Raw genomic sequence first — 144,179 nt, 5'->3', positions numbered from 1 at the left:
CACCATCTGCTCCAAATCCAATAAGATTCTGCTTCCAACTTTCATCAACTTTGTCACATATAGCTTTTGTCACACTAATACTAATTCTGAACATATTGACTTATTCACATTCATCCAACATACACTGCATCAAGTAGCGGCAAAAACTTTGGAAAATTATCCAAAATAGACAAAAATGTAAAACAATAAAGAAGAAATCGACCCAAAACAAATTCTTACAGATTTTGAATCAGTTATCTACAATCGATGACTCGTATCAATGACTATTTTCTTTCTTGTAATTTTCAAATTGATAAAAACAAACGATATGCGAAACTTATGGATATGAAAATATTAAATCCAATCGTATGATTTTCTGAAACTCTACAACGCAATCAATTCTTGTTTATTTTATAATCAATATATATATTGACAAAAGTATCGACTGTGCATTTTGGAAGACAATGCTTAATGACAGACAAACTGTGACTGGAAAATTGAATTTCCGATAAAAAAAAAATTAAAATTCTTACAGATCTTAAATCAAAGTTAAAATTTCACTTTTAAATTGAATGTGATCGGAACCACATAATTTTCTTTTGTACGCCTAAACTAATTATTCCAGTGTTCTTCTTGAAGATACATATAAAGATATGGGACGATAGTCACGAGTCTGGCAGCGAGGCTAGTCCATGCGTTAATAACACTTTTCTTTTCTGAGGTGAAAGCACATTGTACACGGTTACTGCACTCTCCATTTCTTTATCTGTTTTCATAATTTAATATTTGTTTACAGATCTCTATAATGACTGGATACTAGTATTCATATGACAGGTATTTTTGATCTTGACACAGCTTGGACTGCTTGACTATCCCGTAAATACATTATAGGATCCAGGGATAGTACTATCATATATAATTGTTGACTACACAGTGTAAATATGTAATATGTCAAAAAGAAGTTCAATAGCTCGCAATTAACTTAACTGACAGTAAAAGGTAACATGAAAAGCTTGATATGGGGTTTATACACCTCATGGAGGGGCAGGGGCGGGGGCGGGGTCCTAGCTCTGAAGGTATTTTGACACTTCTAGCCAATGGTTAGACTATTCAGACCACTTTCGCAGTACTTTCAAAACTTTACCAGACAGTACGAACAGGTAATTAGCAACTACATAGGTTTGAAATTCTATTTTTAAAAAGTTTAATAGCATCTTGACAGTAAAAAGATAGGAGGAAGAGCTTGAGATGGGGATATGTTCACTTCTCCCGAGGGGGTCCAAGACAGCACCATCAAGTATCAGAAGCTATTCTTCATGCCACAGACAAGTAACACACAGATTAGAAACAGGTATTATTCCAAGGTGTTAATTGGGGGATTATCAGGTCATTCCTTGCCACGGGTACGCTACAAGTAGTCTATTAGTCTATCAGCTAGTCCTCGGATGTTCTTCCGATAAAATACGACACACAGCCGAACAACGCTAACGAGGATGGAACATCCGAGGTCTAGCGAATGTCATCAGGATATAAATAACTGCCAATCAGCAGAGAACCGTATTAGCGACAAGCACAAACAGAGGACAATAGCTATTTTTTCATGCATATTCATCTTAAGGAGGGGCTTGTAAAAATAACCACCAATGACAACGTCTACACACTCATCAACACAATTACCATAAACTGATAAGACATAGTAATGACATAAATGTGTTTGTCAACACCTGCATGCAGAGATTGAATATATTAAAGTATATATATGCATACATGGCCCAACCCACTAATCTCAATGGAATGTCCGGTCTGAAAATGACATTAGCTAGACTGTTCGGGCAAGCCCTCACTGCGAACTTCGTTCGCTTATAGTATCGAAAGAAAGCCTGAACGTCTAGCAGCAAGTCTACGCTATAAGGGTCTCTTGCTCTTTCAACATTACCCCGAAGAGGGACTTTAGTAGCTTTAAACAACACAGCGTCATTGATAAGGGTCAAAGGTTTCCAATCTGTGTGTTACTTGTCTGTGTTTATACTAGACTCTCTAACAGCCCGCGGACCTTCGCATTACTAAAATTAAAGCTAAAGGAATTACACCCAAAGACTTCGCGAAAACACGGAGCGTTGCAGTCGAGGCACACGTCAACGAATGGTTATCTCTATGTAGTCGATGAGGGCGCACAGTATAAGGATGTTCGAGTACGGTTATATGTAGATAGGTACATACAAAATAATTCGTTTAGCATTAATTTTAGTAGTGCGAAGCTCCGAGGGCTGCGAGAGTTTATATTCATACATAGGGTTGAAATATGTGCTGAAAAATTTAAATGACATTATTATAGTACAGGTGAGCACATCTAATGGTAGTATCATTCAAAAATTTCACATCTTCAAAAGACATTATCATCTAAAATGAGAATAGGGTGACAATGTTTAAGACAAGTTTAATACCATTATGACAGTAAAAGGGTTGGTGAATCTGTTTGTTAATTGAATGCATGGGTGACCTCTGGCGATGAGGGAGTCCTAAGGGTGCTCCCCTAGCAGATTTGGTTATTATTTGCCCAATTGACACATTAGTCATCGAGTGTAAACATCTACCACTATACGAAAAGGCATGTTTAACCTCCTTTATTAGGGGTGGGTAAAGGTGGGTTAAATTTCAGGGGGTATATTTGTCCACATGAAATAGTTACTACTGTCTCCTGTCTTTATCAGGGGTAGAATATGAGTGTCAAAGTACCACATTTAACTTTGTTTGCTCACATACACCAGGTGGTAAACTTGCCACTTTTTACACTGTTTAACACGGCTGGTAAACATGAGACAGTGCCACCTTTACCATGCCTTTATATCTACGGATAGATAATGGTAAACTGTGATGTTTGTATGGAGTACGTTAGTCAATCCTTTCACGACCTCTTTCAATGGGGTAGAGTATGGTTTATATGCATCTATTACAGCCAGTCACAGTCTTTACTTTTATCTCGTGTCATATTAAGTGGTCATAATTCACAAGTAATATTTCCACCTTTACCCAGAGAGAATACATTATTTTATTATCACAGATTTACACACTGGTCAAACTATTGTCGTAAACGCTAATGTATGTGCATGATAAACGTCCATGTTTACTATACTAGCTCACCATGGACAAAGGAGGTAAAAAATCTGTTGGTGTTTCCATGCAAAAATATTAGTAAGTTTGACCTCATGTTTACACTCCCCGTAAAAGTTGTCTGTATACGCTAATACATTTGTGTGACAAAATTCCGTGTTTTAATCACTATCTACCATTGGTAAAGAAGATGCAAATCTTATACTATTTCCTATCTGATGTAGTTGCAAATTTGACCCCATGTTTACACTCCCTCGTAAAAGGTGTCTGTATACGCTAATACATTCGTGTGACAAACTTCCGTGTTTTACTCACTATCTACATACTACGGGTAAAGTAGATGCAAATCTTATACTGTGTCCTCTCTGATGTAGTTGCAAATTTGACCCCATGTTTACACTCCCCGTAAAAGGTGTCTGCAATACGCTAATACATTCGTGTGACAAACTTCCGTGTTTTACTCACTATCTACTACGGGTAGAGTAGCTAGATGCAAATCTTATACTATTTCCTATCTGATGTAGTTGCAATTTGACCCCGTTAAAGGTGTCTGTATACGCTAATGTATTTGTATATGTTTTCTTACATCCAAAGAAGGCATGAAATTCGTTCCACAATCTGTCGACAGTTCGGTGATGTTGCACGACACAAACCAATACACTTTGCATTCACGCATCTATCTTTGACGTATTCATATCACAAAATATACGGAACACATATGTATGCAGTCATTTATGCTTCAAGTGTCAGCTACTTTAACCATACACAGTGGAGGGTAGAAGTCCTTCTCCCCTCCACTGTTTAACGTTGTCTACGAAACATATTCCATTCACAAATACCAGCTGTTTGGCTTATTCACACCTTAGTGTCGACAGACAGTTTTATCTGTTGACAAAAGATTTAAAGAAGTGAGACATGTTTCCGTGGGAAATGTAAACTCATGTATAGTTGTATGACGAAGGCCTCCACAAAATCTTTACTTTGAAATAGATTTCAAATTTTACACAGTAACATAACGTACAAGACATTTCTCATATTTTTGCCCATTGTTTCAAATAAACAACACCCTCATGGGAGGGAGGAGAGACAATCTCCAGTACTCATACACAGTGTTACACGTTAACTGCCGTTGCTCATCAGCCGACAACAGTATACGCCTATCCCAAAAGACGCAAGTAAAAGACAACTAATGGTGAATTAAAGGCAAATAAAAGACAAGCAGCCTATCTGCACATCGCCTGGATATTCATCAGATTGAGTGCGGGATTGTGTCTTTTCTTAATGTGTGTGTCAAAATAGACATTCCCAAGTAGCAGATGAGTATCACCTATGTCTTTGTTGACTAACATATGATGACATAAGGAGGAAATATATTCCAGATTAGTTTTCAACCCATCTGTTTTCTCTAAGTTTTATATTATTAATAACAAAAGAAAGGTATGTAAGTGTCAAAATCGAGGAAGTGAGCGTGAAACTAGGTGTCGCTCACTGCCAAAACTTAAAAAGTTAGCGTTTGACGTCCTAATGTACAGTCAAAGACAGTGGAGGGGGAGGGAGGGGGAGACTCCCCCTCTACTGTCTATGTCTCCCCCTCCACTGTCTATGGTACAGTGAACGTGAAACTGAGCGTCGCAAAGTTAGCATGAAATTGATCTGAGCTTCGCCTATCACTTTACAAAGCAGGACAAATGTGTCACTTGTACATGACAACCAAGCTTGTATCTGTCATGTTATCCAGGCCAAACATGTACTGTAATTGTTTTCAGACTTCAGTGATCAGATGTAGACATTGGCCGAAAGCCGGTTAAAACAACAGTCGCTGAGCGACAACTATTCGGATATATTTATTGAAATTGGTCATCAAAATGACGAAATCTTTTTTTTTTAATTTGTTGTTTCTGTCGAGTGGTATTTATTCGCACGTTTCCGTAATTTACTAGTACATACTCATTGATTTAACGGCTTCACCATGACAGTGAACAAGTTGACGGCGGCTTTCACATGTTTCAACTATCAAGTGAACATACGTATAAATCTGTTTGGAATTACTAAACTATGCTGAATGATTATTTCAGGCGATCGAACTTTTGATTTTCACGTCAATAGAAGTCGATCGATCAACTTATTAGGGGTACCGAAATAAACATTCGCATTAAACCACGACTTTAGTATTTTAACACTTTGCAAAAGCTTTAAGTCCGAAAGTCGTGGAAGAAAATGACACAGACGTCTAAATGATACCTGTACAAACATCGTAAAATGAAAAGAAAAGAGGTTTTGGGTGAATTATATAGCAAACCAAATTGGCACATCACAGAACACTGGAATATCGGATGTTTTGAATAAGTTTTGTTGCACAATTTGAGGAGTTGAACCAAGTTGAACGCATCACAGTGTCTACATTTGATCACAGACTATCTGTGATTTGATTTTAGGAGTTAATAGTCAAATCGTACACGATATTGGCGATATGCTACATATGAATTTCTATTTTGTCGTATATATGGAGGGTGGATGTGGAATGTGTAAGTGTCCTGTGTTTGGGATTCATTTTAAAATGGACATCGTTTCGTTGCCATGTTACGTTTCGATGAAAAGGGGAGACGGGCAATCTTAATGTTCAACGGTATACATTCTACATATCATGTCTATTTCCACATAGAATCGTCTGCATACGGATCAGGAATTTTTAATTAGATTGGCTTTGGGGTTCATTTTTGTCCGTGGCAAAACAACGGTGTGATGGAAAGCGAGCCATACATAGTTCACTCCACCCCACCCCCCCCCCCCCCCACACACACACTTCCAGCCTTTTTTCTTATAATTCTCTGCGAAAGAGTCGTATTCGACATTTTACATACGAAGTTCTATTTTTTGTCTTATATGGAGGGAGGCGTATGGACGGAAAATGATTACTTGTCTTGTCTTTGAGATTCATTTTAAGACGACGCTTAACGTCGTTTCCATGGCCACATTACGTTTCGATGAAAATGGGAGAAAGACGCTTTGGATGTTCACTGGTACATTCTACATATCTATTTTTTTTTTCAACATAGAATCGTCTGCATTCGGATTGCATATGGATCAGGGAATTTTTAATTAGCTTGGCTTTGAGATTAATTTTATGGAATTAGGTCACATCTTGACAGTGGTAACATCACGGTTCCACTGGGGAAAATTACACACAGTATGTCGTCACGTGTGTGTGTGTGTATGTGTGTGTGTGTATGTCGTGTTGCTCTTGTCGCTACAGCCCCAGTACAGAATGTTCGCATCATGCATGATGAAGATGATGATTTAACGGTCGAGAGTTGATTGCCTGAAGCATGATGTCTTTTCCCTTTTCGTTGTAAATTTTGCTATGATAGCTAGATTGAAACATATATACTCACTCCTTTATAATGAACGTTCGTTAATGAACAAGCGGCGTTACCCCCTCCTCGCCCAATACTAATGGCGGTGATGTCAAAGTTGAACAGAAAAGTTCTATGAGCATTGCTTTAATACCCTCTAGTATATTTGACATGAATTTTTGACATGTTAAAACACGATATCAACATATACTTTGTGATAATAGATTGTTGCGGTGCCGAAGTTAGTCGAAGCACAGGGGATTAAGGGGGCAAGTATTTTTGCGACTTTCTTGCCAATGCGCGCAATATTTAGAGGTATGAATGCAATTTCATTTATTTTTATGGCAAAATAAACATAATTACGAAAAAAAGTATGTACCTTTGCATGTACACTTTAACGTTTTTGTTTTTGAAAATTTTCCTCTTTTCCGGGACTTTGCTTATTATAAATAAAAAAAGAGAAAGGGCTTTCCCATTCTAGCAAAGACAACTCCAGGTACGGTGCTTACAGTTCTTGTACCATACAAAATCGTCTGCATACGGATTGCATAAGGATCAGGACTTTTTAATTAGCTTGGCTTTGTAGCGAATGGGAGGTGAAACTTTCGGCGTAATGCCGACAACTCAAGAGCGAACACGTCCCTTTGTCAATGCGAAACATTTGGCAAATTTCACCCCCACCCCTACCCTTAAATTTTTGAAAATTTTCCTCTTTTCGCGTGACTTTCCTTATAAGCGAAAAAAAATCGATGGGTTTGAAATAGGGTGGTCGTGTTCCCGAAAAAACCGCACATTTTTGTTTCTTGGCCCAGGATAGCTTTTCTCTCATATTCCTTATACGCTTGTATGAAATCGGGCAACGTACATGGATGAATCATGATGGATGGATTAGCAGTTTACCCGCCTTGACACACTGCCACTATTTCAAGATAATCATCTATTGGATACCATACGCTGCACCTAATGTCGACCCTTGACCCATTTTACCACTTAGCTGAGAGTCACCCTCGTGTTTGGGGATTTTGTAAACAATTGCAGGAGAACTAAATATAAGGAAAAAATAGAGTTCCCGTGTCTATAGCTACAATTTCATACAAATATACATCTTGATCTGTAGTTACATGTACCTTAGTCTATCTGCTAGACCTCGGATGTTCTTCCGATAGAATACGACACACGCCCGAACATCGCTATCGAGGATGGAACATCAAGCCCTCACTGCGTCTAGCAGCAAGACTACGTGTACCTCTGCTAATAGACTGCACTAAGCATGTTTTTTTATGAGTATACCACTGAACTAAGGAAAAAATTCAGATTGTTTCCTATCCCCTCTTGCACCGATCTGAGCGGGCCATGTCAAGCATGTTTTTTAGCTTACGTGTTAACAAAATTTAATTTTTAGCTCCGCTGTCAGCGAAAGCTGAAAGCGTAGCTTTAGGTATAGGTGGGTATTGAGGTATAGAGAGTAGAGTGAATCATAGGTGTCCGTCAAACGTTTATATTTTTACTATCTATTCCGAAAGTGACAGTCGGAATTCTTCGATATTTGGTGTGCATGTTCCCTGGGGGGAGGCTATTCAGATTTGTTCATGCCAAGTTGATCTGTGCCATTTTCAAATTTTTATGATTTTTTTTCATAAAATGTCATTTTCATCAACTCCTTGAAAACCTCTCATTAGATTGCTTTGATATCTGGCGTGTTGATGCGCAGGGGGTAGCTTACTCAGATTTGTTAATTTCAAGTCAGCACATCCTCATTTTTATTTTTTATGATTTTTTTTTTGTAATTTGAAAAAAAAATGAATATGTTAATGAGCATAATGACCGACGCCATATTGGAAATCAGTCGACGAGACTTTAAGTAAACTGCCACTTTTCAAAAGACACTATTGACGTCAAACAAGCAATGTAATATGTGCTATAGTTATAATTCTACGCATTGGGCGCCCAAATGACAAGCGTTTGTTCGAAACAGGGTTGTAAACTTCAAATCCAATTCTGCACCCTTCTACATAATCAGCCAGTCCGCAACATCCTCATTTGCATACTCTATCCCGATTCGACCAGAAGCTGAAGGTGACCTCATTCGACCGAGCGATTTTCCACAGCAAGTATCTTGAGTATCAACACAGGACGTTCTTGGTACTCACTAAAATCACACTTCAGACCCACTATAAAAGTGTGATGTTTTCAGATAACATGTAACTTGTGGTTAATTCTATATTGTCGTGCAATTTGGAATGACAGTGAACCAGAATTCCTCCGTATGCAAGCAGGACTACGCGCGGGGCTGCTTTGAGTACGAGCGAAGTGAGGCATGTTGAGGTATTTTGTTGAGAATTATAAATATTGCGAAATGTCAAGTACAAGGTTTAAATACAATGGAATGATGAAAAAAATGGCAGAGTCTGCTGACAGGCGCCGGTCACAAGAAACACTGTGAATTAAAATATCAGACGATGTACATGTATGTATTAATCGCCGACAATCCACCCCCGTATGCACGAGGGACTAACCCGGAAGCAAGTCGTTGTCAGCCATACGTTACAGTGGTAACATCGTCCGAGAAATCGCTGCGTTCAGAGTGTCATTATTCACAGAATTGTTGTTTTCGAGTGAAAACCCGTCTTGATGAATTGTATAACTCTAACAAATGAAGACATGTCAAGTTATATTTTGAAAGTTGTATCGCTAGTTTGAGACGATTTTCTCACGTACTATAGTACTATCGAGGCTTACTTGGAAGGTAGTAGGACCTTCCAGTTCATCGGGAAGTTTAGCCAGTCCGATAATTCTTTCTGGTTTAGTTTACAACACTTTTGATCACGCAGATTTTGTTGTTGTGATGAAAAGAAATAAAAAAAAGATCATTTCAACCATTTCGTTGTGTTTTCTTTGTGAAAGGTAACCGAACATGATCGAGTGTTACCACTGTAACGTGTGGCTGAGAATGACTCTCTTCCGGGTACTTGAGATTGTCGCCGTACGGAAACTAAGATGGCGATTAATACATTTCTTCCCTATATATATCTACCACAACTAGTACAAGTTGAATGTTGTTGACTTTGTAAATTTGTTAGAAAATTCAAATTCAAATTGCCTCAAAATTATTTTAGATCCCTAGTTTATTTCGTTCGTCATTAAAATTTTCCAGGGTTACAGCTGTAAGACACTGGAATTATTTATAGCCAACCTCAAAATCCTCTTTTTTTCTTTTTCTTGTGTGCATTTCCCAGTCATTTTTTTCTGAGATTTTGTGCAATTTTTCATAACAGTAGATTTTTGTTATAAAATGGTGACTATGGTATAAAAGTACAATACATTACCAACTTCTGTGTAAAATGTGTTTTATAGTGAGACATCATATGAAACCACTAACCACTTTATTGCATCGCTAAAACAAAACTGCATAGTGAAGAGCTGAAGACCTGAACTATACTTCTACATGTCACCAAAATAAAAAAATAAATTAAAAAAAAAAACAGCGGAGCTATTCTGACCGATAGGTCGCTTGTTATTTGTTCAGATGCGGTGCAGTTACATGATGCAACTCATGAAGCAATTCGTCGCATGCGATGAGGCTAGCAACTGTGATGAAGCGCGCACACGAAGCAACAAGTTGCATGGTGAGTCGCAAGAGATAACTGTTGCACATGCGTAGATATATAGAAGTTACATGTCATAGAGGTCAAGTCGTCTAGCGGCAGGAACTTGGCAGAAATGCTATAAAATTGCTTATATTTACGAATACAATGACTGAAAATTTGTTGAGGTATCGATAGTAAAACTATATTCAATTCGATGTTCGTCTAGGGCGATGTTGATCTTTCCGACATCGCTACTTGCATTCGTTAGAAATAAAATTATATCTGCGGGAATTAAGCATTCATTGTACACTATTGATAAGTGAGAATCATGGTGATAAATCGAAATTTTATCAAAAATACTTGCCGAAATAGAATATTTATACTAAAAACATGGCGGTCATAACATTGGACGCCATTTGACACGTTGGTATATGTCAAATGTTATCACTTGCGACGCGACGATGTGGTTACACGGTGCAACTCATGAAGTAACTCAAGAAGCAACTTGCGACTCGTCGCAGAAAAACCGACATGTCGGTTTCCTTGCGACGCACCTAGCGACGTCACAAGAGGGCGAGTACACGATGCAATTCGTCGCATGGTTAATGGTGCCATGATGGTGCGTTTGCTCGTCGAGTTTCATTGTGTAATATGCGTGCAATGTGATACAACGTGTGGTGGTCGATAGTAAAAACTAATGCACGATCAACCTTAGACCTTGCACATTCTAAATCAATAATAAGGCTCAACAAAAGTGAGAAAGTAATTTTTTTAACATTAGGGCAAGTTGAAAATGCTGGTGTTGGTGTGTTTAAACATAGACCCTACACCAACAGGATACGCAACTGCGGCAAACATCATAGGATGTTTGAATGTTTATAGTACAATGTGTGTTTGCATAAATTAAGATAAACTAACATCTGTCCGCTATCAGAGTTGTTTACACTCACTGTGACTCACTGACTGTTGCTCGCTATTTGCGTAGTTTTCACTAAATGTTCCGACCATTTCGAAGTTTTCAACTGGTTGAAGACCCAACAAGATATATAGTATTTTAGGTAAGTGCATACATCGTCTTTGTCGTGTATATTTTGTTGTTGTATGACATGAAAAGAAGAATTGATTGCGTCAGCTGACTATTGTTTGCTATCGTTGCCGTACGCTTTACGTAGAGTTTTTATTCGTCATGATTGTTACCCGATTTCTCTCAGTCAAAAATGATTCCTGAAATATTGAGTGTATTTATTGATGCTTTGTATCACGTTTTAGTGATCTAGGCTGTTTTTCAATGATTAGCATGTGGCATGCTTTCGTAACTACGTCGAAAATAAACGTAAACATCATAATGACGTTATTATAGGGATTGGCGATATTCTTATAAAATCGGTAGCGATGTCATTTCCACAGTCACACGTGTTGTGTGTGTGACTGTGGAAATGACATTGCTACCGATTTTATAAGAATATCGCCAATCCCTATAATAACGTCATTGTTCTGTATTAGGACCGTCATAGACAAGAATAAAACCATTTAGGAAAGGAATAACAGTTTACAAGCGACTGTGTTGCTAGTCGATTGTCTATGTGGAATTGAAACTTTACACCATTCTCAGTTGAACCATGACCGAACCAACGGAGAAAATGAGAAATACTCCAAATTTGACTCGAGAGATTGCAATGCCCATATTACTTTTTCTGACTGTGCTCTTTTAGTTTATTTATAACCCATTTTTTCTTCTTTGAGTTGAGCAGTACGTCTATTTTGTGTTCTTGGGCGTAGTACGTCTGCTGATGTGGTGCGTAGGGCTATTAGAATTGCCTAAAAATGCACCGCATTTTAGTAATGTACGAAATTCATAGACATATAATTTTGATTCACTAAGTGCTTCACAAAAATTGTACTTGAATCTGTAAATTCAAGAGACCAGTGATATAAAAAATGTCTCATTCAACAGTCGCGCGATAAACAGCTGTAGTTTGTAGTTTGGTACCAAACTTCCGGTCTTTATCGCGATTGTCGCATGTAGTCGGCCACCATCTGTCTGCTTGTCTGGATCTGAAAATTACACATTTTTCACCATAATTGCATGGTAACATTTACAATATTTTGTATGGCTTCATGATATAGCGCATCTACGACCGAACGATGCAATATTTGGCATGGAAACGGTATAGTGGGAAGGAAGGTACGCGTATTTGGTGTTTCGTTTCAATATGGCGTATGACATTGTGAATGCAGTCAGTCCACTCACTGGGAAGGTCGATACCCCCCCCCCCCATCCTGTTCAACTATGGAGGTTTCTTCATCCCTGTAATGAAATAATATTTCAAAAATTGAAAGCTTTTAATAACATTTCAATTTCAAAGACAGCAATGATTATATTGTAGATGTTGTTGAGCAAAAGTTATGTATAAGTCAGTTCATTGACAACCTGATGCATGATATTAGTATTCATTAATGACATTATTCTTTATATTCAATGTTGTCGTTTGTTTTTGTTCTTTTCTGTATGAACATTTCTTTTGGCTCTGTAACCCCATTATTTAAACTTAATTAAAGTTGTTTTTTTTATAATACTTGTATGCATCCATCCATGACTTATGGATCAAAGATTAAAAAAAATGCTTAGCAATTCATGGTACAATTCTTATTGTTTCAAGTTTATATTAAATACTGTTATTGAAATAACTTTGTTCAGCTATCAATACCTCCTGTGTATACTTTTTGTCATATCACTGTCTTTCCCATTTTTTGAATACATTCAGAGTAGTTGGTTTTTACCATATGAGTACTGGGTGATCTTTCCACAATTTAATACCAGTAGATAGTTGTGATTTATTGAATACATTTATTCTGAGCTATAATGATAAATTCTATATTCTTAATTTTGTATGCAGATTCCACTCTTTGTAGACATCCACAATGCCTTACAAACTTGGTATGGGATATCGTAGAAAAAATGTAGTGAGAAAAAAAGCAGCTGCAGCTAAACAGCAAAGGGAATCAAAACAGCAAGTATGCCATTCTAAGTCTCCTCCATCACAGAACAAGACCAGCACTAAAGAGGGACAATTTGACATCTATGTTGAAGAACAGAATTCATCAAGTCCAGCCCTAGTCAGTGAACCATCATCTCATCAAGTGACCACAGAACATGTTGTACCTTCTGTGTTGCCCTTTTCTCTACCAAGTATACATGCAATCTGCAACCAACCTCCTCTTCCACTTCCAGATACAGCATCAAACCTCCCACAACACACCACACAATCAGTAGAAAAAAACACTGCATTAATACATAACCCTGTGGGTGTATTACCCCAACCACCACTGCTGCACCCCTATCCCAATCCAGGAACAAATATTCCCTACCAACTACCATATCAAGTCATCAGGGATGGTGTAAGGAGATGTATCCTTCCTCCAGGTTGGGTTATACAATCAGATGACGTCTGCACTAAGATATTATACACAGTCACAGATTCCAAATGTAGCACTATAGTTGCAAAACAAGTAGTAAATTCGTCATCTTTGCAATGGAATGTCAACATATATGGTAATGACTGTAGTAACAGCAAGGCACTGGCTGACTTTCCATATATAATCACAGGTGTGTCTATAGTACTTAAACTTATTGACACTATTCACAACTGCACACTTTGTATTGGAAATCCTGAAGAAAAATTCAATGAAGTCGCAAATATCAGAAATGGTGTCTTTTTGAGTATAGGCAGAATGGGTGATGTCATTGGTTACCGACATGATGTTGATTTAGTGACCAGAAGAATTGAACATTTCCAGTCAACATTGAGATCAAGGCAGTGCCTATTTATACTTGATGGAGACAAAGAAAGATGCAATGCGTGCTGGGTGTTCCGAAACTCTGTTCAGTCTGCTAAGTCGTGATTCAAAGAGAAAAGCTGTTCCAGAGAACATATAAAAAACAGAACACAGCAGCAGAGCACCCTTGTGTTACCTAACAAATCAAGAACTGTATCAGCGAACACAAAACATTATCAAAGCGAAACGCAGAATTGATATTAGTAAATCAAGACTTTGCCAGAAACTAGTTAATAGTATTAAAGAGGATGGTGTTATGCTGGATGATGAAAGTGCATGCAGTTTGAAGAGTCTAGCAGCAGAGCGTGAGGGCACTGTGATGACAGAATGTGAAAAAGGGAGTTTCCAAAGATTATTTTGGCAGCAACAAATGAAAGCCATCAACTGTTCTGACAAACATGGGATGAGATGGCACTCAATGTTCATCAAGTGGTGTTTGAACATTAAGCTACGGTCATCTGCAGCATATCGGGCAATGAAAGATTCCGGTGTAGTACAACTGCCAAATGAACGGACACTGTTAGACTACACTCACTGGAAAAAAACTGGAGCAGGTTTCAGTGGTGATGTAATTGAACAGCTGTACAGGGAGGTAAATTACGATGACCTTGAAGAGCATCAGAAATATGTTGTTTTACTTCACGATGAAGTAAAGATAAAGGCTGACTTAGTGTACGATAAGAGTTCTGGAGAACTGGTAGGGTTTATAAACATTGGCAAATTTAACCACCACTTGTCTGATTTTGAAAGACAAATGAAAGGAAAGGGAATTGAGCCACAGATTGCAAAGTATATGCTTGTCTTCATGGTAAGGGGTATTACAATCCGCTTAAGTTACCCCCTTGCTCATTTCCCAACCAATTCCATAAATTCTGATTTCCTGTTTAAACTGGTATGGGAGGCTGTTGAAGTGTTAGAACTAGCTGGTTTTAAAGTACTCGCCTCGACATCGGATGGAGCTTCACCAAATTTGTCAGATTGTCGCGAAGAAAACAGTCGGGAGGTGAAATTAACTCATGTAATGGAAGTTAAAAATCTTCATAACTATCCTAGTTGTCGCTCGATTTTCAAATGTTTGGTATGGGCATAGACCCTCCACCAACAGGATACGCATGCCATAGAACAACAAAATACACGACACGACTATGTATGCATTTACCTAAAATACTATATATCTTGTTGGGGTCTTCAACCAGTTGTAAACTTCGAAATGGTCGGAAAATTTAGTCAAAAACATGTCGGATAGCTAGCAACATTCACTGACTGTAAACAACTCGGAAACAGACATTGCGAGATAAATTCTGTCTCTGGTCAGAAAGGAGGAGTCGCCATACTATTTAATAATTCCTTTGAATACAACATTCACAGAACCTCCAGGGATTCTGATGGTAGAGTAATTGTAGTCGATATGTCTATTGGTGAAAATAAGTGTACTTTAGCTAATATTTATGCCCCAAATGTGGACAATCCCGATTTTGTAAATCATTTGCGTAATTTTATTGATGATATGGGTAATGAATCCGTCCTGTGTGGCGGTGACTGGAACGTTGTACGTGATTATCAGTTGGACACAATGGGGTACATGAATGCAAACAATCCAAATGCAAAACGGTCAATTGACGGGTTAACTAATGAATATTATTTAGTGCACATCTGGCGCTCGCTGAACCCTGAGAAGCGTTGTTACACCTGGCGTCAGAAACGTCCCCTAAAACAGGGACGTCTTGACTATTTTCTCATCACTCCCGATCTAGAAGCTAGGACTACCAATTGTGGTATCAAATCTGGTTACCGCACAGACCACTCCTTGGTTATTCTCAACCTTAATCTTTTTAAAACAGATAGAGGCAAAGGGTTCTGGAAATGGAATACCAGTCTTATTACAGATAAAGATTATGTTGTTATGGTAAAGACTATTATTCATGAAACTTTAAATGAGTATTCTATCAATGGTAATGTCGACAGTGCAGAGGTCGATTTTACTGAGTTTTCTATCAGCGACCAGTTGTTATGGGAAACAATGAAATTGAAAATCCGCGGTGCCACTATTCAGTATACTGCTAGACAAAAAAGGAAACGCAATAAAAGAACAGCTGAGTTAGAAAAAGAAATTGATATCCTCGAGGTACAATGCCAGCAAAATCAGGAAAACATTGGTGAACTTGAAACGAAAAAACTAGAATTAGAATCTTTACGTGAACATCATATGAAGGGAGTACTCCTTCGTTCTAAAGCCCGATGGGTTCAACATGGTGAAAAACCAACGAAATACTTTTGCAATTTAGAAAAACGTCGATATGTTAACAAAACGATGGAAAAGTTGACTGATAATAATGGTTTAGTTTTAACAGAGCAAGAAAATATTCTTGCAGAAGCTACAAATTTCTATAAGAATCTCTATACCAGTCGTGGCACTACGGAATCAGTTTCATCGTTTATGAGGGATTTTAATAGTAATGATATCAATAAGCTGTCGGATGACCAGAGTTCAATTTTAGACGGTGTAATCTCTTATGACGAATGCAGTAATGCACTAAAAAACATGGAAAACGGTAAAACCCCTGGTTGTGATGGGTTTCCCCCTGAATTCTATAAACTATTCTGGAGTAATATTGGTCGTTTAATTGTTAGATGTATAAACGAGTCTTTTCGAAATGGAAATTTTTCTATTTCTCAACGTAGAGGGGTAATTACCTGTATTCCAAAGCCAGGAAAAAACAGGCTTAATATCAAGAATTGGAGACCAATCACTTTATTAAATACAGATTATAAGCTCGCTGCTTCATCAATTGCCGCACGTATCAAAAGTGTGCTGGATGATATTATAAGTTCGGACCAAAAAGGTTTTATCAAAGGCGCGCTTTATCGGAGAAAACACTCGTCTTGTTTATGATGTGTTAAACCAAACTAAAGTTCAGAATATTCACGGTATGCTTGTACTGATAGATTTCGAAAAGGCTTTTGATTCGATTGAATGGGCAACTATTGATAATGCTCTGAAGTTCTTTAATTTTGGGGAAGGGATAAGGAAGTGGGTTGCTACTTTTTATAGTGAATCCAGTAGTTGTATCTTAAACAATGGCTACTTCTCTCAATTTAAGCAGAGGAGTAAGACAAGGGGATCCCCTGTCACCCTATTTATTCATTATTATTGCAGAGTTGTTGGCCATTGCCTTTAAAAACGACCCTGATGTCCGCGGTATCAATTTATATAATATTGATGTTCTCCTTGGTCAGTATGCAGACGACGCTTTCCTTTTTCTTGATGGGACAGAGAAAAGCCTTGCCAGGGTGCTAGATATTCTTGACAGGTTCACCAATGTCTCTGGCCTGAGGGTTAACAGCGAGAAGACAAAAATAATTTGGATAGGGGCTTCTAGTCATAGTAAGAAGGTTATGCTGCCAGATAAAAAATTACAATGGATTGATCACCCTTTCGAGGTGCTTGGCTGTACTTTTGATGTGGATTTAAATGATATATCCAAGTTGAACTACAATCCTAAAATTTCAGAAATTGAGAGACTATTAATAACCTGGTCCAAGCGTCCTTTGACCCTATTTGGGAAAATTACCGTCATTAAAACAATGGCATTGCCAAAACTTACTCACTGCCTATATGTGTTGCCAAATCTAACAAGTGTACAAATCTCTACATTAAACTCGTTGTTTTACAAATTTATCTGGAACGGTGGCAGTGATAAAATCAATAGAAATAGACTTTGTCTGAAGGTAATAGATGGTGGCTTAAACGTGGTGCACCTGTTAACATATCAGAAGGCCTTAAAGCATTCCTGGCTTCAAAAAGTTTTTAATCCTAAGAATAAGAGTTCATGGAAATGTCTTTTCACTTCCATGTTAGGCTTGGATACTAGTTATTTGAGATTTTATAATAGTCACCAGATTAAAATTGTAACCGCTCGCAAATTTAAGGACAATGTCTTTTGGCGAGAGGTTCTAGAAAACTGGTCTGAGGTCTCTTATTTTCCAAAAAATACCGCCGATTACTTGAATCAAGTCTTATGGCTAAACCCTTATATTAAAATTAATGGTAATGTTGTATACTATAGATCATGGGCAAACAAAGGAGTTAATCAAATTAGTGACCTGTTAGATGAAGAAGGCAAGTTTTTATCTTTCACTAATTTCTGTACAAAATATGGATTACCTGTTGATTTTTTGACATTCCATGGCATTATTGATACAATTCCAATAGCATGGAAAAGGTAAATTACACTATCCTCTGAATCTCAAAACACTTTTCAACATAATACTTTTACTACAGACAAGATTTGTAAAACTATATACACAACTTTTTTAGATAATAATGTAAAAAATAAGACAAAGCCCCAGAAAGGTATGGAGAAGTGGTGTGAGATATTTGATATATCTAATGATGAATTTTGGGATTACTTTGCATTGATTAAAAAAATTACAGATGATGTATCGCTTCAATCTTTTCAATACAAAATGCTCAATCGCATAATTTGTACAAATAGATTTCTTTTCCTTCGAAAACTCCTTGATCATGAGAGATGTACCTTCTGTAACTTAGAAACTGAAACTTTGAGACATTTATTTTATGATTGCCAAATTGTTAAACGGGTCTGGAACTTTGTATTTAATCTTTGCAATACGACTTTTTCAGAAAAAGAAATATTGTTAGGTATTATTAGCACAAACCCAAATGTCTACAGTTGGAATATTATCTGTGTATTGACTAAGAGATATATTTTTAGTTGCAAAGTGAACAAAGTTGAACCAATGATCACTGTCCTTGCTGAAAAATTCAAGAACTATAAGAAGCTGCTAGAGTGTTATGCCTACGAACCAAAGACAAAAAAGATAATTGATAGCCTTGAGGAATATTTGTAATATATCTTCTTGTCAACTTTATTTTATCTGTTCATCTACCTTGATTGCATCTAAATGTAATGTATATTGCAATACTGGGCTAGGTTCTTCTCGTTTCTTTTGTTGCAGTTTTTTGGCTTTTTCCTTCTTTGTCTTTCCTTTGTCTTGTGTTTTTTTGTATCCTTTCAGTAATAAAAATTTAAATTAAAAAAAAAAAAAAAAAAAAAAAAAAAAAAAAAAAAAACTCGGAAACAGACAGGAAATGTTTATTTAGCTTAATGTATGCAAACACACATCGTACAATAAAGATCCACTGATGTTTACCGCAGTTGCGTATCATGTTGGTGGAGGGTCTATGATATGGGCAAGCTCGTAGTGACGCTATCTAACTGCTGAAACACTCTGCACAGTCGCATTGACCCCCCCCCCACCCATTGTCACGTTTTCAGGACTGTATGTCTATTTACTCATTATCTTACATATCAAATCAACAGTGTAATGTCCAAGTTCAGACATCTTTTGACAATTTTGTGAAAAAAGCAAGTACAGCAAATAAGATTCAACGATTCTTAGAATTTTGAGTATGCAGTTTCATTGTATATCTCGTCCTCTGCTCCTGGAACTGATGCTTGTCACTGATCTTGATATCAATCATGTGTACATGCAATTTGTTTATCAATGTGTTTATCTGGCATGACAAGGCTAGTGTAATAGGGAGATGCTGAGGGATTTGTTGACAGGTTCATTATACAGTACTATGTCTTTGTGGACATGGTGTAGATGTGGTAATTATGACCATTTTCTAAATTATTATTCAGCACAAAGGGTCAATTCAATACTAATAATGAAAAGGGGAATAGTTAATGTCTTGCCACTTTCTTTGTCAGATTCACATTGGGCAACATGGCCTATTAGTATTAAAAATGATGTGAATGATTTCAAAAAGCTTCAACATTTGCAGCCGTAATGTTTGAAAAACAACAGTCCCCTGCCATCTCATGCATAAAACTTAGATTATGACGATATTAAAATGTATTGAAAGCCTGTTTACCTGTATCTTCCACTGACACAATATTCCTCCTTTCAATAGCTATGGAAATGAGATGAATGAGCTACTTAACAAGGAAATTGTGAAATCTGTAAACAACCAACACCCAGATGAGGAAGATGAAGCAATAGTGTGTAAGTATATCAGTCTCAATACCATTAGATTATTTCTATAAAAAAAATCCTTTAATGGAAATACTTTGCTAGTCATCACGCAATCATGAACAAAGGCACCATTTTGGCAACTGATGTTGAAGGTTTGATGAGAATAATACAGGTTTCACATACATTTCTTCCCATGTTGGCATGAGTGTGCTTACACATAGTATTCACCAAAGTGTCCATCAGTTAATCAAATAGTGATGCATACATGTTTTTGTTTTTTCTTAACAGTTGCTACCAGAACATATTTTTTTTCAAAGAGAAAAGAAAGGAAGAGAGAAGAGGCAGGAAAAGTTGAAACACATCGAAAAAAACAAGCAAGAAGACAACGAAATCAACAGGTAACTTTTTTTAAACAATCTTCAAATTTGTCTTTCATGTACCCATTGAATACAAATTTGCTTTCAATATAGGTTGTGTTGACCCTTTGGTCATCCAGCATATTTTGTCCTGTCTGATTGTTAGTTAGTTAGATAGTGCGTCTTCTTTTGAGATATAACTAACTTTCAGGGGCATTTGCAATAGCTTCTATTCCTCAAATAGATTTGTGTATCCTTTCTGGTTTTGTCTTAGTAAGGTAGCAAATTTTTCATCTTAGCAAACATCAGAGATGTTGTATACGGAAAGTTGGCATATCATTATCAGATTAAATACAAACTGTATGACTTTTTCTTCTCCTCTTTGCAGAAATTGACCAGGAGAAGAACTGGCATGAAAAACAGCACCAGCATTACTTCAGCAGAGAAAGAATTGTTTACTCCAGCTTTAGCTACGAGTTATATTTCCATCGAGGAAACTGATTCTGCCTCAGCCTCATCATCTGATTCGGGATCTGAAGATGACATAAATCCACAGAGAATAGCAAAGAAACTAAGAATTAGACCATTGCCGTGGCGCGCAGACAGAGTTGTAACAATGTTCAGCATGTTGGACAAGAGACACGAAAAGAAACTGAAAAAAATGGGAGGGAGATTGGTGCACAAACGCAGTGAAGGGGCACCCTCCCTTAGGGGTGTCCCTGAAGGCGCACCATCCTGGGCTGTGAAGCCAGAATTGATGAATTGATGAATTTTCCATGTTCAAAGCCATAACTCAGACATGCTTGAACAGATCTCATTCAAAGTTGGTATTACTATTAGGACAGTGTTCTATGACATACATGTGCATATCTATTTTTGTCGTGATACTATCCAATATGGCTGCCTGGCAGCCATTTTGTTTCAATGTCCAAAGCCATAACTCAGACATGCTTAAATAGATCTCTTTCAAAGTTGGTATTGCTATTAGGACAGTGTTCTATGACATACATGTGCATATCCATTTTTGTCGTGATACGATCCAATATGGCTGCCTGGCAGCCATTTTGTTTCTATGTCCAAAGCCATAACTCAGACATGCTTGAACAGATCTCATTCAAAGTTGGTATTAGGACAGTGTGGTATGACATACATGTGCATATTCATTGTTGTAATACGATCCAATATGGTTGCCTGGCCGTCATTTTGTTTGCGATTTTTCTGTGTCCAAAGCCATTACTCAGACATGCTTGAACAGATCACATTCAAAGTTGGTATTAGGACAGTGTTCTATGACATACATGTGCATATCCATTTTCATCGTGATGTGATCTCCCATACCATAATCCTTTATTGTTGTAGGCATGTTCCATGTCCAACAAGCAGACACAACATATCTAAGTCTGTTTGATTTAGGTTCACAAGTGTTGTTGCTTGATCAGAGTAGTGATAATTCCTTAAAACCCAATCATAGCGGGGACTATGTCATTCTCAATGACTTGTTGTGCTGAAATTTGTATTTTGTGCTGAAATTTGTATTTTGTGTATTATGCCATTCTTTTATTTATGCAATAAAATCAATAATTAGCTGTCGGTTTGTTTATTGACATTTTTCTCATTTATACCATAGGAAGTATATAGCTGTATGCCAATGTTTGGCCAGCTTTTACCACCCCAGGTAAATAAAGATAAACTTGGCCATATATACACCCTGTAATATTATCAAATTTCACAGCATTTATACCATTGGAAGTATATAGCTGTATGCCAATGCTTGGCCTGCTTTTACCACCCCAGGTAAATAAAGATAAACTTGGCCATATATACACCCTGTAATAATATCAAATTTCACAGCATTTATACCATAGGAAGTATATAGCGGTATGCCAATGTTTGGCCAACTTTTACCACCCCAGGTAAATGATGATAAACTTGGCCATATATACACCCTGTAATATCAAATTTCACAGCATTTATACCATAGGAAGTATATAGCTGTATGTTAATGTTTGGCCTGCTTTTACCACCCCAGGTAAATAAAGATAAACTTGGCCATATATACACCCTGTAATATCAAATTTCACAGCATTTATACCATAGGAAGTATATAGCTGTATGCCAATGTTTGGCCAGCTTTTACCACCCCAGGTAAATGATGATAAACTTGGCCCTATATACAGCCTGTGAAATTACCACATTTAACAATGTTTATTATATATGATGTATATGGTTTGTATATGATGTATTTTACCCCCTGAAAAAGGAAGGGAAATAATCACATTGTTCTATCTTTAACATGCGGGTCAAATATATTGTCAAAAGTGGTACTGTCCCAAGTTTACCACCCCTGTCAAAGGCGATGTTAATGTGGTAATGTGAACGTGGACATATGAGGATAAATATGAACACACATGGTACTTTGCCCATGTTATTTAGGTACTTTACCCCCCCCCCCCCCTGTTAAAGTGGACTTTTTGTACAGTGTACTGATTCAAATAATGGAAGCACACGATGTGTTTATTGGCCAATTAGCCCTTGAGTTTATTCTAGGATTAGCAATCTACTACATGAGAGTGTATTTTAATCAACTTATCAGCATCTCAGTAGTAAATACAGAACCTGGTATAATTGAAGGCGTGAACGCTTTCAAAATGTGGATAGAAGTGCGGAAATGAAGTTCAGCAATCGCATTGACGCCAGTCTCGCTCCCCGCCTAAACGAACGAAGCGTGAAATTTGCCCTTGCCCACCCTCCTGAAGGAGTGATTCAAGTAGTCTTGCTGGTAGACGTTCGGACTTTCTTTCGATACTATAAGCGAACGAAGTTCGCAGTGAGAGCTTGCCCGAACAGTCTAGCAAATGTCATTTTCAGACCGGACATTCCATTGAGATTACATTGAGTGGTGGGTTGTGCCATGTATGCATATATATACTTTAATATATTCAATCTCTACATGCAGGTGTTGACAGACACATTTATGTTATTACTATGTCTTATCAGTTTATGGTAATTGTGTTTGATGAGTGTGTAGACTTTGTCATTCACACATTTTAGTTTTAGTTTTACAAGCCCCTCCTTAAGATGAATATGCATGACATTACAAAATGGCAATATATACAAACTGTTACATATAGTCGAGTATCCTCTAACAACATTCAGAAAAATCATTACAAAAAATGAGTTGCAATGGAAACCAGACTAAAATGTTTACAACATAAAATAAATGGGAAAATCACGAACAGTTGTTTTATTTCACAAGCAGTTGTTATTTGTACAAAAAATCACGAGGTATGACCTACTCAAATGTTGCTAAGTTACCGTGGTAGCCAGTATAGTGTAGTAATACACTGCTAAAACCACTTTGGTTTGTTTGACACAAAATTAACATTTATTCAAAGGTATTATATAGTGCTCATTCAAAGTACATCATCAGGAACAATTATGAACAATGTAATGGAGAAAAATATAAAAAAATGACATATTTCCCTTATTAACATAAAGTGTTACTGTTCCCCAATCAAACTATTAAAGTGTAACTGTTCCCCAATCAAACTATTAAAGTGTAACTGTTTCCCAAGCAAAGTACAGTGTAACTGTTCCCCAATCAAAGTAACGTGTAACTGTTACCGAATCAAAGTAAAGCATAACTGTTCCCAAATCAAACTAAAGTGTAACTGTTCCCCAATCAAAGTAAAGAACTGTTCCCCAATCAAAATGAAGGATAACTGTTCCCCAATCAAAGTAAAGTGCAACTGTTCCCCAATCAAAGTAAAGTGTAACTGTTCCCCAATCAAAGTAAAGTGAAACTGTTCCCAAATCAAAGTAAAGTGTAACTGTTCCCCAATCAATGTAAAGTGCAACTGTTCCCCAATCAAACTAAAGTGTAACTGTTCCCCAATCAAACTAAAGTGTTACTGTTCCCCAATCAAACTAAAGTGTAACTGTCACCCAATCAAAATGAAGGATAACTGTTCCCCTATCAAACTAAAGTGTAACTGTTACCCAATCAAAGTAAAGTGTAACTGTTTCCCTATCAAAGTAAAGTGAAACTGTTCCCCAATCAAACTAAAGTGAAAGTGTTCCCAAATCAAAGTAAAGTGTAACTGTTCCCCAATCAAAGCCAAGTATGACTGTTCACCAATCAAAGTAAAGTGCAACTCTTCCCCAATCAAAGTAAGGTGGAACTGTTCCCCAATCAAACTAAAGTGTAACTGTTCCTCAATCAAAGTAAAGTGTAACTGTTCCCAATGAAAGTAGTATAACTGTTCCCCAATCAAAAGTAAAGTGTAACTGTTCCCCAATCAAACTAAAGTGTAACTGTTACCCAATCAAAGTAAAGTGTAACTGTTCCCCAATCAAAAGTAAAGTGTAACTGTTCTCCAATCAAAGTAAAGTGTAACTGTTCGCCAAACAAAGTAAAGTGTAACTGTTCCCCAATCAAACTAAAGTGTAACTGTTACCCAATAAAAATGAAGGATATCTGTTCCCCAATCAAACTAAAGTGTAACTGTTCCCCAATCAAACTAAAGTGTAACTGTTCCCCAATCAAAGCCAAGTATGACTGTTCCCCAATCAAAGTAAAGTGTAACTCTTCCCCAATCAAAGTAAGGTGCAACTGTTCCCCAATCAAACTAAAGTGTAACTGTTCCTCACAAGACTAAACATCAGTCAAAGTAACAGTTCCTAAGCCAAAGTGAATTGTAGCTGTTCTCCAGTCAAAATAAAGTGCAACTGTTTCCCACTCAAAGTAAATGTTCCCCAACGAAAAGTGTAACTGTTCCCCAATCAAAGTAAAGTGAAAGTGTTCCCAAATCAAAGTAAAGTGTAACTGTTCCCCAATCAGTGTAAACTGTAACTGTTCCCCAATCAAACTAAAGTGTAACTGTTCCCCAATCAAACTAAAGTGTAACTGTTCCCCAATCAAACTAAAGTGTAACTGTTACCCAATCAAAATGAAGGATAACTGTTCCCCAATCAAAGTAAAGTGTAACTGTTCCCCAATCAAACTAAAGTGTAACTGTTACCCAATCAAAGTAAAGTGTAACTGTTCCCCAATCAAAAGTAAAGTGTAACTGTTCCCCAATCAAAAGTAAAGTGTAACTGTTCCCCAATCAAACTAAAGTGTAACTGTTACCCAATCAAAGTAAAGTGTAACTGTTCCCCAATCAAAAGTAAAGTGTAACTGTTCTCCAATCAAAGTAAAGTGTAACTGTTCGCCAAACAAAGTAAAGTGTAACTGTTCCCCAATCAAACTAAAGTGTAACTGTTACCCAATAAAAATGAAGGATATCTGTTCCCCAATCAAAGTAAAGTGTAACTGTTCCCCAATCAAACTAAAGTGTAACTGTTCCCCAATCAAAGCCAAGTATGACTGTTCCCCAATCAAAGTAAAGTGTAACTCTTCCCCAATCAAAGTAAGGTGCAACTGTTCCCCAATCAAACTAAAGTGTAACTGTTCCTCAATCAAAGTAAAGTGTAACTGTTCCCAATGAAAGTAGTATAACTGTTCCCCACAAGACTAAACATCAGTCAAAGTAACAGTTCCTAAGACAAAGTGAATTGTAGCTGTTCTCCAGTCAAAATCAAGTGCAACTGTTTCCCACTCAAAGTAAATGTTCCCCAAAGAAAAGTGTAACTGTTCCCCAATCAATGTATAGTGCAACTTTTCCGAAATCAAAGCAATGTGTAACAGATCTCCAAAGAAAGTAAAGTGTAACTGTTCACCACAAGACTAAACCATCACTCAAAGCAACTGTTCCTAAAATAAAGTAAAGTTTAAAAGTGTAACTGTTCCCAAAACAAAGTAAAATGTACCTGTTCCCCTATGAAAATAAAGTTCAACCCCCCCCCGCCCCCATCAAAGTGTAACTGTTCCCCAATCAATGTAAAGAGTAACTGTTCCCAAAACAAAGTAAAGTTTAAAAGTGTAACTGTTCGCTAATCAAAGTGAAATGTATCTGTTCCCAGTGAAAGTAGTGTAACTGTTCCCTATAAGACTAAAGTATCACTAAGTATAGCTGTTCCACCTGTAAAAATAAAGTATAACTACACCTGCCATAACAGTTGTTCTCTATAAAAGAAAGTGACGTTGTCCCCCTCATAAACTTAAGTATAACTGCCCCCATAACAGTAGTAAATCTATTCCCTTATAGAATTAAAGTATAGCTGTTCTCCCAATAAAATTAAAGCATAGCTGTTTCCCCAATAGCAATATCTGTTCCAATCAAAGTAAAGTATAACTGACCCCCCTGTAAATATAGTATAGCCGTTCAATCATAATAGTAAACTATTGCTATTCCCTTATTACAGTAAAGTACAGCTGTTTCCCCATAAAGTAGTGATAACCGTCTAAAAGTAAAGTAATCCCCCAAAGTAAAGTATAACTGATCCTCATAAAATTAGTATAGTTGTTCCTCAATGAAAGTAAAGTGTAGTTGTCTCCACATAAAAGTATATTTCTGAATGTAGTACAGGCGTTTCCTCAGAAAAGTCAAGTATAGCTGTCCCCCCCCCCCCCCCCGAGACCTAATAAAAAAGTTGTTTGGTTCCGGTTACCCGACCCCACCTAGTTTTTCATGCCGACCCTAAAACATTTTTTTCGGTATTCGAGAAAATAAAATCACGAAATCTCGCAACAAATAGTGGATGAGGAAACTGACATCAACTTAAAAAGACAGTATAAAACTGTTCTTCCAATCTGTAATGGCTGTACATCTGATGAGAAGTAATCAACAACAGAGACCATATGGAAAACAATGGAAAACATAACTACCTGAACTAGACCAACTCACATATGGAAAAAAATACTTTAAAAAAACTAAAAATCTACCTACCCAACTATTCTAAAATTTAATGTAATCAGAATCATACAATTATTTTTTACGCTTATTCATTGTATAGCTACCCCAAATAAAATAGGTATAGCTACCCCCCCCCCCCCCCCCAATAAAGGTGGTATAATTATTCTGGTACCCATAGGGATTCTAATCTATATCAAATCTTGGAGTACAATTAAAATAACACGATGATACAAAATGTATATCAACAATAATTAATCCCAAAAATCATCATTATATTTAATATGGTAGACCAAGTTGCTTATTTTTCTTTGCGTAAGCTTAACAATCACCCAAAGATGGTTTTTGTTAGTCTTTACAGATATGGTTAGGGTTATAGTTAAATTTATTAGTTTGGTTAATGGTTAATAGTTAGTATAGGGTGAGGTGCCTAGACTAGAGGTGACTGAAGCATACACAAAGGGACTGGGCAACAGAGTCTACCAAATAAATGCAATGAAAATTTGTATGGGTTAGCTATTCTTCAATTGTAATGAAATGATAATAATATTCAAATTCTCAATTATGACTAGCCATTCACATTTTATATGCAAATGCTCAGCAGATATTCTCCATAATTAAATGAGTGAGAAGGCATATGTTTTTAAAAGTAGTTTTAGACTATAACACGATGGCACTAATTAAGTAACAGTGAAATTATAAAATTTCTCAGAATTTACAATCGATGATTCCTTAACACCTACTGTGCCATATACCAGATAACCCACAAAATCTCCAAGCCAGTATGGCTTTTAAAAAGAAATTTCAAATATTGAAACCTCAGTGGCTGTAATTATTTTCACTCTTTTTTGTTTGTTTGTCAAATACATGTTATTTGAGAGGGGACGGGGCAGCTATACTTGAGGGAACTTACTGGAAACAGTTTATATAATAATCCTTTCAATGACTGACTTTAGTAATTGTTGATGATCCTGTATTTGATTTTTAATAAACAATCCTGAAGTGAGTATGGATATGTAGACAAATTATCAATACATGCTTCACATGAAATATGAACAATAATTATGAAATATAAGTTGTTCATTTTACAGCTGTTGGTTCTTACAAAGACTACCCCTATGTCACTCACTTAATACATGTCATTGTTGGTGCAAAGGCTACATAGTCTTCCAAATGACTTGGAGACATTTAAAACTTAATTATTACCAAGCCAAGCTGACCAACCCTGAAAGTAACTGGTAGACTTCTTCCTCTTCCTGTACAACATTAACACTGTGGCGGATTGCGAAGAGTGTTCTTGGTGATGTTACTGGTAGTCTTGATTTCTTCCTCTTCCTGCACAATATTTACATCTTGTGGTGGATTGCGACAAGAACTCTTGGTGATATAATGGTACATTGTAGGTTTGACTTTTTCCCTGCGACTTGTTCTTGGTGATGAACCCAAGTCTATGATTGTATTTCTGCAGCAACTGTAGCTAATATTGGGCATACATGTAGTTCATACTTGAGGTGCTCTGGTCAGATGGATGTTGATGCCTATGATTCAAAAATAATAACCACCTATATATCAATGAATGCAAAAATTAAGACATGCATGTAACAAGCCATGTGCATTATTCTAAATTAATGTGTTGATAACTTGAGTATGGATATGTTCGGAGAAGGGCAGTGGACACCAATTTTGGCAGCTGTGTGCCATGATTGAGGATGCATGACAAAAAAGTAATGGCGACCTTGTGTTTCGATTGCATTTTTAATTTTAGGACTGGTTGGTTATTTGACAGCTCATTTTAATTGTTTTTTAATCTGTAAACAATACTATCTCAAAATCAAATCAAAACCAACTGTGATAGATTGCATAACAGGTGTTTCTAATAGAAACAATGTGTGTCAATCACATAAAACTAGACAAAGACTAGCACAGGTTTTGAAAGTAAGAAAGAGATCTATCAGAAAATAAGTAAAACAACAATCAGCTCTAAATACCTTTTCATATAGTTTGTAACATATTTGAATCCTCACAGGCATCTATTGTACATTTTGATTTTGTTGTGTTGTCTGAGTAGAAAGAGAGAGAAATATAGGTAAAATACATAATGTACATGCAAAAACAATAAATTGATTCTAATCAATACACTGATTATCTGCAGATTATCATTCTGCATTAATTTATAACTGATGAACATAATAAATCTTGTGTATAATCACCGATTGATCATCCAATATCTTCCAAATATCATGCTGCCCAGCAGGCAATTGACACAAAATGAACACTTCGCAAAGCTGGACAAAGAGTGAAAGCTACTCACCTTGCAGACAGCATTTTGCAAATTGTGAACAAAAAACGTCACAGTGGTTTGTGAATAAAAAACAAGTCTGCAGAGCAGTACGCATGTTATGATCAATACTTTGAGATTGATCATTAACTGTGGCTGGACAACAGGAAGCAGTTAATGAAATACTCCTTTCAGTTCACATGGGGCAACACATGGAAGGCTGCATTGCTAAATGAACAAAGAAATGGCTACAAATGTTGCTGATATATCCATACTCCATCCTTTGCATTGTGACCAGTACTTTTCACCTTTCGATGTAAAATCTAATTGCATTGACAAACAATAAACATGAAATTGACAAAAAAAGATAGTGAAATAAATATGAATTTCACCGATCATGGAGCATGTTATCTTGGGAGTGTCAGATGAAAGTTCATGCCATGAACATTGAGACAGATGTATATAGGAAATATGACAATATTGTTTCAATACATTGACAGTTGGCATTGATGACATCAGAATGAGATGGCAATGTGACAAACTCTTTCACACTGAATCAGGCACATCAATTCATTAACACTTCTATAACTTCACCAGTATGGTTACCCCCTCAATTTGTATGGCCTGGCCTGCCTGACAATATATCTGGATATTTAAAGGCATCAGATTTTGATGGGTTTGAATAAATATTTTTTTCATTGAAGTTGGTAGAAATGAACAGAAGAATCACACATCACAGAGGCCAAAAAGGAAAATGTAACTGTACATTCTGTGTTATCAATGATTTTTGACTAATCCATGGTGTACATAGTCACAGCACCCTCTAATCCAATTCAGTGCATCAGTGCAATATTTGTGACCCGCAAAACCAGCCTACAAATAATTAAACTTGACAAGCAAACCAACCAACAAATAATGAACTTGAAAAACTAACCAACACATTCAAAGGATCAACCAACTTCCCAAACAACTATAACTTAAACCAACAGACAAACCAACTAATGCAGACAACTAACTAACCAACCAACTAACCAACCAACCGACCGACCGACCGACCGACCGACCGACCAACCAACCAACCACCAACCAACCAAATGACAAATCTGACTAACAAAGTAACCAACTCATCACCAACCAACAGTACAAACCAGAGGGTGATGTGTTTATATATAACCTGTGGGTTTGTCAGAACTTATTGATAAAACAGAATGCATTACATTTTCTTACTGGACTTTGTGATGTTTGGTTCTTCTGTACACTTACATCAAAAAATGTTTACCCAATGTGATCAATATCTGATGCATTAAATAATATATGTTGTCATTCAGGTTGTGCCATAAAAACTGAGGGTTTGACCATGCGGGTGAAGTTGTGGGAGGTTTTTTGAAGTGATGTGCATGATTCAATGTGAAAGAGTTGGTCATATATGTCTTCTTATTCTGATGTCTTCAAAGGCAACTTTCAAAGTATTGCCCTAATAATGCCCTACATCCAATGTATATCTGTCTCTATGTTCATGCCATTCACTTTCATCTGACAAACTCAAAATAATATGCTACATGACTGGTGAAATTTGCATTTTTTACTGTCTTTCTGGCCAATTGCATGCTCATTTGTTCTTAATGGAATTCGATTTTGCAGGGCGAGGTAAAAGGTATCGGTCAAAATGCAATAGACAGAGGATAGGTAAATCTGCCCATTTGTTGAAATTTCTTTCATTCTTTATTGCATGCACCCATCCAGGTGCAACACAATGCAAACTGACCTGAATAATAATCCCATATGCATATCAACAATTTCCAAATATGAAATTTAAACATTGTGTATTGTCTTTTTTGGTTTTTATAGATTTGGCAGGCTGGTAATATTTGCTTGTGTTTCATTAGCATTGCGTGTGCTTTTTAGCAAATTAATGTAAGAGAATTCTAAAAACACTTTACTATGTAAGAGCTGTCAACTGCCATATTTAAAGCTAAAAGTTACTAGTATCTGACCTGAACAGAAGGTCATGGTCAAGACATAACTCCAGTTGATAAACATTACATGTACATATCAATCAGATAATTCTAACATCTAGTGAGCTTAAATATATTTTGTGTATGTGTAATCTGACTAGAGCAAAGCTTTAATGTTTGAAAATTCTAAATGTAACAATTAGCAGAACTTATCTTGGTTGTCTTAAATCTTCATTTGCTTTCAGGTTGCTGTTAATGTTGTGAAAGATGTTTGAAATTTCTTGATTGATTTTCGTTCATTCATTCGTATCCTTTTACCTGAAAGGACAAAAAAATGAAACATTAACATTAAAAATGGAACATTAAGTAATCAATGATAACTTCTTATATATAAAAATTATTTTAATAGGTAAAGTTGGGATAATAAAGAATTTGGGGCAAGCGAATAAGAAAAAATGATATTGAAAGCTACAACAGGTGACCGCGTATTAAATTTATTCAGCGCTGTGCTAATTTATTCAAAGAATGTTTTGCCCTGAACAAAGCAAACCTTCTGAATTTGCAGTCAAAATTACTTGAATTTTGCTGCAACTGCAGAAAATATCAATAAATAAAATTTCAACAGGGTGCATTGGGCGAGTTGGAGTAGGTAGCAAAGATCGACAACTTCTGTACTAAACCTGTGAAGTGGTTTTTTGTGCAGTCCACACGGGCGGGAAATTTAAAAGATGGGTGAACGCACCTGCAATGACCTGCTCAGTGAAGTCTGTGTAAATTTTTTTCTTCAAAACCTACTAGTTTGGACGGGGAGTTTTGGTTCGAAACAAGCGGGGAGTTGATTAGAAATTCTTTGGGCCAACACTAATTGTAATTTGCACGAAATTCCGGTAGAATTCGGTCGTCTAGCAAGCACGCTACCAAAATCAAAATTACAGAATTTTTCAGTGGAATACTTCACACCCAGTGCAGTGGGAGTGTTACACTTATTTACTTTATTCAGCGTTGTGCTAATTTATTCAAAGAATGTTTTGCCCTGAACAAAGCAAACCTTCTGAATTTGCAGTCAAAATTACTTGAATTTTGCTGCAACTGCAGAAAATATCAATACATAAAGTTTCAACAGAGTGCATTGGGCGAGTTGGAGTAGGTAGCAAAGATCGACTACTTCTGTACTCAACCTGTGAAGTGGCCTTTTGTGCACGCCACACGGGCGGGAAATTTACAGATGGGCGAAGGCACCTGCAATGACCTGCTCAGTGAAGTCCGTGTAATATGTTTTCTTCAAAACCTACTAGTTTGGACGGGGACTTTTGGATCGAAACAAGCAGGGAGTTAATTAGAAATTCTTTGGGCCAACACTAACTGTAATATGCACGAAATTCCGGTAGAATTCGGTCGTCTAGCAACCACGCTACCAAAATCAAAATTACAGAATTTTTCAGTGGAATATTTCACAACCAGTGCAGTGGGTGTGTTACACTTAACCACAAATCCAAACAGTGCACGTAAAACTAAACACAACTACCTATAGCTAACCCATCTTCGACGGACGCAAAAACTTTGTCTAGGATAAAAAAAACTCACAAGTTAAATGAATTTTCGCCCGTCACAGTCTCGATTACGAGAGTAGTCCGAGTGTCCAAATGACAACGTGGAAAAAAATCGCTTGCACTTGCAGCGCCAGTTTTGTGTTTTTCCATAATAACGAAAGTAGTCTTACCCAGGTAATTGCTGTTAACATGTTTATGTACAATCCAGATAATATATTCGTCCAGATGTAGATAAACGGCTATGAGTCTCAACTTTCACACCAGATTACTCGAAAGTGGTCGTAGTCAGGACCAGGAGAGGCTCAGTAAATATACAAGACGTGCTGTAGTTATAGTGTTCTGATCGGACCTTATCCTGTGGTTTTGGCTGTTGCGGGCGGGCTTCTCCCGACGGACGAGACTGCCACATTTTAGAGGAAGGGGTTGCACCATGCACCAGGAGGGAACACAGTGCACAGGCTGTTAATTCTGTTTACGAAAACAAACAAAAACACATGAATGAATAAATAAATAGATAAATACTGACAAACATCAACAATACAGTAATCGCAAATCAGTATCAACAATAATGAATGTTTCACAGTATCAAGAATTAGTATATGTTTTCCTCTAGTATATGCAAAGTAGGGAAAACATACACTCACTTGATACTGTTTGGTGAATACTCTATTGTTGATGTTCGTCAGTATTTATTTTTTCATTCTTTCTTTCTTTCTTTTATTTATTTATTTATTTATTTATTTATTTATTTATTTATTTGTTTTCTTCGTTTGTTTGTTTGTTTGTTTTCGTAAACAAAACTAAGTCTGTGTCCCTGTGGTTACACTTTACATTCTTATATATCACCATGGCAACGTTTTTATTGGAAAGAACAGTCATCTGCTGTATTCGAGGTGAAACTGCAAGACAAAATGTCACTTAATTTGTTTACTCAGTTTGAAAATAACATTGCTAATGACACCATTGATGGTGCTGTTACTTTGTTAAATGGTGTCATTAGACGAGCTGCACAGAGTATGCAATAACATTGCTAATGACAACATTGATGGTGCTGTTACTTTGTTAAATGATGTCATTGGACGAGCGAGATTAACCCTGTAAACCCCGTGCTTCTATGATGATGCCATCTATCGCCCACAGAACATAAGTAGAAACCTATGACATAGGCACAAGAGGGGTGACAAGAGGTTCACATCTCTCTACTAGACTGTTGTACCATGTGTATACAGTCCGAGTCCCAAAGTGTTCACAGTGCACACCAGGTGTACAATGCCACTAATATTCATAACACCAGTGATCGTTCATAAATTAAGTACAACACCAGGTGGTTTGAACCATGACAGTTGAACATGATGCTCAAACTGCTGCAGGTTCATGTTTCTCAATGAGGAGTGCAACTCTGCTGGGTCGTGAGGTAATGAAGAGTGATTCCGACTCGGATTTTTTCAGTGCCTCCTTTTCCTTGATTTCTTTCGCTACTGTTTTACTGTACCGGAACAGGTAGAATGGCAAGCCATGGTTGAGGAAAGAAGGTGCCAATAAACCAACATTGATCTCCATTAGAAAAGAAGAAATCAAGTTGATTAGATTTTGTGAACTGCATACATTCTGTTATGTAATATTCAAATGTTACTCTTCCTGCGCTTCTTTGCCTTCTTCAACTTCGTCTTTAGGTTTTTTCTGACCTGTCTTCCAATCCATGATGACACCAATCAGAGGACAAGTAACCAAACATAACCTTTGCAAGATTCCAAAGATGGACGCATACAAATCAACTGTAAGAAAATGTCAAATTTTGTAGAATTATTTTGTGAAATTTTTGTTAATTACTATCAAACAGCAGATTTTTTGTTAGAATCATAATCTTTACTAGAACTCCACAAGCTCAGACAAGGAGCATTACACACATTTATTTTTTTCATTTCCATGAGTCTTTTTGGCTCTTTGAAATCCTTATATCCCATAGACAAAATGTGGGCTATCACATTACAGAAGCAAATCACTGGCTATTGAATAGGCAGATGTAGACCAATAATTGATCATTTAGTTAGCTTATTTTTTGTTATATTTGTAATTTTTGGCATTTATTGTACATTTTTAATAATCCCTTGGATTGTAAACAAATAAATAAATAAATAAATAAATAAGATGATGATGATGATGATGATGATGATGATGATGATGATGATGATGATGATGATGATAGAGATGTATTTGGTACTGCAAATATTATCCTACACAAGTACTATGTTCAATGCGTATTTGGTACTGGATATACTAAACTACTTACCAGCTTCAGAATCACCATCGCTAACACCTGTTAACATCTGACTGAGAGAGCCAATGAAGAAGAGAAGACGAAGTTGAGTTATACACAACACGACCAAACTCCACAAGAAGATTGGACTGAAAATTGACTGAAGGAAAGTGGGTCCACGGTTAGCATTCAATTGTAACTGTAGATCCATCCTGCGAAAAAAAATGAAATAAAGAAATTTCATCAGAAAACATAGGTGCGAAAGAAAAACAAATTAACATAATTTTCAGGCATCATACAATTATGCTTTAGACAAATGAAAGGAAAAGCAAATAGGTGTATGAAATTTCGATGATGTAGCAATTCATTAGTTTGAAGGGAATCAGATATTAGGTATACATACTTTGAACTGTACATATCTCACAGATGACGCATAGGCGCCGATACAAAGACCTATGATGGTAGATCTCTTGTTTCCAAATAAATTAGATATCTGTTGAAAGACAAAATACAAATTTAGTATCAAATGATTCAATATGATTCAATTCAGGATAATATTATAAAATTATGAAACGTTTCCAGAAATTGGTGATATGGAAAAACTGTGAAAATTATGAATGAGAGATGATTCTGTCATTTCACTGTGCCACGAAAGTTATCAATATCCATTTATTTTTCACTTGACCTCTGACCCTTGTATGGAGAAAGATACCTCAGTCAGCATTCAAATCTCTTTTTCAACCACATTGAGGGCACACTTTTTAACTAGAAAACTAAATTACGGCCTTCGTAATATCTAGACATAAAATATCTAATCTGTAGGTGCATACATTTTGTTCTTATAGGACACATTTTCTCACAAGATAATGTTATCTGTGTTTGAGTTTATCATTTGTGGGTGTAAATTCCCAGAAAGGTTAGTTATCGTGTCAAAAATGTAAACATAAAATTTCTAACTGTAGGGGCCAATTTATTGAAAGGACAATCTTTACCACTGAAATATCTACTCATTAAAATGTTAACTTTGTAGGTTACGCATAAATTCTGTTGTATTCACATGCTGATTTTACATATTCATTTTTTTGACAACATGATGCAATCTTTTATTTTAGTATTCAAGGCAGACCTGAATCATCCGTGTTCCTAGGCAACCAAGGCAATAGATTAAATCTCTTGAGACAGATGACTGTCTTAAAGTAATTTAACGACGACATTAAGATGACTAAGATTTTGTCTAACCAGACTTTTGTAGTTTAAATAATCTGTAATGTTGGTGAATTGCATGAATATAAATGTCACCCTGCCAGCTGTAAAGTAGGTTGGTCATAGCATGGAATGTAGGAAAATTCCACTTAAGTGATTTCCATCATTGTACATCTAGAGGATAAATTTGACTTTAAACGACAGACACAAATTTGCCATCACTGCAAATATCTACGGTGCAATAATACTTTACAATTTATTATAAAATTTAACTAGTGTTAATTTCATTGTTTAACTTATTTTTAAAAATTGCCTCTGCCAACACCTATTGCTTAAATATTGATATCATATTTCTGTGATATTTTATGGTTGTGAATATGAAGTGCTTAATAAATCTAGAGTGACAGATTCAACACTGAAAAGGAGATCTTAGTAACAGATGTTTTGTCACTCATAACTGACATGTTTTACAGTGACAAAGTACTTATTGACCAATGCTGTCAAATACATGTGATATACAGTTGTTGCATACATATTAATATCACTTTATGTCAGACTGTGACAGACTACATGCTGATGCTCACGTTAGCTTTCTGTAATACCAAATAAGGTATCTATATGTCAAGCCTTCCATGAAGTAGTCATAAGAATTGAACAAACAAACAAACAAACAAACAAAACATTGGCTAACCAATCACAACCCATACACAATGATACAACAAGCTATTGTTGTATGCAAATATATAACATTGTCTTTGTAGTAGGTACAGTATATTGTAACCTTTGAACAATATAAGGGGTGTGTTATATTCTTTAAACAAAATGTGAATAAATGGTATTTATATAACTATAAATATATTTTGTTCACAACATATATATACTAGCTGACGTAACACTATTTCATTTAGTTATTTAACCAGTTGATGTACACAGTTGATGAATGGTCATTTTGAATTATACATTATACTGTGGTTTATCCGGACAAACATTCAAATATCAGTATACAGACAAGAGTCACTAATGACAGATATTTACAAATATAGACATTGAACAAGGGGTACTCATAAAGTGTAGAGTTTACAAGGTATGTCAGATCTATATATCAGAAATACTCCTATTTCTTTGAATGTGAAGTACTTCTAATAAAACAACACAATTAAGGTACGTGTTATATTTCACATAGTCTAGTGACTAGCCATTGGGTTTGAATCTGAAGATATCTTCACGCCGTCTAGCGAAATGCCGAATCATGAACCAACAGTTGTTGGCACACAAATGAGTAATCCCCCACCTGTTAGAATGACGTAAAAAGCACCGAAATGTACCATATTGGATTCAAACCCAACGACTAGTATCCAGACTGTATTTTTACAGTACTTTTGATAGACTCAAAGATTCATTATTGTGTAAACGCCATTACATAATTTGCATATAATATGAATATTTGAGTCCATTCGTGTTAGTACATACACTACTAGTAGTGATATCATCAACTGTGAATGCAGACATAGTCACTTGAGTTTGTACTACTGCAATTTGAATATTTGACAGTTTGATACCAGATTTAAACTGAATGCCTTCCGTAAGGGCAAAGTTTTGATATTCTTACAGAGATTTGATGGAATACAACAGAACATGTGCAATTAGATATTTTTCCTCACTGATTGTTAGTTACCCATTGCTATAAAGATCATGATGTAAATATTGTTGTGTGTTGTCATTATTTCATTTGTTTTAGCTTTGTGGTTCTTTGTGCTATAATGTTTTTCTTTGTTTAGAATTGTTTATTTGTAATATGTGTTAGACAAACGTAAATAAGTATGTGTATTTATTATTTATTTATCATTTATATGTGCCATTTGTATTTAGTTACTTCACATATTTGTCAGGACCATGGTGTAGATTGGTTCAAAGTGAAGTATTTCTTTGGTTGTCACACCATGTAGAAGAACATTTTCTTATCAGTGATACTTACTTTTTGCATTGTTTTTAATTTCTTGTTTTGGTGGAAATAAATCAAATTAAAGTAAATCAAAAAGGTGTGTTGTTTAGTATTGAATTTGAAGTGTGCATCCTTAAAATATAGCTATTGAAATGTATTTTGAGAGTCACATATTCTCACTCAGCTTATTAAATTTTTGATCAACCCAGCTTGGAAAATAATGAACTTTGATTTTATATGACATTTATACTGCAACCGTATGGCAACGCTTCCTATTGTAATAAATTAAAAGTAGTCTATTGCAAATATATTTTAATTTGAGAGATCAAAGTGGCATGCCTCAAATGGCAAGGTATATATATTTGAAGTTCTCTCCGGCCCCAGTGAGTGCCGAAAATGGCCAGTTATTTTTAGCGTTCTAATGTAATAGTCTCCATGTAACATTTTAGTTGAAATAAAAGTCATCATCAAAACATGTTAACATGCAAAGCTGTACCATTACTTACCCAATGCTTTGAATATCACTGACAAGGTTGGCACGAATGATATGCGATGTGCTGATAACCTCGACACTTGCACGACTAACCAGCTAATGACCACTGAGGGTAGCCTTTAATTTCTTCGGCACACGTGTGCGACATGTGTGATGGGTGACGTACATTACCGAAAATTATGCAAATTGCTCATTAATATTCATGGGATGTTTACCAAAGCGTAATCAGTTCTTGCCCATTACATTACTGAACACGTCCACCAAATTTCGTTCGAAGTAATCCTGCCGTTTTTTAGAAAATGTAAAAATCAGTAAAAATAGTCATCACTTTTATTTAACTTTTAATATGTTTTTTATGTGTGTGTGAATTACATATAGGTTTCCAAATATTTTCTTGTACGTGATGCAATGTTCGGTAATGAATATAAACTAGCTAGTCGTCCTATTCAGAAAGGCCTGTAAGATTGTGAAAAAGTCGAATTTCATGTAATATAATGTGTTCAGCGAAAATTATTGGCTACCTTCGATGTTGATGCCATATAACTGGGGCGTTTTTTATTACTTACAATAAATTAACATAGTGCCCAAGGTTTGAAGTATATTTTATGTGTATGTTACATTTTGGAGAAATTTTAAAACTTTTTATTTAAATAAAAATAATCCTTTATATATTCTGGATATTTCTAGTAAATCATTTAACATGCATTAGTTTTTATAATGTACTGATAAATCTATGGAAGCAAATACAATTCATAGTAGATATCCTGATTTAGCATATTTCAATTACAATTTGATATTTTAGATTACAAGATATTAGTTTATGATTGGAAATTTGATTTTTGAAGGAGCTTTTATCTCTATTGTTAATGTAGCTTTTAATATTGTTTCATTAAATTAATATTGCCAATAGGTTTCATTTTTTTGGCTATACATGATGCAACGTACATGATTGACTATTCAAAACAGAATGTCCAGAAGTATCAGTGAAAAATCAACTTTTCAGAATGTGCATAGCAAACATTATTTGCTGCTGTCGATTTTTACGTCATATCCAGATCAATCTTATGACTTACCAGTCCACACTTTTACATGTGGTGGTTGAATGTTGAAGAGAATAACTTATGTTCCTATTCGTCTTCTTCTTGAACTACATCAACTTATTTTCATAACGGACAAATGTTATATATATATATATATATATATATATATATATATATATATATATATATATATATATATATATATATATATATATATATATATATATATATATATATATATATATATATATATATCCTTTTCGTGCCCATATTTTCATATGCTACTATCCTATTTCTGATGTACATGAGAGTATCATTTGCATGCATATTACTATTCAAGTGATTGAATGCGATTGCTAAACTTAATTTTCACATTTCTAACCAAATTTCAACGGAAAATCTTCACTCCTTCAGTGATCACAGTTTTTGTATTTACTACTGAGATGTTGATAATTCTAGCTGATACAAATTTACTTCTAATGTGAGATATGGTGTTGAGTTTCTGGTAGTATTTGAAAGTCTATAATGTGATTCCATGTTTTTACACATGTCTGACATACGATACTGAAAGTGATCCTGGATGACCCTTGCCACCAATTCAGTTCAATGAAGCTAGGCAACATGGCAGCTTTAGCTAAGTACACGACAACCCGAGGAATGAGATTTGTACATCAGTTTTCTGGATCAACCTTTCGTTACTTTACTCCCCGATTCCAAAAATCTAATCTCATAGATCAGTTGAGATTATGTGCCTCTGCCAGGTAAGGAATATTCATTGCAGTTTACGATAAAATGTTTAGTGACCGACGAGACTTTAGGAAAATGAATACACACACACACACACACACACACACACACACACACACACATATATATATATATATATATATATATATATATATATATATGTATATATATGTTGAGGGTAGAAGAAAATCAAATAGGGTTTTTCGTCTCTACAAGCCTGTTTCGTGAGGAAATCACTCGTCAGGAGATGCTGATTTCTTCTACCCTCAACATATACTCCGCTCTGCGTGCAGACGTATCGAGCACTGTGCTACGGATAAATCTTACCACTTACTTCATATATATATATATATATATATATATATATATATATATATATATATATATATATATATATATATATATATATATATATATATATATATGAAAATGAATATATTGTCCTGCCTGTTGACATGGTAGTCCTTTCTAAAAACCCAAATCACGTCCGTACCAAGGATTAGTAGTACCGGGGCATAATGTTCCTTGGCCAGGAACATTTTACTGTTTATCACACGTAGACACACACACACACACACACACACACACACACACACACACACACACACACACACACATATATATATATATATATATATATATATATATATATATATATATATATATATATATATATATATATATATATATATATATATATGTATATATATGTTGAGGGTAGAAGAAAATCAAATAGGGTTTTTCGTCTCTACAAGCCTGTTTCGTGAGGAAATCACTCGTCAGGAGATGCTGATTTCTTCTACCCTCAACATATACTCCGCTCTGCGTGCAGACGTATCGAGCACTGTGCTACGGATAAATCTTACCACTTCATATATATATATATATATATATATATATATATATATATATATATATATATATATATATATATATATATATATATATATATATATATATATATATATATAAACTCTAGCGTAAACAGTGCTCAATACATATGTATGTAGAGGGGTATAAATAACACAGTATCAAGTAAGATACACAGAAGCCGTTACACAGTGTTTCACGCTGTTGCGATCATCACACGACTAACGGTATAGTTGTATGAAGTTCCAATTTCAAAGTTCTAAAATTACTTTTCACCTGATATGGGTGTCACAGTGGAAGTTGTTCAATACATATCTATTTTGATATCGGCAATTTGATACTAATTCGGAGCGTTTATTTGATAAAATCGATTTGTCAGCGTATATGATATATAGCTTTCTGCCAGGCAGAGGTCACACCGCTTCGTTACATTCGAATATGAAGCTACATGTGTGATGACTGACCAGTCAATGCTTATACTCTTGGCCTTTACCCTTTGAACTTCAGACATTCTTTGACACCTCAGTACAGCTATGGAATCTAGTTTATTAGTGATGGGTTGTTTGTGGTTTGCATGACGGGTATTAAAAGCGTTATCCGTTAAACCAATGGATTGTTTGCTGCTATCATCCGTCTTAACATTAGCACTGTTCACGATGTTATTAAATAGGTATTTTCCTCCTAGGGAAAATTGTTCATGTTCCGGCAGTTACAGGCTTTATTCGTTTCTGTCTTCGGGGGTTCAATGAATGTGTGATCTTATGATTGATGCCAAATTCCCCATGCAGCTATAGCTCGCTTTGACGTTAGGGACCGGTCAATTCTCGAGCCTGGGGGGGGGGGGTAAATCGGGCCGAAAAAAAGTCACTGACCCCCTATCTGGAAAACCAAAAACAGGCTGACCCCCCTATCACTGAATGCTAAAACTTGATGACCCCCCCCCCCCCCGCATGTATAATATTAACATGACAGGTATTTTTTGATAGTGACTCAGTGTTGACTGCTTGACTCTACTTTATAAGATTTCGGGTTAGCACTAACATAGTTATAATTATTGACTACACAGGGTAAATATATTCCAAAGGGAGTTTAATAGCAACTTAACAGTGAAAGGTATGGGAAAGCTTGAGAAGGGAATATGTACATCTCGTATGGGGGTCCTAGCGGGTCTCCCCCTAGAAGCCCTAGGTGTTTGTATCTCTGAAAAGTCAATTTTGAGACTATTCAGACATTTTCAGAAAATAATTTCCAAGCTTTACAAGACAGCACCAACATGTAAAAAGCAACTACATAGGGTTGAAATATTTTTGAAATATAGTTTGATAGCATCTTGACAGTAAGAGGTAGGGGGAAGGGCTATGTTCTTAAAAAGTTAAATGACATCATCATATATATGTAGTAAAGGTCAGCACATCTAGTGGTAGTATCATTGGTAGGGGAGATTTGGCGTTTAAGGCAATTTTAGACTATCGTGGGAAACATGTCACATCTTTAAAAGACACTATAATCTCAAATTAGAATAGGGTGAAAATATTTAAGAAAAGTTTAGTAATTTTATGACAGTAAAAAAGGTTGTTTGTGCATCTGATTGTTGGTTAAATGCATGAGTGACCTCTGGGGTTTAGGAAGGTTTCCCACCTGGCAGATCTGCAGTTTTTAATGTTTAGGTTATTCATAGCCTTTGAGGTAATATTCCCAAGCTTCGAAAAGCTAACGTAAATGTAAGTTTTAAATGAGTTTCCAATGTCACATAACAATGGCCCCGTAACATTGGTATTGGGGCATTAATATCGCATGTATAGTAAAGTCACCGGTATATATGTTAGAGAACTTTAGGTGGTCATACCTAGTGTATAATAGAAACTGGAATCTGATGAGATGTGGTGATTTGTAGTGTCAGTAATATGTAGCGTCCAAAATAGAAAGTGTATTAATCCCTTCAGACAAGTTCATACTGACGAGTAGAACAATTTAGATCTATGCAGAGTATTATTACGAAACCTTCAAGTTCACTTTGCCCCAAAGTTAAGTAAAGTATTAAGTGAAGTATTGATTGTGAAATAGCCAAGCATTTACATGACATGTTCTGTAAGTAGTGTGGTAGCTAGATAATACATGTATATGTATATGAATAGTTATGTTTGAACTGATAAGTAATATTTAAGAATTTATGTAAGAAACAGGGACAGGGACAAGAACAAATATTTACATGCACCCCATTTTAGACAAGGCTATATGCCATTGTAAGGACTTTTTTCTTCCATCACAATCCAAAACACAATGACCCCCTCCCCCCCATCCATAATTTTCAAAACAGCATGACCCCCCTGCCATTTTCAAATACAGAGTGACCCCCTACAAATCCACCCCCGGCCGAAGAAACTGACCGGTCCCTTACCTTTGTTGGCAGCTGCCCCCCCCCCTCCTGAGATTTTGGAAAAAAGAAAGAAAAAAACCCTACTTTTTGAATACATAGCGATGCTATTAAAATCGTTATTTACGTGATGATTCCTAGCATGCCCGATTTCAATGGATAGTTCACTAAAGTGATTGTATACTGACTCATGGCTAATATATATCTTATATCGCTATTGTACGCTTGCTTAACTTTGAATTAAAATATGTTCAGTTAAAAATTGTAACATTTTGAGCAAATTAAAATATTTTTTGCGCGGGAAAGCACAAAAGAAGTGCGCACATGCACTGTGCATTTTCTGCGAGTAACAGTAGTCTTGAAAGTCTCCTTCATTTGAAGATAGCAAGTCGCAATTATAATGTCAGTGAGTGAAACTCAAAAAAAAGACGGAAAAAGTCGTTCAACGTGAGGTTGCCTGCTGCATGCAGTGACTCGTGACTCCGAAGATGCGCTCGATCTCATCTACATCTTGTTCGAGTGAAGCTCAAAAAAAAAAGACGGAAAAGGTCGTTCAACGTGAGGTTGCCTGCTATGCTGCATGCAGTGACTCGTGACTCCGAAGATGCGCCCGATCTCATTTATATCTTGTTCCTTATATTAAAACATCTCATGCTGATAAAACGGTAGATCTCTTTTTGGAATATTTGATGGCCCTGAAAAACTATTAAACTAGGTACGCAGTTTAAGGTCCACTATTTGAAGATATTTATTTCAAAAATTGTGTTCGACGTTGTCTTTGGTTAAAATTTTGTTTGATGTAATTATCTCATTGCACACTGACACTAGCGTTATTCCGCAATTCATTTTGAAGCGAATATTTGCTATGAAAGAATGGCCCTGAATTTGTAAACAGAGCTGTACCTTCGACATCAAAATCCAAACTTCAATTTCCATTATAATGATAATGACAAGGAGAGTTCACCTTGGGTTCCAACATAAACGAGGCCATAACAGTTTGGGGAGTTGGGTAAAGAAAATGATTATTTTGTTGAGTTACTTATTTGAGAAAGCACAATCCATTTTTTACTTTGAATGTGACATCTGTTCGGCAACTACATTGAAAGATACGACATTAGACCAGAAAAAATGAAAAAGCTGTTCAACCTACCCATATATGTTTTTCTGGTGATGGGCAATATATCCTCATGCGGGCTTCGCATTTTTTTTTCAAAATTAAGGATATTTCTTTATATTTTCTGAATAGTACATGTAACAATATACATTTGAGTCTATTCCAAATTATATAATATCTTATACAGTGGTTTACTTGGCTCTGATGTTGCATACAAGCATGACTTGAGATTAAGTATCCTATGTGCACGAAAAGAATTGAACAAAAGTTTACGACCATTGGGCCATCAAAAGTCTGAAAGTCTTGAAATGTTTTGCTCTTTATTGTTTGTTTTTTTTGAATGAAATTAAACTTCAGGAGAAGTCATTTACCATGTGCACATCCGCATAATATCTTTCGGCTTTGCCACTACAAAATACACTTCCAGATAATATGTAATACATAGCATAATTGTTTCAATTCTGGTATTTGATTATGTCTATGGTTTGATATTTTATGCCTCTAAATGGCCTCCTACACTGCCTTATTTTCACCTTTGGAGTTGTCTCCTTCCAATGCATCATTGTACCATATGATTTTATATCTCCACTGTAGTGTAGGTGACAGAAGCCTGAGAAGGGGTGGCTAAAATAATGCTTGAGTTTCAATTGGCGGGGCTTAACATTTTTTTGAGAAGAGATGGTGCGAGGAACTACACCATTTGTTTAACCGTAAATTGTGTACATTTCCTAACTGTAGCTATGCAGACAAATTGCATGAGATAGTATCAAGATGACTGAATAAGTTCTATCTAAATTCGACCAGAAATATTTTGCTGTCATTATATATGGTTTGTTTTATCCTTGTCAAGCATTGTAAAAAAATGAAATCGACCTACTTACCCAATGTGATGGGTAAGGTTACCCGTTAACATGCAAATTTATGTAAATTAGCACTTTTCTAAATTTTAAATGCATGATTGCACCAAGACAAAGTTCTGCCCCCCCCCCTGGCAATTTGGTCAGGCTACGGCCCTGCTCTCTCTCTCTCTCTCTCTCTCTCTCTCTCTCTCTCTCTCTCTCTCTCTCTCTCTCTCTCTCTCTCTCTCTCTCTCTCTCTCTCTCTCTCTCTCTCTCTCTCTCTCTCTCTCTCTCTCTCTCTCTCTGAATGCTCATTTATTTGACAATATCATAATAGCAAAAGAAGGATTGTCTATCCTAACAACAAACGTTGGATAACGTAGGATCTCAAATATGATTAAACGAGAAGACATCCGCATTTCTGCAACATGACTAATGAAAAGTAAAACTGATGAACATAGAATTTCACAGGAAAGCTATAAATTGGCTAGAATCGCATTCAAAAACAATGTCGAAAAGAAACTAAGTAACGGGAATGTCAGGGATGCTTGGCAAGGTTTGAATAGTATCAATGAAAGAACAACAACTTACAGTGTGCAATTACAGATGACCCAGTTAAGTTTGCAAACGATCTCAACAACTTCTATGCACGTTTTGATGTATCGTACACGAACTCAAACAACTCTGTGAGTGTCTGAAGCCGTCATTGATTGGGGATAATGAACATGATGTAACCAAGTGTTTTCTTCGACTTAACACAAAGCTCCCGAACCGGATTGAGTGAGGGGGGAGTTACTGAAACTATATGCTCAACAACTTTCTTCAATATTCACATAACTATTTCAATTTGTTTAATTTTCACTTGTACCTCGTTCATGGAGAACCTCTATCACTGTCCCCGTTTGTCCCCCATAAAAGCCAGATCTAGTGTTTGTAATGACTTTCGCACTGTTGCACTGACGTCAATTGCTGCAAAGTGTTTAGAACGAATGGTATGTAACCAATTAATCGGAGATGTTGCAAATCAAATAGATTTATTACAGTTGGCAGGGGTGTTGCAACTTTAACACTTTTTAATGTGATAACAAGTTATTTAGACAATGCTGGTTCTTATGTACAAGTCCCTTGGATGGGTGTTTCATCAATGTTTATTAATATGTATGCGAATTTAGATGTTAATACTAGCCATAACTTAAATTTCTACTCTGTGTCAAAGAAGCTACTAGGATAACAAAGCAGGAAAATCTGTTAATTGAGCTGCAGGCGGCCAAGGCATCACTGATGGAGACCGCCTCCTTCTCCAAGTACCGATGTGTGTTTGTCCAGCCCATGCAGCCTGTAGATCCGTTGGGAAAATAACCCTCCCTACTTCAGTGAAGACAACTGCAGAGCCAATCATGAAAAAGCAAATGACAGCTGCCCCACATACACAATTGCTCCAAAGTACTAAATAAAAAGGACAGTATCTGCTATAAATAGTGAACTGAGTGACAGGTTTGTTGACAATAAAAACAAATCGCATCGTCGCACCTTATTAGAATCACTATCCTGACCAGAAAGTTATTGTTTTGGTCTTACCCTAACTAGTACTAGCATAATTGTTTTCTTACCATTTTGTATTTCAGCACAGACATCAAATTTCGACTTGCTACCAAAGACGACATGAAAAGCGTCAGTGATTTAACGATCACTGACACTGTTGGTTGGAATTTCACAGAGAAGCTGGTCGATTCAATGTGTCAGTGTTCTAAAAATGGAATCTTTGTTGCTGAAAAAGCTAATGAAATCATTGGTAAGTTGAAGTTTGTATAGGATGATAAACAGGTATTCATTTTGGATTTAAAATCAATAAATCGACTTTACTACATAGACATAACAAGTATAGGCACAGTTTGGACTTGATAATAACAAACCGTTTCTTCTAAATCTGTGCAACTATTTGCATCACAAAAACTGACTGTTGTTTCATACACTTACAAAATTGAAGTTATTTTATTATTATTAAAGCATCCATGATACACACCTATTCCCAATCTATGCGGCCACTTTACAACACTCTGAATATATATAATGTTAGTGCCCTAATGAATATACATAAAAACATCATTTTTTCTGGAGTACTATATCAACAAAGAAGAAACATTCGCAGAAAGCTAGATCAGTGGTATTAACCTCCTTGAAATTTTCAAGCCAGTACTCACCAAATAAAATATTTTACTAATCAAACGTACAATATCTTCTGGCATGCATGATATGGACAACAATGTTTCAAACTAGTGTTGTCAAGGGAGAATGGTGGCTTTTTATGCTGTTGCGCATTATTTCCTGGACCAGAAGCTTCCTTTTCACATGTGTTATATATTGCATGTTTTCAGCAATCTTGAAACCCGATGTCACGAAGGCTAAGATAGCAAATTTTCATTATCAAGCCTACTGAGACATATGTTTTAGATTACTTTTAGTATATTTCTTGAATTGTTTGATTAATTACACAGGCACTTTTCTTGTAAACAACATAACGGGGGATCTATCCCATACTGGTTTATCAATCACCAAAGAGGGACATGAAAAGAAAGGGCTACAAGAAATGATGTTTAAAATTTGTTTGCCATATGCTGGCGAGAGAAACGTATGCGGCATTGGTACCAGTAGACGCCTAGCAAGAAGATATTCAAACAATCATCTTTACATACATATTGATTCCGAGATTAAAGTAATGGAAGGAAATGTTGACCACTCAAGTTTCAAAAGAAGGAATACGACAGAAGAGTTTGATGTCTTACCAATAAATACAGTTCAGTTCGACAGTCTTGTCAAATATGATGAACAAGTTTGTAATTTCCCTCGACCACGCTTTCTCAAATATTGGTGTTTGGCTGACAATGTTTACACTTTCGTTGCTATAAAACTTAGTGAAAAGGGAAGTCCTATAATATTAGGATATATCGTAGTCTGGCCAATGTATAAACAATTTAACATTGCGCCTTTATATGCCAATTCTGCGATTGTTGCCAAGTCCTTGTTAGACCACGTGCTTACAATGCTACCAGACGGGTCAAAGATTTCACTGGATATTCCATCTCCTAATACAGCAGCACTAGAGATGAGTAAATATTACAACTTAGCGGAGAAACATATCTACGTTCGCCAGTACACAAAACAGATAATACCACTGCAGATAGGAAAGGTCTTCTCTGCTTGTAATCCTAGCATAATGCCTGTATAAGTATTGTTTCCTAATTGTATCAACTGTGAATACAGTCTTAACCACTTGAGTTTATACTACATTAATTTTTTCTATTTACCATATAGTTAATTGTTATTCATATATACTGAATTCTAAATGGGTTCAGAATTTACACTTTAGGGAGGCAAGCCATGGTACCAACTACAAAGCATAAGAGAGACGTGCATGTCATTCTACGCAATGTCTATACTTTCCAACTAAACTTTAACTTAAAAATAAATACTACTTTATGATACTATTATACTTGCATGAAGATTCAGTTGTTTAGTCTCTTATTTAACCTTTGTGAACACTTAACAGTCCTACTTTGATGATTAATTTATAGGTTTGAGGAAATAGGTAACATAACCGCACATCCCAATGAAGTTCAGCTATGTCATATGGCTCAGCAACTTTCTGAAAAAAAAACTTTTGAACAGAATGAATTATGTTTCTTAAATGTTAATAAAAGATATTTCAGAAATAAATGAAAGTTTCTCTCTTTGTGTTTTGGATATATGTTATGATTAATATTAAAGAAAGTTTGCACTCCTTGGGTAAGCTAGGGGTTCGTGCTCAGGGCCATCTTTACAGCGAACCTTGCACAACCCTGTAACATTTACATACCTAGAACAAGATTGTGCAAATAGCTGTACCAAAGGCTCAGTGGAGCCACGGGGGCTGTACCAGTTATATACATGTACAATATCCATGTAACAGCTCTGGCCAACAGACTTGGTGTAACATGCCTAGGTTTGACAGATATGCAACCGGTATGCCAACATCAATGTAGCATGGATGTTAAAAATAGCAATAGGGTTTTTTTTACATTCATGTACACACGCTTTTTCCCACCGCCATTTACCAACTATGTTAACGTAGGTATTTCCCATAACTATGCACAAGCTATGTCAACATTGCTGTAATAGTGGTATTTCCTACAACCATGTACCGACAGTGTGAGCAATGCCATTCGGTTAGGAACAAAGGGGTTGCTACAGGGTATCATTCCACCGTAGCTGTTACTTGGACATGCATGATAACTGTGTTGCAGGTGTGCAGCACACAGCTATGGTATTGGGATGTGCAAAACATTGTGGCACAGAGGCGGTATTCGACATCCATGCAAGAGGCATATTTTTTGACAACCATGTACAGAGCTGTGGAAAATTATACCCTTTAACGAGGCACATAGCTGGTCTATAGCTGTGCTCTTCTTCCTAGCACTACATGTAGGACGTCCTAGTGCTAGGATGTACAAGGTTCCCTGTATTGTAGTTGAGTACTTAAAGAGCAATATATTGTAACTTTTCTAAGTGTGATAAAAAAGTGCATGTGCCCTATAATGTTATTGTAATGACTCATTTGCATAATTGATTGTTTTCAGTAATTAGGCTATATCTTAAGAATGCTTTTTTTCAAATTAAATACATATTTTAAATATACCAATGCACACATATCCTGAAAGCTTGCTAGTTTTAATGAGTACTTTGCATAATTAATAGTTTTCAGTAATTAGGCTATATGAGAAGAGTGCAAGCTTTAATTAGTTCTATGTAATGTGATACATACATTCATGATACCAGGGTCCACATATCAAATACAGCTTTTTCGTTTTCAATAATTACCCTATATCTTAAAAGGGCTCACTTCACATTCAATATAATTTGGAACATACTTCAAACATAACTAATTGCACATGTTCTGAAATGTTTGTTGATGTAGCTACTAGTTTTAAATTTAGTCATTTGCGTAATTAATAATTTTCAGTAATTAGTCTTTATCTTAGGAATGCGCTTCAAATTCAATATAGTTTGGTGCATACATCAATCTAACAATGCGCACATGTTGTCAAATGATTGTTGATGTAAATCTTTCTTGTAGTGTTTCGTATTCATAATTTGCATAATTACGAATTTTCAGAAACTATGCTATATTTTAAGAATGCATACTTCATAATTTCATATAATGTGATACATGTATTGATATAGTACACTGGTGTAGTTTTTAAATTATAATCAGTCATTTGTATAATTAATTATTTGAGAATACAATGGATAAATTGGTGCATACATTGATCAAAAGCTAGATTATTGTTTTGCATAATTAAGGATTTTCTGTAATCAATCAATACCTTAAGTATAAAAATTTGAGATTTTTTTTATAGTTTTGCATAACTATTTTATTCTAATCACTTTCTGATTTGCAAAGAAAGTTAGTTCCCCATGTCTGACCATGCTCACATGAAATGGCTGTCAATAGTATAGTCACCAGCTGTAACGTTCGTTCTCATTTCATTGTCAACATAATGCAACAGGATCCCGTCCATGTCTGTTCTGGTGCAAATGCAATGGCTCTGTCTGGGCTGTCTGTCTATGGTCGCCAGCCGTTCACACGTGTCACTGTCAACATCATGCTCTTGATGTTACTATACGATTTCAAGGGTTTACGACACGGCTTTATCGAATCAAATACAAAATCTATTCTCATTTTGTTTCCAGCCCATCAACAAATGAAAGTCATACCACATTTTGTAAAATTTTATAAATAAAGCTTGTGTGGCAGATAGGTGTACCGATTTCCCGAAACAAGTTCAGTTTTTCCCACTAGTGAGTAAGGTCACAGTCGAGACAGTAGACGAAACACGTCAATGATGTTCATTTCGCGTCTCACCTACTTTTAATTGTTGTTAAATTTAATCAAAGTTGGGATTTTTCATGCGTTTTCATATTAACATTTCATACAGTTATGAATAGTACTATGCGTTGTCACTGTATCTCGTATGATGCTAACGATCGAAAGTCGATTTTGGCTGGTGAATTATTAAAACGCGCCAAAGGACTCTACTAGAGATATTCTGATGCCTTGTCCGAGATTTTTTTTGCAGCATTAATGACGCGAGGGCGGCCTTTGGAAGATCAATGAGTTGCGGCCATGGTATGGAAGGGTGTTCTTACTTTATTGCATAAAACACATACCTAGGCTATTATCATAGGAAATATGCAAATAACAAAGGTAACACAGCCATTATGCTAATGTATATCAACGTTAACTGGCGGAGGGGAGTTACTAATTGGCACAGCTCTCAATGGCCCTTCTTAACTTGAGATACACAGCATATTATGTTCTCTACATGTACAACCCCTGCCGCCACGTCTTACGGCTTGTGCCATTAATTATTCTCACGTCACACATTTCAACCTCTTATACCCTCGTCTCATTTATATGATCATCATAGTACATACGATCCTAGGTAGTAATTCGCTCAGTGAACCACACAACATGGCAGCTCTACTCAACCACATGACAGCCCGCAAAATCACATTTGGAAATCGATTTTATGGATCAATATTTCGATACTTTGTGCCTCGTTTCCAACAATCTATTCTAGTAGATCAGTTGCGACTATTCGCATCTGTCAGGTAAGAAACATTTATCTCAGTTTTTAATAACCGACAAGACATTTCGTCAACATTTCATCCTGCCTAATAACATGATTGAGTAGCAGTTTCCAAAATTCAAATCACGCCTGCACCAAAGACTATTGAACTGAAATCTACCTATTCGGGATATGACCATATTATCAGACACACTTAAATTACTTAATATATTTTCCATAATATGAATATTAAATTGCTGCATGGGAGTTGCTACCCGCTTCCTGTAACAAACACATAACAATGCATGACTTAATTACGTGAGGTCATGTACTCAAATACCACAAGGGACATTTGACACCTCACTCCACAAAGTTATTTAGGAGTTGCTGCTCACTCTCTGTAACAAACAGTTTAAACATGTGGCTTGATTATGTGAGGACATGTGCTCAAATACCACGAGAAACATTTGACATCTCAAAATCGTCGACTTCGGCTGCCTCTCAGTTTCTAGCTTTCTCTGTCATCCTCTGCTCTGTCTGTGTCTGTGTCTGTGTCTGTGTCTATGCCTGTCTGTCTGTCTGTCTGTCTGTCTGTCTGTCTGACTGACTGACTGACTGACTGGATGACTGACTGACTGACTGACTGTTTGTCTCTCTGTCTGTTCGTCTCCCCATGTGTGTAGCTCCTTTTCTAATTCTGGCTGGCTTGTTGGCAGTCTCTAGCTTTGTCTGTGTCATACTCTGATGACTGTCGTGTATGTATGTATGTATGTATGTATGTATGTATGTATGTATGTATGTATTGTATGTATTGGGACCCTTAAAGTCGATATAAATATTCTACCAGCAATGTTTCAGTAGATAAACATTCTATATTGTTCTAATTTTATGATCAGCTAAACATTTACCATCGAACCAATGTTTATGTTTCACTACAACGTTAATGATGAATTCTAACTTTTTGCAAACCAGAATATAAACGAGAAATTTACTTGTGCACAACACAACTTTGAAAGAATGTGTTTTCGGTGTTATCTTTTCTTTCCCTATTCACCTATTCAACAATAAGCTCCTTTCCGCTACGCAGATTCCATATTTTTTAGCAATGATTCAATTTTGCCTATCAGAACAAGCGAAGGTATAGCAATCAAGGGACCAAGGGTTTGATAAGTTTTCAAAATATGACGCATTTGGATTTTTTTTAAATCAGTTTTTAGGTAGTAGTCTCTCTCTGTTAATTTCAAAAACCGGCCACTTTGAATTTAGAATCTTGCTAACTTGTCTCACCATTTTTTCTTTGGAGGTCATCATTAGCCGTATGACACACCTTAATTTCCCCTCGAAAATTTTTTTTTAAAATATTGTCTCGGATTTAGAATGTTTCTGTTGTCGCTAATTGGACTACACACCGCATTAATAACATTAATGAGACATTCTGTTCCGACGTTCCTGTAAGATTGTGAAAACTCGAATTTCAATTAAATTTACCTGAAAATCAAAGTTCTTGATATTTCTCTAAACTTTACCGTATGTCATTTTTCACGGTCTAGTCCTTTGGAAATTATAAAAGAATGTTTTTGAACAACATACATATTCAAAGTTATAGTTGTTTCTGGTTGAACGGGATGGATTCTAAATTGTTTCAATTTTGATATAGTGTTGACCCCATTTTCAATTGAAATTTGATGATAAACGTATGTTCATGCTTCATAATTACCTCCCGTAAGGGTACGGGAGGTATTACATGGGGAATGTCTGTCTGTGTGTCTGTCTGTCTGTGTCATCATTTTCTAAACATCGGCTGGCTCAATTGTAATGAAATTTGGAATATATAATCTTTAGGGTAATGGCTAGACCGGTTTTGAGCCAGATTTGTTAATGTTTAATTAGAGAAATTTGCATATCAATGAAATCAACTAATTAAGCAATATCTTAAGACTGCATACTTCAATTTCAATATAATTTAGTATATTCGTTAACACAACAACATACATTTGTCCTATAAAATTTGGTGATGTACCTTACAGCGTTAACGAATAATTTGCATAATTAATTATTTTTGGTAATTAGGCTATATCTTAAGAATACATCCTTCATATTCAACATAATTTAGTACATACGCTAACCATGAGAAAACACGTATGTCCTATCAAGTTTGTTGATGTCCCTTTCAGTGTTAATGAATAATTTGCATAATTAATGATTCTTGGTAATTAGGCTATATCTTACGACTGCATACTTCAATTTCAATACAATTTAGTACATACGTTAAACATAACAGAGTGAATATCTCCTATAAAGGTTGTTGATTTTGTTTGAAGATTTAGTAAATAATTTGTATAATTAAATATTTTCGGTAATTAGGCTATATCTTAAGACTGCATACTTGAATTTCAATATAATTTAGTACATACGTTAACCATAACAAAGCGGATATGTCCTATAAAATATTTGATATAGCTTTGTCAGTTTTAATGAAAGATTTGCATAATTAATTATTTTAGGTAACTAGGTTGTATCTTTAAAATGCAAGCTTCAAATTTCGTATAAGATGATACATATATCAACCATAATAATACGCACCTCTCTTGTGAAGTTTGTTCCTACAACTTTTACCTTTAATGAGTATTTTGAATACTTATATGTCTGCAGTGGTTACACTAACTATGTTATACTAAGACTAGCATAATTGTTTTCTTAATCATTTATATTTCAGCACAGAAATCATATTTCGACGTGCTACCAAAGATGACATGACGAGCATCAGTGATTTAACGATAGTGGTTGGTAGTAACTACACAGTGAGGGTGGTCGATACAATGCGTAAGTGTTCTCGAAATGGTATCTTTGTTGCTGAAAAAGCTAATGAAATCATTGGTAAGTTGAAAGTTGATATTTGGATGATACATTGGTATTGATTTTGGGTTTTAAATCGACTGTACTATAAATATCGTAAGTGACAACAAATATGATACCCAGGGTTATGTTTGTAATTATATTACATGATAATTAGCTAGCTAGCCTTTTGAATAAAATAAGAATGTGCTAAAATGTGTGGGAGCACCTGCAGAGTGATTTGTAAACAAAATTTGTAAACAGAGTTCAGTACTTGTAACCACATAGAAACACAGGTAAACTAACTATTCATGTATACCCGGTGACGTTTCATATGACAAGTGAGTTCAAACATATATAGGCTATATCAGTGGTATTAACCTCCTTGAAATTTAATGACATTTACAGTCCTCACCAAATAAAATATTTTATTAAACAAATGTTCAATATCTTCTGGCAATGCACGATATGGACAGCACTGTTTTAAACTAGTGTCACCAAGAAGGAATGGTAGTTTTTTATGTTGTTACTACTTATCTTCTGGACGAGGAGGTAGCATCAGTAGTTAGATTTGTATTAAAGCTAACTTTTTATATATGGCATATATTACATGTTTTCAAGAATGTTGACACTCGGCGTGACGAATGTTAAGATAGCAAATTGTCATTATCAAGGCTACTAAGGCACATGTTTTAGAATACTTCTTGCATATTTCTTGAATCATTTGATTATTTATATAGGTACTTTACTTGTAAACAACATAACAGAGAATCTAACCCATGTCGGATTATCAATTACCAAAGAGGGACATAAAAAGAAGGGGCTACAAGAGATGATGTTTAAGAAGTATGTACCGTTCGATGGCGATAGAAACATATGCGGCATTGGTGGCAGTAGACTCATAGCAAGAAGAAACTCAAACAAATACGGATTCATTCATATCGATTCCGAGATTGAAGTAATGGCTTCTCAAGCTTACAAAGAAGAAATACGGTGAAAGAGTTTGATGTCTTACCAATAAATGCAGTTCAGTTCAACAGCCTTGTCAAATATGATGAACAAGTTTGCAGTTTCGCTAGACCGCATTTTCTCAAATATTGGTGTTTGGCTGATGATGTTTACACCTTCGTTGCTGTAAAACGCAGTGAAAAGGGAAGTCCTATAATATTAGGATATATCGTAGTCTGGCCAAGGTATAAAGAATTTAATATTATGCCTTTATACGCCAATTCTGCCATTGTTGCCAAGTCTTTGTTAGACCATGTGCTTAAAATGCTACCAGACGGTAAAAAAATTTCCCTGGCTATTCCCTCTCCTAATGCAGCAGCACTAGTGATGAGTAAATATTACAATTTAGTGGAGAAACATATCTACGTTCGCCAGTACACAAAACAGATAATGCCATTGCAGATAGGAAAGGTGTTCTCTACTTGTAATGGTACTCTAATGCCTGTATGAGTAATGTTTAAAAAGTAACAACTGTGAATGCACTCATCACCACTTGAGTTTATACAACATTTTGTATTTCCATAGTGTCAATTGTCCTTCATAATGAATTGTAAATGAGTTCAGAATTTACTCTTTAGGGAGGCAAGCCATTGTACCAACTAGAAAGCATGAGAGAGACGTGTGTGTGTGTGTGTGTGTGTGTGTGTGTCATTCTACACAATGTCTACGCTTTCCAACTAAATCTTATGTTCAAAATAAATACTAGTTTATATTTGCATGTAGATTCAGTCGTTTTGTGACCAGTCCCTATTTGATAATCCATTTATATGAGGTGAGGAAATACGTAGTATAACCGTATTTGTGTACATCCCATTCAAGTTCAGCTATGGCATGAGGGTCAGCAACATTCTGCAAAAGCTTTTGAATATAATGAATGATGTTTCTTAAATGTCAATAAAGATAATAGCGAAATAATCAAAAGTATCCCTCTTTGTGTTATGGATATATGTTACGGTTAATATTTTTAAAAAGTTTGCACTCCTTGGATAAGCTAGGAGTTCCGTGCTCAAAGCCATCTTTATAGAAAATGTTGAACACCCCTGTAACATTCACATACCGAGAACAGGGCTGTGTATATAGCTGTGACAGGAGCTCAGTGGAGCCTTGGGGACTGTACGTAAAAGCTATGTACTTGTACAATATTCATATAACAGCGATGGTCAACATACTAGGTGTTACGTACCTAAGTTTGACAGATGTGTAAAAACATCAATGTAGCATGGATGATAAAAATAGCAATGCAGCATGGGTTTTATAACACAGTACAAGCTTTTTCCCACAGCCATTCATCAGCTATGTTAGTATAGATGTAACGTAGGTATTTCCCATAGCCATGCACCAACTATGTCAACATTGCTGTAACAGCGGTATCTCCCACAGCCACGTACCGGCTGTGAGAGCAATGCTTATGGACATGAACAAAAGGGTTGCCGACAGGGTATTATTCCACCATAACTGTTACTATACATGGATGTGCATATTCAGTGTGTGCTACATGTGCACACAGACAAGAATGTGCAGTACACAGCTATGGTACTGGGATGTGCAAAACAGTCGTGGCACAGAGGCGGTATTCCACATCCATACCACAGGCATATTTTTCACAACCATGTACCAGGGTTGTGGACAAATATACCCTTTGACGAGGTCCATAGCTGTGCTCTTCTTCTTTCCCGAAACAATTTCAGAGTTTTCCACTAGTCAGTAAAGGTCACAGTCGCGACAGTAGACTAAACACGTCAATGATGATAGATGTTCATTTCGCGTATCACCTACTCTGTCTGTAATTTTTCAATTATTGTTAATTTTGATCAAAAGTTGGTCTTTTTTATGAGTTTTCAAGTTAACAATTCATGTTATAAATCTTGAACTGTGAGTTGTCACTCTATCTCGTGTGATGCAACACTGTCCCGTACTGAGTCAGTTGTTTTGGCCTACACCTTACAAGTTATGCTACCAATGATCGAAAGTCGATTGTGGCTGGTGAATTATGAAAACGCGCCAAAGGACTTTACTCAAGATATTCTGATGCCTCGTCCGAGATTTGTTTGCGGCATTAATGACGCGAGGGCGGCCTTGGCAGATCAATGAATTGTGGCCATCGTATGGAAGGGTGTTCTTACTTTATTGTATAAAACACGTACCTACTATCATATGAAATTTGAACCTTCCATTCTTACCATATTACCATAAATATTAACTATGAAAACAACAAAGTTAACCCAGCCATTTTGCAAATCAGAATAATGTATATATCAACAAGTGGACTTCTAAACTTTTAGGTAGACAGCAAATTATGTTCTCCTCAACCCCTGCCACCACTCATGGCTTATTCCGTTATTACTTCTCACATCACACATTTCAACCTCTTATAACCACATCTCATTTACATGATAGTACATGCGATCCGAGGTAGCAATTCGCTCAGTGAACCACACAACATGGCAGCTCTACTCAACCACACCACAGCCTGTGAAATGACATTTGGAAATTGTATTTTATAGATCAATCTTTCGATACTTTGTTCCTCATTTCCAACAATCTATTCTAGCCTCTATCAGGTAAGAAATATCCATCCCAGTTTTAATAGTTAACAGAGGAAGCATGAGGAAAATCAACATTTCGTCCCTCCTAATAACTTGGTTAAGTAGCAGTTTCCAAAATTCAAATCACGCTTGTACCAAGGACTAGTGAACTGAAATCTACCTATTCAGGATATGTGGATATTATCAGACACACTTAAATTACATGATATATTTCCCATAATATGAATATTAAATTGTTGTATTGGAGTTGCAGTCTGCTTCCTGTAACAAACACATAACCAGATTTAAACTGAATGCCTCCCATAAGGGAATCACTAATTATGCAAATTATTCATTAAGGTAAAATTGTATCAACAAAGTTCATAGAACAAGTGCGTATTATTATGGTTGATATATGTACCATATTATAATATTATATGAAATTTAAAGCTTGAATTTTTAGGATACAACCTCGTTACCTAAAATCGTTAATTATGCAAAGTTTTCATTAAAACTGTAAGCTATAGCAGCAGATTTTATAGGACATACTCGCTTTGTTATGGTTAACATTATGTACTAAATGATATTGAAATTCAAGTATGCATTCTTAAGATACATCCTAATTATTGAAAATAATTATTATGCAAATTAGTCGTCAACACTATAAGGTGCATCAACAAACTTTATAGGGCGTATGGACTTTGTTATGTTTCATATATGTAGTAAATTATATTGAAACTGAAGTATGCAGTCTTAAGATATTGCCTAATTACAGAAACTCAGTAATTATGCAAATTAGTCTTGAACGCGACTCGCGACGGTTAAGTGAATATTTAAATTAGCTAATCAAATAGCTAGCCCGCGTATTTTAAACGTTAGCAACCTTAACCAGATTTAAACTGAATGCCTTCCGTAAGGGCAAAGTTTTGAGATTGTCGTTCCTACAGACAATTGTTGGAATACAACAGAACATATGCAATAAGTTATTTTTTCTCATTGATTGTTATTTGCCCATTGCTATTAGTGATCTCCTGGCCAACCACAGCATTTTATGTGAAGCTTTATAGAACGTTGTAGCATAGCACTCATCATTGAAAGAGTTCCAAAGGCCCAAAAAAAACTTTTTCCGGTCAGCGCCCATCACTTAAGTACCCCCTTCCCGCGTTATTTTTTCGTCAGTTCCATAAGCCAATTCAGTCTGCAGATGAAAGGGAAAACACAAACGTAACTCTCCCTACATTAATTGCAACTTCAATGAAGACAACTGCAAAACTAATCATGAACTAGCCCGTGATGATATGCCCCACATACACACTTGCTGTAAAGTAAAAGTACTAAATAAAAAGAACAGTAACTGCAATGATAAGTAGATTGATTAACATTTGTTGAGAATGTAAAAAAAAAATAATTGCATCGTCGCAACACTTTAGACAACATTTCCTGACGAGAAACTATTTTTTTTTCCTTTTTAGTGGCCTACAAAAAATATGCCAATAACTTAATAAAACTAAAAGCTACATTAGTAATGTTTTGAGGACAGGTGCGCTTTGGTATCGCAAATGTATGCATCAAATTATATTGAATTTGAAGAGTGCATTCTTGAGATATAGCCTAATTACCGAAAACCATTAATTATATAAATTGCTCATTAATATTCATGGGATGTTTACCGAAACCTAATTAGTTCTTGTCACTACCCTACAGAACACAAGCAATACATTTTGTTTGAGTTGAGCCAGTCGTTTTTTAGAAAATAGTGATAAAGTCGCACCTCTTTAGACAACATTTCCTGGCAAGAAACTATTTTTTTCTTTTTGTGGCCTACCAAAAATATGCCAATAACTTACTAAAACTAAAAGCTACATTAGTAATATTTTCAGGACAGGTACGCTTTGATATCGCAAATGTATGTATCACGTTATAGTGAATTTAAAGCTTGCATTTTTGAGATACATGTATAGCCTAATTACCGAAAACCATTAATTACGTAAACTGCTCATTAATATTCACAGGATTTTTACCAAAACCCAATCAAATTTTGCCATTCCCCTACGAAATACGTCTTCAAAATTTCGTTTGAATTAAGCAAGCCGTTATGGAGACAACGATGACACAGACAGACAGACACACGCAGACTTCCACCCACTAAATACATCTCTTCCTTACTTACGGAAGAAAAAAACGACAAGATACCACATATCTACAACTCATTCATTTAAAAAATTAGCTGTCAATTTCGCCTGGTAAAAATGTGGGTTCTAAGCATATTTGTTCTAAAATCGCCATATATAGCAAAGTCTCGTGATATTTTTACAAATATTCAAATAAATTTCCATTTATATTGGAGAAACTATCAGTTTTAATTGCACAACAATGTATTTCATTGACAGTTTGATTTAATCACCCAAAACTTGTGTATCTTGGGATGAGATCCAGTTTTGATGTGTGGATTTGCATGATCAATTTCTTCAAATGTTTCCTTTATATATGGTGATAGCGGTGATGATGTTTAGGGGGGGGGGGGTTAGGGTAGAAGTCAGAAACTTATAGGTGAACGATGGGGGGGGGTTTAGGGTAGAAGTCAGAAACCTATAGGTGAACGATGGGGGGGGGTTAGGGTAGAAGTCAGAAACTTATAGGTGAACGATGGGGGGGGGGGTTTAGGGTAGAAGTCAGAAACCTATAGGTGAACGATGGGGGGGGGGGTTTAGGGTAGAAGTCAGAAACCTATAGGTGAACGATGATGCAATTGGTCATTTCTCCATTCATGTCATACTGCAAAATTTAGTTTCCTTTCATACGTTGATATATGGCTAAATTTTTAGTAAGATGGAAATGCTTGCTCCGAAATTCATACAGTCATGCAGCTCGAAGTGCTAGCATTTAACAAAATATAAATACAAAGTGGGTTACTATTTCCGCTCTCAACTGATGTTACAGTACAGCGCCTCCAATTGGATAAATAAAATCCCTAATGTAAACCGTACGAAACATTACAAAGATACATTTGAAATTTGATGATAAACCTATGTTCATGCTTCATAATTTTCGCGATAACCCGCATGTCTCAACCATCACTCCAAAGTATTTATTTCTGTGTTCATTTATTTATTTATTTATTTTAAGCGTAAAATATTTACAACGTAATTGCATTGAAAACACAACTAGAACTGTGCACCTAGATGGTCCATAAATACATAAAGAATGTCTCTAAATTAAGAATGTTAGTGTTAGTTACGAAAAAATCTTCGGGTAATGTGTTTTTTTATATGGACAAAAATATTAAAAATTTCACTGTACATTTGTACTTCCCAAAGTTACTCACACCGTATTATGTGGTTCTAAATGATAAGTGAGCCATGATACTGAAGGTCTTCTTTACATTAAACAAGGAATTGTGAAGCTATTAATCATATGAAAGTTGATGCATGCATTCTCACCATATTATCTTATTACCAAAAATGTTAATTACGTAAATGATTTTTAAAATAAAATAAAGCTAAATCAGCATCGACATCAGATAATTAGAACTGTGCATATGAAGTAGTGGAGGGTAAGTACCAAATGTGATTGCTCCCAATGTTGCCCGAAGTGGGCCTCTAAACTGTAAGACATACAGCAAGCAATGACAAGAACAAATCACTTTCTCTTGAACCCCAACCAAGCTTACTGGTCATTCCTTTACTTCTTGTCAGGCCATACATTTACAACCCTGTCTGATATATGAGATAATGAGAGCGACCCTGGATGACCCCTGCCAACAATTTAGTTCAATGAACCAGACAACATGGCAGCTTTAGTTAAACATACGACAACCCGAGGAATGAGATTTGTACATCGGTTTTCTGAGTCAACCTTTCGTTACTTTACTCCACAATTCCAAAAACCTATTCTCATTGATCAGTTGAGATCATTTGCATCTGCCAGGTAAGGAATATATATCACTGTTTCCGATAAATGTTTAGTAAATCAGAAATTAACGAAGGGTCTCAAAATATGGTTACACGAAAAGAGATCTGTATTTCTGCAACATAAAATAAAACTGATGATCATAGAATTTCACAGTAAAGCTGAATTAGCTAGAATCGCATTAAAAATGTTGAAGAGAAGCTAAGTAACGAAAATGTCAGGGATGCTTGGCAACGTTTGAATAGTATAATGGAATGAAAGGAAACGACAGTGTACAATTACAGATGACCCAGTTAAGTTTGCAAACAACCTCAACAAGTTATATGCACATTTTGATGTAACGGACTTTAACAGAGAACAAGGTATCAAGGACAACTCTGTGAGTGTCTTACGCTATCATCGATTGAGGATAATTAACATGATGTAATCAAGTATTTTCTTCGACTTAACACAAAGCTCCAGAACCGGATGGAGTAGGGGGGATGAAACTGAGTGCTCAACAATTCTCTCCAATATTCACACAACTATTTCAATTTCTGTTCAATTTTCACTACGTACCTCGTTCATCGAGAACCTCTATCATTGTCCCCATTCCAAAAATACGGAGTTACCGCTTTTAATGATTTTTGCTCTGTGACACTGGTGTCAATAGTTGCAAAATGTTTAGGGACCGGTCAGTTTCTTCGGCCTGGGGCCACCCTGTTTTGAAATTGGCAGTAGGGGAGGGGTCATGCTGTTTTGAAAAGTGTAGATGGGGGGATGTCATTGTGTTTTGGATTGTGAGGAAAGAAAAAGATCCTTTTCTACAATGGCATATAATTATATAGCCTTGTCTGAAATGTGGTACATGTAAATATCTGTTCTTGTCCCTCTTTCTTACATGAATTCTTTAATATTACTTAGTAGTTCAAACATACCTATACATATACATATACATATACATGTATTACCTAACTACCACACTAGTTACAGAAAATGTCGTGTAGATGTTTGGCTATTTTACAATCAATGCTTCACTTATATTGCACTTTGGGGCAACAGTGAACTTAAAGGTTTCGTAATGGTAATCTTCATACATAGTTTATAAAAGAAGTTAATCTAAATTGTCCCACTCTTCAGTATGAACTTGTCAGTAGGGATTGATACACTTTCTATTTCGGACACTACATGTTATCGATAGTACAAATCAATACATCTCATTACATTCCAGTTTATATTATACACTAGTCTAAGGTATGACCACCTGAAGTTCTCTAACATACCGATGACTTTACTATACCATAGACTCTACACGTGTAGGGACTATGACTATACATGCAATATTAATGCCCCTTTACCAATGTTACTGGCCCATTTTTATGTGACATGTGAAACTCATTTAAAACTTACATTTACGTTAGCTTTTCAAAGCTTGGAAATATTACCTCAAAGGCTATGAATAATCTACAATTTACCTTAATAGAAACAACAAAACTCCAGCTCTGCCAGGGGGAAAGCCCCAATGACTCCCCATACCCCCAAAGGTCACTCATGCATTCAACCAACGATCAGATGCACCAACCTTTATACTGTCATAATGGTATTAAACTTTTCTTAAATATTTTCACCCTATGCTAATTTGAGATTATATCGTCTTTTAAAGATGTGGAATATTTGCCAGGATAGTAATTAAACAAAATATCAAAGGCTTTCTGTAAACCTTTCTCAGATTCAGAAAAAATAACGATATCATCTGCATAGAGTAGCATTAACATCTTAAAGGAATCAACATCAATACCTTCACTGCCGTTTAGTACAAACTCATCTTCAGTATCGTTTACAAACATAGAAAACATAAAAGGCGAAAGACATTCTCCTTGCCGAACACCTGTATGTATACTGAACTCCCTACTAAACGTATTATTAAATTTAACTCGAGATTTTGCAGCTTCATACATGGACATGATGATCTTAAGCATCTTACCGCGAACTCCAAGCTTTATTAATTTATACCAAAGATTGTCTCTTACCACATAATCAAACGCCTTTGTAAAATCAATAAAACCACAATAAAGTTTCCTTCCACTATTAAGATGTGGGTTATTAGACCATGTAGTACGAAGTTATTATCAATTGTTCCCATACCATTTCTGAACCCCGCCTGTGCCTCAATATAAACTGAATAATTTTCGGCCCAACTCGATAGTCTGTTATTTAAATAATTTGCCAATGGTGCTAAGTAAAGTAATTCCACGATAATTTCCCACATCATGTACACTACCCTTCTTATGTAATGGTATTATATCTCCTAAAGACCATAGTTCAGGAAAGTATCCTTTATCAAAAATAATGTTAAATAAAGTATGTAACACAGAAAATAAAGTCGGAGTGCCATGAACTAAGAATTCATTCAGGATCTTATCTGGTCCTGCACTTTTACCGTTACCAAGCTGATTTATAGCATACATAAGTTCCTCTAACGTAATCATAGTATCAAGTTCACCAAACATAGCCTGTGTTTCTTCTCTAACAAAACGGTCAAATCTAAAAGCAATATCATCGTCCATGCTGTAAAAAATATCATCTGGATTATTTACATCTCTGAAAAAATCTGCAAAATCAGTCATACAAATATTGACATCATTTTTACACACAGCGCTACGTAACAGCTTCCAATACGCTTTAGCATTTTTCGTACGTAGAGAGAGTAATTTATATGTTTGTTCCTCATTGTACTTAAACCGAGCATTTCGCAGTGTGGTTCTATAATTTGAACGAGAAGTTATCATATTTTGTCTGTTTACAATACATTTCTCACCTCTAAAAATATTCAAATGTCTATAAAACTCTCTCCTCTTAGCGGCACACTCCTCGTCAAGCCAAGGTAAATTATTATCCTTGTAATCAGTGTGGGTGCTAGACTCACTCCTTGTTCTGATATTATTACGCATCTGGCACGCACAGCTTTCAATATGATTAACCAAAACATTTAACTGTGTATTAATGATTTCATTGTCACCTTGACAACTAGACAAATTGGTAAGTACGTTCTGTAAAACCTGCTCTGATTCGTTCGAATTGATTCTACATTTGTAATCAGCTGCCAACTGCGAACACCATCTGTACACATAATCAACACAATTTACATCCTCTGTAAAACCAACATGAGGTGTGTTTTGCGCTACAAAAACACCTGACATAACAATAGAGAATGAAATAAGACAGTGATCTGAGATAATGTTAGGGTCACCAACACTAAAAGACTGTATACGGTCGAAAATGTCTTTACTAGCCAAAACATAGTCGACAGTACTCTGTCCATTGTACGTATAACAAGTAAATTTACCCACTCCGTAATCACTACCACAACGACCATTCAACATTCTGAGTGAACTTTGCTTACAAAAATCTAACAATAATGTGCCATTGCTGTTTACATTTTTATCTTGTGATACACGGGGTGTGCAATCGTCAATTACATAGTCATCGGGTAACGGTACATGTGATTGGCTGTCGTCGAAAACAAAATCCGGCTTTTCACCTGTTCTTGCATTCAAATCTCCGCAAATAATGTATGAGCAATTAGAAAATTTAGCAGAAAGTTCCGCCATAGTCTGAAGGAGTCTATCATAAACAGACATTTGAACATATGGTTCTCTAGTTGAACCAGACGGTAAAATGTAACATAAACGTAAGAACAATACTGTATAGTGACATTGTTATTATCGGTAACATTATCACCAAGACGAACCCATATAACATCATCAGCATCTGTTTTAACAACATTGATTGTACTAAACAAAGTGGACTTAAAATACATTACCAACCCTCCAGAATCACGTTTGGTTCCAGGTTTTTTAATAGTTCTATTTAATACTTTATAATCAAAACCCTCTACTGTTAATACTGACAATTCGGAAGTCCAACTCTCCGTGAATAATATTATATCATGTGATTCAAATATCTCCTTTACCTCGTTAGATTCCAATTTGATTGTCCGTTTGCTCACAAGTCGTTGTACGTTCAACAATGCAATCCTTAATGGTACCTTCTCGTCCCCCTAAGTTGCGTCTCTGACGACCTCTGTGTCCAATTGACTTTGATTTGTATCATGACTCGAAATGTCAGCAGCATATGATATCACTCCCTGAGTGGATGTACCACTCTGTGGTGACACTGCACTAGGCTGATTACTCGGCGACAGCATATGTATCTCCCGATCTTGTTGCTGATCTCCCATTAGTAACGACTGTGATGGTTCTTCACCTGAACTGCACGATACGGTCGACACTACCGATGCTGACTCAACTAGGTCTTCCACAGTAGGGGAGAAATTATCGCGTGGTGATACACTCATGCTTGGGTGACTGGCAATGAAAGCAGTTTGCACATTTTCTGGGACTGGTCTTGGAGTATGTACATTAACATTTCCGACTTCATTACCCTTTTGTGCTACTTGAGCACGTCTACCACCAAGCACTTTGTTCCAGTCCGGAAAGCAATCATGGACAACCTTACCATTCACCACCAGCTTCGCCGGGTACCTGATTGACACCCTATTGGCCTTGTTATTTCTTGCTTCCTTGAACATAGCCCATATGGATTTACGAGCATCGACTATTTCTGAAGGATAATCCCTATTAATGCCAATATTCGTTCCTTTCAGCATGTAGGCATTCTTCATGATGATTTCTGTATCATAGTAGTCTCTGAAAGCCACAATAATTGGTCTTGGACCCGAGAACCTATTGCTTTTCACACCTAGACGGTGTGCTCTCTCTATATACATGTCTTCTCTAATACGTAACTTATCATTGAGAAATGTGCATATCAGGGTAAAACAGTCTTCTTCACGTGATTCATTGAGGCCTCTAAATATCAAATTCTTTCTTCGATTGCGGGCTTCAATGTCTATTGATCGATATTCAAGTAGTTTAAGGCGATCCGCATAAGATTGTAAACACGATTCGACTTTACTTAAACGTTGGGGTAATTCAAGTAATTTATTCACCTTTCTGTCCGTACTACTTGTCTTCAATTCAATGGTTTCAAGCTTTTCCAGAATTAAATATAGCGTGTCGTTGTTACTGGTTCCTGCTGTGTCCCAGAATCGCTACCTCCACCAGTATTCATCCGTTTGCGCTTCTCAGGAGCTCGCTTCGAGCTTAACAAATCACTCTCTCCAATATCCACATTGTCCACGTCACTTTCGCCATCTTGACACGCGAGAACCATGAACTGATTACTGCATTGAATTTCTTGACCAAAACTACTGCTTCCCCTCCCACTAACAATACCACGTCCACCGCGGGTCCTGACTTTAGAACTCCTTGAAACATTTGAAGTCGCCATTTACAACTGGAAACTATCTCTTGACACGAAAACTGCCTAAGTGTTTGAGAGCAACTTGAACACGAGCCACACTGTCTGCTGTTACGTAATGTACATCTAGTCATACTATATGTCTGCAATAGTTACTATAATCATGGTACACTAGAAATAGCATAATTGTTTTCTTAATATTTTATATTCCAGCACAGAAATCAAATTTCGACGTGCTAACAAAGATGACATGAAGGTCGTCAGTGATTTAACGATCGCTGTTGGTTGGAATTTAACAGAGAGCCTGGTCGATACTATGCATCAGTGTTCTAGAAATGGTATCTTTGTTGCTGAAAAAGCTAAAGAAATCATTGGTAAGCTCAAGTTTCTCTAGAGGATGATAATTAGATGTTGATTTTGGATTTTAAACCAGTGAATCGATTTTAAAACATGAAAAAAATGAAACGACATAACTCGGGGCTATGTTTGTAATTGCATAATAATTGGCTAGATAAAAAGGAATATGTTAAAAATTGTGAAAGCACGTGCAAAGTAATTTATAAACAAAGTTTGTAAACACACGTTATCACTTCTAAATACATGTAATCATGTAAACTAACTATTTGTGTATACCTGGTGACATTTCAATACAAGGACATGGCTTATGTATACACAGTTTGGACTTTACTTAATAATATTGATTTCTTCTACGCTGATTACTAACAAAATAATTTAAGTACAATAATATATCGTTTCTTCTAAATCTTTGCAACTATTTGCATCATAAAAAGAGACTTGATCTATATTGTTTCATACCTTTTCAAAAGTAATTTTATATAAAACATCTACTTTAAAAAACGAAAATGAAAATGTATAATGTTTGTGACCTGATAAATACATATAAATAGAAGCCCTTTTCCAGGAGTGCAACTGACTACTTGTATTCAACAAAGGGGAAACATTCGTAGGTTGATCACTGAGTTCAAACATATATAGGCTATATCAGGGGTACTAACCTCCTTCAAATTTAACTATATTTCCCTACTCACCAAATAAGATATTTTAGTAAACAAATGTACAATTACATGAATATCTTCTGGCCATGCATGATATGGATAGAACTGTTTGAAACTAGTGTCACCAAGGGAGAATGGTAGCACTTTATGTTGTTGCTAATTATCTCCTGGACCAGGAGGTAGCATCAGTAGATAGATTTGTAGTAAAGCTTGCTTTTCATATTTGGTATATATTACATCTTTTCAGAAATGTTGAAACTCAACGTCATGAAGGCTAATATAGCAAATTGTCATTATCAAGGCTACTCAAGCACAGAATACTTCTTGTATATTTCTTGAATCATTTGATTATTTACATAGGTACTTTACTTGTAAACAACATAACAGAAAATCTAACCCATACTGGATTATCAATTACCAAAGAAGGACATGAAAAGAAGGGGCTACAAGAGATGATGTTTAAGAAGTATATACCGTTCGATGGCGATAGAAACATATGCGGCATTGGTGGCAGTAGACTCCTAGCAAGAAGATATTCAAACAAATACGGTTATATGCATATAGATACGGAGATTAAAGCAATGGAAGGCAATGTTGACCTCTCAAGTTTAAAAAGAAGGAATATGGAGGAAGAGTTTGATATCTTACAAGTATATGCAGTTCAGTTAGAGAGCCTTGTCAAATATGATGAACAAGTTTGTCATTTTCCTAGATCACATTTTCTCAAATATTGGTGTTTTGGTGGCAATGCTTGCACATTTGCTGCTATAAAACACTTTGAAAATGGAAGTCCTACTATATTAGGATACATAGTAGTCTGGCCAATGTATGAACAATTTAATATTATGCCTTTATATGCTGATTCTGCCATTGTTGCCAAGTCTTTGTTAGACCACGTACTTAAAATGCTACCAGACGGCGCAAATATTTCACTTGATATTCCCTCTCCTAATACAACAGCACTAGAGATGAGCAAATCTTACAACTTAGTGGAGAAACATACCTATTTTCGCCAGTATACAAAACAGATAATACCATTGCAGATAGGAAAGGTGTTCTCTGCTTGCAATCCAGCAATAATGCCTATATAAGCATTGTGTACTTATTGTATCAACTGTGAATACAGTTTTGACCACTTGAGTTTCTACTACTGAATTGTGTATTTTCCATAGTGTTAATTGTCCTTCATATTGAATTCTAAATGACTTCAGAATTTACAGAAAAGGCTTTAGGAAGGCAAGTTTCATTCTACGCAATGTATTTACGCTTTCCAACTAAACCTGTGCTTCAAAATGAATATTACTTGCATGTAGATTTAGTCGTTTAGTCTCTTTTTCTTTGTAAAAAGTCCTATTTTGATAAATTAAATCAATTTTGATATCGGTATGAGGAAGTACGTAGCATAAGCTTATTTGTATGAATTTGTACTCTTGAAGTTAACGTAAATATGCTGCTATCTATGTCACAGTAGATAAACATTATTCTATTGTTCTATAGGTTATGCTAAGCTGAAACCGAACCATAATTACTAATGTAAGACACACACACTCTCACTGTAGTTGTGTGTGTGTGTGTGTGTGTGTGTGTGTGTGTGTGGTTGTGTATGTAGCTGTCTATAGTATTATATATATATATATATATATATATATATATATATATATATATATATATATATATATATATATATATATATATATATATAATCCTGTTTTACTGCACTTTAGAAGAATAGCAATGCTTATCAATGTTCAATGTGATTGGGCAAAGGCTCCTGCTGGGTTGTTTGTTGTCTCTCTGTTATTGCTGGTCTAGATCTGAAATGTCTTTCTTTCCCATGAGTGAAACACCAAATCAACATTATTTTGGCTGTACATTTGCCATATACCTTTCCATTATGCTAAAATTTGCGAAATCAGGTACAATAGGTTTCTCGCAAGAACATTGGGCTGTGTGAACGAATTGGGACCTTTCAGAAGTTGATGTGATGCTAGTATGCTGCTATCAATGTCGCACAGCAGATAAGCATTCTATTATTCTATATGGTCATTTTGGTTGTGCTAGCTGAAAATTTCATCATAGAGTCAATGTTAATGTTTCTCTAGAACGTTAATGATCAATACTAACTTTTGCGACCCAAAGTATCAACACATTTACTTGCCCAAAGTATTGAAAGAATGTTTTGTCTGTGTTATTTTGTTCTTTCCCTTTCACCTGTTAAAGCTTTTGTAGAGCAAAAATAAACTCTATGATAGTGATAGATGCCGTGATGATGGAGAAAGGGGTAATGTAGAACTCGTACCACAAACATTAATGGAGTACTACAAACTTTAGTTTTTCTTTCATATGTTGATATTGGTCAAGTATTTGAGGAAAATTGAAATTCTGCTAAAAATAAGTTCGCAACTCACTTCATAAATCGTCTCCGAGAAAGAATATTACCAAGCTCCTATACATATTTGGTGGTTTGTAACACAAAATTTAATCTCTTCTTTTTGTCTACTTCTAGATTGGACTATTTACTAGGTTGATCCTGACTAAGTCCGTGTAACACATACTAGGATTAGTGCAATTTATCTCATGTAACAATGACATCCAATGTAGGTACCACAAAGTTTAGTTGTGATATTACCATACAAACATGTTCCCCAATGATTGGCTTATCTGTTCTATTGATACAATATTCTGGTTGATGATTCATTCAAACTTGGCTTGTTTTTGAGAAGGCTAATATGGCTCATTAATAAGTTAAACACTTTATGGGGCCATATGAACTGTCAGCTTTGGGAAAACGTTAAATGATGTAATGTGAAAGATAACAACAACTCTCTGCAGTTGTATTTTCAATACTTTATTTAACATGGAGAAATTAAATAAAAATGAATATATATATATATATATATATATATATATATATATATATACATATATATATATATATATATATATATATATATATAGTTTTGGCAAAACTATTACGCTCTGCCACTGCGGTATAGAGCACTGTCTTAGCAGATTGATACTCACCGAGTTATATATATATATATATATATATATATATATATATATATATATATATATATATATATATATATATATATATAGACAGACAGCCAGACAGACAGACAGACAGACAGACAGACAGACAGACAGACAGACAGACAGACAGACAGACAGACAGACAGACAGACAGACAGACAGACAGACAGACAGATAGATAGATAGATAGATAGATAGATAGATAGATAGATAGATAGATAGATAGATAGATAGATAGATAGATAGATAGATAGATAGATAGATAGATAGATAGATAGATAGATAGATAGATAGACAAACAAACAAACGAAAATTGAATGTGGATGCATTTGGTTTATTTGTGTGATAAAATGTAGTTCTTGTTTTCTTCCACCATATATCATGAATATATCGACTCTGAATATAACCCAGAGTGTTATTCATTTTATGTGTTTAGCAACAAAGGATCGCCCTTGTCAAATTTGAAAGACATAAAAGATCCGACTTCATATCGCTATGGTTAGTTTATCACATCATCAGCCAAATAGAACAGCACACAAATAAACAAAACAAAAACACAACTCTATCGCCCATTTAAAAGTTTATTATTCGTTGTGTGCAACTACTTCCTCTGTTTTAACATGCGCTCAGGAAGCTTTAGTTCGATCACCATTGTCATCCCTAGCTTACTAAGTAGAATCTGAAGAAACCTTGCATGACGAAATATGACGTACGGCATGACGCGTCGTGACGTAGTTGGGTTGGTGATCAACCGTACTAAGGGGTACCAAGAACTTCAACTATGTACACCAGTTTGGTACATGTAGTAGTACAGATTGATTCATCGTCAAGAGTTTGACCTATCATTCGACTATCATTCCTGCACTTCTATTTATTACAAGCTGTAATTGAAGACATTGACTTATCATTTGACGTTCCTGACTTGTCATTTGACGCACCTGACTTATCACTTGACGCACCTGACTTATCACTTGACGGTTCTGACTTGTCATTTGACGGACCTGACTTGTCACTTGACGGACCTGACTTGTCACTTGACGTTCCTGACTTGTCATTTGACCAATCTGACTTGTCATTTGACGGACCTGACTTGTCAATTGACGAGTTCGACTTTTGACGTGGATTATGCTCCATATATACTGTCTGTCCCGATGATATGACGGGAACTGATACCGCTCGTTACTGCATTATTTCTTGTCAGGTCACACACATTTAAACGCCCGACTTCCAAGAAGGTACCGCTACCGGACATAGGTGACCCGTGATCGGTTGTCAGCACAATGAAACAGACAACATGGCAGCTTTAGTCGACCACATAACAGCCGGCACAATGAGGTATGTAAATCCCTTTTTGAGGTCAATCATTCGATATTTTACTCCCCGTTTTGTACAAAAACTAACCTAGAGACCATTGATCATGACTCAGGTAAGGAATGTCCATGGCAGTTTACAATAAATATTTAATAACCAGAGAGATGGGACTGCTGACATAATGCCACACCCATACACCGTTTCAAAGTTGAAATCACGTCTACTGATTACGATCACGACTACTGAACTGATATCTGTCTATTTAGATTACGCGTAAGGTACACTAAACACAATTCTATTGAAATGAGGCTATTGTTATTATCTATATCACCCCGGGAGTTTAACTGAATTGAAAGTTTGGCATTGAACTTATTCAACACTACCCGAGCCGGGTTCAATAGGATTTACTTAAAATGACTCACACACAAAAACCATTTGGCAGATATCAACTCTCTTTTCGTACTTTAATTCCTATACAAACATTTGACAATTACATGTACTAAGGCGCTCCAAATTGACTGCATTGAGATAAAACTAAGCCGGCATATAGTTAAACTCAGTTCACGTTATATTTAGCTATATCGCACAAAAGTTCAGTAGATGATTCCAAACACAAGGTCGCGATGACAGGCTTGGCCACTGGTTTTTCCAGATGTCGCTTGTCAGTCTCCGTCCATTGGTTTTCTCAAATGATTGTAATGTTAGTCGACTCTCTCGAGTTCAACTTTCAAGGTCTGAAAGGCTAATCAATCGGAGCAAAGGAAATAAAGAATAAAATGCTAACTAATGTCGTCATAACAAATAACTCTACATTTAAAGCATATGGTGTATCTCAAGATACAAATCACATGTAGAATTGGAGTAATGCTTGAAAGAAAGAAATTAACAGAATCACAAACTTATGATTCTCTAGGCAATCATATTATAATGAGTTTACATTAATTTAAAGTCAGATACTTTATGAGATAGATTGACTCCAAACAAAGTGTTTTGTAGTGAATGTTTCCGAGTTGGTTACCAATAAAGGTCAATAACACAAACTTAAATAATGCTAATCAAACTGTGTAAATCATTCTGTACTTAAAGTTTGTAGAACAAGACTGTGGCATCAACGTGCCCGAAAGTTTAATCAATCGAAGCAAAGGACCAACCAAGCTGTCTCCAAATAGCACAAGCTTAGACCACGATGTTCTGCTGCTAGCTCTCGAGTCAAAGTGAGGTAGCATAGAATTATAGTGCAATGTGATAATGGAAATCCGAATGGGATTCCTATCTGTGATGTCATACTTAATACTGGTGGGAACCTTTGTCACATGACTTGATTATATGTTATATTCAATCTTAATACAGGCAAATTTGCTGATGCCACGAGTCTGCCCCTTGGCCTAGGCAAATTCCGATACAACATATGTGTTAGGATAATGACAGATACGGGTTATCTTAAGGTCATCATTGCCTTGATTCATTAATTTAAATTTGTTACAAAAACTTACACTCTCTGTGGTATATTCAGAAAAAAAACTATTATCATGTGTTACACACTCCCCTCAGATACTTACAAACAAACCTCCTGGTGTAAGTAATCTTTAAGTTATAGCAGAAATTAATTCAGAATGCTATCCAAACAAAATAGTGTGACCAACTTCAATAATTTAAATATAAAGTTACACATTCCCCGTTCAAAAATGACATGACCTCATGTGACAATACTAACTGCAGTTCTGTATAATACTTCCACTCGATACATGTTTCAATATAGTAATTAGTGCATACTAGGAATAGTGTACTTCCTGGTTGTACAATTCTGGTAGTCTCAGGGACTAGGTGAGTGAAGGTTTTTATCTGTCTATTATTGGGTACACCCATGTGGTCATAAGTCAGTTTCACAGCTGGCTTGCCCGCATACTGTCTTTTGGGTCGACCACTTTCGGGTGAGGTCTTCACTTCATTAACTTCATTCGTTTTAGTGTTGTTGGTTGTCTTCTGTAAAGGTGTTGTTGTTGAAATGACGTTTTGCTGTCATCCGTGGTATTCCTTGTGTTGTTAGATGGAGTGCCATCAGGTTCTTCTTCAGAGTTATTGGTCATTGGTCTCTGTGGGCTTGTCTCTGGTTCTGGTTCTTGGTCTAACGCAGACAAATATCAAACAGGAAGGAGCATGTTCCTGTGTAGTGTGCATACCATACCTTCACCATTCTCAGGCTCTACCACATATACTGGCAATTTGTCGTTCAGCCTTTTCTTTATGATATGCATTATAGGCTCCACCTGTTTGCTCGTTTGTGTTTACCTAGCAGGCCAACATTGGGAACGAGAACTCTATCACCCATTAACAGTTCATTCACACGTACTTTGCTATCATATCTTCTCTTGTTGACAGCTGCATTCTTGGATGCTTCTTTTTCAGCTAGTCTGTATGCATTTTGTAGCCTTTTCTTTAAGTCCCTTACATACTGCAGATGATCTTGTTGATCACTTCCATCAGGACTGATGCCAAAACACAAGTCTATCCGCAACCTAGCCTCTCTTCCAAACATAAGGAAGTATGGGGAAAACTGGGTTGAATCATTCTTGGTGCAATTGTAAGCATGCACAAGGAAGCTGATGTATTGACTCCAGTGCTTCTTCTGTTGGCTGTCAAGTGTGCCAAGTAGGTTAAGTGATGTGCGGTTGAATCTCTCTGGCTGAGGGTCACCTTGTGGGTGGTATGGTGTCGTCCTTGACTTCCGTATCCCTGCTACTTTTAGTATTTCTTTTATAAGTCTGCTCTCAAAGCACCGTCCTTGGTCGCTGTGAATTCTCGCTGGCAGTCAATAGTGTATGAAGAATTTCTCCCATAGTACTTTGGCAACTGTCTTTGATTCCTGGTCTTTTGTAGGGTAAGCTTGAGCATACCTTGTGTAGTGATCTGTAACTACCAAGACATTCTGCATGTTGCTTTGATCTGGTTCTATTGACAAGAAATCAATGCAAACCAACTCCATTGGGCTTGTGGAGCTGATGTTCACCATTGGTGCAGCACGTTATGGGATATTACTTATGTTGTACACATCTTGAACATATCTGACACTTCTCGTCAATGTTCTTTTGCATTCTTGGCCAATAGAATCTTGCTCTAGTTAGTTCAAAGGTTCTGTCCACATCCATGTGGCCCATGTCATCATGGAGTGATTTGAGTGTTTGGCATCGGTACTCTTTTGGTAGGACAAGCTGATTTGTTCTCCATTTATGAACTTCTTTCACTTGGCGGTAGAGTATTTGGACCACCAGACACAATCTTCGCCTCTGTCGTAATAGTAGCTTAACCTCCTCTGGTTCATCATGAGTGATTTTTGTCTTATTTTGTGCTCAAGGTATTCTATTACTTTTGTGATTGCCTTGTCTTCTCTTTGTAATGTAAACCAATCTTTAGGTTTAATCTCATTGGCCATATTTGTCCCAGAATAACTTGGTTCCCCATACTGTTGTGGGATGGCTGCTGTTGATGTTGTTAAGGAGTTTATTAGTGCTTGTGAGCTTCCAATGTGATGTTCTTCATCCACTGGCTTGCTTTCACTGATTGTGTGACAACAAGATCGTGTGGTGCGACACTCATTGCTGTCTTGTGGGTTAGTAATGCCATGGCTCTATGTAACTGCATCTATTGTTTCTCTTGTCATGACTGTATCTTCCTGTTGTATTGTCCCACTAATCCGCTCTCGGACTAGCTGTGTTCTCTCTTCCATAGTATGTGATTCATGATCATCTGTCCCACCTCATTGGGTCTGCAGGAAAGTACATCAGCATCGATGTTTGAACGTCCACTACGATATTGGAGGGTGAACTCATAGGCTGCTAGAGCTGCTATCCACCGATGTCCTGTTGCATCTAACTTGGCAGTCAGAAAGTGACAGTCAGAATACTTTGATATTTGGTGTGCATATTCCTTTGGGGGAGGCTATTCAGATTTGTTCATGCCAAGCTGATCTGTGCCATTTTCAATTTTTTTACGATTTCTTTTCAAAAATGATATTTTCATCATCTCCTCAAATACTACTTGTCAGATTGCTTTGATATCTGGTGTGTCGATGTGCAGATGGTAGCTTACTCAGATTTGTTAATTTCAAGTCAGCACATCTTCTTTTCTATTTTTGATGATTTTTTTTTGTAATTAAAAATAATTAATGTTAATGAACATTCTTAACGACGCCATATTGGAAATCAGTCCACAAGACTTTAAGTAAACTGCCACTTTTCAAAAGACACCATTGACGTCAAACAAGCAATGTGATATGTGGTATAGTCTTAATTCTATGTATTGTACCCCCAAATGAAGTTGCCGAGCCTGAAAGTGCATGCTGTCACTGTAAGGGACGATTTTTGACCATCAGTCGTCAATACAAAACTATAATACTCATTCTAAAATTACCTCATTTTGAAAGGGAAAGTATTCTGTGGTTCATTTATAGAGTTTTGATTTTGCATGATCAATATTGGTGGCAAAATTGCCACGTCAAAATTGCCGATGTGGTAATGCATGTGGTAATTAAATCAAATATGCTCATTATATATTCATAATTTTGACTGTCCCAAACAAGCAAGATTTACAAGGTAATAACTCGATTTTCAAGCTGTTTCCGAAATTGTCGGCTTCCGGTTGAAAATAATGCTATTGGACCTTTGACCATTAGCGATGATACAGTGCTGTTTAAACAACAAATCACCTATAGTACCCAAAGAGGGACTTCGGTAGCGTTCGGTGTAACGTTCAAAGTGCTAGAGACCCTTGTAGCGTACCCAAGGCAAGGATCGAGCTGTTAATCCCCAGATTAACACCTCGAACAATAGCCATTACCAATCTGTCTTCTTAATTGTCTCTCTTAATTCATGAACTTATGATGTCGTCGGAAAAGTCACTACAAGTGACAATCAGCTGGAATGAAAACAAACTACGTTTGCACATTTGTATGTGTGCATTTATCGTCATCATTAGACTAATTTTCCTGAAAATTCACAAATTTTGGGATTTTTGTCACATTTTAAAGCTATCTGTCTCTACGTTTTTCAAGTCCATGAACAAATAATTGGTAGTACGTGTGGATCTGAATCGAATGATATACTGGGTGCTTAGGCACGTAGTAAATTCCTTGACAGCGATAGGATTCGAACGTAGTCCTTGCAGTCATATAGAATCTTCGAAAATGTCATGTCCCCATGTATAACAACCATGGGATAGCAGGTTCGTAACTCTTCTGCAGGTATGTTCTATACAAAGTACAATATCCCCAAAAATCGGTGAATTACGTGATGTAATAAACTATGGTTTTCGAGAGAAAATAAATTCCTAACCGTGAATAATTGTCTGTGTAGTTTTAGTAAATGTAAATATGAGACAGTATGCAGCAGGGTCGTAAATCTTTACCTGTATTTTGTATGGACAATCGGTGCCGCGGTGGTGCACATCCATAGTGTAACCAATATCATGTTAGGCACAACATTAGTCAAGTTACGTGTACACCGTATGCTTGTAATGCTGTCACTCGGTAAATTGTATCATGAACTAGTATTATATGCTGGCCCCTAAGTGAGAAATGAGACAAATAAAATGTATAACTGTAAGTAAATGTATGTTATTGTACTAATTGCGATTGTGGGACGGCTGGGTTGTCAAACATAGTGAATTTTCAAAAACGAATAATAAAAAGTTAATTATAGTATTGTGCGATGTCTTCTACCTAATAATGGTTTATCTAGCAGCTCAAAGGCGAGGGACAGTTATTCAGGAGACGGTAGATGACCCAGTACCTTTTGCTTGGAAGACGCTAGCGCTCTGCATTTCTGTCATTGAGACTGAAAAATTTCCAGACAAGCCCTTTTCAGTTATGGTTAGCGAAATATTTATTTTTCCTGAGATTAGTAGGTCTATAATTCCGATTTGCATGATGTATCTTGCCATGTCACATTGAGCTTTGAACACTCGACTAAATTTAGTCCAGCTTGCATACGAAATGTTACTAGTAGTTCTGTTTGCAGACGGGCACGGGTCTATATTACTAACACGACTCACCGAAGGGGCGACTTGTTCCGTATGCAAGCAGGACTAACAAATATGTGCACCACCTGCAAGGAGGTCCATAGACTATTAAATCAAAATATCAGACGATGTTATGTCTACTACAATTGGAATTTTGTTGACAATTATGGATGGTGTTTTTGGTAACTTTATTAGAAAATTGAAATTCAAATTGATTTTATATGATTTCAGATCCCTAGTTTGTATCATTCATCATTAAAATTTTCCAGGATTAAAGCTGTAAGACAGTGGAATTATTTATAGCCAACCTCAAATATCCTTTCTTTTTGTGTGTGTGTGTGCATTTCCCAGTCATTATTTTTCTGAGATTTTGTGTAATTTTCATAACAGTAGATTTTTTGTAAAATGGTAACTATAATATAAAAGTAAAATATTTTACCAACTTTCTGTGTAAAATGTGTTTTACAGTGAGACATCATATGAAACCTTACCTAGTGAATGATTGCAGAGGGTATATCAAGCTTCATTAATTTCTGTATCATAATGTGACGATGTATGGTATGTATATGGTATATGTGCTTTGTTATGGTTGATGTGTGTCCCCAATGCTGAGTAATTTGAAGAGTACATTCTTTAGCATAGCTTAATTACTGAAAATCCTTAATAATGCAAATTAAGCATTAACGCCTTAATTAAATCAACAAGGGTTATGGACATTTCTTATGTTTTAACGTATGTATCAAGTTATTTTGAATTTCAAGTGTTCATACTTAAGATATAGCCTAGTTACTAAAACCCTCAATTATGCAAATGGGTAATTAATATCCATTTAGTGTTTGCCATATTCTAATCAATTCTTGTCGTTACCATGTGGAAGATGTATAGCAAGGTTATGGGAGGTTACAGCTTTACAGACGTGTGTATCCAATGTAACTACCTTTATTAATCCACCCTATTAATTGTTCTAAAGATGTCAAAGAAGGTCATTTAATTAAGTGATTAGGGTAAGTAATGTCTTCATAAATGCTACTGCATCATTTCTCGGTCTTTTTAACATTTATGCATATTAATAATTCATTTGCAAAATAGTGATTTATAAATGTACTTGTGTTTCTAAACTACGATTATGGTATTAAACTTAATATTAAGTCCTACTTACATTTCTGCAGGAGTTACCATAACTATAGTACAATAAGAAGATTAGCATTAATTTTACCTAATATTTTCTATTTCAGCACAGAAATCAAATTTCGACGTGCTACCAAAGATGACATGAAGAGCGTCAGTGATTTAACGATAGCCGTTGGTTGGAACTTTACAGAGAGCCTGGTCGATACAGTGCGTCAGAGTTCTCGAAATGGTATCTTTGTTGCTGAGAAAGGTAATGAAATCATTGGTAAGTTGAAAGTTGATATTTGAACGATAAATGGGCATTACTCTATGTTTTCTATGTGAAAAGAAAATGAAAAGACTTAACTCAAGTCTACATTTGTGATTGCATAATTGCACAAATACACGTGTAATAAATGTATTGCACTCACTTAAAGCATTCATTTTTGTAAACAAGGTTGGTTTACAAAAATAGATACGCGTAATCACGAGGAAACACAGGTAAATTGGTTTGCCAGTTTTCAGCTAAGTTTCAACTCGGCGTATCGAAAGTTACTTCAGCAAATTGTGCATTTTGACGGCTACTGAAGAACATTTTTGAGAATACTTATTATATGATTATTTACATAGGTACCATTCTGGTAAACAACATTACAGAGAATCTGGCCCATATTGGATTATCAATTACCAAAGAAGGACATCGGAAGAAGGGGCTACAAACGACGATGTTTAAGAAATATTCCTCATGCTCTGACGAGAGAAACCTATGTCTCGTTGCTGGAAGTAGACTATTAGCAAGTAGATACTCAAACAAGTTTGATTACATACATATTGATTCAGAGGTTAAAGTAATGGAAGGAAATGTTGACCACTCAATTTTGAAAACAAAATGTACGGCCGAAGAGTTTGATATCTTACCAGTAAATGCTATCCCATTCGACAGCCTTGTCAAATATGATGAACAAGTTTGTAGCTTTGCTAGACCACATTTTCTTAAATATTGGTGTTTTGGTGACAATGTTTACACCTTCGTTGCTGTAAAATGTACTGAAAAGGGAAGTCCCATTATATTAGGATGTATCGTAGTGTGGCCAATATATAAACAATTTAAAATAATGCCTTTGTATGCTGATTCCTCCATTGTTGCCAAATCTTTGATAGACCACGTACTTAAAATGCTATCAGATGGCGCGACTATTTCTCTGGAAATTCCCTCTCCTAATACAACAGCACTAGAGATGGGTAAATCTTACAACTTAGTGGAGAAACATACCTTTGTTCGCCAGTACACAAAACAGACAATACCATTGCAGATAGGAAAGGTGTTCTCTGCTTGTAGTGGTGGAATAGCGCCTGTATAAGTATTCCCTACTGTATGTAGCAAATGTGAATGACATGCAGATATCATTTATGATACTGCCTTTATACATTTTGTAAGGCAATGTGATGTTACAAAGTCTGTCAGTCTGTCTGACTGCCTGCCTGTCGGTGAACACGATATCGGAAAAAAAACCAACATCATCTGATGCAACTTGTTACACATGTTACACGCTATCAATAGTAATGATTAATTTGAATGTCTTTTTCCGATAAGAATGCAAACTTTGTGTTACTATAATATGGTACATTCATTTATGATAACAAAGTGCACATGCCCGATATAGAATGATGATGAAATATTTATTTCTGATGAGTCATTTGGATAATTAACCATTTAAGTGATATATCGTGTAACTTGACAACCTTTGTAAAGAAGAATCTAAAAGTGTGACATCCAGTTCACATCTTCCTCACAGAATTCATTGAAAGTAATATAAATGAATTCAGTACCAATATATCAAGATAATCTGCTAATGTTAATTAATGTTAATGTTAATTAATCAGTAATAATACTAATTAAACATAAGTGTGTGTATCCTTGTGTATATTTATAATTTATAATAATATAATATATAATTTCCTAATTTAATATATGCATGTTATACAAAAATAGGTGATGGGGAGGGGCTGAATATAGTGAGAACACACGTTTGTGCGTCCCAGTGTCCTCATTGTGCACAGTATGGGTGGTTTGTACGTGCAAAATTCAACTTGCTGTTATCCCAAGCCCTCAGAGCTGTTCACGGGATTTTACTAATTTCCACATCTTCTGTCATTTGTTCTGAGAAACTGAATACGTAGTCACAAAGATAATGTATCATTGTAACGGTTGTCTTATACATAAAAGAATCATACGGCTACGAATTTGTCTTGTTAAAACCTGAACTCAGAAAAAAAATACCATGCTGGGATGATAAACCATCAATGTTTGTAACTTCCTCAATTCGCAAACTTCGAGGTGCACCCCTCTTCGAATGTTTATCTAATGATAGCACATTTACTGATCACTTGAGTCGCAGTATTTTTTGGGGGGGGGGAGCAAAGTGGATTTAAGACGGAAATACTGACCGAAAACGTGCACGAAATCGGTGATTTTGACATCAGTTTTTTCACTTGTTGTTGTGGATACGTCTATACGAACGCCCAAAATCGTTCCTTGCGCGCTCTTTGCATAGAACATGATATACGCATCAACTTGCCAAGGAGAACTCACTGTGATGACTGAAATGAATGAAATACAAAGACCTTCATCACATTTTTCATTTACACCTCGCGAACATTGTAAAATGTCATGACTTGATGATGAATCCCAAATACGGCCGAAGATAGTGTAGTACCTCATACACACACACACACACACACACACACACACACACACACACACACACACACACACAAATATATATATATATATATATTATATATATATATATACATACATATGTATGTATATACATATATATATATATATATATATATATATATATATATATATATATATATATATGTGTGTGTGTGTGTGTGTGTATGAGGTACTACACTATCCTATGACTGAAATAGGATAGATTATAGGATTTAAACATAGTTGTGTTGCTTGCAATTGCAAATGGACCAATTAACACACCACTTAATGACGCCACCAAATACTTATGGCGCCATCAACGGTATAAAGGCGTTACATCTTTTAGCTCACTGTATCAAGGATATTATTAAGGGAGCCTTCGGTAATTACAAGGTGGGAAGGGAAGTGGCTTAAAATGTTATCCGCCATTGAGCTAAATGTGACCCTCCCCCACTTCCACTTTTCTCCAAAATATGACCCTCCCCTGTTCAAATATTTCAATGAAAAACGACCTCACTGTAGCGTAGTTGTTAGAGCTCAAGATTATTAGTCATTCCCGGGTTTAAATGCCAGTAGAGACAGGGATTTTTTCTGTAGTAATTAAAGATCCTACAACATTGATAGTTTTAAAGGCGTCTGCGTTTTTTCCACTTTTAACACCACAGTGAGTTTGTGTTTGTGTTAAATAAATTCCTGTGTTTGGATGTAATTGGCTCAGCCTAAGTTCAGAACTCCTAAAGACTAGATGAGCACTAGGCTAACACACAACTGACAACCTCAGACATCTCGGCCACTTGGCCTCATTATCCTCAATATCTTGCCATGCTGTTCCCCGTTTACTACTGTGAGACCCGCTCCTCTCCTCACACCACAACTATACTGGCAGTTAATTGACTGCATTTCACTGATATGTTACTTTAGTGGTGAGATGTGCATGTGGTAGCCGTTAGATTTTGAACTGGTGGCAGCGTACCATATAGACTCTTCAGTAAGACGTACGTAGTCTACAGTTGAGTGTAGAGTTTGTCACAATGGCGGCATACATTCCTAACAAGACCGACTTCAGTTAGATATTCCCAGGATTTTAAATCTCTCTCTCTCTCTCTCTCTCTCTCTCTCTCTCTCTCTCTCTCTCTCTCTCTCTCTCTCTCTCTCTCTCTCTCTCTCTCTCTCTCTCTCTCTCTCTCTCTCTCTCTCTCTCTCTCTCTCTCTCTCTCTCTCTCTCTCTCTCTCTCTCTCTCATGGTAGTTTTGTTTATTACAGGAAATGCCATTTTCAAGTTATGATAAAGAATGAAAAATGTCGACAGCTCTAGATACTATCCTAAAAAAAACTGTGTCTGTCAGCAGTTACAAATTAAAATAACTTTCCTGGAAATGAAATAATCAACTATAACGCCAACAGGACAGACACAACTGGCTTATATGATTGTTTGGTTTTTTTTGAATAAAGAAATTAAAAAAAGTTTACTGAAGCGTACACAACATAAGTAAACGAATTTACATCTTGATTTATGGTGTGTCAATCATTGTTAGACGATGCTTTCTTAGGAACAAACTCGGACATGTCAATGGACGCATTTATCATCATTACACTCTCATCCTGGTTTACTTATGCAATTGGTTTAAAGATTCACATGCAAGCCAAGTTCTTATCTTTGAACGGACGACATGGTTTATATATCCTGGTCGTTCTACGTCACGATAACCCGTGCCTACGTCACTGATTTTGCGGTGCTCAAAGCGTTCCAAATCGCCATTACTTTTCTCAACTTTTCATCAATTATATGCATGAGGAGGTATAAGTATATTATTCCATAACAGTTTTCTTCATTCAGCCGAAAGGGTTTGTCACTATTCGACTCACGACTCGTAGCGACAAGGCCCACTTAGCTAGTCACTTATATTTTCCTCAGCTGAAAGAAGAAAAATATTGGAGAATAATATGTAATTATACCACACGCAAGCCGGGTTTAATGCGTTCAAACAAAAGTGGATTGTATATCCTGGTCGTTCTACGTCACGAAAGCCTTCGCCTACGTCATTGGTTCTGTCATTTTTTTCCATAAATTATGATTGAGGAGGTATAATTCTTATTATATTGTTTTTCAATATTTTGTTCATTCAACCGGAATACACTCGTGACGTAAGTGTTTTATCACCACTCGTCTTTCGACAAGTAGTGACAAGGTACCTTAGGTCACTCGTGTTTTCCTTGCAATTGGCTGAGCAAAGAACATATTGGGGGCTCCAGAAACGAAGAAGAATAGAGTAACATACCCATGTTAGAAGGTGAAAGTGAATTACGAAACACTTGTTGACTTACATTTTTTAATAATGATTAATAGGCAAATACCTATACAAAGTTACTTTTCAATTTCAGAAAAATTAAGGATAGATACCTCTAAAATAAGTTACATCGGAAAACAACTTTAAGAAATTATTTCAGACAAAAACTGACTGATCACAAGTCAAATACATGTATATGCTTTTATATTGGTTTATTCCTCGCTGACTATAATAACCCCTTACGAAACTTAATATTGGTGTTCGAAGAAGTTATGTCTGTGTCTCAGTCATGTTGTTTCTAATTAATAGACTCTCCCAACATGACGTCATAATACATAACTTTCGACGAAGAGAACACAACATTAAGCTTAGTAAACGGTTACACTATATTTAACGTGAAATGTGCCTTAACTCTATGGCAAAATAAAACAAAAATTGTTAATTTTTTCTTGAAAACAGGACGATGGACTCCTAAATATATTGTATTATTTCAAATTGATAACAAACTGTCACATGGGAAAGTTTGAGAACTTTGATTTTCAGTGAAATTTATCTACAAAGCGCATTTTACCTTAAGATTATGACGACAAAGATTCATCATTAATTGTCTTTTAAGATGTATCAAGTGTTGTTTAGTGTAAAGTGTTTTTTCGATTTTTAGCTTTGTGAACCGTTTAGAGCATTTTATGGATTTACGGTATATAAAAATAAATATTATTATTATTATTATCATAAAATGAATGTCTCCCATGGATTGATTTTTTTTTAAATTATCATCATGTCTCTTTAGTTCCAATGAATTAATCATTCTAAATGTATACACTGTCAGAGTCTCAAGCAAACTATGAATCAGAATCGAAATTGACCGGATTTCCCGCCGAAATCTGGTCACATATATTGGCGGGAAATGAAACTTCCGGATACAGACTTCAATCTAGGCGCCAGAACGTCCGGTGTCGGCCTCGATTCCAGTGAAATATTTTGTCAACCATTCATCAACTGTGTCGATCATCCACGATATCGAAGTGACGGTGCTGTCTGTGTAATCGTTCCCAATCAATACTAATTTGCCATTTTTGACGATGAAGTTGTTGTCTGGAAACGAATCGTAGTGACCCGCGAATGTGTTATCCATATCATCAACAACGAATCGAACCTAGATGGGTTAAAGAAAAAAAATGGTAATTAAGCCAAATAAAATGTGTTTCCGATGACCTGACCGATCCTAGTTTAAACTCCGACCCTAAACATCTTTTTTTTTGCATTCTAAAAGGTACAATGGTAACTTCTATTTCCGTGTACACCTTCATGCCTTTGCTTTATCTGTGGTCACTTTTTGGTAAAAACTATATTCCAGAGAGACAGCAGGTCTTTTTAGACTTAGAACAGTTTCGTATTCGTCTACTTAAAATGGAAATATAAAGAGGTAATCACATGGAGATCTCTAGAATGTAAAGACTAACGTCTAGAACGAGGATGGGACGAAATGTCAAAACGTAGGAGAAAATGTTATAACGATTAAAATAACAGAAAGGGTCAATTTAAATATATCGTGGTATGTATTTCCTAGGATACCTCACGCGCGATGTGTTTGTTTGTTTGGTTCGTTTTATTCAGCACAGTTAGAAGATCTAGTAAAGAATGCAATAAAATCGCCCACAAACACCAAAATGCTGTGCTTGGATGACACTGTAAAAGTCGGAAGACTTATTCCCACTGTACATGTAGTCCAAAAGCAAAAGTAACAAGAATACAATATCGACGTTGTACGTGTACGTAGATACACACAGACAAAAATTAATAGATACCTTGTACAGAAAAATGAAGATAGATTTTTATTTTGGATTTCAAGCTCTTATTCAACCCTATACCTCGTATATTATAAGACAAATCATTCCATAATTTACGTGCTGAATACTTGAAGCCTGGGTGATATCTTGTGGCTACGCATGCTATTATGATAATTAACGAATTACCCAGCAGGCCTAGTATTGCAACGATGTGAGTATGTTGTATCTTAACGTACTGACGAGGACAGATAAGAGGGCGCTTGACCGAGGACGGATATTGCACTGTATACAATTTACATCGCTGTAGAGTGAGCTACTCAGACCTATCTATGCACAGTACCTTAAATACTATCAAAAAATAACGTAAATCATTGCGCATGTGCCTTTATTTTTTTTCGAGGGAAGGGGGGAGCCCGGGGGGAGCAACTCTGTGTCAAGTAATACAGTGATATGGTTTCAATCAAATTGAAAATGATAGGAATAGTCAAAACTCTACCGGTCCAGTTTGGCAGGGTTTTCCAAAATCTCCCGTGATAGAAAAGTATAAGCTTATCCTCTCTCATACCTTATGAGCACACAAAACCACCTCTTTCCTCCCCGTATATAGTCGACTGTGGGAGTTGCCCCCCCCCCCCCCCCGCGCAGGAACTTTTACATTATTTGAACGAGCCAAAGTTGATGTACTCCTTATTAAACTGTCGTTGTATAAAATATTAGTTTGTATATTTTAGCGTTGGCTAAATGTCATTATACTGCACACACAGGCCTGGTTCAACACGTTCGAACACAAAATATGGATGTAATAGTTATACGTTGGTTGTTCGATGACACAACTCGCGTCAAACTTATTGGTTCTGTTGTGCTCGAAATACACTAACAGTTTATTTGAAACTTCCGTTAGTTTTCCAGACTTTTTTCAGCGTTTTGTCACTACTCGTCGGTCGATTCATAACAATTCAAGGTCCCCTTAGGTTACTGGTATTCCTCTTGGCTGAACAATATGGAGGTAGTTTCTGCCTCCGTAGGTGAACGAAGAAGAATATCAAGAATATTAGCTGAATATTTTCACTAAACATAGTCAATACTGTATATAGTAGATTGATGTAAGGTTCAATACGTAAAAATTGCAATTACTTCTTAAATGTGTCAACAGTCTCTAACTCTGGTATATTTTATGATTCCCACCTACGGCTATGGACGTGTAAACATTCAATATTATTTCCTTCGTCAACGAGATGTATAAAAATTATTTCATATATACGAAGAAAAATGACAAAGTACAGAATATGTAGATATATAGATAATTTCGTCAACTTTCAATGTCAAACTCAGTTCTTATAACATTATATACCAACCTTGTCTGCATCCTTTACATTTGTACTAATGATATCTTCCTGAGGACACAACATAATCAGTTCTTCCGCTGCTTCCGTCTTCTCCTTCAAGTTTGTGTGTTGTTCGATATTGCTGAGATGATCAACCTTGAAGCCGTTACTTGGATGGGCTTCTTGTAGATATACGACAACTAGTTCTATTTCTCCTTTGAACTTGTTGTACAAGTCACCGAGTCGACCGTTTACTACCACGGTCTACAAAAAAAAGTGGATTATGTTAAAATTTGGTTAAATTTTAGTTTAATTTGTGTGTTAACTCTAAAATCGTTTACCAGTAGACAAAAAAAATAAGAGATTAGAAAAGGAAACAGCTGAGAGAAAAGTGCTACCCAACAGTTTAAATATTTTACCAACACCAATATCTTGTTATTTGTGTACAATTTAACATAATTATGACCTATTTGAAAATAGTCACTCACATTTAGGCCTAAACAAAATAATTGTTTGGTTCCGGTTACCCGACCCCACCTAGTTTTTCACTGCCAACCCCAAACCTTTTTGAGAAAAAAATAATAAAATCGCGAAAATTCCGAAGTCTCGCCAGAAATAGTGGATGCGGAAACTGACATCAGCTTAAAAAGACAATATAAAACTGTTCTTCCAATCTGTAATGACCGTACATCTGACGAGAAGAAACCAATAACACAGGGCCCATATTAAAAAATATAAGTACCTGAACTAGGTGAGACAAATATGATAATAAAATAAAATAAATAAATATATCTACCCCAACTATTCTAGAATTGAGTGTAATTGGAACCGCATTTTATTTATTTGGCCTTAGTAGCGGACCGGCTTTATACTGGAAACACAAACTAGCCTGAAGCAAACAAAAAAGAGAAGGACGAAAGAGTGGACGGAGACGAGGGGTATAGATCCAATCATGGAAGTATAAACCCACCTTCCAGGCTCCAACCGACTCTAACAATCGTGGTACGTACCGACAAGAAAGGTCAGCTTTTCGACGAGCCTAGGATTACTAGAGGTTTGTTTTTGTCTTGGTGTAATTCAGAAATAAGATGTTTTTTCCCGTCGTCCACTGATATCAACCCAATATCGGGGGCATCGTCACCCACAGATAATGGAGTCTTCCGATAATATTTCCATCCACTTAAACCAATAATATCTAAAAGCTGTCAAAGAGAAACAATACACAATATGTAACATTTCCAATTGCTAGATTTTCATAAATGCTATTCCGTGCAGTAATTAAAACAATCGGTAACAAATCGTCCTGAAACTGTCCTGACTTAGGACACCTTTGAGAGGTTTCCTGAAACCCTCCTGACATCGTCCTATGTACTGTCAGGACGGAGTCAGGAGGGAACGCGTGTCATCTACGCCGTAACCTTCCTACGTGTCTAGACACAAATCTATCCTACCTCAGGTAGGACTTGGGACTGCCTCAGGTAGGACGACCTACGTGTAGATAGATGGGGCTAATGTCGAACAATTCCTACGTACCTCCTCATCCCCTGCGTATCTTCTCAAAATTTCTCTATACATTTTGGTTTTCTTCGGAAAGTCTTCAGCAGTCAAGTTATACTTAGCAAATATTTCAATCCAAGAGGAGACCACGGACTGAATAACTGCCGTAGCATCTTCATTTGCAACATTGTTGTCAGACTGTTTCTGTTTATCTCTTCTGTGAATATTCTCTTTTCCATCTTTTAAAATCTTCAATACTAGATCTCTGTCATCAAAAAATGACTTCCCGTCTCGAGTAGCCATATCTGCAAAAAAATATATGTGGAGAATGTAATTATAATGAGACACGAGATTATATCGATATTACCAAATCTAAATAAACATAATAACGTAATACATACAAACATATATATATATATATATATATATATATATATATATATATATATATATATATATATATATATATATATATATATATATATATATATATATATATATACATACTCATTTAAGTATAAATGTCTCACTGGAGAGAACATGGCTCGATGCAATATTAGTAGCAGAGCATTATAGACTTAATTCAAAAGAATAAGGATGTTACAAGTCGTTACTCAGAGTTTCACGATTCCTCATCAGCGATCATCAGACGACTGGTAAAATTGTGATTGTCAAGGAATAAGAATATATATATATATATATATATATATATATATATATATATATATATATATATATATATATATATATATATATTCTTATAATATGGATAACGTAAAAACTATAACATGCCTACCGAGAAAGTTATGCTGGTATATCTTCGGCAGATCCAACGGATGACTCGTTAATGGCAAGGTAGTCAATAGTCAAATTACACTCTGTTTGTAGAACACCCCAAATTGGTTTAAAGTCGTCAGTGTACGCTTCCCCACTTATAAAGGTATGGTAAAGGTGTGGTTTTTTTTTTCTTTCATATCTACTTGAAACTGTCAATGACGTAAAGTAAGCCTTATGCCTGATGCCAAATTTATAATCAATAAGAAACGTCTCTAACTACCTGATTAACATGGGAGTCGTGCCAAGTCACGTGTGCCATGATGACAAAATATTTTTGGTTCCTTTTGTTATATATATGGACAATTGTAGTTTAATCTGAAAGAAAAGTGTTGACAAAAAGTAATGTTTACGTTTGGCTTTGTTAGTTCCACTGCTTTTGGTTAGTGTTTTGTCGTGTGTGTATAGGTACGTCTTTAGACACGACGGATGTTTACTGCATATATTGAGCGCAACGCTTTGTCCCAAGCATAAAAGCTGCCTGTAACAAATACAGGTGAACTTTTCCCTACTCATGTCTAGCGGCAATCGACGATGGTCTTGTGCTATCTATAACAAGGAAACAAATACGTGAACTTTCCCCCTCAACGGTGCAAGCAACCAAGATTTCTGTGCAAAACGCTGTTCGTAACCGTACCAATTTTCCGGCTTGAAGGCAAAATGCCATTATCTAATAAGGAATTGTTGGGAAAACAACTTGAGGGAGAGTATTTGATATCAGTGGGAAGCGTACTGCTAGTACTTCTCCAATAGAGGGTAAATACGTTCAGATCTATAGGAAAGGGGAGGGCCGCTCTAGCAGTGTGTGCAGTTCTTCGACATACTATTCCTGGATGGTAATAAGCATAATGACACGAACAATCGACCGGGTCGAGCCCACAGGTGCTATATAATATGTTGCCAGGCCTGCTGGATGACAGTTCAACAGCGAAGTGATATGGTGGTGTAGTAGCCCTGTCACGTAGTCCCAAACCTGAATTGATTTCTGTAGAAAATGAGGTTGTGTTTATGTATTTATGTGTGTGCGTCAGCATAAAAATAGCCGGAGTACTTCCCAGCACAAAAATTAAAAAAAAATTAAAAAATTAAAAAAATTAAAAAAATAAAACCCCAAGAATTTAAGATGGAGACTAACATGTGTCATACCCTTTACTCAGTTGTTGAATTATATCCGTTTCTAATTTTACCTCACTGCAATGTCCTTCAATCGTATATGTCGGGGATATAGATTATAACTTTTTGTATTTAAGGGGGAAAGGTACTGGTCATACGATAAGTGTGATGTTTGTTGGAAATAGTGTTTTTTTTTAAGTTCAGTCTGCTGGTACAAACAACTTCTATTTCCCCTCTCAATAAAACCCAATGTCAAAATTATGTAAGGAAATACTTAAACATTACATACACACATATATGCACGCACACACACACATACATGTGTACACACACACACACACACACACACACACACACACACACACACGCACGCACGCACGCACGCACGCACGCACACACACATACATACATACATACATACATACATGCATACTCACTCGTTGACTGTACCTGCCTAGAGCGTGTTCACGCAAATGTCTTAGCCCGTTATACGTTACGGATTTCATAGTAGTTTCTCGGTCAGCCCAGAGACTTGGTTAGCTATCTGACTTGACAAACTGGCTTGACAGTATAGCCTAGAGCCTTGGCTATCTGACTTGACATACTGGCTTGACAGTATAGCCTAGAGCCTTGGCTATCTGACTTGACATACTGGCTTGACAGTATAGCCCAGAGACTTGGCTATCTGACTTGACATACTGGCTTGACAGTATAGCCCAAAGACTTGGCTATCTGACTTGACAAACTGGCTTGACAGTATAGCCAAGAGCCTTGGCTATCTGACTTGACATACTGGCTTGACAGTATAGCCTAGAGCCTTGGCTATCTGACTTGACATACTGGCTTGACAGTATAGCCCAAAGACTTGGCTATCTGACTTGACAAACTGGCTTGACAGTATAGCCAAGAGCCTTGGCTATCTGACTTGACATACTGGCTTGACAGTATAGCCTAGAGCCTTGGCTATCTGACTTGACATACTGGCTTGACAGTATAGCCCAAAGACTTGGCTATCTGACTTGACAAACTGGCTTGACAGTATAGCCTAGATCCTTGGCTATCTGACTTGACATACTGGCTTGACAGTATAGCCTAGATACTTGGCTATCTGACTTGATAATGGCTTGACAATAAAGAGGTTGTTCTGGTGAACGGCATTTCAAAACCAGATAGCCAAGTCTCTGGACTATATCTTACATTCCAAATTTATCAATATATATGCAATTTGAAATTTGGTTCTCGTTGAGAGAATCATCGATTTTGTTTTATGTTTTGCTCAGATCGTCTGTAAATATACATGGTATAGTTGTAAGAACTCAAGTCGAGGTTTATTGAAGATCATTGAACATTTCAGTCAAGATCTCACGACTTCAGTCAAAGCTATATACCTCCTCCAAACCGGCACGGATAGGAAAGGAGAAGCAGGGGATTCACTTATGATATTGTTAAACGACCCTTTTCAGTCGCCACAGTTCTAATTTTGCTGTGAACACACGTTCAACAAGTCATTGACCCTAGGAAGACCTCAGTAACCACTTACGTCATCCTGGGGTAATTGGTTCAGTGTGATTGACAGATATTAGTCATGGTACAGACTAATCACAGAATACCATGGCCCGTACCAAATTATAAATTGCTGTTTTGCATATTTAAGAAGAGCCGGTGAAAATTATTCACTGTTTGTCTACCCCTTATATCTTCTAGCCTAGAGTGAAGTCATATTAAATTTGGACTGTTGTCTCTTCTGGGAGACGACAGTGAAAATCATCTCACGACTTCAGTCTAGGCTATGTACAGTCAATTTCAAAATACCATGTTGCTTTTCTGTTTGATACAACCACGCAGAAACCAACAAGAAACTGCCTATGCCACACTTCAATAGCAAGATCGCATTTTCTGCTACATTTCGCTGTTTGTGTAAACTAAATAAACCATTTAAATGCATTGCAACTCCATACAGATATTCGTGCTCCAATGTTGTCAAATACCCTATATGTATATGTCCTTTCCTGTCACGGTTCATTTGATGAGGCATGTGTAGTTCATTTCACATAGACAAAATGTAGCAAGAAACTGTACTCATTCAATCTTGTTATCTTAACGTGTAGCATGTTCAGTTTCTTATTGGTTTCTGCGTGGATGTATCGACAAACAGAAAAGCTGCACGATAATGCGAAATTCACTGTACCTTCAAACCGGGACGGAAAGGAAAAGGCGGAGGGGGGTGGGGGTGGCGGCGTGGGGTTCACTTGATTGTCAAACGGTCTTTTTCATTCGCCCCAATTCTAATTTTGTTACATCCCTGTTTCATAACGAGAACATTAAGTATATTTGTACAAGCAGAAATTAATCTCAGCTGGTTATTCGTTAGAGTGAGAGATTGAATGGAATTAAACTTGATTTCACCTTAAATGCAAAGAAGAGCATGACATACTCAGTTAAGGTAACAAACAAGAAAACAAATTGGAAGGGAATGATTCATGTGTGGACCATGGAAATAGTTCCTAGCAACTAATCGAAGTCTATGTACTATGCATCTATGTACCAGTACAGTATTGTTGACTGACATAAAGCAAAATAACAATAAATTTATATCTTATGAAATTATATCAGCTTTAGATAAATAGATGACACTATAATACAAATAATATAAGAATTATTTGGGCAAAGTGTAAACATATAGATTGATATCAAACAACACAAAGAGTCGTCACTGTGTACAGCTCCTGTAATAAGTCGCAGGTTTTAGTTTAATGGTTAACTGGAGCGCCATTAACGACGAATCTTTCTGCCTTTCTGCCGTGGCAATATAATTTTACATAAACGTTGATGTAAAGTTTTTGAGTTGATGAAGCAACAGCTAGTACGGTCTGAGAGACAATTGTGTATAAAGGTCGCCGGTCTCGGTCTTTGGCTGTTCGCGGTTTTTTGTTGTTGTTTTTTTGTTATTGCATATGCTCTGAGTGGGTCAATAGGTTGGGTTTACTTTGTCCTTGAGAAGCACGACGTCCAACGTAACAAACGCACATTGAATAATAATCTTTGAAAGTCTGGGTTGAACTCACTTAGGGGGGTTGAACTCTCCCCTATAGTGTGTGTTCAAGTAGGCCTACATGATATCTTCGCAACTACACAGTAAATTTCATTGTTATTTCGTGATTTATTTTCTACAAAGTGAAATATGAAGGGGTTTGTTCTCAAAATCGGTTTATACCGTAGATCACCGCGTGTTGCATTGCCATAGTGTTTGAATGGGTGGTGTATCGGAGTGATGTACGTTGTAAAACTCAAGTCATCCAGTACTGTATTGTTGCTTTGACGTGCTTCGGGGTCAATTACCTTTCTCTGAACCAAGTGAACACTTACGTCAGACTCGCGTCATCGTTAAGGTAATTAACATAAATGAGTACAGGTACACAACGGGTGACCCGGATCCTTAGTATGCTGTAACCTGTGAACATTGCACCACAGACAACGTCCTTGTCTGTGGTTGTACACGATATTACTACAACGGTAAGGGAGAGCGGGTGACTGTGAATGGTCCACTTCATTTGCCTCTATAGCTATTTTTAATGTTGGTGTGTTTTTTACGTGAGTCGTAATTGGGCATTATGTTTTCCAAAAATAATGTGAACAAATGAGTTAAACAGATGTGTGGTTTTGTTGATAGTGTTATTTGTTTGTTTCATTTTAACTTTTTTTCAAGTTGTTATATTAGTAACGCTGTACACTTTTTTATGTAACGCCCCTTACGGTCATTTTGACATATTCTTCTAGTTGTATTACTAGTATATATAGTATGTATATAATAGCTAATTGGGTCTAATAAAAATTGTGTTGTCCCGATTTACACTCAATTTTAGAATAGATGTGGTACGTAGATTTTTTATTTTATTTTATTATATTTTTTTCAGGTGCGAGTGTCTAGGTCAGGTAGTTATGTGTTTTCTAAATGGTCTGTGTGTTATTGATTTCTTTCCATCATATGTACTGTACAGTCATAACAGATTGGAAGAGCATTTTTTATTGTCAATTTAAGTTAATATCAGTTTCCGTGTCCACTATTTTTGGCAAGACTTAACAATTTTCGCGATTTCATTATGTTTTCCCCATTAACCATTCGTTGACTTGTTACTGAGATGGTCGTAATAACGCTGAGGAATCTATATATGCACCTGTTCCTGTTATCGCTTGTGCATATATTTCGTTCATTGACCAAAACCGCTATTATATATTTCATCACCGTTATATAATATTTCGCTATAACATAACAACCAGTATATTGAAATAATCAAAAAGAAGAACTAAGGTGTTGTTGTTTTATTTGCCCCCCCCCCCCCACACACACACACCTAGACCGAATATAAATGATTTACATTACAATAAAACTACTTTGACAGCTTATCTGGACCCAATCGACCCTAACATGAACATGCATCGTCATAAACCTCTATTTTAGTGGAGCGAACAGTTGTGGTATACAAACGCGGAAGAAACTTTCCTGTGTTGTAGAAATAGCTTTTTCAATGTTGGGAAAGCTAAACAAAGTTTCGTTATTGACATTTTGTTTTAATTTGTTGAAATATGGCTATAACAATGCATAACTGTTAATGGAGCATTGATTAGGAAAGTTAAAATTTAATCCGAGTCATTAACCTTAGCTTTTCGAAGCTGTTAACTGCTGTAAACTGTTACCAACCAGATTTAAACTGAATGCCTTCCGTAAGGACATAGTCTTTAGATATTCGTTCTTACACACAATGATTGTTGAAAACATGTGAAATTAGTTATGTTTGAAGTATGTAGAAATTTTATTGAATTTGAAGAGTGCATATGTAAGATATAACCCAATAACTGAAAATCGTTAATTATGCAAATGAGTAATTAAAACTAAAAGCTACATCACCTTTTCAGAACATGTACGATTAGTTATGTTTGAAGTATGTACCAATTTATATTGAATTTGAAGTATGCATTTGAAGATATAACCCAATTACAGAAAATCATTAATTATGTAAATGAGTCATCAAAACTATAAACTACATCACAAACCTAGTTAGAAGCTATGTACTTTGTTACCATCAGTGTATTTACCAAATTATTTTGAATTTGAAGAATGCTTTCTTAAGATATAGCCTAACTACTGAAAACCATTAATTATGCAAATGACTCATTAAAACTAAGTGTTACATCAGTAAGCTTTACGAGACATGTTCACCCTGGTATCATGAATGTACGTACTAAATGGCAAATTATATGGAACTTGAATCCTGCAACCTTCATGTATAACCTAATTACTTACCAGATTTAAACTGAATGCCTCCCGTGAGGGAATCACTAATTATGCAAATAAATCATTAAATTAAAAAAAAAACAATGGTAACAGGCTTTGTTTTTGGACAAGCGTGCTTTCTTAGGTTAATGTATGTAAGAGTGTATGATACTGCTTAATTACTAAATATCGTTCATTATTCAAAATACTCATTAAAGGTAAAAGTTGTAGCAACAAACTTCATAGGATAGGTGCGTATTATTATGGTTGATATATGTATCATATTATACGAAATTTGAAGCATGCATTTTTAAGATACAACCTAGTAACCTAAAATCATTAATTATGCACATTTTTCATTAAAACTGTAAGCTATATCAAAAGTTTTATAGGACATATCCGTTTTGTTATGGTTAACGTATGTACTAAATTGTATTGAAATTGAAGTATGCAGTCTTAAGATATAGCTTAATTACCGAAAATCATAATTTTGCAAACTATTCATTAACACTGTAAGGTACATCAACTAACATCATAGGACATACACAATTTGTTATGGTTAATGTATTTACCGAATTGTATTGAAATTGAAGTATGCAGTCGTAAGATATAGCCTAATTACCAAGAATCATTAATTATGCAAATTATTCATTAACACTGAAAGGTACATCAACAGGCTTTACAGACCATATGCGATTGTTAAGGTTAACGTGTGTACTGAATTATATTGAAATTGAAGTATGTATTCTTAAGATATAGCCTAATTACCGAAAATCATTAATTATGCAAGTTATTCATTAACACTGTAAGGTACATCAACAAACTTGATAGGACATATGTGCTTTCTTATGGTTAACGTATGTTCTAAATTATGTTGAATTTGAAGTATGCATTCTTAAGATATAGCCTAATTACCAAAAATAATTAATTATGCAAATTATTCATTAACGGTGTACGGTACATCAACGAATTTCATAGGACAAATGTATGTTGTTATGTTTAACGAATATACTAAATTATATTGAAATTGAAGTATGCAGTCTTAAGATATTGCATAATTAGTTGATTTCATTAATATGCAAATTTTTCTAATTAACCATTAACAGATCTGGCTCAAAACCTAATCAGGTCTAGCCATTACCCTAAAGATTATATATTCCAAATTTCATTACAATTGAGCCAGTCGATGTTTAGAAAATGATGACACAGACACACACACAGACAGACAGACAGACAGACAGACGGACGGACGGACAGACAGACACACAGACATACATTCCCCTTTTAATACCTCCCGTACCCTTACGGGAGGTAAAAATCATTAATTATGTAAATGACTCATTAAAACTAAAAGCTATATTTAATATCAAACTTTATATGACACCTGCACTATATTGTCATCAATATGTATACCAAATTATATTGAATTTGAAGCGTGCATGTGTCAACATCATCTGGTAGGTAACATTCAAAAACATGTATGCCAATATCCCTAGCAACCATGACCACGCCCATAGTAACAGCCAAACGGTGGTGCATTTCACAAAGATAACAGGGATTCTTAGACATGTGCACAAACATTCAGAAAATGTATGCTTATATGCCTAGCAACAAGACCACGCCCATAGCAACAACCAAATGATCATGTATATCGTAAAGATAACAATGGGGATTAATGGACAAATGAGTAAACATTTTTTTTAAAATGTATGCAAATATACCTGGCAACAAGACCACATCCATAGCAACAGCCATATGATCACGTATATTGCAAAGATAACATTAGGGATTCATAGAAAAGTGAACAAAAAAAACATTCAAAAAATGTCTGCAAATATGTCTAGCAACATGACCACGCCCATTGCTATAGCCAAATGATTGCATATAGTGCAAAGATAACAACAGGGTTGGATAGGCAATTGGATAATCATTCAGCAAATGAACACCTACACCTAGCATGGCTCAGCATGTGGGTGAACAATTTTGAGAACTGTACCGTTGTGCTACAACGCTATTGGCGCTATATTTTTATTTACAATTTGTTGAACGTCGGAAGGGTTTGTTTACTAGTACGTGGCCTTCGTTGAGTACGTACAGCCGTAAAAATAAGAAGAGAGACTTCTGGAAACATGACACTTAGACTACTAATTATTCTCAACAATACAGGCTTTACTTTTTCTTACTGATATAATACACTGTTCTTTCTGTTTTATTGCGAAACGCAAAAAAAAAACAAATAAAAAATAGATCTGAAAATGTGTCTGATTTGTGTCTATGTGCGATTTGAGAGATTTTTGACGAGAAAATAGCGAGAATTGAAAAAATCTATGTACCGTGGCATGCGTCACATTTCAAGAAATGATCAGCTGTAGTGAATAAATAATCATGTAAATAAACAAGAAATCCGGTATCTAGACTTTTACAATGGCTATATAATTAAATATTGTGAGATAGCAATTATGACTTACAGGTAGTTGGTGACAACACTAGTACCAATATCTACAAGTCTGTTGGGTTTTGAGGAATCATGAATTTCATTGCTTGTTCGAAATCAGAATGTTGTTGGTAAGTTTTATTGAATGTACATTTGTATCCGTTTGGTAGTAGTATTATATGATTATACGAACCACAATTTGTCATTACTACATTATTTTTAGTTCATCAAACTATGTCAGTCACACAATTCGTTGGGTTGATGTCTATTTTGAATACCGCTCACATTTTAAAATACTAAGCGGGGGTTTTATATTTTCCGATTGGGCAGAGTTGATTAGAAAAATATTAGTGGAATTATATTCGCCTGATAGTTTTACAGGAAAGTTGGAGGATTCGTCGTTGTTGAATCTCCATTCGAGTTAATCAACTGTTGAAAGTATGCCACATACATGTTCAAAACCTGACGTGGGCAAGCGGTCAAAGATCATACCTATTCAAATTATACAAAGCACAACATGGCAGCCATAATTAACTACACAGCATATAACGGGGTTAGAGCTGCAAAGCGATTTTATGGGTCAAGTTTTCGATTCTTTGCTTCTCATTTGCAAAAATCTAAACATCCATGTCAGTTTAGACCATTTGCGTCTGCTAGGTAAGGAATATAATTAACCACTTAAGATATTGTGATAATGGTCATAGCAAGGACATAAGTAGACGTGACACCAAAGACCGTTTCATGCATACAACAATATAATGACCGCTTTCTAAACGAGGTTATTGTATTTATTGATACTCACCCGATTTGAAGATCTTTCCGTACCTAACTTATTCAGTAGTTTATCATTGACGGAAGCGATGCACATTATCACAGGAATTAGACAATATGTTAACTGTGTTTGCAGTTTCAACCCTGCCTTCTAATACAGTTATAAACAAAGGGAGTTAGCTATATATCTCAATAGATAGCTATAGAAAGAAATAAGGGTGCTTCCATTTGTTTATCAGTTTATTTACATATCAGTTTATACCAAGCCTGTTGATTCTCACTGTTTCCTATTGTGCTCTTTTACCATAGGAATCGTGAGTCAGCTGATAGTCGTAGCAGTAATCGGTAGAAGTACACGTGGCCTAAAGGCTAGGCAAAATTAATCCTGACTTGACTTTCCTTTAAAAATGCTCTATTAATATACCAGATTACTTGGTTTTATTTGCAACCTCATTTCACTTAATATATTTTAGTCCAAATATCAAACTTCGACGTGCCACCAAAGATGAAATGAAGATCGTCAGTGATTTTACAATATCTGTTGATTGGAATATGTCGGAGAATCTCATCAAAGTCATGCGTCAATGTGCTGGAAATGGCATCTATGTTGCTGAGAAGGCTAATGAAATTGTTGGTAAGTTCAAAACAACATGCGGGTTAATCACATCATCAAGTTCTTTTGAGTACCAATAAATGTATATATATATAAGCCTTATTATCTCTGCTTCCTAATGTACATTTGATCTTACCACTGATGTTTATTTCTTTTGATATATATATTACTTTCGAGAATTGAAAATTGGAGACATTTTACATATGAATTATGATACATCTTGTCAGAATGCATGAGGCATATATACTTAAAATTCGAATATTGTTTCGAATATTGACCTTAATTTATCTATAAAATACAATTTTAAATATTATCATCTCAAGTCCACCTGGCAAGAGTGATTTAATATATTTGCCTTGTAATGTGTTTTATATGCATTTTGTTAGTTTGGTGTTTGTGTTTGTGTTTTGTATTTGTCTTTTTTATAGAGGTTTTCATTTTTTAAGGAGCCGGTAAATGGGACTTGCTCCCTTTGGTATTTTATTAAATAAGTAAATAAAATTCAATTTGATACTAGTGTTACGAAGGTAGAATACATTAACCTATCTGCACGCCTTAACAGACAAATAAGAGTATACAATTAATTTGTTTCACATTGTTTTTGTAAAGGAAAGTTTACATTTTCCAAATCCTAAAATGTAGGAAATATTATTATTTGATTACTTATCCAGGTACATTGCTGGTGAACATCATTACAGATAATCTAGCCTTTATTGGGATTTCAATCACCAAAGAAGGCCATGAAAATCAGGGGATACAACAGATGATGTTAAAGAAATATTTACCATACGCCGGCGAGAGAAACATAGGCAGCGTTGCTGGTAGTAGGCAACTAGCAAGGAGATACTCACAGGTGTTTGGATGTACCCATATTGATTCTGAGGTTAAAGTAATGAAAGGAAAGATTGATCACTCAAGTGTAAACGGGGTGAATGAACATTCACCCAAAGAATTTGATATTCTGCCCGTTGATGCTATACCCTTTGATAGCCTGGTCAAATATGATGAACAAATTTGTAATTTCGAGCGACCACATTTTCTCAAATTGTGGTGTAAAAATTACAGTGTTTTGGCATTTGCTGCTGTAAAACGTGATGAGATGAGAAATTCTACTATCGTAGGCTATACTGTAGCCTGGCCGATGCACAAAGGTTTCAATATCATGCCTTTATATGCTGATTCTGCAATTGTTGCAAAGTGTTTGTTAGACCACGTGCTCAGAATATTACCACATGGTACAACTATTTCACTGTATAGCCCATCTCCTAATATAGCAGCTGTAGAGATCAGTAAATCGTACAACTTAATGGAGAAATATACATACGTTCGCCAATATACAAAAGAGATAATACCACTACAAATAGGAAAAGTGTTTTCTGCTTGCGATCCCTCAATAATGCCGATATAAAGATCACTTACTGATTGAAACAATAATAGTTATGATATGATCACCGTATTTTTTATTTATATTAATTTTACAGTGTTTTGATAGCTTTTAATTATGAAGTGCAAGCTATATATATAAAAAAAATATTTAACCATCTATGGAGATAGACAATGTGTAATGTTATATTTCAATCTACAATGTAATATAAGAATAGGATAGTCGGTAATTTTGGTACGTTTTAAAGTAGTTTGTAATAGCCAAATTGCAATCTTGATGTAATATGTAATAAATAATCACTGCAGTAATTTATAATACACCCATACTTTCGCATAATTTGCATTATCATGAAGGAAGATCATTTCAGTTGATTGTTCTATGGATAACAATAGGCTCTAATATTTCTTCCTAAGGATATGTATGTATGTATGTATGTATGTATGTATGTATGTATGTACGTACGTACGTACGTACGTATGTATGTATGTATGTATGTATGTATGTATGTATGTATGTACGTACGTACGTATGTATGTATGAAGGACCCCTTGAATGACTTGAATGACTACAAGTACTACACACTTTACCAAAATTACAGCTACCGTACATTTTTGCGTACGTGATTACCTAACAATTTTTCACAGCGATCTCACATTATTTACTCGGTGATGAATATTTTATGTAAAATTTAACAAGTTGGCGCCATCGTTTGAAAACGTTTGTTTAATGTTGGTTGTTTGTACATGTTCGTAGTGAATAATAAATTGTTTGTCAAAAAAGTGGTATGTGGTATTTTGTATTCTCAGACAGTGTAAGTCTGTTTTACGTATATTTTTGTATATTTGTTTTTGTATATATTGAGTTTGCTAGTTTTAACAAATCATATTGTTTAACTTTTTAAAATTTATTTTAATTTTAAAAAATACTATGTATATTATGTATATGTGCTATATTTTCCTGTGACCCATAGGCAACCAAATGGGAGACTCGAGGGTTCGGTTGAAAGTAGTCTAGTTCCTATACGGTATCGTTACAATTTACACCTCAACTTAGCTAGAGACCACCCAGACTACTTGAAAGGGGTATTTTTGGTCCACGTGACTCCCCCCCCCCCCCTCATCCAACATTATAATAATAATAATTCCCACCAACATAAGCTTTAATATGTCTTGCATATACACCTCAACTTAGCTAGAGATCACCCAGACTACTTGAAAGGGGTATTTTTGGTCCACGTGACTCCCCCCCCCCCCCCTCATCCGACATTATAATAATAATAATTCCCACCAACATAAGCTTTAATATGTCTTACATATACGATAAACTTTCATTGTTAAATTACGAAAAATATACGAGTGAAATGTGTATGATATTGAATTTTCAGTTACGGTGACTAGTGCCCTCTATGTGCGATGTAAGAGACCTTTTTTGGTACGAGATAATAGCGAGAATTGAACAATCCATGTACGCATGCGTCACATATTTCAACAAAATGGCGGAGAGGTTCAGAAAGTGAGACGTCCACTTCGCAGAAATATGTTATGACTCTGAGTATTCTGTAAATATGACACACTCTATTAATCTTTCACGAAGGTAGATCTGTGCTTAGAAGGGTAAAGTATTCTAGCGTCTGTAGAGTGAAGGTAAGCCAAGAACATGCCCGAAACATACACAACGCCGGCTTCGGGACTTCTCTCCTCGGGTTTCTCGACAGCACTTGTCAGTTTCAGTGTCGATCGACCCGTCGCTGTCATTTATTGCGTACATACACAGTTGTTGTTATTTTATCCTATACTTGTCCATATACTTGTGGTATCCATATTTGAAAAGAAGTGAGACGAGCAGAAAGTACATCGAAAAATAATCAGCGGTGCATGTGTTATGACCATGCATGTTTTGGAATAAATTGGATATCACTTTCGCTGGAGGGGATTTTTAACAAGCAGCTGCGATTCTACTTCTCTGTAATTAAGTCCTTGAAAATTCAATATCATGAATGTCTATAAATTTACTTCATTGTTCCCATTTATTCTCTGCCTAACGCGAGTCAGTCAACATGCACATTTGCAGTAACATTTTATGGAAATGATAGCGTTACGGATTTTTTGAGTACATACATGTTGTAATGTACAGTCACCTGACATAATACTAACATTAACAATTTTCGCCATCGAGTTCAAAATTATCACATATAATAAGTTCAGTTATATCATGTACATTTAAGTAAACGTTTTATCATTATTTGTATAGTATCTGCCTATATTTTACAGTTTTGTTCATGGAGTGACATATTATAATACATATAATTAGAAATTATAATTTTGATTAATCAGAAATTTATATGAAATTCTATAAATTTTACTCCAACTCCCCTGGTGGTGCTTAATATCTGTCATAAAATCTTAAACACTAGATACACTATCTTTTATTGCCGTTATGAGTGAAACCCTTTCACAGCTGGAGGCTTGTTAAATTCTAATATAAGTCATAGATTCAGGAATTCCTAGACAACATCCCATGGTGTGACAATATCTCTAACCTATTAACCCCAAAATGTGTTCTATTACAGATTGTTGTTGTACGATATTAAAACAGTCACTAGAGACAAATCATGGTAAGTATTACATGTAACACAATACTACCAGATGTCATTATTTTCAATTATAAACTTCACTGGAAGTTCATCACTTTTAGGTCATCTTATCTTCTGAAATGAAATTCCAGCTGAAATTAAAGAGAGAGTGGGAATTTTTTCGGATGTGTGTCATGTCTATTAAAGCAACATTGGTTGTAACACACAGATGTGATTTCAAGTAGTATATTCATCACATAAAATGACTCATTCGTGTAATTTTAAAATGGCCATATGGATGAGGATTGGGTATTTATTTATGGGCTTTGAATTTATAAAAACCATTTTATTATGACTTCCTACTTGAAAAATCAATGGGAAACAACATTGACAAAAGTCTGTGTTTGTAACTCAATAAATTGCAAAATCATAATATAATATATAAAATGTTTGTTATTGTAATAACAAAATTTTCACACATTTTTTAGCTTTTTGCAATGTAATGACTTACCAAGACAGACCTGGTCAATGTTGTTTTAAATTAATTGTTCAAGTAGGAAGCCGTAATAAAATTGTTTTATAAAATTCTAGCCACATTTATGAAATTCAAAAATGTGAACATTGGTGAGTTTAAAACTAAAGTTAGTACATGGGCAATTTTGCAATTTTATCGAATTATTTGTTGTGACAGAGTACCTGTAACTGACAACATGCTGAGATGATGGATACTAATTATGTAGAAGTGATTATTATTTCTGAAAGTTTTGTTGTGTTTTTCTAGCAAGGATATCTGACAGTAACAGCTAGTAGCCTACAGTGACTGTTTGTATGCGCTGGTTAGATATAAAAATTGTATGGTTAGAATTAGATATAAATATATTGACTTTTACTGTAAATATAATGATACTGATGATGATGATGATGATGATTCTAATGATGATGATGATGATGATGATGATGGTGATGGTGATGATGATGATGATGACAACAACAACAATGATATATATAACTTCACTGTCAAAATCTCACATTTTTCTCTGTGGTGTGTCTTTTAAAAAAATGTATACTTTGTAAATTCAAATATTGCAAACTTGAGTTTGTATTTTTGCACTGGAAGAAATTAGACGTAACTTTGGGTGACGGAAACGGTAGTTTATAGTGGGGTCAAGAGTGCTGTGACAGTCTGTAGCTCATTGTATTGTTTTACTTATAGAATCAAATTTTGGACATACGTAATTTTCACCAAGAGAAAAAATGTTGAATGTTGTTAAAGGCTTACAGAATTTTCTTTATGTTTTCACAGGAAAGTATTTAATAAGGATTAAGTGCAAGAAAAATGTAAAGTAAATGTAAAAGTAAAGATAGTTTTCCATATATGCAAATTAATGTCTATGTATTTAAGTAAAATTTATCCTGCTGAGTAAGGACTTTTGAAAGTATTGCGGTGACTCACTTCTAAATTTGTTTCTTTTGTACTGAAATCAACAAAAGAATGTAAAGTTTGTGCATGACTCATTGGGAGGCTTTGTTATATGAAAAACTTTAGTTTGATTGATTGATGAAAAGTTACCATAGATACACTTACATACACTTCATATATTATTTACCAGTATTTGTTATTGTTCAACTGAAAAAGGGTACATGATATACAGGGTCTTGGCCTGTGAGTTAGTGACAAAAACCCTCAATGTCATGCATATTTTCTAGTTTGAATGAAGAAAAATGTTGGTAAGTAATGTAATTGTACCTACAGAAGCTTTATCATGAAATTTAAAAAAAAAAGATGAAGGTGATTTTGAACAATTTTGGACACTGCAGAATACAGAACAAACAATAGCTCTCAAATTCTTCACAATCATCAGTTCAAGTTTATATTCAAACAAGATACAATTTATTGGCTGTACACCAGATCCTTAGAACTTGGATACTGACACTCTTTATTTATTCACACACACACACACACACACACACACACACACACACACACACACACACACATACATACATACATACATACATACACACATACATACATACATACATACATACACAGATACATACATACGTACATACGTACGTACATACACACACACATACATACATTCATACATACATACATACATACATACACAGATACGTACGTACGTACATACATACGTACGTACGTACATACACACATACACACACTTATACGTCACCTGTCACCAATCTTGCATTCTGATTGGTCGAGAGCCCTGCAGATACACAGGCATATTTTTCACCAACAGCCGTATTTTTGCTTGTTGTATCATGTGATCACTGCACGTCCCCTTGTAAACAAATCTAGCAGACAACTAGAGATCGAGCTATAACCAGCATTTCCAATGCCAAATTTGTGGTCAATCGAACAAAATATCACCGTTGTATACATTGTAACAAGTCTTTGAACTGTACTTTTCATGTCACAGGGAAATAGTCAAAAATTCCACACACAACCGTGAAAGTCCAGTGACGGTGAACGCACGGTCGTCACGCGATTGTAAACATGAATTCCTAAATTTATGAAGGATATGAAAATTACCACCACAGAGGGTGTAATTTTTGCTTAACTAGAACAACAAAGCATATCACGAACATTTATGTACATTTAATGGAATACAGTATGCAAAACAAAGACGCACTCATTTTTCAGCTGATGGTTATAAGTTTGAATATATCGCTGAGTGATATGCAAATAGTAAACATTACGTCATACTACTGAGCAAAGGCGCACTCTGATTGAATGATAAAGTTAAGGCTGACATGTAAACAACCGCATTGCAGTTATCAGAGAGGTGCATGATACTACGCTCAACAGTATAACGCGGAAGTAATTTTATTTTAAAATGAAACAGCATTTTTAGACATTCAAAAATGAATTCATAGTCGCAGGTGACGTATAAGTATGTTATTTGCCAAATACTGTGCCACATCTTGCTGCTCAAGGTATTTTTTCTGGTATAACGGCTCCCCTTCGGTTCTCCGTTATACCAGAAAAAATTACCTCTCGCAGCAAGATATGGAACGGTATTTGGCAAATAACATATACATATACACACACACCCCATTAGATATTCTAGCAATATCCAGACAATAGCTTTTCTGTACACTAGGCAAAATTGAAACATTTCATCACATCATGCATACTTTCATAAATAAGTGTCAGTTACAATTCTAATATTTTTGGTTTAAATGTGTACAACTTGGCTTGCATGCACATTTCAGGATGTATATATTGTTTGTATTGTATATATATATGTTTCCTAGCATAACACTGAACAGTCATTATACCATGCATGAACCAAGTTCAGCAAAAAAATATGGAATATATACTCTGGTTGTTGTACAACACAGCAACGTGTGTCTAGATCACTGGTTCTACTGTGTTCAAAATATGAGTCAAAACATTCAAAATTTGCCATTACTTTCCCTGAATTTCTTTGATAGTACTGGTGCTAGTACAGTATAATATTATAAAATGTTATTTTGCAATATTTTCTTCATTCATCCCGAAAATACTCATGACCTAATGGTTGTCACTACCAGTAGCTAGACGAGTAGTAACAAAGACCCCTTAGAGTATTTTCCTTGGCTGAATGAAGAAAAATATTGGGGAATAACATCTAAGTATTTGTCAACAAAAATGAACAAGAGTGTTCTTATAATGACACTTTTCCTTGGTATTTATTTCTCTGATCAGAAACATATTGATCTTTTTCCTTTTCAGTCTAAGAAAGCCGAGTCAGTCAAAGTGGTGGTCAGATGTCGACCAATGAACCAGAAAGAAATAGCTGCAGGGCATGAAAGAGTGATTGATATGGACATAAAACGAGGTGTTATCACAGTCAGAAATATCAATGCAAGTCATGGCGAACAACCGAGACAGTTCACATTTGATTCAGTGTATGATTGGAAGTAAGTGGATTTTCAAACGTCTATGCCCATCACCTACTCACTGGATCTCTGACTTTGCTGTACTCATTCTAGTCTTGTTGCTATACGGACTTTAGGCTCGATTCTCACTGTCTCTCTCTCTCTCCCTCCCTCCCTCTCTCTCCATGTATAGTCAAATGATCACAATCTACTGAAAACCTAGCTAAATCTCCTGCTGGGGAACAGCACATGTCAGTTGTAATTAATTGCTTTGTTAAGTTTACAACTAGCGCCATCTCCAGTCTGTAAGTAAGTTACATGAGGATGCAATAACATCACCATGTTTATATCAACACTCTAATAGCATTTAGCTACTGCTGTTGGTGGTGGTGGTGGTGGTGGTGAGAATGGAATTTTGTATAATTAGTAAAGAGTATATGGTGAAGAGAGAAATCATAGAAAATTGAACCCAACGAATAGTAACTATAACTAGACTATATTCATTCTCCTTTTATCCATGATACTTGATAGACACAGACACACAGAGTAGACAAACAGCTAACCTTTGAGGACAACCAACTTTGGAAGCTGTTTTTTGGTTATGGTTACTCACTTCTAAATTAGTTTCTCAAAGATGAAACCGACAAAAGAATTAAATTTGCATATGACTCACTATCATTTATAGTGTGCCGCTTCCATATAAGGGTTGACATTCTTAATTCTTTCCTTTTGATTGGCTGTTACCATGGATACATTCTGTCGTGTTCACTATTGACAATTGACATTTCATTTTATTGTATTACTCTACTTGACATTTACCCACTTAAGTTTCACCCTTGTATAAAATACTAAGTTAACTTGCCACTCCAAACATAGTAATTATATTTTGTTCTGTTGAAATTAATCATTTTAATGTGGAGCAGTAAACGTGGATGTTTTTCTTGGATGTTATTACTGGACAAAAATTTAATGGAAGAAAATAAAGCAGTTTCTTATGTATAGTATAATAGGTCTGCAGACATTCTTTGTTTATTACTATAGTATATATATAGATTGTTTAAAAGCGAGTGCAGTGTACATTGTAGAAGTAAAAGTCATCCATCAACCACTTTACTGGTCTTGTGTATAACGTGCCAAGTGTGTAACAAAGTAATTGCAATCTATCCTACCTGACTTGTTGTTTTTGAAAGGCAACAGTTTCACGTCCTATCCTGGACGCTTTGCAAGATGATCTAATGACAGATGCTTGCTGACACCTGAAGTAGAATTATATGGGGTTCTCATCATCATATGGCAATTCTACGCTGTCAGGTGTCGCCAACGATCTGTCATCATATCATCAGTCGGCCAGAAGAAGTGCCTAGGATAGGATTGTTGCCATTCAAAACAAGAGTATTAAGTCCGGTAAGATAGATTGTAATTACTTTGTTACTAACTTCATACCTGGATGATTGGGAACATTTATAGACATATTGCTAAGTTTGGTTTCTCTAAGCTCTTGATACTGCCATCTCACCAAACAGAAGTAGTTTTTTCACATGGATAATTGACAAATTTGCTCTTAACTGCCTGTACCATCGTTTTAGTTTGATAGCCCTACATGTACACATCTGATGCATTTCTCAATTTTAATTCATGTTTTAGCTCAATACAAAGAGGATTGTATGATGAGACATTCCGTGTTCTAGTCGACTCTGTACTAGAGGGCTTTAATGGTACTATATTTGCCTATGGACAAACTGGTACTGGCAAGACGTTTACTATGGAAGGTCAGTGGTTGGATATAATAATTAGTTGTTGAATTGGATGATAGGATCATCTTTGCTAATGTCAGGACCTTTCAGGAGAATATCATTCCATATGCTACTATTTTGACTGAAACTTAAATGACAGTAGAAACTGGACTTTCAGCTAAGATAGACACCATGGAAACTGAACTTTCAGCTAAGATAGACACAGTGGAAACTGAACTTTCAGCTAAGATAGACACAGTGGAAACTGAACTTTCAGCTAAGATAGACACAGTGAAAACTGAACTTTCAGCTAAGATAGACACAGTGAAAACTGAACTTTCAGCTAAGATAGACACAGTGAAAACTGAACTTTCAGCTAAGATAGACACAGTGGAAACTGAACTTTCGGCTAAGATACATGTAGACACAGTGAAAACTGAACTTTCAGCTAAGATAGACACAGTGGAAACTGAACTTTCAGCTAAGATAGACACAGTGGAAACTGAACTTTCAGCTAAGATAGACACAGTGGAAACTGAACTTTCGGCTAAGTTAGACACAGTGGAAACTGAACTTTCAGCTAAGATAGACACAGTGGAAACTGAACTTTCAGCTAAGATAGACACAGTGAAAACTGAACTTTCAGCTAAGATAGACACAGTGAAAACTGAACTTTCAGCTAAGATAGGCACAGTGGAAACTGAACTTTCAGCTAAGATAGACACAGTGGAAACTGAACTCTCAGCTAAGATAGACACAGTGGAAACTGAACTCTCAGCTAAGATAGACACAGTCGAAACTGAACTCTCAGCTAAGATAGACACAGTCGAAACTGAACTCTCAGCTAAGATAGACACAGTGAAAACTGAACTTTCAGCTAAGATAGGCACAGTGGAAACTGAACTTTCAGCTAAGATAGACACAGTGGAAACTGAACTTTCAGCTAAGATAGACACAGTGGAAACTGAACTTTCAGCTAAGATAGGCACAGTGAAAACTGAACTTTCAGCTAAGATAGACACAGTGGAAACTGAACTTTCAGCTAAGATAGACACAGTGGAAACTGAACTTTCAGCTAAGATAGGCACAGACTAAAACTATTGTAGTGACATGTTTGTACAGTACCGGTACTCATGGTAGAGTGGCATATCCAAAGACTTCCATTATCCTGCAATGTTATGTTATTGAGGACTTCCAATTTTTACACCAGCTTGATTTCAGGGTTATTATATCTGTACAACAAAGTCAGCACTATCACCCAATTGTGATATTTGATGCCCTTTTTTCAACAGATTGGCAAAAGATAAATTTTAAAAAAAACAGCAAAAAATTACATTTTGCAAACTTACCATAATCTTAAAATTGATGTGTTAAACTCCTCGCGTTTAACCAGCATTTGTCAAGATAGTTATGTCAAATATTGAGAATGAATACAAAATGCAATCAAGATCAAATTCATCTCAGCAATGTTAATTGTAAACTGTGATATCATTATCCAGGTGTGCGCAGTGATCCAGAACTCCGAGGTGTGATTCCAAATTCCTTTGACCACATATTTACACATATATCCCGGTCAGAAAATCAACAGTATTTAGTGAGAGCATCATACTTGGAGATCTATCAGGAGGAGATCAGAGACTTGCTTTCCAAAGACCAGAAGAAACGGTTAGAATTGAAAGAAAGGCCAGACACGGGTGTTTATGTTAAGGTGGGCATGTGGAGTATAAAGTAGTTTACAACCCATAACACCTAAGTAAAGCGTTTTCTGTATATACCACAAGCATTTATAACATCCATATCAAGTGTAAAAGTATACATTGTACTGTCTCATTTGTTAATTTACCACATTAGAAAGCCCAAATGTTAGGCCTGTAAATAAACTAAATGAAACAGTATGCTTTTACACCTGATATGAATGCTATAAATGAGTGCAGCACATAAAGAAAGTGCTTTACTTCAGTGTTACCTGTTGTAACTATTCAACTTGCACTGGCTGGAACAGGAGCATTATTTTTTTAATATAGACAACCAGCAATATTCATTGAAAATAGTCAAATTACCAATAATTAGACATTGTACATGGTGGTTGATTTATCAATATAAATATTAACAGGTTGATATAATGATAATGTTCGTTCGCAGATTTTAGGTTACGGACCCAAAAATCAGTTTGATTAGATTCATTGTACTATCATATGTATATATATATATATATATAGCTACGTGTACCCATACTTTGTTCAATAGTATTGAAAGTTTATGATGTTATAAGTAAGCCATTACTTCCAGCAAACAGTTTGAAAAAAAAAAAAACATTCCAGCTAGTGCAGATTTAACATTGCTATCGTTCTTTTTATTACCATGGCGTTCAAAGCTGTGAAACCAAAGTATGTGCAGGTCTTAAAGTCATATTATTATTTTGAAGAAAAAAATTCTAGATTTTACATTTGTTACATTTATTATCACTGTTTTTTTTTTCATTTATTTACAGGATCTCTCCTCGTTTGTCACAAAAAGTGTGAAAGAGATTGAACATGTGATGAATGTAGGTAATCAGAACAGAGCTGTTGGGTAAGCAAGCTTCTTGTTATGTACATTGAATTACTCTTTGTTGTTTCACAATATGTTGTCTAGAAGAATAATGAAGTAGTTTTGTTCTTTAAAAATCTAAAAAGAAATACCCATTTCTTATCCACATGGCCACTTTAACTCTTTCACCACCATTGGCCTCATGAGGCCAATGTCAGCTTAGGATTAAAACATTTAAATGAAAATAGTTGTCTGGTAGAGGTGTATGAAAGGTTAGTCCAGAGCAAGAGATTAACCCTGTGTAATCTGTATGGCTCCAGTAATAAGATATGATAATTGTAATCCAACAATGTTTGCATTAGCCATTATGGTTTAAGAGATCTAATGACATGATAATAATTTCAAATGAAATTTATTCTTTTTTCAGGTCAACTAACATGAATGAACACAGTTCTCGTTCCCATGCTATATTCATTATTACAATAGAGTGTAGTGAGGTAAGTACTACTAGTATCTAATTACTGTATCTTCCCTTTTTATTTGTTTCATTTTAACACAAAGTGAAAATAGTATATGTTAAAAGTATGAGATCACTTCAGTGTAGCTTTGGACAATATTACTTTGAAACTACTTACTTTTAACAACCAAATAGTCTCAAAGGCAGAAATAAGTGTTAGTGGACTTTCCTTTAAAAGTTTGTGGTTTTGTTGAATGTAGGTTGGGGAGCAGTGCACATATTTTGTTGGACTTTTTGTCACAAGAGGCATCGGTATTTGATAATAAAAGTTGTTTGTCAACTAACTACTTGTTTTAAATGTTCATCAATAATTTCGTGGAAACAGCTTATGTTTTAATTACCTTACCTTACCGGTATATCAAACTTATGTATTGTCTTGGTTTCAGACTGGTTTAGATGGTGAGAATCATATTCGTGTTGGTAAACTAAATCTGGTAGATCTTGCTGGCAGTGAGAGACAAGCCAAGACGGGAGCAACTGTAAGTTGATGTCAAATTTCTGAAACAGTATAATGCAAGAACTCATTGCCAACTTGCTAGCTTGATGTTAGCCTGATGTTGACAGTGACTGCCTAAGCTAGCCTGGTTCTAACATGTGGCCGGTGTAGGCATTAACCCTTCCAGTTGCTTACACATGTTGATGAGGTGCTAGTTCCAGCCTGGTGTTACCACTGAGCTATCCTGTCGCTAACATTGCACTGGTGCAGGCATGCATCACCTGTATAGTTGCAAACACACGTTACTGAGTTGTCAGTGTTGGCCCAGTGTTCACACAGCTAATCGGATGCTACTAAGCTCGCTCAATCACCCAGCTATTTTCTTGCTCAATGTGACAAGGGAAAACTTTTTAAGCCTCTTCCCTTACATTATACCATTGATACATGGAATTGAAATTATTGAATATGTACATCTTATATCCGAAATGACAGAAACAGTGATAAGTTGTGTGTACCTGTACTTACACCTGTTATTGTATTTTTCAGGGAGAACGTTTGAAAGAAGCAACGAAAATTAATTTGTCATTGTCAGCATTGGGTAACGTTATCTCTGCTCTAGTTGATGGCAAGAGTACACACATTCCATATCGTGATTCCAAATTGACCAGACTTCTGCAAGACTCATTAGGTGGTAATGCTAAGACAGTGATGGTAGCTAATATCGGTCCTGCTAGCTACAACTATGATGAATCTCTGACAACATTGAGGTATGTGATAGTTTTCTAAGATTAATCAGTTGGCTTCTCACCTGGCATGAGGAGTTGCATGTAGAGGTACACTTCAGTACAGTTGCTTGAAACACACCAGTTCACATGTTAGCTGGTTAGAGCACTCCGAGTAGAATTCAAGGGACGTAGGTTTGACTCCTACATGTGTCACTATTCATTCCTGAATTTCTGTTTGTTCCTTCTTTTCTGCTTGCTGATGTTAGACGTCTTGTAGTTTTTTCTAATAAGTGGCTTTGTAAGCAAATTATAACTTGAAATAATATGCATGATGAAAACAGAAATGGCGGTATGATTGAAACATGGCTGTCAGTTCTGTACTTTTTGTTGGCTGTGTAATTTGCAATTTTTTATACAAGTTGTACGCTTTCCTTGGTGCATGCCTTCTGGTCTTAAAGGCCTACTCCACATATAAATAGAGGTCAGATTAAGATGATGCTCATTATGCTAGATAACTTTGACTGTGTAACACACTCACAATGAGCTGACCAATGCCACGATACACTAACCAATACTATCTCACAGCTAGCTTTCTAATAAATCCTGTGAAGTGTAAGAGTCCTTAATACCCATCATTCTGTTTATCTTCAATGCAAAGATATCAATTCAACTATCTATCATTTCTTGTCTGTGTCTATAGATATGCCAATCGTGCCAAGAACATCAAGAATAAACCAAAGATTAACGAGGATCCAAAGGATGCTTTACTTCGAGAATTCCAGGATGAGATTGCAAGACTGAAATCACAGCTAGATAAGAAGGGAGGAGGAGGTGGTGGTGGTAAGAGGAAAAAGAGAAGACGAAGGAGGGTGACTGCAGGTATGAATTATCATTAGAAAGGAAGAGATGTACATATACAATATATGTATGTAGATGAAATAGTTTATGAACAGAATATCAAATTCTCCCAAAGAAACTAGATCTTCTGTCAGTATATTTATTTATCTATTTATTTATTCATTTAGATGTCTGTCTACCCTATGTGTGTATATGTATGTATATGTGTGCATGTACATTTGTATATATATATATATATATATATATATATATATATATATATATATATATATATATATATATATATATATATATATACATATATATACATATATATATATACATATATATATATATATATATATATATATATATATATATATATATATATATATATATATATATATATTTATTTATGCATGCATGTAGGTATATATTTATGTATGTATGTATGTATGTATGTAGCTAGCTATATATATGTCTTTCTTTTTATCTATCAATCTATGTCTTCCCTCTAAGGCTATCTATCTATCTCTCTATCTATCTATCCATCTCTATCTATCTATCTGTCTAATTTTTCATTTTAGTTGTTACTGACATATACACTATTGTTTTAAATATGCATGTAATCATGTGATTGCTAAAGTTCTGTACCTGTTCTAAATAGCATTTCCATGTTTTGGAAGCTAATTACGTTCCTTGTATCTGCCACTTTCTGATTATTATACAACCCTTGGGGGAATACTGATTTCAAGATGTGATAATGTAATGGGTAAATAGTTCTTTTCATAATATCTTCTTTGTAATAATCTGTTTGTAAGATGGTCAAGTGATCTCAGAAGATGAAGATGATGATGATGAAGAGGGAGATGAGGAGGCAGATGAGGAGGAATTCTATAAAGAAGCCCAGCAGAAACTAGAAGAAGAGAAGCAGTCTATCCTGAACAATCAAAATATGCTGTCTGAGGTTAGTATATGAGACTTAAATTCTTGTAACTTTGTCTTTATACGTAACTGTAGAGAAATACAGGGTATGCTGTACTTGCAATTTCATTTTGATGCTTGCTGTCTTTGTCAAGGAATGTATTGTGAATGAATATTATCATTTCGTCACATTTTCATGGAAAGAGGGGTGAGGTTGGGAACTCTTTCTCCCCAAAGTAAGGAAATTGTGACAGATTCACCTGTTAATCTCAGGACTTGAAATAATGGTGTTTTAATTGTCCCAGTCAAGTGATTTGAAGCACTGAGCAAGTGATTTTATAAAATATACTTGTACCAATGGGCAAGTTGAATTTATCATGTTTTGGGTTTTTTTTTAAAACCTCTGCTCACTTAATTGTAATATAAGTAAAACTTTTGTGTACCTGCAGAAACTCTCAAAGTGATTTTTTTAAGATATGCATACAAATGATTAGTCTGCTCAATAGATTTCCTGAGTTTACTCAGAGTGGAAGTAAGGTTTGCTTATCAAAAGGGACAACATGTCAATAAAATTTGCAAAACAAATATCCACTTGTGGACAAGTACTTTCTGATTAGGACAAGTGCTTTTTTAATTTCTACTTGTCCAGTGGGCAAAAGATATTTTCCATTTATTTCAAGCCCTGACTATAAATGCAATATAGATGAACCAACTACTCCAAAACTACCGGAGTTATTTTTGAGAGCTTGTCAAACAAAACGTTTTGTATTCCTAGTATTGGTTTCCAATTTTGTCTCCACGTGATTTACGAAGAACATTTCCTGAAATTGGTGAAGTTACACTAAAGTTCAGAGATAATATCAGCAATAAACACAAGAATGCACACAATTAAATGATGAAAACACAGCACATATTTAAAGTCACCAACCTTTTGATGTAGTGATGTCTGATAGAGAACGCGTAGGTTCCCTTTGAATGACGTTATTATGCTGCTACAATATAGATCACATATAAATATGTGCATCTAAACCTCTCTAATAATTTGTTTTTTTTGGTAGGAAAAGGAAAAACTTCTACTAGTAACTCAGGAGAAGCAAGAGCAGTTGAAGACACAGCAGCAGGCCAGGGATCAATTAGCTACAAAGATTAAAGCCATGGAAAGCAAACTACTAGTTGGTGGTAAAAGTATTGTAGACCATACCAATGAACAACAGAAGAAATTAGAACTACAACGACTGGAAATTGTTGAACAACAGGTATGTATATCTATAGAGTTCACAATATTTGTAAATATTTACTTTGAAATATTGAATATTTGTAGAACATTGCGCAAATAGTAATTATTGTATATTCTGATTTGAGAAAAGTTAATACAATTTACAGCCAAATCCACAAAACCCTCCACTTGAAATTTTTGTCAATCTTCTCTTTATTATAGTTGACATTTTCAAATATTGTCAAATATGAAACAAATACCTAATATAACTTATATTTGTGATACTGTCCTTCTAATTTGATATTATTTGATTGATCAATTATCATTTCTGTAAATGTTGATCTGACATGAGAAATAAACTGATATTTTGCCTAAAGTTTCAATGATGAAGATTTTGTGTGGATGGAGGTTTTGCAGGAAATACTTCAAATTAGAACGTTAAATACCAGAATATGAGTAAGAATTTTTTGCTTATTCATTGTAACATACACCTTGCAAATAAAAGTCAACAACTTTTGCAATTACTTTGTTCAGAAATCTCAAACCCGTTCTCATTTAAAGCCATGGTTAAAAAAAAATCAGGGGTCACCTTGCCAAATTTTGAAATAGAGGTCTAAATGATATCAAGGTCACCTTGCCAAATTTTGAAATGGAGGTCTAAATGATATCAAAATGTAGAATCCAATATGGCTGCCAAACACTGTGGTAACTCTGACATCAAGATAATTAATGCACAAAATTACTTTTTATCATATCAAGCCAACCAGGAACAGGCTTTCAAAGTTTCTTGTTGCCAAGTTTGGAGAGAGAGGTTAAGATATTTGATCTTTAGGGAAACTTGTCGCTAAGGCACATCCTACCTTAACACAAACAGAATATGTGATTTATTCTTTCAAAACAGAGAAAAGAACGAGAGATGGAACAGCAGATTATGACCAGAAATGAAGCACAGCTAGAATTGACCGAAACCTACACATCATTACAACAAGAAGTGGAAATCAAGACAAAGAAACTTAAAAAGGTATTTTTAAAAAATGGTATAATAGAGCATTTGTGTGGATGAACTGCAGTATTTCATGCAGTATTGTAGAACGGTTATTAGAGAGTAAACTCAAATTGACTAGTTACTTACAAATGTAAACTCTCTTACAGCCAGGTTGTTTTCACTAAATTGTCTGTTTATATTGCTGTTATGATTACATATACCATCAATGATTGACAATAAGACTATTAATACTTTTACCCACTTTGCTTTATTCTACAGTTGTTTTCTAAACTACAAGCTGTCAAACAAGATATCCAAGACCAACAAGAAGAACACATCAGGGAACGACAAGAACTTGAACAAACACAGAATGAACTAACTCGGGAACTCAAACTCAAGTAAGATAATAGTTATTTCATTAATCCTCTTGTTAAGGGTTGGAGGGGGGCTGTTGTTTGTACACAAAAAACTAGAAATTGGAAAAACAGGACTAGGTATTCATTTATGATAGATGACAAAAAAATCAAATTTGATAAGTTTGGTATGCTAATAATTCCCCTCAGAAATGAATCTTTGTAGAAGACGCCCTCACACACCACTTCATTTCTGTGTGACAAATGGATGATGTGGATTTTTCATTCTTATTTTGTGACCCTAGAGACATAGGAATATAGACTTCAGTTGAGTGTCTGTCTCTTTTGGGTTTGTGGAGAAAGCAATGTTTTGATGTAAAATGTGTCTATGTTATGACATTAATGTAGTATTCTGATTTTCACAGAATGTTGATCATTGAAAACTTCATCCCACCAGAAGAGAAAGCCAAGATTATGAATCGTAGTGTATTTGATGAGGAAGAAGATACTTGGAGATTGACTCCCTTGGCTAAAACAGATGGGTAAGTCATTGCCAGACATCCCTACCCCCTCACCCCCTTAGCTAAAACAGATGGGTAAGTCATTGCCAGACACCCCTACCCCCTCACCCCCTTAGCTAAAACAGATGGGTAAGTCATTGCCAGACACCCCTACCCCCTCACCCCCTTAGCTAAAACAGATGGGTAAGTCATTGCCAGACACCCCTACCCCCTCACCCCCTTAGCTAAAACAGATGGGTAAGTCATTGCCAGACACCCCTACCCCCTCACCCCCTTAGCTAAAACAGATGGGTAAGTCATTGCCAGACACCCCTACCCCCTCACCCCTTAGCTAAAACAGATGGGTAAGTCATTGCCAGACACCCCTACCCCCTCACCCCCTTAGCTAAAACAGATGGGTAAGTCATTGCCAGACACCCCTACCCCCTCACCCCCTTAGCTAAAACAGATGGGTAAGTCATTGCCAGACACCCCTACCCCCTCACCCCCTTAGCTAAAACAGATGGGTAAGTCATTGCCAGACACCCCTACCCCCTCACCCCCTTAGCTAAAACAGATGGGTAAGTCATTGCCAGACACCCCTACCCCCTCACCCCCTTAGCTAAAACAGATGGGTAAGTCATTGCCAGACACCCCTACCCCCTCACCCCCTTAGCTAAAACAGATGGGTAAGTCATTGCCAGACACCCCTACCCCCTCACCCCCTTAGCTAAAACAGATGGGTAAGTCATTGCCAGACACCCCTACCCCCTCACCCCCTTAGCTAAAACAGATGGGTAAGTCATTGCCAGACACCCCTACCCCCTCACCCCCTTAGCTAAAACAGATGGGTAAGTCATTGCCAGACACCCCTACCCCCTCACCCCCTTAGCTAAAACAGATGGGTAAGTCATTGCCAGACACCCCTACCCCCTCACCCCCTTAGCTAAAACAGATGGGTAAGTTATTGCCATTGCCAGACACTGTCCTCCCACTTCCCACCTTAGAGTAAAACAAATGAGTAACCATAACCATACACTCCACCCCCACCCCACTCCCTCAGCTAAAACATGGGTATAAGTCATAGCCAGACCCCCCAGGCTAAAACATATGGGTAAGTCATTGACAACGTACAATTTCTTTGTGTGTCGTTATGCTATGGATATAATCATATACATGTAATGGTGATGCTGGTGAAATGTAGAGACTTGTATGTGACACACACTTTATTGTGTGTTCAGCCAAGATCTCATCTTATATCTGATGATAACAATTAACATTATGCCATAACCTATGTACATGTAGGTGTAATAGCATTAAATTTTGTAACTAATAGTTTGAAAGCTGCCTGTGAACAGCACTCCCAGTGGCCAAACTATACAACCTTTTGTTTTTCTAATAACCAGATTGTGGTATATTATGTACAGAACAAGTTCGCCACTGTGCAAATCATACTCATATCGTAGGTCTTGATTTACCAATCGCTGCCAAATACAACATTTACAGATAGTTTTATGTATTGTTTATCAGACCACAGCAAATGGTGAAGAGACCAGTATCAGCATGTGGTAACAGAAGACCAATGGCGGAGTATGCTAGAATGGCAGCAGCTATGGGTGGACATTACAGATACAAGGTTAGTTGTATTCTGTAGTCCTGCACACATTCACAATTACACTGTCGCGACAAAAACTACAAATTTCCCATTTCTGTTTAGAATTTACCTATTTAAGTATTGTAGCAAATGTTTGCAGCAACACTACATTTACTGTTATCTGTAACATTCTTATTTTGTTATTTTTATTTATATGTAGAATCTATTCATATGATGTTCATAAATTTGGCAAGTGTTCACTGCAAAGGTGTATGCTACATTCTTAGTTTTATCATTCCTTTGGATATAGCAAACAAGTTCAATGTCAATCACAATAGAAATCACATATATACTTTCTGCAGAAGTCAACTTATTGTATAAATTTACATGTAAACTGGGTACGGTTTGCAGCATGATTGAAATACTTCAGTGTGTGTTGAACACATCACATATGGACACTTTATAATAGTTATCTTTGTCATGTATTTTCATATCAAAGACAATCATCATTAGCTATACACAACTCAAAACTATTTTGTGCAGTCGTTGTGATGTGTTATGTGCCCATAATATGATCTATGCCATTGTATGATCTATTTGCAGTGAAGAGTAAAGAGTGTATGTAAACTTGAATATAGAACAATGTAACGTCTTTTAATTTTGAAACAAAAACAACCAAGGGACAACATTTCATGAAGATATAAATTTAAAAAATCAGAATGTTTAATTAGCAATTCTTTTGTGAACATGTTGAACTAATCTTGTATTTACAGGGTGAAAATATTTTGATAGTTGAGTTGGACATGCCTAACCGTACAACCCGTGACTATGAAGGTCCAACAGTGGCACCTAGAGTACAGGCAGCTTTAGATGCTGCATTGCAGGATGAAGAAGACATTGATCTTGACATTCAGTGAGTATACTTGACTTTATCACTTGTATTGTAGTCTAAATGTAAGGTGACCTTCATCTTGACCCAAATATCAATTCGAAGGAATTTATTACGTGTGAAAGTAGACAGATGAAAAAAATTAAGAGGTGGACTAATTTGCATATATTTGCATAATAATTTGCATTATGCAAGAAGTATATTATAATGCAAGCTACTCAAATCATCCGGCACATTTTGCTTGACTTGTAAAATTGTAATAGCAGGACTTGGGTTTGGGCTTGGGGTACTTACTGTAATAAGGACACAAGCTGTACCATGTTTGTACATCTGCACAATTGATACAATTACCCACAGGTGATTCATTACATTATTATGAGTATGTCATTATATCCAACAGAACAGTTTCAAAACATGTTCCAGTTGCAGCTAGTACAGATTTAATACAGTAACTTCAATATGGATGTATTTATACTTAGGTGAAGCTCAGTTGTAACAACAAATTCATACTTTGCCATGTAATGGAACACACATTGTTATTCCATACTCAGAGTAATCCAATATTAATTATGCGTCTTCTCTATAGGCCAGAAGTGTTCAGGTCAAAGGTCAAAGGCAAAAAGAGGGACAAGAGTGCAAGATCAAGGTAAGTAATAAATGTATAATTGTCAATCAATGTCAAACTGCTTCTCATTGGATGAACACCTTCATACAATTTTGTCATATTAAGAAGTAGCATGCAAGGAATTGCGCCCTCTGGTGATGAAGAATTGAAATGTTTTTATCAATCATCTCAGAATAATGTCATTGTAAGTTTAAAGGTCTAACTTTGAAAGGTTAATTAATCATAAGTAACACTAGCATTTTTACATAAATGAACAGCTTTGATAATTCCCAACAGCTTGATTCTTCAAGAATAATATTGTACCTGTCACAGCAACCATTGCATCATACCCACACTAAAGGTTGAGCCTTCAAATATTCCTGAACTAGTGTATTTGTGTATAATAAGTCATTTGTGTTGACATGTTATACTTATATATATACATCACAAAGTATTTAGACTTATTGTGGTGATCTACAGGACAATATACATGAATGTATATGAATACGCTAATGATCTCATTAATATGTAAATAGATGCGCACGTTAGACCAGAGTAAAAACTCAACATGTTTTCTTTCTTTCTATTTTCTCACTTTCAGACCTGCAACTGCAAAGCGTAACCAACCACAGACACAATCTGAACTCTATCCAAAAGCCAGAGGACTGATATCAAAGTAAATTTGTCATTTTGTGTGTTTAATGTACAGTGCCTAGGCAAGACAGAGTTTATACAGTGCAATGTACAATGTTTGATAGATCGCTGTTGCCATATTAAGTTTCTACAAGAAGGGATACATACTTGAATCACTTTTGAACTGGTGAATGCAAAGTTGAAAAGACAAACATGACGATAGAACTTCACTGCTTCACTGCTTGTCAAAAATGTCATCACACTTACATTACACCTTCAATTGTAGTAATTAGCTGTTAAACAATCAACCTATGATATACATAGGGTTAACCTGCTGTGAAGATATTTTTTTTTCGTAAAATTTTGGAAATTTGGTGGCAAATAATACTGCAGGTGCCTTTCCCTCTAGCATAAATGCATCCATAGAGGGCACTCTTCACATGAATTGCAACCATTTCTAAGTGTGATAAACTAAATTACAGTAGTAACTCTATGTCTTAAATCAGACTTGATGGCCAAAATCCATCCGATAAGCAATATGGGTAAAAGTAAAAGCATATAGAAGTTTTTCTCTTTTAAACAAATGTTTAAAAGTCATCCAACTATTCCCCAGTTCATATTGATTCGAGCATAAAATTGCTTATCACATTGTATCATGCTTTTGTTCAATTTTTGAACAAGACAAGCTCTCAACCTTTGTGAATGACTTCCCATGGCAAACGACCTATGGCAAATGACCTCCAAGTATCCTTGACCTTTAAGGGTAAATGACCCAACAGAGTAGCTTTTCTAACTACCGCATCCAACCACTCGCCAGTTCACATTGATTCAAGCACAGCTTTGCTATACTGCTTTATCAAATCAAACTCTCAACCCTTTTAAAAGACTTCCCATGGCAAACGACCCATGGCAAATTACCTTCAAGGATATATGACCTTTTAGGGTAAATGACCCAACAGGGTAGCTTTTCTAGCTACTGCAATATATTATTCCTTCCATGCAGTAGTATTTGATAATAATATGAATATTCAAATTTGTGATTTTTTTAATTTTTAAGCACATATTCAAAGCAATGCTTCCCTCCACTATTACCTTGTAGATAAGGAAAAAGGTTTGTTGTCATAAATTTATTTGTATGATACATTCCCTTCAAGTTTGGTTTTTTTTGTTACCTTATTTTGAAAACATTAATTTGTAAATTTCTACACAGTACCCAGCTTGCCCAGCATTTTCCTTTGTCATCAAGATTTACTTAATAGCCAATTGAAACCTTTTAGGAATGTTTTTATTATGTACAAAATAAGATGGTATATAAAAAAAAAAGACAACAGAAATTATTACAAAAGAAAGTTTTATAGTGAATGACTTTAGAGGGAATTTAATGATCAAAAAAATTGTGTTAATAGTGATATTGTTTGGTTTTAGACAACAGCACTATCAGTGTTTGTGCATATAACACTGTACTGTTTCAAAGTACTACTACTTGTTATTATGAATACTGTGTTCAGGTTGAATTAAGCGATGTTCCAGTGAAATGATTAAATTGATATAACCTGAGATAAGCTTTTTGTACTTGAGTAAATCTATTAAAATATTGTAGTATAATATTAATATCAATGCATGGCTTCAATTGCGTTTAAATTCTTCTGGCATTGTTTAGCACAGTTGATGACACAATATGGGTTTCTTTGATATTTTAGTACATATAGACATGATGTACGACCCATTTCAAATTGCCATTTCACTGGTACTATTTGATACAACCATTCAGAAACCGATAAGAAGAAATGCATATTGTACACTGAGATAGTAAGATCACTATTTCTTGCTACATTTTGTCTCTTATAAAACATACTGCAACAAGACACAGACTTGCTGGCACCAATATTTTGACGTCTGCATTTGATGTCTGTGTGGTGGCAGGTTAGTGCATTTCCTGTTGACAAACCGTCGCAACTAACTGTACTCATTCAATCTTGCTGTCTTAAAAGTGTAGCATGTCAAGTTCCTTATTGGTTTCTGTGTGTTTATATCAGAGCCTGTGAATAGTAACTAGAAACGGGCTGTACTGTACTACAGTACATTATTTCATCAATCACTCACATATTATGTCAGAACATAAGGTTTGATTTATGGCGATGACAAGTAATGGATAATTGTGCTTCAGTAAGTAAATATTACAGCTATACAACACAAATGTAGAGAAACTCAGCTTTATATGCATGCCCCTTTGATATAACCAGTTCGGTTCAGAATATACAATGTCACATCAGCTGTTGGTAAGCTAACCCTGATGCAAACTAAAACTATTGTTGGAGACATGTTGATGTAGTTACAGTTGTTGTAGGGAGATATTTCTGATGCAAGTTTTTCTCCAGTTGGTGGTACATTCAACCCCATTCAGTGTTTATACTGTCTGGATTACAAGGTGTAATCTCCCCACCCATTCCAACAATTATTTTAGTTTGTGTCTATCGTAACTTACCAATATCACCACTTCATCTGGCTACTATATGTAATAAGCAAGTTAACATAAATGTACTTGAACTGTGTTAGACAGTAGAAATGTTCTGACAAGAAAAAAAATATAGAATGGAATGAAATTTGTATAACAAACAATATTATGTTAAATAACTAATACATGAAAGTTTCATATAGGGGGTGGAAGCCACTACCCTAAAGTCCACTGTCAATGAAATATTGCTACTAGAGGGCGGTCTCCACCTTCAAGAACATGCTTGTATTAAAATGAGGTAAACTATGTGTTCTACTTGTAATTTACTTCAATGAGCAGAATACTTTGTTGAAGTTTAAAACAAATTCACTGTAAATAGAGGAATAAAAAGTGATAATTGTTTTCAATAATTAATGAGAACTTTTCATGTGTGTGTATTTATGTCCATTGTAACCTTGTTGTTTCTTCAGAGTTCATGTAGATGTAACTTATTCCAAGTTGTGTAATATTTCCATGATATGTCCTACACTCTGTGTATATTATGCTTGGATTCAAATAAAATTAAATCTATATGGATTTAAACTGTATTTGTTATATGTGTACCGGTAATCATTTGGTCAAAAACGCATATCTCAAAAAGTACTTGGTCAATGAGACTGAAACTTGGTGAGCTGTTTCTAGAAATGTTATTCTGCAGATTTTCTTCAAAATAATTGGCCCTAGCAACCATGACCACGCCCTTAGCAACAACCAATTGTCAGTATATTTTGAACAAGTTGTCACTCCTAGCTTATGAGCACAAAGGGGCGCCTGTTACTTCGACAGATGTCAAAATTTGTGACACAGAGGGCGCTGTTTATGTAAAAGTGGTATAAGGAAATTTATTGCACGGGTTCGTCCTCTCCAATAAATCACATAGGAAGAGACACTGGGTGTATGAAATTACATTTAATGACATATTAAGAAGTATTATAAATTATACCTGCACAAACGTAGCACTTGTCTTGAACAGAAAACATGTATTATATATCGTGGCCGTTCTACGACACGACAATCCGTGTCTACGACACTGCACTATTGTACATGTATAGTGCACAAAATGTGAGTCAAAACATTCCAAATTATTATAGTCTATGCATTTCAGGATAGTCCATAAATTATGCTCATTATATTATTTCCCAACAATTTCCTTAGTTCAGCTACAAAATACTCGTGACCAAACATTGTGTCACTATACGTCTAGCGACTCGCAGTGATGTGACTCGTTAGTTCACGAGTACTTTCTTGGACTGATGCAGAAAGAATAATGTTTACGACCTATAGCTAGTACTATCGATTTACGTACATAACGGAAAGAAACTTTTTCATAAAAGGTTTCTTAAATATACGTTCTTTGCTTCATATATACTGTATATGTACAAAATTATATGACGTTTGAAAATTGATTCTTACCAGGGCGAAACTTCTGCCGACAAGTTCCTAAGACTTGGTGAGTCGTGCTCATGAATATTCATGATATTTCGTGACGCTTAAAGCTTCCAGTTCACTGAATGGTCGAGCATGAGGCAGCGTACTGTCTATCCAGATGATATGACGGGAACTGTTTACGCGTCTACTACACGGGCTTCAAACTATCCTTAGTCCTGCCTCAGGTAGGCCGTGTAGATGGGGCTATTGTTTCCCAACGAATGTCTATCGACTCAGAGTGTTTCGAGGTTTAGGCCTACCAGTTTACACACGTATTCCGTAATAGTAACAATCACCGGCAACGGCAATTTTTGAATATCGTAAATACCTATAAAACGTCATTATTTTGTATTATGGTCATCGTAGACTAGAATACTGTAAGTATTATCATCCTGGAATAGAATGGAATATTATTACCTTACCAGTGGCTGTTGTCACGTACGTCGTCCCTTCGTGCACCATCTGTAAGCAGGACTAGACTATAATCTCCCAATCAAGACATCTAGCCCAACTAATAGAACCACAACTACAAAGACGACCAAAAGTAAATAAACCAAAGCCTCGTAAGGCAAAATCCAAAATACATCCCCTCAAAATCATCAATGTAAATTGCCAGAGTGTACGCGCAAAACTTGCTGGTTTTCAGTACCTCCTACAGGAAGAAGACCCAGATATAGTTGTTGGAACTGAATCTTGGCTTCATAGTGACATTAATAGTGGTGAAATCTTTCCTGCAAACTTCAATGTATTCCGCAAAGACAGGACAATAAATAATGATTACCATGGAGGAGTATTTGTTGCAGTTAAAAATAATCTCATTGCCCAAGACGAACATCACCTCGATCAAGTTGACTGTGAAATGAAATGGATTAGCATCCATGTAAACGGTATTGCACCAATGTTCATAGGCGCTTTCTATCGCTCACAGAAGACAGGTCCTGAGTATGTACGTCTTCTAGAAAACTCATTAGAAGTCATACCAAAAAATGCATCAGTCTGGATACTAGGAGACTTCAACTTACCAGATGTTGATTGGCACTCAAATTCATTCAAACCCTGTGGTAGATACCCTGGACCCAGCAAAGCTATGATCGACATCACCATGAACAATAATTTGCAACAGATGGTATTAGAACCAACCAGAGAAAATAGTATCTTAGACCTGTGTTTTACCAACAACCCCACTTTTGTAAACAGCATCCAGATAAAGCCTGGCATAAGTGACCATGACATTGTTGTCTTACATGCTTCTATCAAGCCAAAAATTGTCAAGTTACCAAAACGGAAAGTGTACCTATATCATAAAGCCGACTTTAACAAGATGTCAAATGAACTCGATGCTCTTAACAGTAGCCTTACTGAAGACATAGTAAACCAGTTGAATATAGACGAACTCTGGAACCAGTTCTCAGATAAAATTCAGACAGCAATGAATGACAATATACCTTCAAAAATAACTTCATCTAAACCAAACGTACCATGGATAAATTCTACTCTTAAAAGAAATATCAGGAAAAAACGCAAACTATATGACAAAGCAAGAAAGACCGGAAACTTTATATTATGGGACAAATTCAAAGAACTAAGAAGACGAAACGACAAACAGATGAGAAAACTGCGACAAGAACACATAAATACCATTGGTCAAAGCCTCCAGACAGATAACACCAAACCATTCTGGAACTACATCAAAGCGCTCCGCAGAGATGTCATTGGTGTATCGCCACTGTCCAGCATGGGCCGCATAGCATCTAGCGCAAAGGAAAAGGCTGAAATCCTAAATAATCAGTTTTGCTCCGTCTTCACAAATGAAGATCTTACCTGCATCCCAAACTTAGGCATTAGCAAGATCCCAAAAATGCCAGACATCACAATCACAACTATAGGAATAGAAAAATTGCTCAAAAATCTGAAAGTAAACAAAGCATCAGGACCGGACAACATACCCGCAAGAATACTCAAAGAATGCGCCACAAGTATTGCACCATATTACAAAAAATCTACCAGAAATCAATATTAACAGGAACCCTACCAAAAGACTGGTTAAATGCAAATGTTTCACCAATCCACAAGAAAGGGGAGAGATCTCTTCCAAGTAACTATAGACCGGTATCACTCACTAGTATCGCTTGTAAACAACTAGAACATATTATACATAGCAACATAATGAACCATTTCGAAAAGTACTCCATACTCTGCGATAGACAACACGGATTCAGAAGTGGACGTTCATGTGAAACACAACTCACAGGCTTGATTGATGACCTTGCAAAAATCTTAGACCAGCGTGGGCAAGTAGACCTGTGTATAATGGATTTTAGCAAGGCCTTCGATATGGTCCCCCACCAACGACTACTTGCTAAAGTTGACCATTTTGGAGTAAGAACCAGTACCAAGCTATGGATAGAAAACTTCCTCACCAAACGTCATCAAAGAGTAGTCATCGACGGACAGTCTTCATCTCATACAGCAGTCATCTCCGGTGTTCCCCAGGGGACCGTGCTTGGCCCTCTACTGTTCCTCACATACATTAACGACTTACCTGATTATGTTAATTCACATGTAAGACTGTTTGCAGATGACCTCATTGTGTACAGAGAAATCAATACTCCAGCTGATACTGAAATACTACAAAATGATATAAACTCCCTATGCAACTGGGAAAAAAGATGGCAAATGAAGTTCAACACATCAAAATGTTTCATTATGCACGTAACACACAAGAAAAAGTTCACTCCATACCAGTATCACATGAACAATAACATCCTTCAGAAAGTAGAACATCATCCATACCTAGGAATACAACTATCAAGCAACCTTTCATGGGCCCAGCACATTCACCAAACCACAAACAAAGCAAACAGCATACTTGGTTTACTCAAAAGGAACCTTTGGAACTGCTCCAGGAACACAAAGGAAATAGCCTACAAAACACTAGTTCGACCCAGACTTGAGTACTGTAGTACAATCTGGGATCCATACCAGAAAACTCATCAGGAACAACTTGAAAAAGTACAAAGGAGAGCAGCCAGATTCGTTACCAATGACTACAGACGCACAACAAGCATCACAGCCATACTAAAAACTCTAGACTGGGAATCACTACAGAATAGAAGAACTAAGTCAAGACTCGTCACAATTTTCAAAGAAACACACGGAATCACCCCTACAAATATAAAACACCCTCATCAAGAAAACCAAACCAAACACAACACCCGTCAAACACAGAAGTTAAACTACAATACCATTCGCTCCAATAAAGATTGTTATCACTATTCACTATACCCACGTACTATACCTCTATGGAACTCATTACCACCAAGTACAAAAGCAGCAAAAGATGTGGCAGTTTTTAAATCACTAGTCAATCTCAATGTGGAATAAGGGAAAAATTGAAAGTGTGATGCATGACGAACTGTACGTGTATAGCCACATCTGGCGTTTTGTACAGTAATGGACAAGACAAGACAAGAGATCTCAGATATGTCTGTCTTTCGCTATTAAGATTAGTGAAAAATCTTCCGACCGCAAGGGGACAGGTTTCAATATAAATTCTCTTTAAACGAACGAAACTACATTAACTAGTCAAGATGCCTGTGAAGAGATCAGTGAAGGTATATTCAGATTTTGTAAATGAGAATTACATTGAATCATTAGTAGTATCAAAAGTAGATATAAATTTGAGAATTTATTTAAATTGGCTGTAATATACAAAATCATGATGACAAAGACAAAAAGACGTTGGAATTTGTGTTATCGTGATTGAGGTGAAATATTAGGGTACTCAAATTTTGAAAACAAAAACTCGTATCCATTGTGGCATTCATACATTATAACTTGAAATTGACAGATCCTGATCCGGAGGCGTGTTTGATCTACCGTGAGGGCGCTCTCATAATTTAGAATCATCAATCCTTGACATGGTATGGAACTGTCGGGTGTCGAAATCTGAAAAGTTCACAAGAAATCAATTTTGATGACGTATTTAGTACAATATGGCATCCATGCTAGAAATGTTCTTTGGTATAAGTAATCATTGTCAAGGTCGATGACTGTCATCTTCCTAATAATGACTTTTAATTTGTGAGATTTGTATTCTTAGCCATAATTTCCAGGATTACAGTATATTGCACAGGTACATAACTTTCCCATTGGTCTTTGTGTTTTACATGTAAGAACCAATGCAGAGATATTCAGGGAACACTTTTTCATATCAACATTCCCATAAATCCTGTGTCCACAAAAAAATATCACATCTTTAAAAATCATTTCATTTATTTGTTTTACACTATATTCACTTTACTATCACATTATTTCAGCAATGGGAAGTACTGATGTATAATGAGCAATAGTCTAGTCCCTATAACATATCGTTATGATTTACACCTCCACTCATCAGTCTAGTCAAAGTCGTTACTCTAGAAGTCCTGAGATGTAATTTAAAATTCATCCACAGCCACCCGCACAGTCATTAACATCATGTCTTTGTTAATCAATCACAAAATTCTAACCAATAGTACAGTTTCTCATAGCGTATAGTGTTTATGATGAGGGCAGTTACGGAAAGTCCAAATATGTTATATTTATCTGTCAGCTCAGGATGCTACTTACACACTATAAACATAGCTACAACAATCACTGATTGGATGAACAACTTGTTGTGCTGGTTGAGGGACTTTGACCAGATGTGGTATTTAGTTAGAGACCACACTGGCTGGTATCCTGACTAAATCCACAAGTGATGACTACACACATCAAACAAGAATAAAAACACCAGAAACCAAAACTTTGCTTATCGTACTTACAACGTATGTATTTTATTGTAAATACATTTTTTTCCAATAATAGTTTTTTTCTCAAAAAAAAGAACACTTGATGAAAATGTTGACGTGTCAAAAAATCCCCCTTACTTTTCTGCCAAATATACAATATAAAAATTCCAACAAAACTAGCACTGGTTATAAATAGATAACCATTTCGTTATTAGATTAGGAAAAATATATGTAATGTGATAATAAGCAAACCATCACAAGGTCATCAGGTGACCAGCATGTGAGAGTCACATGACTATCATGTGACCACCATGTAATATTGTAGCCATCTTTTTTTTTTCATATTTACAATAAGCCACTGTTGGTTGCAGACTACAGGACTGTACTTCCAACAGTTCAACCAATTATTTTGATAAAAAATTTCTACAAAAAATGCTAATTCTCTCAACATGTTTCAATATTAGCCAAAAAGTCCTTTCTATATTGTGTGGCCAGGGACATATAGAATCTGTCAGGAAAAAAAATCCTGTAATCATTTCAATGAAAAGTCTATAGTACAAGACTCAATACGAAGTGTGTACAAAAAAAGCTCTCTTTTGCTTGCCAAAATTCCTAACCCTAAACGAAATTCAGACAATTTGCATAAAAATATTCTTCCAAATGTACAATTTTAGCTAAAGCTGAACTAGCAAGACACACATTGAAATATAAACATTTCTGGTATTTAAAATTTATAAAAAGAGGAAAAAGCCCAGTGCCCCTGAAGTACAGAGAAAAAAAGCAGAATTGCCTTTGACAAAATTGTTACACTTTTATCGGTCACAAAATAAGTAGGTGTCTGGGTTATATATACATCTGCAAGGCTACTGCCATTTCAATGGAGGTCAAAATTCATTGCGAGGGATCATTTTTATCTTCATATTTTTGTGACAAGAAAAGACACATAAAAGTTCTGACTATGGCACGCACCAATCCGTTTGAAACATGGAAAATTGTCACCAAGGCATGGAAAAAAATGATTTCTTTGTAGTAGAAATGGCAAGATGTCAACGTATAAGAAATGCGTACAGATCTGTGTTGCATATAGTGTTATTTATATTTGGAAATGTGAATGTCTATGTTTACATATATTTACAAAGTGGATCAAAGCGGTGAAAAAAATTGTCATCTCATGTTCTACTTCCGCTTGTGATTTTCCTGGAGGAGTTCACAAAAAGAGAGAAAGAAAACGCAACGTATATACAAAATACATTATAGATAAGCTTGTGAAAGTTGTGAAGATAAAAAGTGAAATTTTTTTTTTTTTGTAAATTCACAAAGGTGTGTAGAAGTTTCATTGCATAGAAAGGTGTGTGTGTGTGTGTGTCAAGAAGGCATAGAAACAAGACAGTTCTCCATGTTTCAATTCATTGGGCTTTTTACAACACCACTGGAAACAGGTAGGGTAATTATTCAAACTGACAAGCCAAACAGACTTGTAGACTGATAGATCTGCCGTTGAGGGCGCTCTTCGCATTCCTTTCCACAAATTTAAGGGGGAATGGATAATACAGATTACCCCAGCAACATATCTTAAGGTCTACAAAGACAGCGACCAATCTTCAAGTAGTCTAATTATTTAGTGTTGATGAAAACTTCAACATTAATGGTGAGGAAATAAATGGAGCATGAGGGGAAAAGAATCACAAGAAAAATGAATGAATTTCAAAAATATCATTCAAGTGGTTTGTGTTGCTATTATGGGATGATCACATAATGTCACACAAGCTTAATAAGCAAACTTCGCTTGTTAAGGGGTGGGGGGAGGAGGAGGTCTGGCGTCAATGCAATTGCTGAACTTCATTTTTGAACTTCTAACTAAATTTTGAAAACGTTTACACCTTCAATGATAAAAGCTTCTGTATTTACTACTGAAATGTTGATAAGGTGATAAAAAATTGTACTTTTAATGTGAGATAGTGTGTTGCATTTATGGTAGTATTTTGATGTGTTTACCATCATCTCGGCAAACAGGTTCATATTGTTGGAACTTCATCATGTTTTAACATCGCATCAATCATAGTGGTGTGACCACATACAGAATATTCATCACGGTTTACATCTTATATAAACATGTGATGTCACACTTGTGAACGTTCGTTTAGGTAGAGGGGAAAGGGTTTTCTCCTAAATGAACGATGTTCATTTACTGAGCTTGTGCAACATTGTGCGATCATCCCTTAGCTGTCTTACATGCTCTACTTACATAGTATAATCCCGTGTCCAACCTGTAAGACTACAAATTGCCGTTTGACCTCTCCCATACATTTCCCTCCAAAAATTCAAATTTTTGTAACAAATTACATCTGTTTTGGTCTAGAGTCTTGCATATTGTTCTGAATAATGAAAAGAGGTCCAAATTGTGGTCTAAAATTGATCATGTACACACATTTTAGGAAAAAATTTGTTGTATCAAAATCTTTTGAAATATATATCTGAGAGGTTGACACCTAAAAGTATTGATGGCATTTCATCTTGCTCAACAACTTTATATGTGTGACAATGATGCTAGTAATATAAAATGCCTTACATAAATTTATAAAAATTGATTTCCAGAATTTCATTTTGTGGTGTGTGTAGTCTTACATGAAGGGTTCAATTACCATTTGTGCGAAAGTAAAGTGTTTCAAACTTCCAAGTCATCTCATCCCCTTCAAATATAGCACCAGTCAAATTTGACCTTTCAACCCTATTCCCCAAAACACAGTCTTGAACATCACTGAAGTGATTTGGACCATACCAATATTTCATTCAGGTAGGATTACACCCTCCTGAGTTCAACTCAAGGAGTAATGAACCCTGAAACCCCTATTTTTTTCTTCAAATTAATGGTATGTTCCATCATCTTCTATAAATGGTCAACACTGAAATAGCGATGAGGTTTTTATCTTTCTATCCTCCACTACCCAATCAATCACCAACTTCTAAAATCACAACACCCTTCCTTCCTCCCTGTCCTGTTCCATTACTGCATTCCTCGGGATTGGATGTCATGATTACGGCACAAGTAGTATTTTCACAATCAATGGAAGACGATTAAAAAAGTGGACGAAGGCATGACTTCATCCAAAAACTCTATCGATGATTCATATCTGAGGTAGTTGCATTGGAGAAGAGATCAGTCATACTATTAGTTATGTAAACTATGCAAATAACAAGCTTCAAATATGTGTACCCAGGGACTTTGTCAAGCGACTACTGTAAAAAACGAAAACCTGTCTGCTACCAAGTACACTTAAAGGCCAAGGTTTCGATCCCACACCCACCCACTAGTAGTATCTGAGCAGCACAGCTATAAGGATTACATATTATTATTCTTTGGTTCAGGACCATCATTTTCTACACCTCTGCCAGATAACATTTCACACTTCAAATCTAATCAAAATCTAAACAGGGCCTTTACACCATGACTTAGGTATGATCTCATTATAGTAATGTTGGACAGACAACAAAATATAAACTGTGTCTGCAATTTTACAATACTAGACATTGAAATCACACCTAAAAGATAGATCTGGTAGGAAATATTCAACACTGGCAAAAAAAGTTGTCTTCTGTATATGTACCGACAAGTGGGAAACGTGAGATTAATTTGTAAATTTGGAGTCACATTCTAACTTTCAATATTTTTGATGGGTTATGATTTGGTAATTGTTGAAAACATGTCAAAAGTAAAACAGCATCTCATTTCGGGGGGAAAAGTTTGGCTCTACATAATCATGTCAAAGCTGGCAGTTTATTGCAAACAAATTTCTTACGCTCAACTCAAAAAATATTACTGACATATTATTGCATTTTTATCTAAAAACGCAACATATAAAGGGCAAGATGGTTCCATGGGAATTCAAATGGGTGGGGGGGGGGGGGGGTTATATGGGTGGATGCCAGTGGACTTGTTGGTAAATATCTGCCTGAAGCATGGGTGGGGGTGGGGGAATTATCTGGCTAACTGTTGTGAAGATTATTACATGTGACAGGAATACAGCATTTTCAAAAACAAAGAACCTTACACATTTTTTGAAGCTTGTAACCAGCATAGCAGCACAAATCATTCATAAAACTGAAAATAGTCAGTGAAATCATTCTAAAAGAGTACCTAAATGAGCTTCACACTATAATAGATCATTTTGTCATGATTCACATTTCTTTTCCTTCCTTCTTTTTTTCCAAAGCTGCAACTCAGATTTCCTTTTTAAAAAATAAAGACCCAAAACTTACATCTTTTAAAATTACCCCGAATCATTTAGTCTCAGTCCTGTGTTCCTCCTCCTGAAAGGCACCGCATGTATAAAAATCTTTTGACTCTGCAGCCAATGGACAATTTTTTTTTGTTTGCTTTTTAAAAAAAAAAAAGTCCCTGTTAAAGTATTTTATATGTAAGCATATTAATAGAAGGGTTCCAATACAGTCCTTGGATTCAATATGTGTACGTTCTCATAATAGAACAAAGTGTCTCCTTTTTTATCCCTAGCAAGTGTGCTGATCCACTGAAGGAAACAATTGGGTCTTAGTACAACAATGCCTGGAGGGGATGCCAAGCAACCCCCCCCCCCTCCTCCTCTCCCCACCCCTGAGAACGACACAGATGTCACCATACAGACTGTATTGTACTCCTTCATCAGTACTGACAACATCTCAATTCTACACTCTACTACCTCCCCATATTAGGCATGGCTGGGTTCGGGGGGCCGTAAGGTGACATTTGAAAATTTTGAAATTGTCCCTGCTGATGCATTGGCATTGGTGGTTGCTGTTGCTGTTGTGGTTGTGGTTGTGGTTGTTGCATAAGATGTTGTGGCTGTGCCACGTAGCCAGGGTTAGGGCCTGGCATTCTAGTCCTTATATACATTTGTCCTGGCGGCGGTCCAGGTTTAGGTGGATAGTACATTGTTACTGATTGGCCCTGGCTTTGCATCATATGCCTCGGATGTGACATGCTCTCTGATTGCATCATTCTTTGTCCTTGCATTCCCATTGGAAAACCAAAATTTGGATTCATGTTCATATTGGGGTTATTTACATGCATTTCAATAGGGATCCCATCACTACCAGCCATTTGTTGTGGTCTTTGCCTGACGGATAACGTGGGACTCATTGCCATAGTGTTTGGGTTCATGCTCTGCATGTTCGTGTTTATATTAGAGTACCTGGTATTTGGCAACATTTGCTGTATCTGTTGCAGATGTGACAACTGTTGTTGCGGTGGTAGCGGTGGTGGCTGCGATTGCAGTTGCAGCTGTGATGCTGTACCTCCTCCCCCAGGAGGGAGCCCTCCTGCATTTGGATTTGGAAAATATTGCAAAGTTTGTTTTGGTCCTTTGCCATCAGGCAACAATGGAGGTTCAAACCCAGGTAAAGGATTAGAACTCTGTGACTGCGATTGAGGAAAGTCTAGTCCTGTTGGTTGAGAAATCATCGTTGAAGTCGGAGGATTGCTACGATTTAGAGGCACGGGAGGAGGATTTGCAGCATGTTGTTGTTGTTGTTGTTGTTGTTGTTGCTGTTGTTGCTGCTGTTGTTGTTGTTGCTGCATCTGTACATAATTTTGACTTGAAACAGTTGATGTACCAGCCCTGTTACTCTGTGAAATTGTTGGTTGTGGACCATACATATACGTAGAAGTACCTGATATTGTTGGTTGTGGTCGAGACGCTGAAGACTGAGAAAATCCTTGTTGAGTACTCTGTAACAATGACATTGGTTGTGAACTTTGCACTTGTTGCAAAAGTTGGGGTGATTGTACTGTTGGCATTCGTTGATGACTTTGAAGTTGCCCAGGTCCTGGATAATGTGTGGGCATAGTACCTGTTTGATTTGGATGGACCATATTAGTAAGGGGTCTCAGCGGACTACCCATATTATTGTCTACATAAGTCATTGGCTTGTTCATATTTGGCAATGCAGGTTGCTGCTGTGATGGCACTCCTCCCACTGACATTGGAGGCATTATTGATGGCTGCTGCTGCAGCTGTTGTGGTAGCGGTGGTTGTTGATGTTGTTGTTGTTGTTGTTGTTGTTGCTGTTGTTGTTGCTGTTGTTGTTGTTGCTGTTGTTGTTGTTGCTGTTGGGATGGTGGTGGTTGTTGGGGAGGATGACTGAGAGGTGGCACAGTCTGCGGCTTTTGCACGTTAGACACTGGTGGTGTAAAATGCTGTAGTTTTTGAGATGAAGTGCTAGCTGGTTTGTCCAGACTAGGCTTCTGATAGAATGTTGATGCATACTGATTAAAGTCTTCTCCTCTTGGAGGAAAGTTTGGTGCTTTGTCTCTATTCAGTGCACTTGGAGGGAAATTTACAAGGTGCCTATTTGAGCTGGCAATGTCCTCAGAAGCTTTCGGTGTCCCAACTGCTGCTGTGGCAGCTGCAGCAGAAACTGCAGCTGCAGCTGCTGATGCTGCAGCCGCTGATGCAGATCCTGGTTGCTGAGGACTTGGTTGCGGTACTTTGTTATTTGTCACTGAAGCTGATGACACAGGACTTAATTCTTCAACTGATTTGTTGGAAGACAACATGGGACTGCCGACACTATTAGGTCCTGAGGCTACAACAGTGGATGTGGTGGGAACTTTTGTACCCCTATCATGCATAAGTCCTTTTGCTTGGCCAACAGCTGGTTGAACTGAGCTCGTCGGGTTGTTAAATCTTCTTTGCGTTGGTCCAGATGGGGGTAATGGCTGAGAAACTTCCTGCTGTGGATACTGTCTCCCTCCTTGTTTTTCTATGGCTGAAGGTGGTAAATTATGTCTAAATGGTGCCTTTGTTGTAGGAGTGTTTGAGTTCATTCCTGAGGCCTGTCCACTAACAGAGTTAGGATATGGTCCTCCCACATGTGAAGGCATTCTCTGAGGCACAGATGTTCCTTGAGGCACAGCTTGTGACGGTAAAGATCCTGTACTTGCTGGTCTGGGAGACGACTGCGCAGGAGGTGGCCAATGTGCTGGTGATTTGGGGAGATGAGGTGATGTTGGAGAAGGCATAGGACCAGACAAACTACTCCGTCTTTGTGCAGGATTCTGCGTCAAATGTGGAGCATAGTACGGTGGAGGGGGCATCCTTTGACTTTGCATATGTTGTGGATTCAAAGCAGAATTCATAAGTCCATCTGCTTGACCTGCTGGTATCGGTGCACCTGGTATTGGTCCACCTGACATTGGGCCCCCAGAAATAGGTCCTCCCGTCATAGGTCCTCCTGGCATAGGTCCACCTGGGTTAGGCCCACCTGGCATCGGTCCACCTGGGACTGGCTCTCCAGGCATGGGACCACCTGGGCCCCCAATCATTCCAGCCATTTGTGCTTGTTGCATCTGTTGTCGCATTTGTTCCTGTTGAATCTGCTGCTGTTGCTGCATCATCCGTCTCTTTTTGGCATTATAAAACTCCTGCTGCAACTTTGCCCATTCCTGTTGGGCCTGCATTCTTCCTACCGGTGATGGTGACTGCATCCCATCTGGTAACTGTGTAGGTGGCATGTTTTGTGGTGATGTCATCGATGCTTGTTGTAGTGCCTGAATCAGATCAGGCTGTGATGTCATCGTATTGTGTGGTGACATCATACCTGGTCCATAAGGTGATGGTCTCGATATTGTACTCTGATTTAAACGCAGAGACGGTGATTGAGGGTGCATGTTACTTGGAAGGGGTGGTGAACTAAGACCAATGTTATCACCAGGAGGAAAGCTCTGTTGCTGCTCAGGAAATAACCACCTTTGCATTTCTTGTAAAGTCCTTAGGCTTTCTTGCCTATGCTTTAGTTGTTCAGGAGTGGGATTATCAATTGCCTTTGGCCCCTGTGCACCTGACCCATGTACATGACTTGGGGAGAAAGGTTGCGGCATTTGTGACATGTCCATGTTTGGATGGTGAGGATTCATTCCTCGTGTTGGTTGGGGCTGTCCAGGAAAGCCCATCCCTGCTGCTTGAAAATCCTGTTGTGAAGGAAATGGGGGTCTTTGACTCATCATCGCCCTCTGCATGTGAAGTTGTTGTTGATGCTGTTGTTGTTGCTGTTGATGATGATGTTGTTGTTGTTGTTGTTGCTGCTGCTGCTGTTGTTGTTGTTGTTGTTGCTGCTGCTGCTGCTGCTGCTGCTGTTGTTGTTGTTGTTGCTGCTGCTGTTGAATATGTTGGGGTGACATTGCCATTTGAGGAGACAATTGCCATGATGGTTTCCTTGTTGCAGGAGATTCCCACAATGCAGTTGGATCAAGGTTTTCTGTTTCAGGATTGTTCATTGGATTGTCCACTGGCATTTGAGGAGGCACAAACTGTTCAACAGGTTGCTGTTGCTGCTGTTGTTTTTGTTGAGGCTGCAGTGGTTGTTGCAATCGCTGTTGTAGCTGAGATATGCCACCACTCACAAGTGGTTGTTGAGGTTGGTGCTGTGGCATCATTATATGTTGGTTGCCCATTTGAGGTTGCTGTTGCTGTTGCTGCATCTGTTGTGCTTGCTGTGGTGTGATTGGAGAACCCATTTGTTGTTGAAGCTGTGGTTGTTGTTGCTGTTGCTGTTGTTGTTGCTGCTGCAGTGCCTGTTTCTGTTGTTGACCCTGTTGGTGCTGTTGCTGCTGCTGTTGAAAGTGGTGTACAGTCTGAGAATTCAGCATTTGTGAGTTCACTCTCTGTTGTTGTTGTTGTTGTTGCTGCTGCTGCTGCAGCTGTTGCTGGTTAAGTTGTTGTTGCTGCTGTTCTTGACGATTTTGAAACAACTGGTGCTGCTTGTTCTGAAACTGCTTTTGCTGCTGTAGCTGTTTCTGCTGGTGTTGAAATGACTGCTGCTGTTGTTGTTGTAGCTGCTGATGCTGTGTTTCTGTAACTGGGTGGGGTGACATTGTTTGCATCTGAATTTTATCTTGCATAAGTGGTGATTGCGAGTTTTCCATTGTCAAAGATGGCCGCCTGGATATTTCCTGTAAGAGAGAAGAAGCCAATTATCAGTCTTGCTATATTACCATGGTAACATTACATAGTTATATTATTTCCACTATTTCTCTGCAGTTAGCTGAGAATACAGGGGACCTGTCACTGTATTGAGGACAAGTAGTGAAAAAACTCTGAACTAAACAGTATTTTCTGGCTAATTTTTCAACAAATTTGGATATAATTATTAATACATACCTGCACAAATGTAAGAAAAATTATGAAAATATTTGTGAATGTTTTGATTCATATTTTAAGTACTGTACAACAGCTAATGTGATGAAGATATAGAACAGCATGCATTCAATATTTGGTATGAATTCACATGTACCTATGACTTGACACTTCACAGCTATTTCAAAATTTTCTCACTAGCTCAGTGAGCCAAATCAGTACAACCTGGAGCAGGGACTGCATAGTGTAACATTTATAGCAAATATGATGTAGGCTTGGTGTTTTACTCCTGAGACATTACATTTTTGAAACAGAGCTAGACATATTTCAACTCTAGACTAACAGTAACAGAGACACAATAAACACAGCAGGATCCTTTGCCCAATCATATTGAACACCGATAAGCATTGCTATTCTCCCACAATGAACTAGAAATAGGCTTCTAATGAAAACTTTACACATGAACTTGATGATTTTAATTGGCTGCAACTGTTTATTTTCTAACTGATAATCAACATTTTAACTTGACTACTTCTACATTCCAACTGAGCACAGCACCCATGTGACTGTTTCTTTTGCATTAAAAAGTTGTCTAAGGGTGTGAATTGTCATGTCATACGAGTGAAACACCAAGCCTACATCATTTTAGCTGTATTTTACGCACTACTGGTTAACCAATAAAGACTATACTTACACTGACACTGTCCACTGGTAGATATTTTCGTTTTGCGGCTTGACTCCGATGAAATGAAATGATAGAATCTGTTTGCCCTGAGAGTACAGCTTCAGCTGCCCTGTTTGCTAGCGACGTTGAGAACACAAAAACTTGCTGCTGATGACCTATTGGTGGCACTGTGGTGGTTGTTGTTGTTGTAACTGTTGGTATTAATCTTGGACTTGGCTCTAACACTACTGTAACGAGAGATAATCAAAAAGAAGTTACAAGATTTTGTAAGTATTAGGCTATGTCAACTTGACTCTAACACTACTGTAACGGAAGATAATGAAAAAGAAGTTACAAGATTTTGTAAGTATTAGGCCATGTCAACTTGACTCTAACACTACAGAACATTGTATGGCTGCCTGTGTATTTGATACATGTTGTGCTGATCATATCCTTTGCCCTCAGTCACACCTGTATAAACCTAGTCTAGTTCCTATATGGTATAATTATGATTTACACCTCAGAGACCACACTGATATCCTGACTAGTCAAGATAATAATATAGAAACTGATAACAGTCTTCATCACAGTGATACTACAATTAAATAGTGGGGCTAAATACTACATAGCATAACTAGCAAAAATGAACTTAGTCTATCGCTTTTGATTTTTCTGAGTACCCATATTGTTTCCATCGTGTTGCCTTGATTATCGGTCACATTGGCAAGCATTCACCTCCCCCCACACTCTTCCAGACACTAAATTCATTATTGGTGAAAACAAGATGGCTGCCTATTTTGAACTACCTTTGACCTGTGAACTCTGAACTTCCTACCTTTAGTGTCATTGACTTCTGGTTTCTTTGGTTCCATTTCTTCCTCTACATCAGAACACCACTCAGAATCTTGTTTTTTCTTATTCTGTCGTGCCATGACACATTTCCTTTTTGCCCTGGACAGAGGTTTCTCTTTATCATCTAAAGTAAATATACAGAAATATGAATTCATGTTGTTTGACGTACAACTAAAAACAATAACATAACTTGAACTTCCTGACAAGTATTGACAAAAACTATTACCATTTTAGACAGGAAGTGATTACATATAGAATGAATTCAATATTTAGTTTTCTTAAAAATCTTAGCCCAAGGACTTGTTGTGGTATTTCCCTCTCAAGCCTACCTTTCAATCAACAGCTAGGTAAGTCTGATAAGTAGTCTGATGTTATTCATACTGCGATCTCAAGATCTCTCTTTAGGGTGAACAAATGATTAGAAACCAAGTGTATCAGCTAGACTACATGAGATAGGGAGAGTACAATTGTCTGGGCTATCAAAATCAATACAAAATGACAGTCAGAATGCTTCTCTTGCTATACACATAGATGTACATAGCTTAGTTTACAATCATGTCATTTACACTTGCAAGGAAAACAATATGAAGTGGCAGCTACCTTAACCTTATATAAATGAAATACAATCCAGTGATAACCAGTATAACATAATTCAGTTAAACTTTCGCATCGCTTTGACTGTTCCATGATTTCTTCATTTTTGTATTCCATACTGTGAACAGATATATTTTTCTGCTTAACTTATTCTAGCTTATTTAGCTGAAACAATTTTTGTGCCAAAATAAAGTGCCATTAAAATGGCATCACTTTCACTGATAAATTCTGAGTAACTGCAAATCTATCTAATTAGGCCCTGCTACATAAGACTGCCAAGTTGAAATATGGTCCTCATTCATTGTTCAGTGTAGTTTCTTTCCACAGACAATTGTACATGATGTAATTGATGGAGTCTAGTCCTATACATGTACACACTACGATCATCTCAATCATCTCCATCGTATAGTCAAATGCCTTTTTTCTAGCACAACATTCAGTTCTTACCACCACCAACAACAGCATTAGTTTTTGCTACTGGAGCATTGGTATAAATGTAATGACATTATCGTCCCTCACATCACCTACTTTCAAACTGGACGTTGTGTTTGTAGTAAACTGAATGAAATAACCAACTAGAACCGCCTGTCAATGTGTGATGGATCACTTTTGACATACGCTGTCCACCCTTTCCCCAGCAGATTTAGCTACATTTTCAGTAAAATCTGTCTGACTACACGTTCAGATCATTGAAAACTTTATTTCCTGCAGTTGCATTCTTTTTAAGCATACTGAATTCCTAAAAATATTCTCCACTGACTACAACTATAACTGAAGAGGTGTTCGATGTATTTATATTTCTATAGTTTTCATACATTAACTGTTTTTTGAGAATCAAATCAAAATCACATCTTTGGTAGAGTAGAAACATAAAAGTCATTTTGCATGGCTGACAAGAGGCAAGCTGTAAGATTTA

At 36.1% G+C, this 144,179-nt stretch overlaps 9 protein-coding genes across 14 annotated transcripts in view; 5 read left to right on the top strand and 4 right to left on the bottom strand.

Annotated features, from left to right (window-relative positions):
* Positions 1-64,753: 64,753 nt before the first annotated feature.
* LOC144433746 (uncharacterized) lies at positions 64,754-66,154 on the bottom strand. Its single transcript, XM_078122104.1, has one exon. The coding sequence runs from the start codon at positions 66,152-66,154 to the stop codon at positions 64,754-64,756; it is 1,401 nt and encodes a 466-aa protein (XP_077978230.1).
* Positions 66,155-68,115: 1,961 nt separating this feature from the next.
* LOC144433744 (holothin acyltransferase-like) lies at positions 68,116-69,972 on the top strand. The gene is made up of 2 exons (XM_078122103.1): positions 68,116-68,239; positions 69,242-69,972. Exons 1-2 carry the CDS (start codon positions 68,116-68,118, stop codon positions 69,970-69,972), a joined length of 855 nt encoding a protein of 284 aa, XP_077978229.1.
* A 2,713-nt stretch (positions 69,973-72,685) lies between these two features.
* LOC144434498 (uncharacterized) lies at positions 72,686-82,079 on the top strand. Of its 5 annotated transcripts, none has more exons than XM_078122955.1 (4): positions 72,686-72,713; positions 73,119-73,252; positions 80,476-80,636; positions 80,981-82,079. In XM_078122955.1, the coding sequence occupies exons 2-4, from the start codon at positions 73,212-73,214 to the stop codon at positions 81,709-81,711; spliced, it is 933 nt and encodes a 310-aa protein (XP_077979081.1). In that variant the 5' UTR covers positions 72,686-72,713; positions 73,119-73,211; the 3' UTR covers positions 81,712-82,079. The 5 variants fall into 5 exon arrangements, with proteins under 5 accessions (XP_077979081.1, XP_077979083.1, XP_077979084.1 ...); XM_078122957.1 differs by adding an exon at positions 80,118-80,244 and having other exon boundaries at positions 72,692-73,252; XM_078122958.1 differs by adding an exon at positions 79,709-79,798 and having other exon boundaries at positions 72,692-73,252.
* Positions 82,080-85,318: 3,239 nt separating this feature from the next.
* On the bottom strand, positions 85,319-91,006 carry LOC144433823 (uncharacterized). 2 transcript variants are annotated; one of them, XM_078122196.1, is made up of 5 exons: positions 90,769-91,006; positions 90,009-90,277; positions 89,446-89,677; positions 88,506-88,739; positions 85,319-86,516 (listed from the first exon to the last, which is right to left on the bottom strand). In XM_078122196.1, the coding sequence occupies exons 2-3, from the start codon at positions 90,273-90,275 to the stop codon at positions 89,498-89,500; spliced, it is 447 nt and encodes a 148-aa protein (XP_077978322.1). In that variant the 5' UTR covers positions 90,276-90,277; positions 90,769-91,006; the 3' UTR covers positions 85,319-86,516; positions 88,506-88,739; positions 89,446-89,497. The 2 variants fall into 2 exon arrangements, with proteins under 2 accessions (XP_077978322.1, XP_077978321.1); XM_078122195.1 differs by having other exon boundaries at positions 85,321-86,516; positions 89,486-89,677; positions 90,769-91,001.
* Positions 86,295-89,199, bottom strand: LOC144433743 (thyroxine 5-deiodinase-like). The gene is made up of 3 exons (XM_078122102.1): positions 89,182-89,199; positions 88,506-88,739; positions 86,295-86,516 (listed from the first exon to the last, which is right to left on the bottom strand). Exons 1-3 carry the CDS (start codon positions 89,197-89,199, stop codon positions 86,295-86,297), a joined length of 474 nt encoding a protein of 157 aa, XP_077978228.1.
* Positions 91,007-100,142: 9,136 nt separating the features above from the next.
* Positions 100,143-102,417, top strand: LOC144433742 (holothin acyltransferase-like). The gene is made up of 3 exons (XM_078122101.1): positions 100,143-100,282; positions 100,870-101,030; positions 101,681-102,417. Exons 1-3 carry the CDS (start codon positions 100,143-100,145, stop codon positions 102,415-102,417), a joined length of 1,038 nt encoding a protein of 345 aa, XP_077978227.1.
* A 1,462-nt stretch (positions 102,418-103,879) lies between these two features.
* LOC144433610 (kinesin-II 95 kDa subunit-like) lies at positions 103,880-126,325 on the top strand. The gene is made up of 19 exons (XM_078121947.1): positions 103,880-104,036; positions 104,963-105,007; positions 108,711-108,898; positions 110,501-110,625; positions 112,089-112,297; positions 113,081-113,160; positions 113,546-113,615; positions 114,022-114,114; positions 114,618-114,838; positions 115,497-115,675; positions 116,455-116,600; positions 117,616-117,813; positions 118,675-118,794; positions 119,038-119,156; positions 119,537-119,653; positions 121,142-121,247; positions 121,979-122,118; positions 122,681-122,740; positions 123,300-126,325. The coding sequence occupies exons 2-19, from the start codon at positions 105,005-105,007 to the stop codon at positions 123,376-123,378; spliced, it is 2,253 nt and encodes a 750-aa protein (XP_077978073.1). The 5' UTR covers positions 103,880-104,036; positions 104,963-105,004; the 3' UTR covers positions 123,379-126,325.
* Positions 125,593-129,273, top strand: LOC144433741 (uncharacterized). Its single transcript, XM_078122100.1, has 2 exons — positions 125,593-125,610; positions 127,870-129,273. Exons 1-2 carry the CDS (start codon positions 125,593-125,595, stop codon positions 129,271-129,273), a joined length of 1,422 nt encoding a protein of 473 aa, XP_077978226.1.
* A 7,442-nt stretch (positions 129,274-136,715) lies between these two features.
* The window catches only part of LOC144433740 (uncharacterized), a 52,266-nt gene continuing 44,802 nt past the window's right edge, over positions 136,716-144,179 (bottom strand). The window contains exons 10-13 of the mRNA XM_078122099.1: positions 142,653-142,793; positions 141,848-142,065; positions 138,085-140,969; positions 136,716-137,499 (exon numbers count right to left, since the gene is read on the bottom strand). Of these exons, the coding sequence (XP_077978225.1) occupies positions 136,716-137,499; positions 138,085-140,969; positions 141,848-142,065; positions 142,653-142,793 (4,028 nt within the window). The remainder of the gene's footprint in view (positions 137,500-138,084; positions 140,970-141,847; positions 142,066-142,652; positions 142,794-144,179) is intronic.

Source organism: Glandiceps talaboti, chromosome 4 (genome assembly GCF_964340395.1).
Source record: "Glandiceps talaboti chromosome 4, keGlaTala1.1, whole genome shotgun sequence".
Taxonomy (NCBI): domain Eukaryota; kingdom Metazoa; phylum Hemichordata; class Enteropneusta; family Spengelidae; genus Glandiceps; species Glandiceps talaboti.
This window is presented reverse-complemented; position numbering and strand designations above follow the sequence as displayed.

Excerpts from the sequence above, each read along its gene's own strand:
- LOC144433746 (XM_078122104.1), bottom strand. The coding sequence starts at position 66,154 with ATGGCGGAACTTTCTGCTAAATTTTCTAATTGCTCATACATTATTTGC.
- LOC144433744 (XM_078122103.1), top strand. The coding sequence starts at position 68,116 with ATGAAGGTCGTCAGTGATTTAACGATCGCTGTTGGTTGGAATTTAACA. Across the intron at positions 68,240-69,241 it reads AAAAGCTAAAGAAATCATTG|GTACTTTACTTGTAAACAAC; the intron begins GTAAGCTCAAGT and ends TTATTTACATAG.
- LOC144434498 (XM_078122955.1), top strand. The coding sequence starts at position 73,212 with ATGGCAGCTTTAGTCGACCACATAACAGCCGGCACAATGAG. Across the intron at positions 73,253-80,475 it reads ATAACAGCCGGCACAATGAG|CACAGAAATCAAATTTCGAC; the intron begins GTATGTAAATCC and ends TTTCTATTTCAG. Across the intron at positions 80,637-80,980 it reads GAAAGGTAATGAAATCATTG|GTACCATTCTGGTAAACAAC; the intron begins GTAAGTTGAAAG and ends TTATTTACATAG.
- LOC144433743 (XM_078122102.1), bottom strand. Across the intron at positions 86,517-88,505 it reads ATGTAAAGGATGCAGACAAG|GTTCGATTCGTTGTTGATGA; the intron begins GTTGGTATATAA and ends TAACCCATCTAG.
- LOC144433823 (XM_078122196.1), bottom strand. The coding sequence starts at position 90,275 with ATGGCTACTCGAGACGGGAAGTCATTTTTTGATGACAGAGATCTAGTA. Across the intron at positions 89,678-90,008 it reads GATACGCAGGGGATGAGGAG|CTTTTAGATATTATTGGTTT; the intron begins GTACGTAGGAAT and ends TCTCTTTGACAG.
- LOC144433742 (XM_078122101.1), top strand. The coding sequence starts at position 100,143 with ATGGCAGCCATAATTAACTACACAGCATATAACGGGGTTAGAGCTGCA. Across the intron at positions 100,283-100,869 it reads AGACCATTTGCGTCTGCTAG|TCCAAATATCAAACTTCGAC; the intron begins GTAAGGAATATA and ends AATATATTTTAG. Across the intron at positions 101,031-101,680 it reads GAAGGCTAATGAAATTGTTG|GTACATTGCTGGTGAACATC; the intron begins GTAAGTTCAAAA and ends TTACTTATCCAG.
- LOC144433610 (XM_078121947.1), top strand. Across the intron at positions 114,115-114,617 it reads AAGCCAAGACGGGAGCAACT|GGAGAACGTTTGAAAGAAGC; the intron begins GTAAGTTGATGT and ends TGTATTTTTCAG. Across the intron at positions 119,157-119,536 it reads ACTCGGGAACTCAAACTCAA|AATGTTGATCATTGAAAACT; the intron begins GTAAGATAATAG and ends TGATTTTCACAG.